Here is a 144,179-nt window from a genome sequence, read left to right as displayed (position 1 = left end):
TTTTATTTCTTGTGCTATGGGAGTCCTGTTAAGGAAGTCTGATCCTAAGCCAACAAGTTGAAGGTTTGGACCTACTTTTTCTTCTATAAGATGCAGGGTCTCTGGTCTGATTTCAAGGTCCTTGATCCATTGTGAGTTGATTTTTGTGCAGGGTGAGAGATAGGGGTTTAGTTTTGGCTATTTTTAAATTTTTATTTTATTTATTCTTTTTAGATATACATGACAGTAGGTATATTTTGACATTTTTATACAAACATGAGTATGTCTTATTCTAATTAGGATCCCAGTCTTGTGGATGTACATGATGGGGAGATTCACTGTGGTGTATTTATATATGTACTTAGGAAAGTCATGTCAGATTCATTCCACTATTTTTCCTATGCCTGTCCTCCTCCCTTCCCTTCATTCCCCTTTGTCTAATCGCCCTTGTTGTGTGTTAACATAGGCTATTTTAAAAGAATGTTGGATACAGTTCTGTCATGTCTCCTAACCTGGCTAGAAGGCATGTTTTATTATTATTTATTATTATTCTAACCTCTGTACTCCCCAACTTGGTTCTTGAACTACAAATGTTTGTAATTAGTTATTCAATTACTGTAATTGTTTTAGTTTTGTTTAGCCTATATCACACACAGCAATATTTGAACTACTTTATGTTCTTTTAGAATCCAGTAAAGGTCATAGAAATAAACATATCTAGGAGGAATGTTAGAAATTAAGTTCAATCTGCTTCATTTTTACAAAAAGAGAAAACAAGCATTAAGTGACTTGCTGAAGGGCAGAGCAGGTTAATGATAGAAAAATTGTGCATAGCAGTGGTTTTTGTTAGAAGCAACCTTAATGTGAAAGATCATCTTTTTATTACCTGTTATATGCCAGGCATTGTTGTAGGAACTTCGCTTGAATTCACTTGTTTAATCTTTTAATAACCCTCTTATGTGCCTATATAACAAATCAGGAAACTGAGATACAGAGAGAGGAGATATTTTTCCAAAGTTGCAGGACTAGGAAAAACAGAGTTAAGATTTGGAACCAGACAGGGAGACCCCAGAATTTTTAGTGCTAGTTACCTCCCCATAGCTGTAGGCATAAAACAATACTTATCATACTTTAAACTTTATGGTGTTGCCCTTGACATTTAGAGTGAAAATTATTTTGTGTCTTTATTAGTTTTATTTTAAGTTTTATGAACACATTATATTGGATTTCTGACTCAACTCCCAAATACTATTTTTCAGAAATATTGCATTTACAGTTGTTATAAAATATGACTGTATGTATGTATGTATGTACATATTTAAAGCAATTTCATTATTTAGGTTAGGCTACTATTTTCTTATACATAACTCTCAAACATCCACTTACTCAATAACACAAATGCAAAAATCTATGAATATAAGATCTCTATAAAAGACTGGCCAAGAAGTAAATTAGATTAATAATCATAGGTGTATACTTTTACTCTGAACCCTTTCTTACTGAAATCAGAACTACGCGTTGAAGTTAATTTCTTTTTAAAAGCACGTAAGCCAGCACATATGGATCCAATTACTTAATTTTCTGCAGTGTTGTAATGAAAGTTACTCCTACCAATTTCAGCCACTCTGCCAGATCTCTGCAGGCAAAGTAAAGGATGCCTCCTCTGGATGACCCTGTGTCCTTTTTGGAAGAAGTCAATCAGCAGATGCAGTGAGTGTGACGTGGTGTGTGTAAAATGTCTGTGGTGATCTAGTCATTTGAAAAGAAAAAGAATAAAGTGGGAAGTAAAAGGGAAAAGTGGGAAGACAGAATGAGAAGCGAAGGAAGCACGACAAAGGGAAGCTAAAAAGAGAGAGCTTTGTTGAGAAGGAATTTCAAGGGGTTCTTTATTTGTTTACTTTAAGGAAGATCTATTTTGCAAGTGTAAATGCCACACAACCTGAGTGTTCCTGGTAAAAGCTAACACTGAAACAATAGCAAGCTAAAAGCATTTGAAGAAGTTGTAGAGCTAGAATGACTATCTCATGGAAACAACTTAATTTTTTAAGAAATTCTTTGCTAGTCATTCAATCACATCTGAGCTTGAGAGGCAGAGAAGGTGATTAACATTATCAGTGTTTCCTCCTGTGCATAACAAAGGACAGTGGAGTGTTATTTTCCTTAAAATCACCTTAAACATAAAATTGACAAAGGATTAAGCTCTTTAAGTTTTCTACTGAATCTCTGCTGTGTTCCTCTGATTTTTTTTTTTTTTTTTGCGGTGCTGGGGATCAAACTCATGGACTTGTGCTTGCAATGCAAGCACTCTACCGACTGAGCTATTTCCCCAGCCCTCTCTGTTTCTTTTTTAGTTTCCCTCATTTTTCTTTTTCATCTGATGCAGGAGAATTAATATCACCAAAATAGGGTGGAAAGAATTTCAAGAAAGAATTACTATGGAGATGGCTATCTCCTCTATCTTTTGAAGACCATGTTTCTTTACTTTTGATGATTTTCGAAAGTTATATACTCAGAGAAACACGTTAGCATTGTAACTCTAATCAGAAAGAAAGTGCCTGAAGTGAGAAAGAGTAACTGTATTCTGCTTTAAGAATGAAATTGGACTGGGTAGGGTGGTGCCTGCCTGTAATCCCAGTGATTTGGGAGGCTGGCTGGAGAATGGCAAGTTTGAGGCCAGCCTCAGCAATTTAGTGAGGCTCTAAGCAACTTAGACCTGTCTCAAAAGAAAAAAAAAAAAAAGAAAGAAAGAAAGAAAAAGGGCTGGGGGTGTAGCTCAGTGGTAAAGCATCCCTGGGTTCAATCCCCAGTTCCAAGGGAAAAAAAAAAAAGGCTGGAGACGTAGGACATTGGTAAAGAGTACTTGCCTAGCATCTAGCAAGCATGAAGCCCTGGGTTCAATCCCCACGGGAAGGTGGGGGAGGGAGAACAAAATGGTAATATGGAGGGAAAGGAAATCCTGGCACAGTGGCACACACCTGTAGTCTTGGCTACTCAGGAGGCTAAGGAAAGAAATTAAGGGCCTTTCTGGATGACATAGCAAGACCCCATCTCTTAAGGAAGAAAGAAAAAAAGTGGGGGGCCAGGTGGACTTCACATTCCCTGAGGTACATTTTTTACACTGAGTTAAATGAGGATTGAGGTTCTGTCGTTGAAACCTGCACCTTCATAACATGGTCCAAGAGACTGTATATGGCCTAAAACCGTTCAGCTTGTGTACATTTTTACAGGGAGTTATATGTCATAGTGGCTGCATTTGGTTACAAAAATAGGATAAACAAGGCATGTCTAGTAAATAGAGTCCATATTATATAAGTAGTTTTATTACCCATATTTAAAAGTCAAATACAAAAAAAGTTCTTTCCATTTCACAATCTCCTTTTCGGCAGTTGCGTCCTGGGAAGACCACTTTCCTCTCACGATATTTCTGGTAGATAGACCTCAGGCCTCTGCATCCTGAGCCCTGCTGAAACTACTTCATTTAACGAATGTTGTATTGTCTATCCAAAGTTTTTCTTTTTCTTTTTTTATTATTTTGTGGGGAGGGTACTGGAGATTGAACCCAGAGGTACTTTACCACTGAGCTCCATCGCCAGTACTTTTTATTTTTTATTTTAAGACAGGGTCTTGCTAAATTGCTGAGGCTGGCTTCAATCTTGCAATCCTCCTGCCTCTTATTAGCTGGGATTACAGGCCGGTATGACCAAACCTAGGTTCCTTGTATATGCTTCTGTATTCTGACCACCCATGCAGCACACCATTTTTATGGCTCAACATTAAGTTCAGGGGAAAATGTTCCTATTGTAATGTAGTTGGGATGTTATTTTTCTTCTTTTGTGAAAGTATCTAAATTGTGCAGCTTTCAGACAAAGGTATGGGTTAATTCCCACAAAGCACTTTGTTAGTGTCCACACAGAACAGACAATACAGCCCTGGGCTGAATTAAGACCTGCCTGGTCGATCACAAAATGACAGTCAGAGGGAGCCATTCAAATTTACTGTCCATTCTCTTTGTGTCCAGAGATCAGGAAACAGCTGCCAAGTGACAAAATTTACCTCTGGATTAATGACCAATAGATTTATTTTATGCAAATGTATAAATTTTGCTCTGTGTGTTTTACAAATTAGATTGGTAATATTCACTTCAGGGATTTCTGTAAACCTTGAGAAACTCAAATACCTTGGTCTAAAGTAATTAATTGCTACCTTGATTTCAAAACTGTGTCCCAGTTTTTTAAGATAACAAACTCACAGAAGGGTATTGAAAAGGTCAGTTCTTTCATGTTATTTTTATTTTCTTTGGAATTTTAAAGTTTAAGCATCAGGAATTATTTTAATCCGATTACTATTTTATCATGGTGACAAAACTGCCTGTGTTGTCTTCCATGAAAGTTGCCTAGCTAACGAAAGAGTCAAATCTGCGATGTGTTGTAGTGACCTTACAGGTGGCACCACCAATCCCAACCCAAACTGTCTGAACCTTTTTCTTTTACATTTGGGAATTTCAATGCTACATCTTTCTGCATCCACTTCAAACTTAATCAGGCCTATAGAATGTATAAGTGTGAGGAAGGAAAATGATTTATAATCCCATTACTTACAGGCAGTCACTATTAATGTTTTGGAGTATTCTTTCCTTTCTTTAAAAATATTTTCTCGATTCCTAAGAAAACTTGGAATGGAACCAGTTATCCCACTCCTTGGTTTATGACCAAAGGACTTAAAATCAGCATACTACAGTGATGCAGCCACATCAATGTTTATAGCAGCTCAATTCACAGTAGTAAAACTATGGAACCAATCAGATGCTCTTCAACAGATGAATGGATAAAGAAAATGGTACATATACACCATGGAATATTACTAAACCTTAAAGAAGAATGAAATTATGGCATTTGCTGGTAAATGGGTGGAACTGGAGAATATCATGCTAAACCCAAAAAACCAAAGGCTGAATGTTTTCTCTGATAAGCAAATGCTGATCCATGGTGGGGGGTGGGTAGGGAAAAATGGAGGAACCTTGGATTATGCAGAGGGGAATGACGAGGGGAGGGGCAGGTGGGGATGGGAAAGATGGTAAATTTAGACAGACATTATTACTTTATATACATGTATGAAAAATTTAAAAAAACTATCACTGTCAAAAAAAAGATAATGAAAAAAATAAATAAAAGAAATACAAAAAGTATTTTCTCACAAGGCACAGTGGCTCACGCCTTTAAACCCAGTAGGGTTTAAAGGAGGCTGAGGCGGGAGGATCACAAATTCAAAGCCAGCCTCAGCAATTCAGAGAGGCCCTAAGCAACTTAGTGAGACCCTGTCTCTAAATAAAATATCAAAAAGGGTTGGGGATGAGGCTCAGTGGTGGAGTGTCACTCCAGGGCAGTCTGGCTAAATCTTGATCTGTAATAGCTTTAAAAATGTGTCTAGTTTTTGGAAATTTCCCTTTTTCTCCTTCTTTTTAAATCATGCATAGGAATTTATAAAATAAATATTCTTATTTGAAATTGCAATACTCTGAATTAGGAATGAAGCCATATTCACAAGACATACTCATTTCCAGAGAGAGAAACAAAAATTTAGGAAAGGTAAAAACAACAATAAAATGAACCAACAAAAAATCCTCCCCTAATTAATGGGGTTGCTTTGGGAAGAATCCAGGTTTTAAGTACAACATATGGGAAAGAATTTGGAACAAGAATCTACCAGACTCCACATGTACTGTTCAATTACAGGGCAGTTTCTATTTTTCTTTGTCCTTATTTTAAGACAAATGTGCCTTTTTGTGTAGTAGATGTTAATTTGATCTCTAGTAAAAGGAAAACTTACTTAGATTTTATCAGAATGTTTTGACTATATAGCCATGATGGGTAAGTTGTGTGTGTGGATCATGAATGGGTATGGAGGAGGCAAATTTATATATAACTGACTTATAAACCTCCTTGTTTGACCAACACCTTTCCCAGTCATTTCTTTGTATGAATTCATAAATGAAATACCAAGTTAATTTCTAATTTAGAGAATTTTAAAATTATAAGGTGGTTGTACCTTTTTAGGATTAATATTAAAGTCTATTGAATGCTAGAGATGTCAAAGGAAAAAAGAGCCAATATCATTTCTTCTAAAGGGACAAGGAAGTGACAAGAAATGAAATATTTCCAGCACAATTTCTTGAATTACTATGGCTTCAGGAGAGGACAGTCAAGACCTTTAGGCAAAAGTATTTGTTCTCTTCTCTTCTCCCCATATAACTTCTCACCCTGGAAAATTTTAAATTTTCATATCAGCAAAGACCTATCTTTCAAAGTGTTTTCATATTGATGTCCTTAGCATATTTTTCAGTGTTTTCACGGGTTATATTTAAGGAATTGAACCATGGTATTTAAGTGTTTTATCACTGAACTATGTTCGGTCTCTTTTTATTTTTTATTTTGAGGCAGTGTCTCACTAAATTTTTGAGACTGGCCTTTAACTTTTGATCCTCCTTCCTGAGTCTCCTGAGTAGCTGGGATTACAGGCATGTGCCACCATACTTGGTTATAATTTTTCTTTTAAAAGCCTGTTTCAATAAATGGAACTTAGTAAAGCATTTTAAAATAGACCTAGCTATTATCACAAATTAGCTAACAAACATATAGACAACACAACAAATAACTTTATACTTTTCTTTACCAAAATGATTATTAAATCTACCAATAGTATTTTGGCATCAGGTACTTTCAAGATAGCATTAGCATTTCATGACTTCAAACAATCCAAATTTATGTATTCATTTATGGTTCTATTTATAAAACTTTTTGCATTTGATCAAATGGGCCTTAACTGTGGATCTAGAAGTAATTAATTCCCCCATGGTAGTAAAGAATGGACATGAAAAAACACCTTTGCTTTGCCATTAAATCAAATTATTCTTGCCAAGGAAGTACTTTCTTTTTTTAAATTTCGTTTTTAAAAATGTTTATTTTTTCAAATACATGATGGTAGAATCTATTTTGATATATTTTTACAAACATGGCCCAAGGAAGACTTTCATGCCATGAATTTTTTTTTTTTTTTTTAAGCAGCACTTTTCAGCTTGGGAATATAGATAATAATAATGATAATACATGTTATGATCCCCCAAAGAGGCTGATGCTTCTATCTCTTTATTTCTTTATGCATATTACATATTTTTGATTCTTGCTTTTAAATCAAGAACTGAAACATTAGTTTTCTGTGAGAAGGCAGATATTTATTTTCCAGTGGAAATCAGGTCAGGGAAGAACACTAGAGCATTTCCATCTTCCAAACCAACCGTAGCAGCTGGTCCCAGGCACACACTACATTCACCCAACTGCTGGTGCATGCATGCAGTATGCAAAATGCTTCATCGATATCATTTACAGAGACATTTTATGTATGCAGTAGGAAACATCATCTGCATATTTCACATGGGAATGGAATTTGCCTTTTTGAAAAGATTTTGGATATCTCCTCGTGCATTTTCTTCCTCTCTCATTTATTTAAATTTTTTAGCTATTCCATTTTATTCAACGAAGGACAGTTTATGTAGTAGTGAAGACCCCTATAATCTGGGATCAGAAAGTTTTGGGTGTAAATTTTAACTCTACTATGTTAAAGTTCCTGTTTGTAAATGGACATGAAGCCTGATAGGAAAGCGCGAGGGATAAATGAGAATGTATGTAAAGCCTGTGAGCTAAGTGCTTGCTTTGGTTTTCAGTGGCAGTCCCGCCACACTTTAAATTCCATTCAGATTGAGACGGTGGCTGTGGATGACATATTCAGTGTGAGTGTGATCTGGCAGCAGATGCAGTTGCTTTTTTCTTGATGACAGGACCCATTAATCTCATTTCCTGCTGCCTGATTCACCTGTCCTCTGTTCTTGCATAAGTTGTGTGGGGAAACAGAAGTTTTTTGACCATAGGAGGGAAAAAAAAAAAAAAAAAAAAAAAAAACCAGGGAAATCTTTATTCTGTGAGAGAAACTAGGAGGACATGACATTGCACACTAAATTGGGTAACTTTAAAGGTTTCATGATTCCTGGGGTTAAGAGATTTACTATTTTGATTATAAGTAACTAATGTTTACCTTTGAGTGTACTGACTTCAGTCTTCTAACAGAAATGCAGTGTGTTGGAGCTCAGTGATACTGCTTTGAAACTCATCAGTGTTACTTCTATTTCCTCAATCTCCTACTCCCAGAAACACCCAGGTTTTCTCATTCCTTCTCATAGTGATGGATGATGATTTATTCCTTCTCCATGGAGTTGGGGTTTGACATAGCAACAGCAAATAGAATTTCAGTTCCTACCTTTCCATCAGCTCCTCTTTCAATTGTCCTCCGTAGAGGTGGGTGCTGCCCAGAATAGAAATACCTTGAATCTTGCTGCTTATGAAAATTAAGAATTAAAGTGCTTCACAATCTAAGAAGTCATGGTGGCAAAATCCATATTACCAGTCAGAAAATCCCAGTAGTAATCCCAATTCTGCCTTATAGTTACTGAGACAGACCTAGCATCATTTTCCTGTATGACCTTGAGAAAGTCATAGTCTCTTTAGCTCAAGTTTTCTCCCTTCCTTCCTTCCTTTCTTTTTTTTTTCTTTCTTTGCTTCTTTTCTTTCTTTCCTGGGGTTTGAACCCAGGGGGACTTCACCACTGATCTATATCCACAGCCCTTTTTATTTTTGGTTTTAAGACAGGGTCTTGCTAAATCACCAAGGCAGACCTTGGACTTGGGAGCCTCTTGCCTCAGCCTCCTAAGTCACTGGGATTATAGTAGTGCACTACTGTGCCTGACTGGTGCCAATTTTCTTAATTGTCAGATGGGTTTACTACTTATCTATACTCTCTTGAAAAAATCACTGTGAAATACTGAAAAACAAGAGGATTGATTTAACAGACTTCTGTTGCATGTCTGTTACATGTTATGTAAGCTGGTGTACACAAAAGGATCCCATAAACTGAAAATAACCATAAGTATTAGTTAGTACTTTTATTAAATTGCATGCATTTTTCATGATGAGTCAGTAAGATGTGGAAAAGTAACATCTGTATGTTAGAATAGAATTCAAATCTTAAATGCAAAGGAGTGTAACTGAATATAAGAGGAAACACCCACTTACATCTGTTCTGTTTTCCCATGCTGGGTTGGCTGGATTGTGCTCTCGTGAATGCCTACTTGCATGTAAGACAATTGTGGACTTTTCTCTGCTGATATAGCCAAAACTCTTGTTTCCAATGAGTTGCTGATGATATAAATTCCAGGGTACAGAAAAACCACACTTTTCATTATAATGGGTTTCAGGCCCATTACTGGTAATAATTTAAAATTGTTTGAATTCATGACTTAAGGGAGGTGCTTCTGCTTTTCATTAAATATTCCTGAACAGGTGCTGAGCTCTGCAGTCTTTAATGTTTTCCAGTCTTTGCTAAATCATATTTAAAAGAAAAATTCTCTAAATTTTAACAGTTACACTAGTGAGAGAGTTCAAATGAGCACATATTTAAAAACCTCTGTTTTGCATCATTTGGTTTGGATTTGAAGGACAAATTCTTCTCTTCTGGTGGAATATTGAGTGGACATAAATGATTGGAAAAAATTACAAATTTGATTTTACTACATAGGGGGTTGCACAAAAGTTCTGGAAACACCATTTCTTCTTTTTTTTTTAACCACAGAAAGGAAGGCTGCTCTGCTGAGGAATGTTTGAAGTAGATAAATTTGTGCCTAGGAAACCAAAGGTAATTACAAGACAAATGACTCGTACATCCGGTAGATTCATAGAGGGTTAAACTAAATATTTCAAGCTGTTATTTGGTCTGTTTACTCATGTTTATATGAGGTTAACAACTTCCACAACAGCCTTTCAGGCAGTTGTTCCCAGGTGTCTTCTGTTTAGCTTTGGGCTCAATGAATTGTTTTATGAGGAATATTTAGAATAGAGAGAGATGGGGGATGAGTTGGGCTTCTCCCAACCAAAGGAGAATTCCTGATTCTTCTGTTCTTCACTGTGGTGTGAAATGGAACAAATAAGATTACCACAAGGAAAAGAAATATCTTGTGATTTTGTGTGTGTGTGTGTGTGTGTGTGTGTGTGTGTGTATGTGTGTAATTTCTACATATTCTTATAAGTGTGCTAGAAAATTTTAGGAAAGAACTGGACCACTGAAATATATCTCTTTTGATTCTGAAGACTAACAGGCATTGTTTAATTATTAAAGATGGATTCTGAGGAACCCGGTGGGGTATTACACACCTTCTCTCTTAAGGCTATGAACATGGTAAGGTCTCTTTCTCCCTTAAAAACTTGAAGCAGTCTAACAAGAGTAACAACAATAACAAGAATCAGCAAAAATTTTCTCTGGGATCCGTATACTCCTTTGATATGTCTTTTACCTTCTTTGCATAAAGTCATCCCTTGCCGTTTTCAGGTCCTCCTTTTCCATTTGCTCTTTAATGTACTGCAATACACAGTAGTACCCCTATCCTCAGGAGATACATGCCAGGACCCCTAGTGGAGGTCCTTCAATGAAAAGCAGAAGCACCTCCCTTAAGTCATGAATTAAAACAATTTTAGTATCACAACCTATGTGTACTAAGTTTTTCCTGTATGTACACACCAATGATATAGTTTAATTTATAAATTAGATACAGTAAGAGCCTAACAGTAGTTGGGGTATGGTGGGCATGCCTGTAATCGTAGTTACTGGGGAGGCTGAGGCATATGGATGGCAAGTTCAAAACCAGCCTCAGGAACTTAGCAAGGTCCTCAGCAACTTAGTGAGACCCTATCTCTAAAGAAAATATGAGAAAGTTCTGGGGCTGTGGCTCAGTGCTTACATGCTCCTGGATTTAATCCCTAGTACACACACACATACTAAATAAATAAATAAACAAGCAAACAAACAAATAATAATAACTAATAAAATAGAACAATTATAACAGTACATTGTAATAAAAGTTATATGAATATGGTCTTTTTCTTTCAAAGTATCTTGTACTTATACTTTTTACTTGAAAGTAGCGCTTTATGGCATCTCTATTTCTCATATCTGAATTGCCTGCATCATTACTCTTATTTCTTATGTTTTGGTGTCATTATTAAGTAAATGAGGGCTACTTGAACACAAGCACTATGATATCTGACAGTGGATCTGATAATTTATATGGCTCATAAGTGACTAATGGGTGAGTAGTGCATATAGTGTGGATATACTGGACAAAGGAATGATTCATGTCCCAAGCAGGATAGAGCAGGATAACAGTGAGATAGTATCACACTATTCAGAGTGCCATGCAATTGAAAAACTTATAAATTGTTTATTTCTGGAATTTTCCATTTAATATTTTGGACAGCAGTTGGCTGGGGGGTAACTTAAATAGAAGAAAGTGATACTGTGGATAAGTGGGGTCTACTGTTGTTTCTATTTAAAATCAACCTGGCAAAGCTCTTTCACCAAATCTAATTGTTTTTTTTCTCAGTACCTTTCCACTTATCTCTTTCTCTTTTAAAAATATTTTTAGTTGTAGATGGACACAATACCTTTATTTTGTTTGTTTATTTTTATGTGGTGCTGAGAATCAAACCCAGTGCCTCACCCATGCTAGGCAAGCGCCCTACCACTGAGCCTCAATCCCAGTCCTTATATCTCTTTTTAACTCAGTTAACTGACACAGTTGACTGAGACAATCTTGAGCTTCCTTTTTCCTTCACATTTGCCATTTTTTCAGTGGTTCTCTTATTTTATTATTATTTATTTTAGTTTGTTGCTATGATGAACGAGTTGGGTAATGAATAAACCTCAAATATGTGTACAAACTGATTTTTGGAACTTGTGAATATTACCTTATATGGCAAGAGTCTGTAGATGTGATTAAGGCTCCTCTGATGAAATTATACTGGACTAATCAATATGCTGGATGTAGTCACAGTGAACCTTGTAAGATGACTGCAGCAGGAATCAGAGCATCAGAAAAGGCAATGTTATGACAGAAGCTGAATCTGGAGTGATGTGCTTTGGAGGTGGAGGAAGAGGGTTTAAGCTAAGGAATATAGGCAGCCACTAAAATCTGAAAAAGGTGAAGAAATGGACTGTTCTTTCAGAATTTTAGAAGAAACTAGCTCTGCCAATGCTTTGACTTTAGCCTGGTAAGCTTATTTTGAATTTCTCACCTGAAGAACTAAAAGAGAATATATATTATTTAAAGACATTTTGTGTAATTTGTTAAAGCAGCAATAGGAACCTATACACTCTCTTTATCAGAGTTTCCTAAACCCTGTGTTACTCAGAGATCCACACATGATCCTCTTTTCCTCTTTCTCTATATTTTCTCACTTGGAGATTTTCCCATCTTAAGGTTTCAACCATGATCAGCAACTCACAAGACCATCTTTCACAGTCTATAGAATGACAGTTTCAGCTCTTTACATACATTATCACTTGATATCCACAGCCTAATAAAACACATTGTCCTATGGGTCGTACGTAGGAGGATTTACTAGGAAGCTAATGAAACTTAAACTTTCTTCATGTGCATAGGTCTCTTCCCAGCCTCTGGGAAGATTCTAGACATTTGCATTTGTAAATTTGTATTGTATATCTTAAAGTTACCTATGATCAGACAGGCACAGTGGTACATACCTGTAATCCCAGTGACTCAGGAGGCTGAGGCAGGAGGCTCACAAGTTTTTGGCCAGCCTCAGTAATTTAGTGGGACCCTAAGCAACTTAGCAAAACCCTGTCTCAAAATAAAAACTAAAAAAAAAAAAAAGGGGGGGGTGTAGCTTACTGGTAAAGTACCCCTGGTTTAAATCCCCAGTACCCTGCCCCCCACCAAATTGCCTATAGTCACAAATGCAGTAAAGTATGTCTGCTCCATTATCCCAGGGATGAATCTAGTATTTGTATATTCTGAATTTTGTATAGTAACCTGATGTGCATTAGGTGGTCAACACATCATAACAATGTTATCCTCAGATGGTTTGTCTTGGTTAACATCATCATAGTCTTGCCTTACAAAAACTACAGACCTCAGGAGTATCCTTGATACTTTCCATATCCTTTTTCCATAGCCAGTTTCCACAGCCAACCAAAAAGTATTACTGGTTTTGCTTTCCACCAGTTTCCACTTTTTCCTTAATTTTTGTTTTGCAGTGTCTTGTCATCACAATCTCTGCTTCTATTCAAGACATCATCATTTATTTCTTGGTTTATTGTAAGTTACCTCATTTCTTTCCATGTTAAACTACTCCAACCAGTGCAAGTTCTTTGCTGATGACAAGTCCAACTTTTTGTTTGTTTGTTTGTTTTTGGTATTGTAGATTTAACCCAGGTGCACTTTACTATTGAGCTACCTCTCCAGCCTATTTATTTATTTATTTATTTATTTATGTGCCGGGAATTGAACCCAGGATGCTTAACCACTGAACCACATCCTGGACTCTTTTTTTATTTTGAGATATGGTCTCACTTAGTTGCTTAGGGCCCCGATAATTTGCTGACACTGGCCCAGATCTTGTGACCTCCTGTCTGAGCCTCCTGAGGTGTTGGGATTATAGGTGTGTACCTCCATGTCCAGAACAAATATACCTTTCTAAAGTCAAATGTAGTCACACATCTGCAGTTTAGTGCTTTGGAATGTGGGATCTATGGTCCAATATAAACAACTTAAAAAATAAAAACCCTTTAGGTGTTAAGGAGCCAACAGACATAGCAGTAATTGAGTATTAGTGCTCCTGTGTCAGGCATTGTGTCTTGCCCAGAATGTCCTTAATTTTATTCCCTCAGGAAGGGTTTCCCTGATGTCACCAACCAAAACAGACAGCTCCAATTATTGTCAAGTTACCTATATACTTCCTAATTCATATCTCAGTCTATACTTATCTAGGTTACTGGTTGGTTCATTGCTTTTTATCTGCTCTCCCACTAGAATGTAGCTCTGGGAAGTGAAGGACCCTTGTTGACTCTTCTTCACCATTGTGTCTCTAGTGTTCAGCACGTATCTGGCAAAAAAGCAGAAGCTCACCGAATGTTTGCTGAGTGAAAGAGCTAAGCTAGGATGTAAAAACTAACAAACAGATGCATAACACCACACTGTCCCATTCATTAATGATATTACAATGCCACAGAATTAGAAAGATCATGATTGAGAAGTAAGGGACATTTAAGTCAAAGAAGCTTTATAAAAAAATGCCTACATTTTTCTTTTAGAATCTTACTTTGATGCATTGCCTCATTTAAAATTGTGGTGCCAGGGAAATACTTGAATGTACTGAGATACATTTCCATTGAGTTTTTTATTTGGTTTATTGTTTCCTTCATTTCAAGAATTTGTTTGTTTGTTTTTTTTTTTTTTTTGAGAATCTCTATTTCTTTGTTGAAATGATCTTTTGCTTCCTGCATTTGCTCTTTCAGTTGCTTATTGGAGTGATCATTCATTGCCTGCATTTGCTCTCTTATCTCATCCTTTGCTTCGTGAATCACTTAATCATGTATAATGGGAAGTCATTTTCTGACATTTCTTCTACCATGCTGTCACTGGATTCTATTAATATAGAATCTAGGTTTGTTTGGATCAGTTTCTTCCCTTGTTTTTTCATGTTGTTCATGTATCTTCCCCTCCAAAAGTGCAGATCTGGAGTATTGCAGTTTCCCACCTATAGGCTTATAGTGACCCTACAGGTTTTCGAAACCTTTTATTTAAGGGGAAGATCAATATTAGCAGTGCCCAGAACAGACAATATGCAGCCATAAACCAAATAGCCTCTATGAGGATGTTAACAATATTGTCATAATAAACAGAATGAGTTCAATTATTATCTACAGTATAACAAATAGATTTGCAATAAGGTCTGCAGTTTCTAATAGAGGACAAAGAGGATGGGGAGGGGCATAGGATGGAACTGTTAGTGGGGTAGAAAAAGAGTATATAGAAGTTCTATATTGTAGAAAGAGTGAAAGTGTAATCAAAAGAAGTTGGTTGTTAGTATGAGAAAAGGTAGAAAGAGACTCTGAGGATAGAGGTAAACAAATGGAAAATAGAGCAAGAAAGGTAAAGAAATAAAAACTTAAAGTTTTTCAAAAAGGAGAAAAAAAATTTACATTATAACAGTCATGGAGTATTCAAACTTCCCAGTCTTCAGTAACCTGATGCATGAGAGGTACCTGTCAATGAGCTTCCAATCTCCAGCAGGCATCTCAGGATGGGATTTGCCCCACCTAAAGATGGGAGCTAGGGCTTTCAGGATAATCCAAGATGACTGCTCTGGCTTCCAAATGTGTTGGCAAATGGGGAGTTGCAGCTAGGAGTGTGGGTGTGGTCTACCAGGGGTCCTAGAGGTGGGGTGTGGTCAGTCTGGTTGAGGGGTCCTGTAGGCAGGGCATGGTCAGTCAGTACAGGCATCCTGGAGGCAGGGTGTGGTCGGTCAGGTTGAAGGGTCCTGGAGATGGGGCTTGGTCAGTCTGGCTGGGTGTCCTACAGGTCCTGGGTGTTTCTGAAAATGATGGCAGCCATGTGTAACCAAACCTGCAGGTTCTGTGACAGTGGACTTCCAGGCAACAGCAGGCAACTGGCTGTCCACTGGCAGTCTACAGTCGGTCTGTTGGCTACCAGTGGACGATTGGCAGGTGGACCTTGGGCAGTGGGTGGTGGGTAGGTGAAAGGCAGGTGGCAGGCAAGAGGCAGGCAAATGGTGGATACTAGGCACTGGTCAGTGAGCAATCAAATGGCCAAAGTTGTCTCGATTTTCCTGAGTTCAGTTTCCTTTTTCTCAAAGTGGATAATGATGGAGCAACCTGTACTATTCAGGGAGAGGAGGTCGAGATTCATTTCCGATAAGTTCTTATATTTTATTCGTAATGATTTAATAAAAAGTATATATATGCTGTTTTTATTAACTATGTACTGATAATAGTAACCAAGATCAATAAGCTCAGTACAGAATGCTTTTTGTTTAAGTACTGAGGATTGAACCCAGGGGTGCTTTACCACTGAACCACATCCCAGCCCTTTTTATTTTTTGTTTTGCTCAGTTGCTTAGGGCCTCACTAAATTGCTGAGGCTGGCCTCAAACCTGTGATCCTCCTGCCTCAGATTTTGGAGTTGCTGGGATTATGGGCATATGCCCCCATGCCCAGCTAGAATGCTCTTTTTAACATTTATGAACTTTATGACCAGAAAATAATTTTAGTTAAATACTAGTAACTTTTATAGAAAATAATGTATATAATAATGAAAAATTTTAAATGTCAGCTTAAAAATCAATAAGGGTGTAGTTTTAAAAAATTATCTTAGAGGTTATATGAAAAAAAAATTGGTTATGTCATTACTTCTTTTGCCTTACACTTTCAACCCCTTCCTCTCAATCATTCTGTTTTTTCTTTGCTTATATACTCTTTCACTGATTAAAATGGGAACTGTCTTAAGAGAAAATCCACTGCATATTGTCACTTAACATCAGCAGTTCTTGTACACTCTGTTTTCCTCACCAGCCCAACACTGTTGCTGTGCTGGGGTCAGTTAGTGGTTGATCATATGATGGTAGACTTCACAATCTAGAGACAACACCTTCCATATTTGTCTACTATGCCTTTTTATTTATTTATTTATTTTAAAAAAATTTTTTCATTTGTTCTTTCTAATTGTACATGACCGTAGAATGTATTTTGACATAGCATACATACATGCAGTGTAACTTCCCATTCTTGTGGTTGTACATGATGTGGAGTTACACTGGTCATGTGTTCATATATGAACATAGGAAAGTTATCTCCCATTCATTCTACTGTCTTTCCCATTCCCATCCCCCCTCCCTTCCCCCCACTCTACCCTATCCAATCTGGGGAACCTCCTCTACTACCTCCCCCTACTATGCCTTTTTTTCATCTTTGGAACCCTCATTTATGTAACAATCCTCATTCATTGGTAAAAAAATAAAATAAAATAAACATTTTTCAGAGATGACAAAGTATAAAAGGTCCTGAATTAGAAGGATCAGGAATGTGTGTTTGTATTTGTGTGTATATATGAAAAAGAAATTGTGTAGAGAATGAGCAGGTGACAGAAAGGAATATTTATTCATTCCTAAAGACATGGATCAGAGAAATAGAAAAATCTTTTGTTTTGGCTTTCAGTCTTTCTACTAAATATTTGTATTGAAATATAAAAGGAAGTTTGCATAATTAAATAGGTTTTTGTTTTGTTTTGTTTTGTTTGCCGTGCTAGGGACTGAACATAGTTCCTTGTATTATGAGATGTGTGAGACAAGTGCTCTACCACTGAGCTACCGAGCTAGCTTCCCAATCCCTTTTCTAAGTTCTGTTTTGAGAGTCTCACTAAGTTGCCTAGCCTCAAACTTGCTATTCTGCCTCTGCCTATCAAGTACCTGGAATTATGGGTATGTACCACTGTGCCCCACTAGTAAGTGAGTTTTATCTCTGGCCTTTGCGTTCCAGCCCTTTCTGCCTTTAGATCTACCAGGCTGTGAAATTCCCTGACAGGTATGTAATACCCTTGGAATCTTACCCAGTTCATGCCTGGCACATAGTTGTTGTTCAGAACATATTTGCTAAATGAATATCTTATTTTATTTTTGTATATGTTGGTTTATAAAGTAAGGGTAATTGTATTTTTTAAAATTTATTCAATGCATTTATTAAGTTCCTACTACGTTTTAGGTAGTTGGCTTGTTCGGGGGTGAGATTCAATGGTGAATAAAGACAAACACGTTTTAGGATTCTTCTACATGTTCAGGGCCCCTAAATTCTAAGAACACAGGCTAGATGAATTATTTGATGCAGGAGTCATTAGAGCTGATGGAGACTCAGAACTAAAAGGGAGTTTAGGTATAATCTAATCTAATGGGCTTATTTTACAGATGAGGTAACTGAAGTCTAGAAAGTCTAAGTGATTTGTCCTTGTTATCATATCGTATTATTGCAGCTCCTGTCAGCTATGAACTCCCTTTTTGGGGCTTTATTCATTAACATTCATTTTGTTTCCAAGCATTTAAATATGTAGACAAGATTTTTTATTTTTTAAAATAAATGTATTAATTTGTTCTTTGCAATTTGTCATTTATTTGGTATTAAAATATCTTCATTTGGAATAAGATGAACTGTTTACCTTCAGAGACCTTCAGAAATGCTGATTCATTTAAAAAGTAAGCAATCTACTATAGCAGGAGTGAGTAAACTACTGATCACAGGCCTGATTGCCTATGTAAGCTCATTTTTGTACAGTTCATGAGCTAAGAATGTTTTTTGCTTAAATAGTTTTAAATAGTTAAAAGCAAAATTAAAAGCATAGTGTTTTGTGACATGTAAAAATTCAATTTTTAGTGTCATTTAATATAGTTTTATCACAATGTAGCCATGAACATTTGGTTAAGTATTGTTTCTGCTTCTTTGGTACAACAGCGATGTTGAATAATTGAAAAAAATATACATCTTAAAATATTTACTATCTGGTCCTTTTCTGTAAAACAGAAAAAGTTTACTCTTGCATTATAGCAGAAAATATCATACTATACTTCCATCCCACTCCCAAAGCTTATGAGACATTTTATAGCTTATTTAACAGGAACCAGTGGTTTCAATCTTTGAGGACTGAACCAAAGCTAAATTACAAATGACCCAAAATTGGCTCATATTTTTTCTTATTTTCTCTTTTTCTTCAATACGGTGTTTAATGTCTGTGTATTTCTTTCCACAAAAAAATTAAAACTTGCAAGGGATGTTTACATCTGGTAGACATAAAAGCTTTCTACAGCATACCAACAGAAGGTATGTATTGAAATAATTTGTTAATGAGACAGCAAGGAACAGTCTCTCCGTGGGATGTGACTACTTGTCTGCAGTGGGGAATTCTTGTGTGTGTGTGTATGGTTACTATGTCTACAGTTTCTTATGTTCTATGCCCAGATAATGAAAACTAAATATTTTATGTGGATTTAAAAGCTTAGGGTTTTTTGAGAGGGAAGGTCTGGGCTGATAATGGAAATAGCCAAGAAAATTTTCTTCTTTTACTTAAAGAGACTTCTCGAGTTATTGAAACACATCATGTAACAACTGTACCTTCAGCCCCAATAAAATTTACTAACAATGAAGTGAGAAAGAAATAAAAATAAATGAATAAACATATGAAAATATTTGCTCTCATTTAGAATTTAAATACAATTTACAGCAGTTATGGGATGTCATTTTTCCCATGTAAAATTGCAAAGAATAAAAGATTACATTTTCTAATGTTGGCCATTGTATAGTGACATAATAAGTGTTGATGTTGTGTTCTGAGACAAAATTTATTATTTGACTCAAAGGAGTTTAAAAAGATATAAAATGCCATTCAAAAGAATTTACTTCAACAAGGCAGATTTTGGTACACTATAAAAAAATACAATAATGAACATTAGGGAGCAATTAATATTCTAAATTAAATTCCACCTTAGATGTACTGTGTTATGTAACTAAGGTGCAAATCCAACAAACCATTCTTCTGCTTAAAATCCTTTGAGGTTTGGGATAACCTGCGGAGCAAATCCAGCGTCTCTACAAAGACTTGAAGTTCGTCATATTGACCTGGACCCTCTTTCTTTTTGCCACTCTACCTACTTCTGCTCCTTTGCCTACCTAAACTCTTCCCTCCAACTAATTGTCTCCCAATTTCTTCCTTATCATCCCTCCCCACTTCTTTACTGGATTATTTGCAAATATTATACTTTCTCTTATAATTTGTCCTAGATCTCAGATACTCTCTTACTGCTATCCCATTTCTCTCTTTTTCTTTAAAATACACTTTTGAAAGGGTTACCTATTCTCTTTCCATGATTTGCCTCTAGTTTCTCTTTTCCCATTTTTTTCTTGACTCTTTTTTTTTTTTTCCACTTTTTATTATGGAAAAATTTATATATATATATATAAAAAGAATTGTACAAATTTATCTACACCTGTCATCCACTTTTCACTGGATTATTTGGAAGCCGATCACAGATATGTGAACATATTTTAAATAACCCACCTTGTTAAAGTTAATAGTGACCTTCACAGCCCTGCGCTAGCAGTGGTGCACGCCTGTAATCCCAGAATCTGGAGAAGCTGAGACAGGAAGATCCTGTTTGAGGCCAGCTTTAGTACTTTAGCAAGATCTGTCTCAAAAAAGTAAAAAAGGCTGGGGATGTTGTTCAGTGGAAGAGTGCTCCTTGTTTAAACCCCAAGTACCTCAAACAAACAAAAAAAATCCCTCAATGACTATCATGCATTTATTTTGTGGAGTAGAATGCACACGTTTACGGTCTTCCACAAAGCAAGAGTTTAGATTGAAAAACATGTATTTATTAAAACTAAAAAACACAGAAATCGTGTCAGAGTTAATCATTGTTAACATTTTAGTGTCTTATCCCATGTTTCTTCTGCATATTAACCATACTTCAAAAACATAAGATGATACTTTTTATACATTTTTTTTCCTTTTTCTTTTTTGTACCAGGGATTGAACCCAGGGGTGCATTTACCACTGAGCCACATCCCCAGCCCTATTTTGTATTTTATTTAGAGACAGGGTCTCACTGAGTTGCTTAGTGCCTTGCTTTTGCTGAGCCTGGCTTGGAACTCACAATCCTCCTGCCTCAGTCCCCTGAGCCACTACGGATGTTTGTTGTACAATTCTTTTTGTTTATGTTTAAAATTTTCTGTAATAGAAAAATCAAAAGAACCGAAAAGAATGGGTTCAAGAGAAAATGGGAGGACATTAAATTTTTTTTTTTTTTTTTTTTTTTTGTATTTAGAACTGGGGATTGAACCCAGTTGGGCTTTACTGCTGAGCTATATCCCCAATACTTTTATTTTTTACTTTGAGACAGGGCCTCCCTAAATTGCTGAAATTGCCCTCATGACGATAGAATGAAACAGACATTATTACCTCATTTTCATATATGACTGCATGACTGATGTGATCCTGCAATATGTATAATCAGAAAAATGAGAGGTTACACTCCATTTATGTATGATCTATCAAAATGTATAAATGTATTCTTCTGTCATGTGCAAGAGATTAGAACAAATAAAAAATTTTAAAAAAAGTGGCCTCAAGTTTGACATTGTCTTGTCTCCGCCTCCTGAGTTGCTGGGATTATAGGCATGTACCACTATGCCCAGCTCAAAGAAATATTTTTATTTTTAATTTTTTTCATACCAGGTATTGAATCCATGGGTGCTTAACCATGGAGCCACATCCCCAGCCCATTTTTAAGTGTTTTATTCTGATACAAGGTATTGATTAGTTGCTTATGGCCTGGATAAATTGACAAGGCTGCCTTCAAATCCTTTATCCTCCTGCCTCAGCTTCCTGAGCCCCTGAGGTTACAGGTGTGCGCCACTTTGCTATCCAAAATAATGTTTTTAAAGCTATAAGTATTTAACCTATAGAATCCTAGCCAGTTAGTGAAAGAAGTAACATGTTGTGACATGTTTAATGGTAAGAGTGTGAAAATACAGTGCTTCTTAAAGTCTTCTACCATTTCCAAGAAAATTGTGGTAAACAGTGAATGGGTGATGAACTTGCACTAGAGGTTTTCCCAAAGTTCATACAAGCCTAATAGAGGAAGATAAGCCTTTATTATAAGTAGTCTCAGATTTCTCATTAATAACGGAGGTTTTGAAACCTGGTCATCCCTTTGCTATAGATGTGTACTTAATTTTGATGGGATTGGACCATCGGAAATAAAAGTTGAGATTGCTTATGGAATGAGCTAGTTTAGGAAGAAACTCTTCAGTTTCTTTTTTGATTTTTCAAAATCTCATTAGCCATAATGTATTTTACTTGTGGGTCTTAAATATATAGTGTAGCTCGAAAAGTGGCTATTATTATTTGAGAAAATATCAGCAATGCTTTCTAACAAAATAAACTCTTAATATGACAAAGATAAAATAGAAAGCCCAAAGGACTTATCAATAAACACCCCTCAGGATGGTAGAACACTTGCCTAGCAGCTGTGAGGGTGTGGATTCAATCCCTGGCACTGCAAAAACAAAAAGACCAAAAGGAATAAACAAGCAAATAAAAAACAAAACAAAATGAAATAACCCATGCTCTTCAAAGTGTCTGTAGAAGGTAACTAGTTCCCTGTCTCAGGAAGTTTTTCTTTGGGGAAGGGAAAACTAATTTTACTCATAGAGGAAGTTGGCTCTCAGGAAAAGATCCTAAGTGAGCATGTTTTATATGTAAAAAATACTCAGAGAAAATCACACATTAACCTTCCTGAGAAAGTAAACAGTCATCACGAAGCCTGTTCACTCTTCTAACTTGAATTCTCAAGTGACCTTTAATTCTGAAATTGTGAACAGGGTCTTGATATTGATTGCTTCTGTGTCTGATTTTAAATGTTTTCCAAATGTTCAGAGGAGCCTAATAACTGACATGTTGCCCGAGTTTACAGTCATTTCCATCAGCTTTCAGAGAAAGTTTTTGAAATGCAGAATGCCAAACTAGGTCTTAGAATTGATTAGCATAGTTTGAATAATAATAGAAACTTAAAAGAAAGTCAATAGTAAATCATACTTCCACTTTTATAACTGCAATTTCCAATGCTTCAATAACATTTTTTATTTTTTTTAAGAAATATTTTTAGTTGTAGATGGACATGCTATCTTTATTTATTTATTTATATGTGGTGCTGAGGATTGAACCCAGTTCCTCACACATGCTAGGCAAGAGCTCTACCTCTGAACTACAGTCCCAGCCCCTGTTTTGTTTTTAAAACAAGCTCTGTCAAGTTTTATTAAAGAAAAATTTTGCATGGTTTACTTTTCACCAGTCTGTTCTGGCGTGCTTCTAGTGATATCAGAATAATCTGGATCAATGATTGTGTCCACACTCTGAAGTACTTTCTGCATGCTGGACCTAATTCAATTTTATTGCCACAGTAGTGATGGACACCAGTTTTGGCCAACATGACATAGTACTCTATTTCAGATTTCTTCAAAAATAGGCGGCAGGGATGACCAATTTTGCTTTGCCCTGTCTGACTATCTTCAGAGTCTGCTTGTACCCCAGCACATACTTTCCACTTTTCCTAACAAGCTGGAGCCTAGAGTTGATCAGCTCCAGAGACTTCTTCATCTTTGCCGCCACCATTTTCCTGCCTTCAATGCAGGACAGCTTCCAACCAAGAGCAGCCGCCAAGTTGACCAGAGAGCTAGAAAGGAAAGCCTTTCCACAGTGCAAAGTTCTTTACAGCAGAGCCCTAAGTAACATTTGAAAAATGGGACAGTTGATTTATTATTTATTTTTTTTCTTGAGATACTGGGTATTGAACCCAGTGCTTCTCTGCCATTGAGCTACATTCCTAGCCCTTTTTTATTTTTTTATTTTGTAATGAGGTCTTGCTAAATTTTGGGGGCTAGCCTCAAACTTGGGATTCACCTGCCTGAATCCCTAGAGTAGCTGGAGTTACAGGTGTGTGCCATTGACTGTTTACTTTTGAATTTTTTATATGGGAGGTAAAACTTGGTGGTTCTGTATTTTGTGTCTGTTCCTTAAATTGGTTGAATTTTTGAGTTAAAACCTTTAAATCAGGATATAATGCAACTTTCAATTTCTTGGAATAGGTGGATTCTGAGTTGAGTTTGGGGTTTAGATAAAATGGTCAGTGAATCTTGAGTGTTCAGTTTAATTTGAGATGAAGAATTGGTCCCAAGTGCTCAAAATGCTTTTTTGGAGTCATGGAGTGGTATTTTCTAAGTTGGATATTATCAGGGCCCAATCAGCTTTCAGGTTTTCCTACTTCATATATAAATTTCATAGTTAAGTGGGAAGGTGAAGATCTGTGATGGTCAGTGTCAAGTCAAAGTTGACTGGTTGGCAGGATGTGGTTGGCTGATTGGCAGATTTGTTCCAGCACATCTGGAGGCTGAGGTGAGGAAGGAGGATCAACCTGGACAATTTGTCAGGACTGAACCTGGGAACTTACACTGAGCTCAATCCCAGCTATGTCCCCAGTTCTTTCTTTTTTTGATTTTAAGACAGGGTCTCCTAAGACACTGAGGGTCTTGCTAAATTGCTGAGGCTGGCCTAGAATTTATGATCTTCCTACCTTAGCCTTTTGAGTTGTTGGGATTATAGGTGTGTACTACCATACCTGGCTCAGCCTGTACAATTTAGGAAGACTACCCCTTCCCCCCCAAATTGACTTGTTATCTTACATAAAACTTTCTGATAACTCTAATGAGATCTAAGCTATGACTTTTCATAAAGTTACAGGATTAGAAGCTACTATAGAGGTATTGAGGGGAGACTTCACCCTGTGGAAGAATTTCTTCAGTTTATAGTTTGTTATTAAGTAAGAAATCATTTAGTCATAAAAGACCATTTGAATAGATTTTCTTTTAAAATGTATTTTTAATTTCAAAAATGAAAAATGTATAGTAAATTTTCTAAGGTGATAAATGAGTCAGACCTTTGTAAAATATTTGACCATTGTTTATAGTTCTGTATTTTGTGACATTCCATAATCAATCCAGTTTCTCTTTAAAAATAATATTTTAGATAAAACATCTTTCAGTGTTTAGAGAAAAACTTCATGATGCCTCTCCCAAAGGTTTCTATTCTGTTAGTGAGGCATCTTTAGTTTCCTCAAGAAATCATCCTAGGACATGATCTGTATATTTTATGCTTTGCCATTCTGAAGGATCTTCATTTTTTTAAATGCAATGTCAAAATCGAAAACAAGGATTTAAGTTAGATGTGAAGTCTGTCAGGACCAGTTTTTATTGCTGTAGTATATGTGGGTCAGTGTATGCTATAAGTGTATTCATTAGTTTTTGATCTTTGAATAGAGCCACAGACTGGTTTTTATCACACCAGTTTCACAAACAAGTAAATGTCTTTGTTCGCCCTGTCTGTTAAGAAGTAAAGATGTGTTGATTTTTAAAAGGTTCACTTTTTTTTTTCTGATTAAATAAACCACAAATGTGGTAAATGTTCACAAGAGAAATGTTGACTTAGAACATGAACTTTTCTGTAATCTCTCTCTTCCTCATAAACAATGTAAACAATTGGCAAACAAACTGGCAAACAAAAAAAAATTTATAGATTTTCTTCCATGTGTTTACATTTAGTGCATGAATCCGAAGAGGATTTTCTAAGGGCTTGGATTTTAAATTCTGATGCTTTTAAATTCTGACTGGCAATCATTAGTGTATGCTCTTTCCTCTTTTCTAAAGTGTTGATGGTGATAATATATGTCCATGATCAGGATGTTGTGAATATTCAATGAGATGACATATAAAGTGTTCCACATACACGCACAAAGTCTTCGCTTAAAGCGAGTCTTTTTTATGTTTTTCTGGTGATTGAACCCAGGGCCTCACACTTGCTAAGCACAAATCCACTGACCGCACCCCAGCCCAGGATTTCCTTTTTCTCCTCTGCTAGGGCACACCAATGCTGGCCTTTGTTTTGAGGAATTATGGTGACTTAGTATTAATGTTGTCATTATTTTCAATTAATGTAGGGGCCTATGTGCACAAAGGACTTGATTGAAAACTTTTGGCTTTAGAGATAACTATTAGGTCTTCACTGGGGAAAATTTTTATTTTTCCAGACATCTTTCTTCAGTTTTTCCCATCTTGAAGTGGATGGGTCCCAGAGAAGGAGAAAGAAGATGTAAATCTGAACCTTAACTAAATTCCATCCGCATTCCGGAATTCTATTGCTGTCACATCACAAACTTCTTTTTACTTATTCTCTGAACAAGAAGTGGGCTTGTAAAACGCAGATTAGTTCTCGAAGGTACATAGAGATGTACAATGGAGAAGATCTCTCAAGGGAACATCAGGAGGGCTAATAAACGATGCGCATAGAAGAAAGTAAGCTATCCCCTGTGTTCACTGCTGGTCCTCCTCCCACCCTCACCACCCCATCCGGGGAGGCATTGTAAAAGCAGCGTGGGCGGAATGAGAAGCACATGGCTTAGTTTGGTGCCGGAAGGTTTGTGCCATTCATACCAGTCCTACTTATTTTGAAATACTTAAATAATTTATTTGACAGTGTAGATAGGGTTGTCACTTAAGGGGTGAAAAGGAGGAAAGAAGAAGAAAAGCCAGAAACTAGGCTCCCCAGTAAGCCTTGGCTGAGTAGCCTGAAAGGCAAGGGGCCAGCAGAGAATAGAGGACACGTTACCCTCATTTGCATACCAGAGCTGCGTAGTGCAGTTGATTGAGTTGTAGGCTGAAACAGAGGGTAGCAATTTTAATAAGAGCATAGTTATATATTTAGTTTACAGAAAAAAATTGAAAGTTCTAAATTTTAGAGAAAAAAAAATGGCCGTGTATATACCGTGCCTCCTTTAAATTAAATATTAGAGCAGCCAGAGGAGGAATTCAGAGAGGGAAAAAGAAAAAGTAATTTCGCTTGGATGTTTCTCAACTTATTGGAATATTAAGTATTTATACACAGATACCCAGCTGTTTAAATGAGAGGTTAAGGCAGCCTTATTTTTCTCTTTTTATACTGAAATTAATGTTATCTCTTTTTCATAAACTAAAACCAGCAGATTTAAAAAAATTGATAATTTCTGCTTCTAAAAGTTGAAGCGTGTTTACTGTGGGTTTAGGTCACAGTGGGTAAAAGCGTGTTTAGGTCACTGTGGGTAAAAGGGAATTGCTGGGAAGTTTAAAGAAATCAGAAAAACTGTAAACATTAAATTATTTACTACCAATGCTGTGTGTTGATATTTTGGGAAAAAAAGGTGGACATGAAATGCTATTTATTAATAATTTGAACAAATCTTGAATGTGACCAAAACGCTTTTGTCTGCACCTGTAAACTTTTAGACTTTTTCTTGGTTCCAGTTCATGAAGGCTCATCCCCAATGACCCTTAGCAAGCCAAGTGACCTCCGACAACAAAACTGTCATGGTGACTTGTAAGCAGGAAAGGATACACAAAACACAGAGCTCAGACTGCGATTACATTTTTGTCAATATTAATGTTTTGTGTAATAGTGTGAAAGGGTGTTTCGGGTCATAGCTTGATTGGGTAAGGTACTCTAGTAAGTTTCCAGGTAGGTGGGGTGGTTATTACTTACCATAGCCCTCTCTGCCTGCCACTTGTAAAAAACAGAGTGATGTCAGAAATAATCATAGAACCAAATGACATCAGTTTGTGATTGTTCAATGTTACTAATTTTTCCATATCAGTTTGTGATAGGACAACTTCTGAATGATTTCACTGTTTCTGTGTACATAAATGGGTTACCTCCAGATAATTAGTGGGTAATTTTAAGTAGCAATTGTATCTGTTTTCTGGTTAAAGTAGATAGATTGCAGGTACTTTCATTTCTTCTAAACACCTTTGGTATAGTTTCTTTGACTTTCAGGTATTCTTATTTAAATGTGAATAACAGTATTTCTGATGACAAGAATACTATTGAGAAAGTAGGAAAACAAAAGTAAACAGAACTGTGGCCCATTTCCTGTGGCGTGATCAACACCTTCAATAAAGCCTAGTTCCCATAGTTAGGCTGGGAAGTTTGTAAACTGGTTAAAAAGGCACAATACTCCTTTCTCTCTTCTGTCATGAAATGTACAATATTGCTCTTCAAAAGGTACTGAGCACCTTAGTACCCTAGTGCATTAAATAATATTTGCCTGTTCCAAATATAGCACAGCCTCAAGTCAACTATTTTGCCTGTTTTTTTTTTTTTTTTTTTTTTTTTTGGCAATTAAAAAAAAGTGGTCAAGGTTAGTGTGGATACTCCAGATTGTTGCCTGCACGGTTTATTTCCACAGTGCTTTTCAGCTGCTTTCATATTTCCCACTCTTAGAAGTACTGCCACTTAATAAAAAAAAAAATAAAAATAAAAACTTTCCCCCACTGGCTTTCAATGTATGGGAAAGGGAAAAGGTGTTTAAATTCCTTGCATTTGAATGCCTTAGAGGTCCCTTTTGTATATCTGCTGTGTGTAAAAATGGCTAAGAGTTAATGGAAAACTTTTGTACAATAGTAGAATGGACAAACAGTTCCAAATAAAAAGCAACAAAAAATGGGAGTATTAAAATGCCAATAATAATTTTATTTTTCTGTTTCTTGTATAGAAATAATAAAAAATTTAAGTAACAAACAAAATTGCTGTGGAGACTAAATTTAAACCATGGGTATAGGGAAAACCATTAAGATATTTTGTAAGATGGATACTGATTAATGGCTACTGTTTACTGATCTTATGGGCAGTTGCTCTGCTTGATACACATCATAACATTTAAACTTCTCAACAGCAGTAGGAGGTAGCAGTGAATTAAGACCTTCATCTTTCCCAGGATAAAACAAAGGTAGGCTGAGAGAGGTTGAGTAAGTTGTCCATGAGCTTAAAGGCAGTAGCAGAACTGGGACTGACCCGTTCTTCACTGTGGACGGCCCTGTGGACTTCCTTTGATGCTTGCCCTTCTATAAACTGTGAGATGAAGGGAGACTATAAGCTTCCCATTTGTTCAAGTCAGATCTTACCAAGTTTGGCCAGATTTTCATGTCTTAGGAGTGAAGAGGAAACATTTGATTTTCTAATTTTTGGATTTTGGAATTATGATAAGGGATGAAAGCATAGCTTACTCTTTTTAAGTGCAACATTTATAAGATTTTAAATGCCTTGAAAGGGATGTGTTTTCCCAGAAGGAAACAATAGTCTCTGAAGCTTCCCATGTGACCTAATATTTAGGAAGCCACTTTTATTTTGATCAATTAATTTATTAATTTTTGTGGCACTAGGGATTGAATTCACTTGATCTCTACCATTGAGCTACACCCCCAGTCTTATTTATTTATTTATTTATTTATTTATTTATTTATTTATTTATTTATTTTTACTCTGGGCCAGGTTTTTACTAAGTTGCCCAGGCCAGCTTCAAACTTGGGATCCTTGTGCCTCAGCCTCCCGAGTTGCTGCGATTACAGGTGTGAGACACTGTGTGAGGCTAAAACCTGATCTTTTAGTTCAATATTTTATGGAGCTTTACAGTTCTATACCAATACTAGGAAGTTGCAGGTTTTTAAGTTGGAGAACTACTTGTTTTCTGAATGTGGTTTGAATTCATATAAGAATTGTTACTATGAAGGATTCAAAGCATGAACCATGTCTTCTATGAGCTTAGAGCACAATATAGAAAGATAATATATGCAGTGGCTCATTTGTTACTGAGGCAACTACCAGAGGACAGAAGATAGTAACTAGAAAATGATTATATCTGTTAGTACACATTGGAAGTCATGAATTAATGGCTTGTTTGTGTATTACCTGTAGATTTAATTTCCTGAATGATGTTAGTATATGCTCATTTTTAAAAATTTTTTTGATACTGAGGATTAAACCCAGAGACACTACCCACTGATCAGAGATACTACCTCTGAGCTGTATCCTCAGCCCTTTATTTTTATTTTGAGACAAGGTCTCCCTAAGTTGCTTAAGGCCTTGCTGAATTGCTGAGGCTGGCCTCAAACTTGCAATCCTTCTGCCTCAGCCTCCTTGGGCCACTGGGATTATAGGTATGCACCTGCAAGTTTGGCAGTATATACTCATCTAAAAGTTATTGAATAAGCTGGGGATGTATCTCAGTGATAAAGCATTTACCTAGCATGCTCAAGGTCCTGGGTTTGATTCCTAGTATCATGCCAAAAAAGAAAAATTATTAAATAAAGAAAATAAAATTTTCAAAATACATTGGAAGCCAGTGTTTTTTCAGATTAAGTGATATGTGGTGTACATATTATCTATTACTTATTAATGTATTTAAAAAATTCATATTTTTATTTAAAAAACTACTAAACAACCAAATAAAATATAGGGCATAATGTTTTGATTTTTCTTCTTTCCTATGCATCTTAGATAAGTAATCTGAAGTCTGTCCCTTCATTGAGCCATGACATAAATCCAGATCACATTTGAGATAGTCCTCCAAAGCTTCACATTAAGGCCTTGCAAGATTAAATATTAAGTGACAGTATTGTTAAACAGTTAGTAGCTTAAAATGGTAGGTAAAAAATCCTGGTATTACAGGAAATGATTAATTTGTTGATATTAGAATAGATTTTAGCTGCTCTGTGTCTTGAAAGTCATCACCCAGAAATATCTTTGGAATTACTTATTTATTACTATATATGATTTGAATATCTGTCATTTTAAAAGATTCTTTATAGTCAAAAAGTCATTTAATTTTCAGTTTCATGCTATAGTCTGTAGATGATTTTAAGAAATGACCAGTGAAATATAAGCTGAGCTGTAGCTCAGGCTAAGGCCTGAGTGCATGTGTAATTTCATTTGTTATAACTGGTAGCTATTATTTTTATTAACTATGTGATCTTTTATTCCAGGAATTATTGATTTTATTTATGGGTTATTTATCAAACTTGGTGTTGAAATGCTTTTTTTTTTTTTTTCCCTCCATGGACTAAGGATTAATCCAGAGATACTTTGCCACTGAGCTATGTCCTTAGTCCTTTTTATTTTTTATTTTGAGACAGGGTCTTCTTAAATTGCCCTGGCAGGCCTTAAACTTGCAATACTCCTATCTCAACCTCTCCAGTCCTCTGGGAATATAGGTGTGCACTGCTATGCCAACTTGAAAATCTCTAATTTTCTTTATGAGTGTGTACAAATCTACTTTTTTTTTTTTTCAAATCTACTTTAATTGAAACAACTTTCAGATTAAAAGGATCATGGTAGGTTTATTTGATAAATCATTGAAGCCTAAAATCAAAAAGAATTATAGAAATTGAATTAAAAGAAAGTTAAACTTCCCTTTGTAAGCTTTTTGATATAACTATATTCTAGAAACATTTATTGTGTATCTTCTGACTTCATAACCTCTTCATTTTACACTGAAGTTAAAGTAGAATATATTTCTAGGTCCAGATAAATGTATTTCCAAAATTTTATTCAGATTATACTTATACCATTATGCTTTCAAAGAGCAAATAAATCATCACAGTTTTCTATAAAAGTCAGATGTGTATGAATATTTCACAAGTTCATTATTTGATATATTTCTTTAAGATTTATGATCCCAGAGCTGGGTGCAGTGGTTCACACCTGTAATCCCAGCTACTCAGGAGGTTGAGGCAGGAGGATCGCAAATTTGTGTCTTGCCTTGGCAACTTAGTGAGACTCTGTATCAAAAAATGAAAAGAATTGGAGATGCAGCTCAGTGGTAAAGCGTCCCTGGGTTCAAGCCCCGTATAAAAAAAGAATTGACCCCCAAAAGCACTACTCAGAAGCACTCAGTAAATTTGCAGGGCCTGCAAATTTACTGAGTGATTACTGAGGATGTAGATTTTGTGGACCTACATTCCCAGACCTTTTGCCACTTGTTTAAGAGACACTAAAACAATGATAAAGGGTTTATCTAACTGCTCTCCCCTGCCACCACCATTACCAACAAAGCCTAGTAAACATTGATAAGACATCAGAGGGCCTTCTACAAATGTCTTAGCTTTTGGGAAATCTTCAGATCCTCATTCTTCAGATTCAGTAGAAGAGAAAGAAAAATTCTTCCTCCTCCTCCTCCACTATATCACCTTGATATCCCTAAGCACACCTGATTTCAAGGTTCAGGTGATTGGTGGACTTTGTTATTTTAGATTCACTTCTTTTTTAATTTTTTCAAATATATTTTTTTAGTTGTAGATGGACACAATACCTTTATTTTATTTATTTATTTTTATGTAGTGCTGATGATTGAACTTAGTGCCTCACATGTGCAAGGCAAGTGCTCCACCCCTGAACTATAGCCCCAGCCCTTAGATGCACTTCTAATTGAAGAGATCAGATAGCATGAGGACCCATTTATCTGTGGTGCAAGGTAGCAACGGACGAGACAGATTAATTTCACAAGACTAGGCTTCACACACTTGCTGGTCACCCATAGCTCTTCATTCCAACATAAGAATGGCAGATTTTTGCCTCCTTTGCATCTTACTTTGTTTGCATTCAGGCTTCTGCATCTTCAGAGGATAGAGAGGATTTTAGTATTACAGTTACAAACGTACTGTATGTCAGCATTAGCTTTACGTTTATTCAAAGTGAGTCTCATTTCCTGCCTTCAAAAGCAGAACCAAAAAAGTATTTTGAATGCAATCACGTGTTATACTGACTTTTTAGAAAGTACCATTTAGTTAGTGAGGCCGAAGCAAGCAGTTCATTAAGACAAACCTATTAGCTGGAAATTTACATAGGTTCTCCTAGGGAGTTATTAAAACACAGGACATTAGCATTGTGGAAAAGGGCTTCAAAAGATGAATCAGCCAGACCAGGTAGGAAAGAGCATTTCAGGCCTAAGGAAGTATAGGCTGAAAGTCAGCGCAGTCTGCAAGATCAGTGGGGCTTGAGGCTGGGAGTGAGGGCGAGCGCCATCCTGAGATGCAAGCAGAGACCCCAGTAGGCACCAGGTTTTGCAGGACCTTGTTGGTGGAGTTAGGAGTTTTAATTATCATCAGTAGAGTGGAAAGAAATGGAAGGATTTTAAGGATCCTGTTGTGGGTTGTGGGTGTTGAGGGGTAGATGGGATTCTCTGGTTCCATAGTGAAGAATGCATGGAAGAGTCAGTGCAGATGGGAGGCTCCCTCAGCTGTCCTGATGAGAAATGGCTAACTGGGACTCAGGTGGTGATGGGAAAAGGGAAGGAAAGTGTATGGACGATGTCTTTAAGGTTCTTTGTAGTTTCAAAAGTCTGTGAAAAGACAAAGTAATCTTAATGAGTAATGGAGGAAGTGGGAATAATTATGATATTTTTTGGTGTGTGGCATGAAGCCTGATTTTTTTTTTTTTCCCCCAATACTGGGGTTTGAACCCAGGGGCATCTACTACTGAGCTACATCTCTAGCCTTTTTTAATGTTTTATTTTGAAACAGAATATCCCTAAATTTCTTGTGATCCTCCTGTTTCAGCCTCTGTCGTGGGATTATAGACCTGTGCCCCCATTCCTACCTATGAAGCCTCATTTTAAATATGGCATTTCTAATCTCTAATGTTGAAGGGGCAAAACAGAATTCATTTTAGGAAAACTGGAAAAAAGAAGCATCAATTTAAACTATTTTATAAAATATGACACCGAAAAATTAAGATTAATGTAGGCTTTCTTTTTTAGACAGTTAATTTTAAATTCTTTATGTGATTAGTCCACAGAAAACTTACTTTGGTACTTAACAGCAATAGATTTAATTGGCTACTTAATCAAAATTACAGGTTTCTCTCTTGAATTCTTTTCTTTTACAATGAAACTGTGATGTCATTGTTGAAATTATTTCTATTTGACCCATAGTATTAATGAAAACTCAAGGTTGAGAAGCTTGTATAATTTGATCTACAGGGTACTGAAATGTGTTCTCCATATGGCCTAAATTAGTTAAACCACAGCAAGAACTGCAGCAACAACAAAGCATTTGTACTTTTGTGTTTTTTCCCAAGCACTAAGGAATTTTTTTGTTGTTGTTTTTGTAAGAAAACATTAGATGTGGCTGGCAAATCTTAGCCAGTTTTAGTCATCACTCATTTAGATATTGTGTCTCAAAGAATATCTTTGAGGCGCTGTGGTGGTGTATGCCTGTAATCCCAATTACTTGGGAGACTGAGGCAGGAGGATCACAAATTAGAGGCCAGCCTCAGCAATTTACAGAGACCCTGTCTCAAAAAAATGAAAAGGACTAGTGAATGATCTCAGTGATAAAGTACCCCTGGGTTCAGTCCCTAGTACCAACAACAAATCACACCTGTGCATCCACTTGAAGACCTGTAAGACAAATGACAGGGACAGTCTTGAATCCTTTATTCGAAAGAAATTGGTTGGTCCTTCAAAGCTGCCTACCTCCAGAGCCCCCAGCTTTGCCTGTGACCCCAAGGAATAATTTGAATGCCCTGTGCCATATTAGGAGAAAGTTATTAATTCTTCCAAAGATCCTGGGTAATATTATGATACATTCATTCAAACATCCAGTCTTCCCCTGTCCCCTTGCCCCCACAAACAAACAAACACTTTGCAACTGCAAAAGACCCTAAAATTATTCATTGAATATTTCCAGTGACCTGGAGAGGGGAGTAGAATTACCAGGATTAAACTTCTGAGATTAACATTTTTCATTACTCTCATGTAAATGCAAATTTGTGATATATGTGGACTGAAATCCATGCCTATAAATGTATCTTCTTTGTGATCTTCCTAGCTCATTCTTACCTCTCCTTTTGGAAAATGCCTTTCTCCTCACTGAAAGGTAATTTAAAATCTTAAGGGCTGGGGTAGCTCAGTGTTAGAATGCTTGCCTCACATGTGCAAGGCCCTGGGTATCTTAGATATAAATGGAAAAGTTCTTATTTCAACCCAGTTTGATTACTTTAGTTAATTTTTTTTTCAAGCACTCAGGATTGAATCCAGGGGCATTCTACCATTGAGTGACATCTCCAGTTCTTTTTATTTTTTATTTTGAGACCCTCTGAGTCTTGTTAAATTGCAGAGTCTGGTCTTAAACTTTTGTGATCTTCCCGCTTCAGCCTTCTGAATCGCTGGGATTACAGGCCTGTGACACCATGTCTGGCAAAAATTTGTTTGAAAATTCCTTAATTTCTGAATTTAATTTTTAAAGTCTGTGTGATCTTTTTTTTTTTTTTTTTTTTTTTGAGATGGAAGTGGGTACCAGGGATTGAACTCAGGGGCACTTGACCACTGAGCCATATCCTCAGCCCTATTTTGTATTTTATTTAGAGACAGGGTCCCATTGAATTGCTTAGTGCCTCACTTTTGCTGAAGCAGGCTTTGAACTCGCCATCCTCCTGCCTCAGCCTCCTGAGACTCTGTGGTTACAGACCTGTGCCCCAGGTGCACCCCGGTAAATCTGTGTAATCTGACCCCTAATCTGCTTCTGCTTTTTGAAGTCTTGTAAGTGCAGGGACACGCTCTTACAAATGATTTCTTGAATTGATGTTCCGTGGAGGGAAAAATAATATAAATATTGTTTCCTAAATTGTGTAGCATGGCATTCTCTTGAACTTTTCAAAAATACCATGATTGAGAAAGGCTATGGAATCTAGGAAAGCATCTTGTATTGGATGTCACTTGGTCCCTTTGGAACCTGAAAGCTGTGCCTCTGGAAATGGCAGGTAGTGGTACTTGTAGAACCATCCATCCTCCTGCATCCCTACTTACCATTTTCTGTCTGTGGCTCCTGTAATTTCACCTTGCTCCCACCCCAGGAGCCTAGTTGGAAGCACCCACGAGCTGCCCCCGTGTTCTCTTTCTAATTCCCTAGTGCACACTACGTTTGTGTTCCCATAGCTTAATTGATGTCGACAGCATTTTAAGCACACCTAGACTCACTAATGGTTCTCGTGGACTTTGTCTAGTGACAAATGGACGGAGCACTGAAGGTATTCTTGTTAGGGTGGGGGTAGGCATATGTGATTTCTGGGAGAAAAACCACTGGCCCCAAGATTAATGACTCAAACACAGTAGCATAGCAGTGTCATCCGGACTGGGCACACAGGTTGGGCACTTCCAGTTGCTTTTGGATTATGTAGGACAAAATCTGTCTCTTCCAGGATTAGGAAAAATACAACTAGCCCATCTTTCCACATTTTTCTTTCCATGTTTTTATTTCCTTTAAGGCTTCTGGTCTTTTCCTTGTACTTTTATATCTTTTTCCAGAGGGACTTAGGGATGAAAGACAGACGGTTAAAACTTCAACTGGTTGGTCTAGTTTCTGGTTAGTTCTTCAGATAATAGATTAAGTTTGAGATTAATCTTGAGACCACTGAATAAAGATAACTCCTTATGTTATTCATGAATTTTAGTTTTTTTCTCTGTTTACAGGAAGCATAAATAATAGATCATTGTTTTACCCTTAGAAGAATCTACTTCTTTAAATTCATTACACAATGATCGTTATATTTGGGTGGATAAATGCAGAGGTGGCATTTTGAATACTTTTGCGTATTTCATCAGCTACGAGGCCCTGGAATGTGAAGATTTTCTTAGGAAAAGAGTAACCCAGAAGTCTTGTCCTGGCCTTTCTTCCCAAATGAGACCAAAGATAAATAATGCACTTTAGTCTTCATTCAGTTAAAATACTGATAGTTGGAAAAATAACAAACATTAGAGCGTTTTTCTGCCTATTGTAAAGTAAAATAAAATGTTTACTTATTGGGAACACTATACCTTCTTCAAGTCCCTTTCTCTCCTATCTTCTTATTTTTCTTGATGGACTCTTTCTCTTATCTGAGCAAACATTTTTCTTTGTTTGGCTCTTCTGTGAGCAAACCTGAGAGCAATCCCTTCATTCTAGCATGGCCTCTAACGGTTCCAGTGTGGAAGTCCAAAACACAATTTTTATTCATCTTCTTTATTGCCTTCTAAACGCCTCATAAGACACACCTCAGGGAGGGACCTGAAGACCAGGAAAGGAATTGCTTCTGGCGACAGCAACCAGCTCAAAGTGAATCAAGCCTACACTAACTCAAGGGGAAAATCTCCATCTACTCTAGGTCAAGGGGGGCAAGTCTCCGTCTAAAATGGTTCAAGGTGTGGGCAGGGGAGACTCCTGGTGGATTCAGATGTGCTCCTGACTGGAATCTGTGTGGAGAAGCCTGAGCCGGTTTGCACACCTCACTCCTACAGCTGTTGGAGTTCATGTCTGACTAATACGCACACCGTGATGTCAGGATCCACAGAGCTCGGGGTCTTTGGGCTGTTCATTGGTTTTGTCTGTCTCAACTCTTCATTTTCTTTTCTTTTTTTGTTTTTTTAAAATTTGTTCTTTCTAGATATATATGACAGTAGGGTATATTTTGATGTATTATACATACATAAAATAAGTATAACTTACTGTGATTAGGATCTCATTATTGTGGTTGTACATGATGCGGAGTTACATTGGTCATGTATAGGAAAGTTAGGTCCGATTCATCCTACCGTCTTTTCCATTCCATCCCTCCTCCCTTCCCTTCATTTCCCTTTGTTTAGTCCAATGAAATCTAATCTTCCCCTCCCTTTTTGTGGGTTAGCATCCAAATATCAGAGAGAACATTCTGCCTTTAATTTTTTGAGACCAGCTTATTTCACTTAGCATGATATTCTCTAGTTCCAACCATTTACTGACAAATGCCATAATTTCATTCTTCTTTGTGGCTGAGTAATAGTCCATTATGTATATATACCACATTTTTTTTTTTTTTTTAATCCAGTCATCTATTGAAGGGCACAGATAAATGGATAAAGAAATGGTTGGTTCCATAGCTTGGCTCTTGCAAATTAAACTGCTATAAATAATGAAGTGGTTGAGTCACTATAGTATGCTGATTTTAAGTCCTTTGGGTATAAACTGAGGAGTGGGATAACTGGGTCAAATGGTGGTTCCATTCCAAGTTTTCTAAGAAACTCTTTCAGAGTGGTTGCACCAATTTTCAGTGCCACCAGCAATGTATAAGTGAACCTTTTTTCCCCACATCCTTGCCAGCATTTTTGGTTATTTGTATTCTTGATAATTGCCATTCTGACTGGGTGAGATGGAATCTCAGTGAGGTTTTGATTTGTATTTCTCTAATTGCTAGAGATGTTAAACATTTTCTCATCTATTTGTTGACCATTTGTACTTCTTCTTCTGCGAAGTGTCTGCTCATCAACTCTCCATTTTTATTGGAGCCACTCTGTTTCTGAACCTAGCATGTTTTCTGCCCTCCTTTCTTCAGAGCCATTCCCCCACCCCACCCCCAAATGCAGTTGTTGAATGCAGGTGGCGATCCTCCTAGTCGCCCTTTCCAGCCCCTGCTGTTGTCATGGGGTTGCCCTGTGGAGTGGGGGTTTTCCTCTGACCTCCTGACCTGTGCCTTGGGAAGACTTGCTGTTGTCTGCTGTGTCCCACCTACTGATGACCTCCAGGAGCTGGGCATGTGGGACACAGAGTCATGCTGGGAGGCTGTGCTGGGAGCGGTGGGCCTTGTATGCAGGAAGTGGCAATAAATGACAAGCATGCTGGCTCCTCCACTGCCCTCTGCCCTGACCGCATGCCTCCGCAGGCATCCCCAGGTGTTCTCTGCCTTCTGGTCTTGATGGGCAATGCCCTTCTCACCGCAGTAGTGGAGGACACTGGCTATCTGCCTAAACAGTCTCTGAGTCTCCTCTTTCATGCCACTGGCCTCCTGGACGTGGTACCTCAGTTGTCCCCCACCTGTGTGTGCCATGATGTAGATGTTTTCAATGGTCTCAAGGATCTGAAAGAGCTGGATCATATTTTGGTGTTCCATAGCCATTAGGATATTAGGTTTGGATAGGATGGGGATGTTCCACACTACTTTGGCGGGACTTTCATCCCCACCTCTGTCCCAGTCAGGAGGTGGTGGGCTAGTTTCACCTGGGCAAAGCCACCCTGCCCAATGTCCCTCATGACCTGATAATGGTCCGTGAGGGTGGTCTTACAGCAGGAGCTGGGCCCCTGCAGAACTATACTACTCTATTCTTACTACATGTCCTAAGCAGGAACACAAATAAAGATGTTAGTTAAAATCAAACAAACAAAAACCAAAAAAAAAACAAACAAACAAACAAAAAAAAACCCCAAACCAAAACAAAACAAATAAAAAATCAATTTCAAAAGATCACAACCACCAAACATGCTAACTATCTGGGAGTCGAACTGTCACCTCCAAGAGCTTTCTGTAATTGGACAAAACCTCAAGAGCAGCCAGTCTCTTACGTACTGGGTATTTGAAAAATCCTCCCTATGGCTCCTAGTAAGGTCCCGACAAGAAATGACCTAATTACACCTGGGCATAAACCGCAGTGGTCATTGCACTTTTTGACCTCCAGAGTCTTTTTGACTTTCCTATTAAGAATAAGAAAGGCCATGTACAAACAGAGAAACAACATGTATCACATTTGTTTACAAAAAAAAAAAAAAACAATAAGAAAAGACTCTGGAACTTTTTTGCTTTAGTGGGTTATGGAGACTGATATTTACTTGTTTAAAAATTAAATTTTATTGGATACTTCAGCGGTCAAAAAATATTTGAATATGCATATGAACAGCTAATTCTCTGATAGGTGCACAAGGAAAAACTATTAAGGGATATAAAGTTTCATTGTCTAATAATTGGCTTCTTGAAAGTTGCTATTAAATCAAGAGGACTTTTCATTAATTTTGATTAAAGTTTAAAAAGGTATTTTTAAAATCCTCATATGAGAAAAAACGATAAAATTCAGAGAACAAATACATATTTAGAACCATAATAACCGCACACATCAAAACAGAAGGCATTCGTGATAGGTAAATTTCAAAAGAGCTGAGAGTTGCAACAAACCCTCCAAATTTCATATACTTATCTAAAAATCTTCAACAAGGAACCAGGATGGAAAGCTGTGAGAACAGGGTTTCTTGAGAGAATTCCAATACCTTTCTGGGTCTGGGAGAGTCAGTTTCTCACACAAGTTACTATTACTCTGGCTGTAAACTAGAAATGTTAGAGGACTGAGTTGAAATAAAAGATGAGGGATTTTTAAAAATATTGAAAAAAATAATTTTGTGCTTCATGAGGATAAAGCCAAAGAACATTTATTGATCTGAGATAGTTTGTCTACCACAGACATGGATATGTGGACATGAAAAGCATACTTCTTTTTTTTAGCACAATGTCTCTCATACTGTAAATGAAGAGTACAGTTGCTTTTGAAGCATATTGACTTGATTTGATTGGTTATGCTTTGGGTAACAAAATAATAGCCTGGGGTTTTAGCAGTTATTCCACTAACATGTTAGAGAGATTTTATTTCACATCTCCTCTTTACCATCTGTGCTGGCAGTATGCTTTATTGTAAAGCATTTCCAGTTAATGCAGTATTAGGTAAGATGGGCTAAAGGGACTGAACTGGTCAGCATTCAAATATTTTGAAAGATGTTGTAGATTTCCTGAAAAACTGTATCTAGTAAACTTCAAATATCAAGGGAGTATAAATGCTTGAAATAATAGCAGCTAGCCTTGTGCAACTTCCCAGGTATTGAATTCTATGTTTTATAATGGAATATCTTACCCATTCATCTATGCAGCAAAGAAAGGATTTTTTTTTTAAAATCCTCATTTTTCAGGAAGAACATCAAAGCTCAGAGATATAAATAATTTTCAAAGGTCACATAGTAAGGACAGGTTGGAGCAAAGGTTCAAAACCAGATCTGTTTTTCTGTAAAATCCTGCTCTGTCCTCAAAAGTAGCGAGATCCTTTAAATGTTTGGTGTTCTCCCCTGGGTGACTGCTTGGCTAACTTTAGATAGATAGGCATTCTATGGATGGAAGCATCTTTATTAAATCTTGTGATGTGAGTGAAAATATAGAGCAGGAACAAGTATAGGTGAGTTGGGTCTTTCGTATTTCTGGAATTTGGTAGCCAGCAGCGATGGAGACTTATAGCAGTGATTATTACTAGAATCTGGTTGGTATCTTAGGCAGCATCATGGATTCCTTTCTGTCACTGTAACATCAGCATTGATTGCAATGGTTTAATATCTCTAAGACAATAGTAGAAAATCTTTTAGGAAAAAGATGGACACAGAATTGCACTTTTTCCTGTATGCTTACACATTATACATAGTACTAGAACCAAAGGTTAAAAAAAGTCACATATTTGTAAATTATATCGCTTTAGTTTATAATATCCATGGAAGCAATGATAATATTGCCATTTAATATAAACATTTCAAAATTTCTGCTTTAAGCCTGTAAAAATATAGTTTTTCTCTTTCAAGTTTATTTTAGATACAGAAGTGATAATATAGTTAATACAACTAATTGTAGTTTTTCATCAGGAGAATTAAGGCTTATAAAAAATTACTATGTGTGTCTCCAGAAAAAAAAAAATGTTAAAATTATTTTCTCTCTTACCAGATGATAACACCTGTAGTTTAGGCCCTTCTTGCCTGTTGTTCTACCTTATTATTATTGCCACTTTGGCTATATTCCCTTTTGTAATCCATCAGACCTAGCATGGTGCTATGCTATTAATAGACCTAATAAATGTTGTTTAACGAGGTTGAGTAACAAAAATATTATGAAGCCCTTTTTCCAATATTGAGCTCATAAGTGACCATTGCCAGCATGAGTGACCAGTCCGTGATCTTTTTCTTGCTCTTCCCCTTCTCTTGTTCCCTGTATTAAGTAGCTCCTGGGCATCTCTTCCTCCATCTCCTTATGTGAAAATCTGTGGCTTTGAGTTCATAGGTGGCTGTGAAATCATAGTTAAATTATTTCAATTCTGTGTTCTTCCTCTGAGCACTTTTTCTTCTTCCTAAATTCTTTTCTTTTCTTTTTCTCTTCTTTTATTTGATATTCTTCCTCTAAAAAACAAACAAATAAAAATTAGAAGAAAAGAGTAGGAGTTAACCATTTGGAAAAAAAGTAGAAATTAACTTTGGTTATTGAAGGATTTGGGTCCTTAATAATGTAACCTTTTCTGTTGGCCAGGAAAGAGATTACACAAAGGGAAAGAGGATAGAGCAAAGAGAAAGAAGAGATTTGACCACTCAAAAGAGTAACTGAACATTCACTTCTTCCTAGGTAATGTTTTCGTTCAATACCGCAAAGTCTAAAGACATCCTTTGCAAGATGTCAACTGTCTCTGAATACACAAGCATTTGTTTATCAGGGAAGAGTTAGGAAATGCTGGGTGCAGTGGTGTGTACCGGTAATCCCAGTAATTTGGGAGACTGAGATAGGAGGATTTAAATTAGAGGCTAACCTTGGCAATTTAGTGAGACCCTGTCTCAAAATAAAAAAAAAAATAAAAAGGGCTGGGAGTATAGCTAAATGGCAGAATGTCCTTGTGTTTAATTCTCAGTACCAAACACACACATACACACACACACAGGAAAAATGATAACATAAAAGAATCAGATTTTCTTTCTTTCTTATCATCAGTATGAGCTCTTATAAATTTTTTAATTTCTAAGGTTTTTTTCCCCCTAAGTTTAAAAATGGGGTTGTATTGGGTGAGCTTTAAAGCACTTTAAGTCTTTGAAATTCCATTTTTATGAACTTTGATGCTCATATAATCTATTTATATTATTTAGTGATAATATAATTCATTTTTATTATTTAGTGATGTCAGTTAGCATTGTGTATCTTTAACCATTCATTCTTTCATTCACTTATTGAGCCCATACCTTGTATTAGACTTTGTTCTAGAAGCTTGGAGTATATCAGTGAATAAAACTGATCAAGAGTCCAACCTCCTTCTGGTGGATAATTTTATGTGTCAATTTAAGTGAGCCACGAGTGTTCAGATTAAACATTGTTTCTGAGCGCATCTGTGAGGGTTTTCGCAGATGAGATTAACATTTGAAGTGGGGTACTCTGAAAGTAGATGGCCTTTTCCAATGTGAACAGGCATTGTCCATCCTGTTGATGGCCTGAACAGAAGAGAAGGCAGAGGAGGGCTGGGCATGGTGGTTCACACTTGTAATCCCAGCTATTTGGGAGTCTAAGGCAGGAGGATTGAAAGATAGAGGCCCACCTGGGCAATTTATGAGACCCTGTTTCAAACTAAAATAAAAAGGTCTAGGGATGTAACTCAATGGTAGGAACTCTCCTGGTTTTAGTCCCTAGTAGCAGGAAAAAACAAAACAAGCGAACAAAAAAATTCCCAACAACAACAACAAAACACAGCTAAACAAAGGCAGAGAAGGGAAGAATTCCCCTGCCCCCATTTTTCAAGACTCATTGCTTAAACTGGGGGTCTCATCTAGTATTCTTCTTTAGACTAGGGTTTACATCATTGGCTCTCCTGGTTTGCAGAATTTGGGACTCAAACTGAGTTAAACCATCAGTTTTCCTGGGTCTCTAACTTGAACATGGTAGGTCATGAGACTACTCACTTCCATAATCATGGGAGCCAATTTCTCATAAAACCTCCTTTAATAGCTGCATCTCTGTCTGTATCTGCCTATCCGTCCTTTTGGTTCCATTTCTTTGAGGAACCTTGACTAATAAACTCCCTTTTCCCATATTCCTCATTTTCACATTCTTCCAGATATAGAAAGACAATAAATATTAAGATATAATAAGTGAATTTTATGGTAGTTAGTGTGCACTGTCAATGGAGTAGAACTTGGCAAGGAAGGTCAGTACTGAGGTGAAGAGGCTGAAGTTAGTTTAAATGGTATGGTTCGGGCAAACCTTCTTAGGGTAAGGACTTACATTTGGTAAAGACTTGAAGGAATTGAGGAAGTGATAATATTAGTTGGAAGAGTGGTTCAAGCAGAGAAAGGTCAGTAGAAAAACCCTGGGGCAGGAACATGTCTATATTTTCCAGAAACAAAAAGGAGGACAGTATGGTCAGGGGTTCTGTGGGAGATAGGAACGGTGATCAGAAGGCTAGAGGAAAGACATCTGACTCTGAGCCATTGTAGGAATTTTGGCCTTTTGTCTGGATGAAATGGAGACTGCATAAAGGTCTTGAGCCAAGGAATGGCATGATCAGTTATTTCAGTACTCTGTGTGAGAGGTGAGGGTGGCTTGGAGGACGGTGGTGGCAGTGAAAGTTTAATGAGATGATAAAATTCTGGGTGTGTTTTGAAGCTAGAGCTAACAATTTGCTGACAATTTGGATAATGGGATAGAAAAGAAAAAGATATTTATCTTGAGTTACTGAAAAAATGGACTTGCCATCAACTTTAAGGGGGAAGGTAACAGGTAGAAGAGGTTTGAGAGCAAGATAAGGAATTAAATTTGGGTGTTAGAATTTGAAGTAGAGATGCTAGCAACAAAGAGGTCTAGGCTAGAGATATAAATCTGTGATTCCTCAAGTTGCAGAAAGTGCTTTGAGACAGAGACTGGATTAATTAGATCACAAAGGTAATGTGTACAGATAGAGAGGTCTAAGGGACAAATCCTGGGCAACCTCAACATTAGAAGGAAGATGGAAAGGAGACATGAAGAATAATAAGAGGTAAGGGGAAACTAAGGACATCTATTTATGTACTTCTCATTTTATTTTTTTCACATAAGCAAACTTTATTTACAACCTTAACGAGCATTGGTGAAGGTAGTTTTATAATTTTGAGATAGGCAATGAGTATAAACTTTTTTTAAAATTTATTTTTATTGTAAAAAAATGGGATACATGTTGTTTCTGTTTGTACATGGAGTAACAGCATACCATTTGCATAATCATGCATTTACATAGGGTAATGATGTTTGATTCATTCTGTTATTTTTTCCCTCCCCCCCACCCCTCCCACCTCTCTTTACCCTCTACACAGTCCCTCCTTCCTCCATTCTTGCCCCCCTCCCACCCCCCATTATGTGTCATCATCTGCTTATCAGTGAGATCATTCGTCTTTTGGATTTTTGAGATTGGCTTATCTCATTTAACATGATATTCTCCAATTTCATCCATTTGCCTGCAAATGCCATAATTTTATCATTCTTTATAGCTGAGTAATATTCCATTGTATATATATACCACAGTTTCTTTATCCATTTATCAATTGAAGGGCATCTAGGTTGGTTCCACAGTCTGGCTATTGTGAATTGAGCCACCATGAACATTGATGTGGCTGTATCTCTGTAGTATGCTGATTTTAAGTCCTTTGGGTATAGGCCAAGGAGTGGGATAGCTGGGTCAAATGGTAGGTCCATTCCAAGTTTTCTAAGGAATCTCCACACTGCTTTCCAGAGTAGCTGCACTAATTTGCAGCCCCACCAGCAATGTATGAGTGTGCCTTTTTCCCCACATCCTCGCCAACACCTATTGTTGCTTGTATTCTTGATAATCGCCATTCTAATTGGGGTGAGATGGAATCTTAGTGTAGTTTTGATTTGCATTTCTCTTATGACTAAAGATGGTGAACATTTTTTCACATATCTGTTGACTGCTTGTAGATCATCTTCTGTGAAGTGTCTGCTCATTTCCTTAGCCCATTTGTTGACTGGGTTATTTGTATTCTTGGTGTAGAGTTTTTTGAGTTCTTTATAGATTCTGGAAATTAGTGCTCTATCTGAAGTATGAGTGGCAAAGATATTCTCCCACTCTGTAGGCTCTGTCTTCGCATTGCTGATAGTTTCCTTTGCTGAGAGAAAGCTATTTAGTTTGAATCTATCCCAGTTATTGATTCTTGCTTTTATTTCTTGTGCTATGGGAGTCCTGTTAAGGAAGTCTGATCCTAGACCAACAAGGTGAAGATTTGGATCTACTTTTTCTTCTATAAAATGCAGGGTCTCTGGTCTGATTTCAAGGTCCTTGATCCATTGTGAGTTGAGTTTTGTGCAGGGTGAGAGATAGGGGTTTAGTGTCATTCTGTTGCATATGGATTTCCAGTTTTCCCAGCACCATTTGTTGAAGAGGCTATCTTTTCTCCATTGCATATTTTTGGCCCCTTTGTCTAGTATGAGAAAATTGTATTTATTTGGGTTTGTGTCCGTGTCCTCTATTCTGTACCATTGATCTACCTGTCTATTTTGGTGCCAATACCATGCCATTTTTGTTACTATTGCTTTGTAGTATAGTTGAAGGTCTGGTATTGCGATACCCCCTGCTTCGCTCTTTCTACTGAGGATTGCTTTAGCTATTCTGGGTTTCTTATTCTTCCAGATGAACTTCATGATTGCTTGCTCTATTTCTGTAAGGTACGTCATTGGGATTTTAATTGGAATTGCATTGAATCTATATAGCACTTTTGGTAGTATGGTCATTTTGATAATATTAATTCTGCCTATCCAAGAACATGGGAGATCTTTCCATCTTCTAAGGTCTTCCTCAATTTCTTTTTTCAGTGTTTTGTAGTTTTCATTGTAGAGATCTTTTACCTCTTTGGTTAGATTGATTCCCAAGTATTTTATTTTTTTTGAGGCTATTGCAAATGGGGTTGTTTTTCTCATTTCCCTTTCAGCTGTTTCGTCACTTGTGTATAAAAATGCTTTAGATTTATGCATGTTGATTTTATAGCCTGCTATTTTGCTGAATTCATTGATGAGGTCTAGAAGTTTTCTGGAGGAGGTTTTTGGATCCTCTAAATATAGAATCATGTCATTCGCAAACAGTGACAGCTTAAGTTCCTCTTTTCCTATTCCTATCCCTTGTACTTCTCATTATTAAAGGAATTCATATGTATGTCATCACTGTATCACTTTTGGCAGCAGCGAATGAATCAGGAATTTTACAATTGAATCAATTGAATAGAATGAGAAGTGATGTTATGGGTTTTCTTCTTTCTCCCTCTGTGGACTGAAGACAAACAAAACAACAGAATGGATCATTTGAGGATTATTCAGAGGAAGTGATTCCAGCTCATTTATATATTTGAGTAGGCAAGTTCAGGCATGGGTGTAGTTAGTTCTGAGTTTGTTGAGAATTAGCCCATAAACTGGATATTTCTATAAATTTTTGAAGACATCATCACCCTCTTGGAGCCCTGTGAGGATGTCACTGATCCACCAAGAAGTTAAGGTGGGGATTTCCTTGCAATGTGTCTAAGGTCATGTGACTTGAAGCCGAACAGAATTGAAATGTTATCCCTCACTAGCCTATGTGTTCTTTGAAGGCAAAGACTGTTTTAGTTTTTTTTTAAATAAATATATGATGGAGATTGAAACTAGGGGTGCTTTATCACTGAGCTACATCCCCAGTCCTTTTTATTTTTTATTTTGAGACAACATCTTGCTAAGTTGTTGAGGCTGGCTTTGAACTTGTGATCCTCTTGCCTCGGCCTCCACAGTGTGCGGCCATGCCCAACTTTAGTTAACTTTATGTGATGCTGCACTAGCATATTGTAAATGATCAATAACATAATAATTAAATGCACTATTAACTGGTTGTAATGAATACTTGTGATTGCTTACAACATGCCAAGGTCTGGGAACATAAAGATGACTAAAATACAATATTAATTAGTTTATTAAGCATTTACTCTTTCCAACAACCCCGTGAAGTAGTTTTATTGGCTCCTTGCTACTGGTGGGGGAAAAAAAATCCTGAAAACTGAGGCTCATTGAGATTAAGCATTTTATCCATGAAGTCAGAAAGCAAATTTGTGATTTGAATCTAGAACTCTCTGATTCAAAACATTGCCTACATTAAAAATTAAATTTAGAGCCAGGTGCCGTGGTGCACACCTGTAATTCCAGTGATTGGGAGGCTGAGGCAAGATTGCAATTTCAGACTAGCCTCAGCAATTTAGCGAGGCCCTAAACAACTTAGCAAGACCCTGTCTCAAAACAAAATATAAACAACTCTGAATGTAGCTCAGTGGTAAAGAGCTCCTGGGTTCAATGCCAAAAATCAAAACATAACAAAACAAAACAACATTAAAGTTTTAACAGTTAGATAGCTGAATTTAAACTCTGTAGGGTAAAAATAAAGATCTATTACTATCATGTCATAGTAATTTTCTCTTTTCATTGCAAAGTATATAAAGTAAGAAGTAAAAAGTCCTCTAATTCTACTCCATAGAGTTTATTATATTAAGAGGTAATAGTTCCTTGTGTATTTTTTTTAGACTTTTAAAAAGTATTTGTGCATACTGTTTCTCTTCCTATGTGTGTGTATATATATATATATACACATATATATGTATATACATTCATTTATTTTAGTTCTTAATGTTTGTTTTTAAACAAATATGTGATGGTACTAAACACTTTTTTTTTAACACTAAAGGTTATGGACATTTCCCCACATATTCATCTACTTTATATTTCTTTTAGTGGCCGTCTAGTGTTATATTGTGCAATCATGTTATTTGTTTGACCATTTTTCTATACCTAGATATTTATTTTTTTCTCTCCCCACCCTATTTCTCTCCTTTCCTTCCTCTTTTACCTCATGTCTCCTCTTTTACCTCGTGTCTATTATGTTTCTTCTAGTAGAGGTGAAACTAAGCCTTTGCAGTAGATTCCTTGATGATTTATAACATGACCAGGAGTATAAACTATGCTGCTGAGTGCAGTGATCTGGGCCACATAAATTCACCTTCCTTTAGTTTTCCTCTTTTCAACACTTTTTACCTTTCATTGTAAAGATGTATGGAATGAGATATACTGAAGTGCTTCGTGATCTTTGAGGGGATTTAAAAAAAATCCTGACAAACTGTAGATAACAATAATGTACTGTATATTTCACAAAGCTAGAAAAAAGAATTTTGAATGTTTTCACCATAAAGAAATTGTAAATATTTGAGACCAAAGATATATTTACCTCAATTTAAACATTACACAATGTGCACATGTATTGAAATATCACATTGTACCCTATAAATATGTACAATTTTATGTTTTTATGTTTCAGTTAAAAATAAATTTAAATAAAATTTGAAAATTCCATATAATATGGAATGTGCCTTCTTAACTTTTTTTTGGTGGTACTGGAGACTAAACCCAGGGCCTTGCCCATGTGAGGCAAGTGCTTTGTCACTAAACTACACTCCTGCCTACCCTCTTAACCATTTTTAAGTGTATAATTAAGTATATTTATGGTATTGTGGAACAGATATTCAGAACTTTTTCATCTTGCAAATCTGAACCTCTGTTCATGTTAAACAATAACCAAAATGTCTAAGAATCACTGTTAAAGGCAGTTAGTATAGACTAAATAGCTTTTAAGAATGACTAAACTTATTAAAATGTATTATAACTTTTAAAACTTAGGGATTACAATGTCATATCTTTTTTCATAGTAGGCAAATACATTTGTATATTTAACAGGATTAAATATTTTAATGACAAAGGTGAAAATAGATCAACACAGGTAAATATACATAAAAAGCAGACTCTTTGAAAATGAAAAACATTTTTTATTTGACTGAAATATATTAATCCTAAATATTTTAAGGGTTTAGTAAGATCCACTCCCATATAATCTGTAAAGTAAAAATAGGAAACTTTATTTTTCATGTTAAAAGTGATTCTAGTCACTTTGAGATTTTCTTTTAATTTTGAGAAACCATGGTTATGGCATAATGAGAATCAAAACTGTTGCTAATTTACATTTATATGTAACCAGAAGAATTTATAGATGTGATGTAAAGTTACTTAAAGTGAATTACTTACATATTGAAATTTATTAGATTAATTTAATAGGGATTTAACAACCTGTAAAATAAGCAAATAATTCAATTTTCAGAGTTTGGTTAATACTTGAATGCTAATTCATTTAAAACGATCTTTTAAATTCAATATAATTCAAGTGAGTGATACCAAGTGAAGTATTTGTGTAGCTCATAAATTTTTCAAATTTCCTGCTTAGGTGTTTTAGTCATCATGCATTTCATGTATATATTTTAAAGTAAGGATTTAGCTTGGTAAAAGGAGCTTAGAGGAATTCTGGTACTGGGTACAGCCTCCTAAAGACCATGGAATCATGAATTCATTGCTTCTCTGATCCCTTTTAATTTATTATGGGAGAGAAGTGGGCAGAACCTAAAGAAAGGGAAGCTGAGCGTGATCACCAAGTGGATAAATGCATATTTCAGGATCTTAAGTCCTCTTCTCAGTACATTGAGATTTCAGTCCTTTACTGCATATGAAGGGGCATTCTGCATTAAAGTTTCAGTTTTGTTTGACATATTGTGGAATAACTAAGAGTTCTCGGAGGATAGGAAATCTGAGAGAGAAACATTATTATTTTTTTTTTTTGGAGGGGTATAAAGGATGAAAAAAATTATTTTCAAGAATGAATACCATCTTGTGACATTGCTTTTCTCTGAGTTACAGTAGGCTCTGGGGTAACTCATACATGCATATTTATGAAAAAGTATCAGATTAACAAAATCAAGATGATTTTGCTAAACCCTTACATTTCTTCTATTGACTATGGGATAAAACCAATCTATATTTCATTCTTTTCCATTTATAAATTTTATATAGAGATAAGAGAAATATTCCAAAGGGTAAATTACCAATAATTGTATATAGAGAATGTATGTCTGTACTCATGAGGTGTCTTAGAGTTGACAGATATTTTGATAGACATGAAAAAATGCAATCATTTAAAATATTTGTGTTAAACGACAAGATGACTTATTTATATAAGTATTACATTCTTAAATTTTTCCTTAACCTAAGTCACACCAATTTTTTTTTTTCCAGTACCAGGTACTGAAGCCAGGACTTAGATGTGTGCTAGGCAGGTGCTTTACTGCTGAGCTATGTCCTCACCTTTGACCACCATTTTTGTTTTGTTTTTTTCCACTGCTGGGGATTAAACCCAGAGCCATGTTTTTGTAAGTCAAGCACTCTACCAATTGAGCTATATCCCTAGCCCACTGACCACCTTTTCTGATATTATGTATGGGATGTTATTATAGAGATGGGAGGGACTCTAGGTCTTTGCCTGGTTGAATTCATTTATACTTCTGCTGCTTTTGATTCTCTCACCTTTCATACCAATTCTGTCAACAGACCTATTTCTGCATTTCGGAACTGTCAATTAAGTATTTGCAGGTTCTTAGAATCTGCAAATATTCTAAGACTGACACTACACTGATGGAAAAATTCCTAAGATAATAAAATTGTTGTGTAATTCTTCTTGTGTATATAGGGTAAAAAACAATAGTCACTTTTAATTTTTTTTCTGCTGTGCTGGGGAGCAAAACTAGGACCTTATATGTGATAGGCAAGCACTCAGACCATGAATAGTCACTTTTTTATTTAAAAGGTAGAATTTAATCTTTATTTACAGGACACTGTAAGATATGAAATTCCACATAGAAATTAGAAACCTATTTAGAGGACAAGTTTCATACAGTGTGTACAGTTTGGAACTATTTAAGTATAGTTTTGTTGTAAAAAGTGCTACAATACCAACTACATTCAAAAAGAGCTCCTGGTAGAGAAACCGTAAAACAAACTTATGCTGAACATACTACAAAACAAACTTTATGCCTTGGCTCTACAGCCTAGAAGTTAAAGGTCCCATCCTGCACTTGGAAGGTATAACCTTTCGAGATAGTTTCTGGTACATTTTGACCTTCCTCTTCCTCTACTAAAAAATACTTCTCAATCAAGTTTAATGAGGCCTTGTATACAGACTCATTTTCATGGCTTTGTAGAGTTTCAAAAATTTTGTCCAAGTCTCCACATTCTTTAATCATTATACTGAGTTTCTCAGTTTCATCTAGTTTCTCAGCAGCCTGAAAGATATTTGAAAGGGCATCCAGAGAAACTAGAATAATTGTGGTATCTTTCGCAGTTAAGAGGTTCATCAATGGTTCTATTATGCCACAATGAATGAGGTAAATGATCTGTTCAACTGTCCCACCACTCATATAATTGGTCACAGCCCATACAGCTTCCTCTTAAAGTCTGCCTTAGAGAGAACACCAATGAGGAATGGGACTCATCCATGACTGACAACTTTCTGTATCTAGTCCTGTCGGCCAGCTGTGATGTTTGACATTGTCCGTGTAACTTCCTTCTGAATATTTGTTTTAGGGTTAGTTAGCAGATTGGGAAAGATGGCAAGTGCACCTGCATCTATTACAATCTGAGTCTGTTCATCTGTTCCAGACAATAATCCCTATGGCTCATAGAGTGGAGTCACAATCAGCAATTCAGAAGCTCCCAGAAGCTTCCCAAGTTGGGGTATGACTCCTGTTTTCACAACCATTTCAGAGAGTTCATATGGACCATCAGTAAGGTAGGAAATAGCTCAGCCCAGCAGGTATCTGCTGATACTTCTGGATCATCATGACGCAGGAGACAGACTAAAGTGGGAAGAATTCACTCAATAGCATCTAATGGGGGTGCGGGATTCTTCTTGCAACATAGGTGTGAAAGTGTCCAGGTAGAATTACGGAAGTAACCACATACTAAAGTTGACATATTAGAAACGGCAAGAAGAACCAGCATGGGTCCAGTGCACCACATTTGATAACCAAGTCTGGGAAAACTGAACCATCACCTGCAATGTTTCCTAAAGCCTATCCAGCTTGTTCACTGATGTGAGCATGGGGAGAGACCAAGAGAGAAATGAATGGCGGGATATCACCTTGATCTACCACAGCCTTGGTGTGTTCTGATGTGCCAGAAGAAATGCCAGTGAGTGCCCCGCAGACTCAAACTGAATGAATGGGACTACAATCAGTTCTGCCCAAGAAGGACACAAATTTCAGAAAAAACCAGCCCGGATTATGTTGTCTATGGGGGGCTGTTTTTCCTGAGAAAGCAATTTCCTAGCAGCTTGAGCAGCTTAGAGTTGCCTTTCTAAATTGTTGCTGTTTGTGCCTTTAACAATGTCATCTACAGACCAATTCACAATGCCCTGGTCATTGTGGTTTTCCTGTGGGGTGAAGTATTATCATCAGGAAAGGAGCAGACATTTCTCCTTTTCAGCATCTGGTCATCCTTCTTGGCTTTCCTCAGCTCCACAGTAACTTCTATGCAGCACTGCCTCATTTCTGTACTGTCTTTTCCCTTGTTCTTGAACCTGTTAAGCTGGGCAGCTAGTGAATTAACATTTTCATTGGTGGACCTGGTTATGAGACCAAGGGAGAAAGCTGCATGGCTGGCTGAGGCTTCCACAGGAGGCCATGCAGAGCTCCCAGGTAGTGGATCAGCTAGCTTCCCTCAGAAAATCCCCTGCACTCAGCCCAGAGACTGTGTAAGAAGATTCACTACACTTGAGACATTTTTTTTTCGGATCATACAGAACTTTCCAAGTAAGAACCGCAGCACTGCACCCAAATCAATGTTTTGTTGTCTTGTTTTGTTTTTGTTTTTGAGGCAGGGTCTCCCTAGGTTGCCCAGTTTTTGTTTGTTTTTTAACTTTCAGTTTTCATCAATATCTCAGAATTCTCGCTGGGTGCTGCCGTGCATGCCTATAATCCCAGCAGCTCTGGAGGCTGAGACTGGAGGATGGGGAGTTCAAGGCCAGCCTCAGTAAAAGTGAAGGTGCTAAGCAACTCAGTGAGACCCTGTCTCTAAATAAAATACAAAATAGGGCTGGGCATGTGGCTCAGTGGTTGAGTGCCCTTGAGTTCAATCCCCAACACCCCTCTCCCCCACCAAAAAAAAAAAAAAAAAAAAAAAAAAAATCAGAATTCTCATTTTCTTTTTTTTTTTTCTTTTCCTTTTTTTGTTAAAACACAAAATCAGACTCATTTTACTTACTGAATGATGATTTTTGTACTGAGTAGCATAGCAAACCAGAGAAAGCTATTTGGAAATGACTTAAAATTTCTCAAAAGGAGGTGTAAAATATAATCTAGCTCAGGACATGATCTTAAAATTTGGGAGAAAAATTTTTATAGATTAAGATTGGACACTAGTAGTTAGTTGATTTTAAATATTTCTTCATCGGTACTACATCTAGGAAATAGATTTTTGTGACCGTTTCTCCTTTTATAAAATGGAAATTCAAATATTTTCCATGGTTTTAATATAGGAAAACATAGAGTATATATAAGATGTTTGGGGAAAGATACCATTTATGCTTTTAAATATTATTACATATCAGGAAGATCAGCACTAGTGAGCAAAAATCAGAGCAATTATATTCAACATTAAAAATGTTCTTCTAAATCAAGACCATGGGGTTCAATGACTACTAGTGACATTTGTATTATTTCCCAATGAAAGTGAGGAAGTGACATCTGAAAAGCATTTCTGTAAATGCTTTTTCCTTTCTGTAAATGATTTTTCCTAAAAAATCAAGACATTGGGGAGAATCTTCAAAAAGCACTAACCCCCAGGGCTGAGTGGAACCTAGACTGAGTATGCTATTATAGTTCTAAAAAATTGACCATGACACGTGTCCCAGGATAGCATATTTGTTCATAAGTACTTTGCTAAATATGCTTTTAAAATGTCTAAATCAGAAAACAAGGTTTCATTTAAAAATTTTCTTTGTAAAGATTTGACTTCTTTAAATACTGAAGAGATTAGAACAGACCGGGATGAAAAACAGACCTATATCCTTGGGCAAATGATAGTATACATATATTTATATTAAACACATTTTCTAAAAAGATAGGGATTTGGAGGTCAGGGTAAAGAGATCTAGAATTTCCATTATCTATGTAAAGTGAGTTCTAGTTCATGACATTTGAGATTCAGCTGTCAAGGTAGAAAGAACACAGAGAACTTTGGAAATGCCCTGACTTTATCCACTTGTTAAGTTGGAAAAAAAAAAAAAAAAAAAAAAAAAGCCCAAGTGCATATTTTTAATTAAAGAGAAAAAGAAATAGAGAAAAGAAGGAAAATAAGAGAAAAAGGAAGACAAATGGAAGGAGGGAGGGGAGAAGAAAAGTAAATAGATAAATAAAGATACAAGAGAATAATGTATTTATCCTCTGGAAACTATGTATTTCTTTCTGTAAACACCTTTTAGTAGTTATAAAACTTTTGGTTGGAACACCATTTATATCACCCCTTGCATTGTCCAGGGAATAGTAAAATTAATTCCACAAATTAATTCCACAAATACCAATACCTTATTTTTAAAAATGTTTTTAGAATTATTTAATGAAAACTGAGATAAACAAACAACTTAAAATTATTAAAATATAATTATCTATTCCCATGGATAGGACTTAATGTTACTTCTCTCCTTAAATTTCTTTCTTCAAAAATTTCTGGGAAGTGTTCTTTAGTTTGTGTGAAGAATGATTGGTATCAGCTATAATCTCATGATTCCACTAGAGATTCTGAGAAGAAAGTTGAAGCTATGATTCCTGTTAGTTTATGTATGCTTACCTAAAGTTCAACATTTTTTTCTTAAATATTTTTGTGTTCTGTATTTGCTCATTTACATTTAAAAAGGTGTATCTGGGTGAAGTCAAGCAGATTCCAAGCCTCTTAATCCAACACAGAGTGCCCATGTGTTCCAACAAAGCAATGACAAACCCTTTGGGATACCCAAAACTCAATCTGCTTTGCTGGTTTTGATTCTCTATGGAGAAAACCTTGCCACTAGCATTTAAGCAGAAAAGAAGAGGAACTTCAGTAGCTGAAGTTTGAGTAAATTTTCTGGATAACTGATCTTTGGCCCAAGAATGCTGGTGTAAAATACCTATAAGCTAAAATATGTTTTCAAAAGTAAGCAAATATTAATCTTTTTGTCTTAGTATCCCTAAATTATAGTGTTTCTGGCAATAATTCCGACTATTGTTTGCAGAATTTTAACTTCCTATAAGGAAATGTGTTTGTTCGTGTTTCCAGAAAGATGTCTTTGATCACAGTAGCATGAACTATGTCCTGGGAGGAGCTTCCAAGTAGCTCTTGAATGGCATTTTCAGTATTGCTAGGAGAGTTTATCATCCAGTTCAGAAAACTAGAGCCACAGTAGCTATAGCTGCTGGCAGGTAGGGCGTTGGTTTACTGGGCAAATAGTTTAGCAAACATTGTTCAACAAGGATTAAGTTCCTGGGAAATTGTGTTGTAAAAATAAATTGTATTATTTTTCTAAAACCTATAAAGTTGATTTTTCCTCAAGGTTATAATTTTTAGATGTAAATTTAATATTGGTTTATTACATATACTTTTGCAAAAGTGTTTGGTTTCTTGACCATCTTAGATGGGAAACCATTACTTATGTGGTTTTTAGGGACTACCAGAATGCCTCATAAAACATAGTTTTTACTATCTACAAATTGAGGTTTGGAATGGTATTTTGGGAGCTCAATGAATTTCTGCTATCTGTGGTCATGACATTTAATAACCTATTCCAAATGATATCCTGCTTTTACCATTGTAAGAAAGTGTCTATCTGAATTCTTATAATTCTCAAAATATGGGTTACTTTTTTCTAATTATACACATGCAGCAAGCTTAAAGATTATGTAAATATGTGCATTGTGTAACTGAAAGTTGGATTTTTATCTCGAGACTATCTCAATAACAAAATATATTTAGTGCCTATATAAATAATTACTTGAATATGATTAGTATTGTATAGTTCCCAAGGTTCACTATTTGGTCCTCACCCTGGATAGGTAAGTAGTGTTGTCTACATTTTACAGAGCAGGAGATTGAGGCTTCCATATCTTTGACAATGGAGCTTCAAATTCAGAGTTAGTTATTGAAGTTTTGAGAAATAAAGTACAAACTAATAAAAATGTCAAAAGAGATCCATTTTGGAGTGATTTTAACAGCTTCTATCCTGGAAAAATTTTTCTTTTTATACTAAATGTTAGAATACTATTTGGTACTGGTATGAAAACCAACATGTACACCAATGAAACAAACTAGAGAACCCCCAAATTAATCCATGTACATACACTCAAATGATTTTTGACAAAGGTGCCAAGAGCATACAATGGAGAAAGAATAGTCACTTCCACAAATGATGCGGGGAAACTGGATATACATATAGAAGAATGAAACTAGATCCTTACCACTCCATGTGCAAACATCTATTGAAAATGGATCAGAGGTTTAAATGTTATACTTGAAACTATGTAATTTTGGAGGAAAACATAGGAGAAACATTTTTCAAGAGATTGATGCAGTCAAAAATTTTTTGGATAAGACTCAAAAAGCACAGACAACAAAAATAAAAGTAGACAGGGGTCTGCATCAAAATAAGAAGCTTATGCACTGCAAAGGGAACAATCTACCAAGTGAAGAGACATCCTACAGAATGAGAGAAAATATTTGCAAGATATTCATCCAATAACAGATTGATATACATAAAGACCTCAAGTAACTCACCAGGAAAACCCCAAATAATCCAAATTAAAAATGGACAAATAATCTGAATAGATAATTCTCAAAAAAAGATATACAAATAGTCAAAAGAAGATATTCAAATAGCTCAATATTAGTAATTATTGGGGAAATACAAATCAAAACCACAGTGAATATCATTATACCCCAGTTAGAATGGCAATTACAAAAAAGACAAAAAAAAAAAAATAACAAATGTTGGAAAAGATGTGGAGAAAGGGGTACTCTCATACATTATTGGTGGGAATGTAAATTAATGCAGCTATTATGCAAAAGAGTGAAGATTCCTTATAAACTAAAAATAGAACTACCACACAATATAGCAATCCCACTACTGGGTATATATCCAAAGGAAATGAAGTCATTGTATCAAAGAAATAGACACCTGCATGCCCACATTTATTGCAGCACTATTTGCAATAACTAAGATTTGAAACCAATCAAGGTTATCTGTTAACAAATAAATGGATGAAGAAAAGGTGATTCCTACATAATGGAATATTATTCAGCCATAATAAGATGAATTTCTATCATTTGCATAAGTGAATGGAAATGAATGTTGTCGTATTAAGCAAAATAAGACAGGCACAGAAAGACAGATACAGAATTTTCTCATTTACTTGTGGAAATTAAAAACTGTCTAGTAGAAGAGAGTAAAATAGTGGTTGCAAGAGTGAGATGGAGAGAAGCAAAGCGAACAGAAAGAGGATGTATAGGGATACCAAAATACAGTTAGGATTTGGATTCCTATGGAAGAATTATTTCTGGTGTTTTATTGCCTAGTAAGGTGATAGTCTACAATAGTCTATGATACATTTCAAAATAACTACAAAAGATTTTGAAGGTTTACAGCACATAGAAATGACAAATGTTTGAGGACATGGAAATGCTAATTACCCTGATTGAATCAGTACACATTGTGTACATGTATCCAATTCTCATAGATAACCTGTAAGTATGTATAAATATTACATGTCAATTAAAAAAAAAGTCTGTTTGTTCTACTCAGGGAATTCAAACCAAACCTAATGAAAACAGAACAAAGCCTGACAAAACGTTGAGAAGCAATTGATGATCATTAAGATTGTTTTTATTTTGCGCTTGGCTACAAATCTCCGCTACTCCAAACATACAGTATCCAAAGGTACCTAGACCACTTTATTTCTATAATTAATCCAAGTAGCCTAGCTGTGGAACATCCCTTTGAGATGTGCCTATATCGATTCTCGTTTTGATTCCCAGGTGCACAAATAGGATGCAAGAATTCCAAGAGAAGCTTTTCTCTTATTTGCATCTTAGCACTCAAGGAAGTAAACTGTTTGTGGATCTTTCTCCTCCCAGCATCTTTTATCCATTTATTTATTTATTTATTTATTTTTTTATTGATTCCATATTTTTTTTTCTTTTTTTATTTATTGTAAACAAATGGGATACATGTTGTTTGTCTGTTTGTACGTGGGTTAAAGGCATACCATTTGTATAATCATAAATTTACATATAATGTTGTTTGATTCATTCTATTATTTTTTCCCTTCCCCCCACCCCTCCCACCCTTCTTTTCCCTCTAAACAGTCCTTTCTTCCTCCATTCTTGTCCCCCTCCCTAACTCTAACCCTAACCCTAACCCTAACTCCCCCCACCCTCCCCCTTATGTGTCATCATCTACTTATCAGCGAGATCATTAGTCCTTTAATTTTTTGAGATTGGCTTATCTCACTTAGCATGATGGTCTCCAATTTCATCCATTTGCCTGTAAATGCCAAATTTTATCGTTCTTTATGGCAGAGTAATATTCCATTGTATATATATACCACAGTTTCTTTATCCACTCATCAATTGAAGGACATCTAGGTTGGTTCCACAATCTGGCTATTGTGAATTGAGCAGCTATGAACATTGATGTGGCTGTATCTCTGTAGTATGCTGATTTTAAGTCCTTTGGGTATAGACCAAGGAGTGGGATAGCTGGGTCAAATGGTGGTTCCATTCCAAGTTTTCTAAGGAATCTCCACACTGCTTTCCATAGTGGCTGCACTAATTTGCAGCTCCACCAGCAATGTATGAGTGTACCTTTCTCCCCACATCCTCGCCAACACCTGTTGCTTGTATTTTTGATAATCGCCATTCTAATTGGGGTGAGATGGAATCTTAGGGTGGTTTTGATTTGCATTTCTCTTATTACTAGAGATGTTGAACATTTTTCCATATGTTTGTTGATTGCTTGTACATCTTCTTCTGTGAAGTGTCTGTTCATTTCCTTAGCCCATTTGTCGATTGGATTATTTGTATTCTTGGTGTAGAGTTTTTTGAGTTCTTTATAGATTCTGGAAATTAGTGCTCTATCTGAAGTATGATTGGCAAAGATATTCTCCCACTCTGTAGGCTCTTTCTTCACATTACTGATAGTTTCCTTTGCTGAGAGAAAGCTTTTTAGTTTGAATCTATCCCAGTTATTGATTCTTGCTTTTATTTCTTGTGCTATGGGAGTCCTGTTGAGGAAGTCTGGTCCTAGGCCGACATGTTGAAGATCGGGACCTACTTTTTCTTCTATAATCTGCAGAGTCTCTGGTCTGATTCCAAGGTCCTTAATCCATTTTGAGTTGAGTTTTGTGCAGGGTGAGAGATATGGGTTTAGTTTCATTCTGTTGCATATGGATTTCCAATTCTCCCAGCACCATTTGTTGAAGAGGCTATCTTTTCTCCATTGCATATTTTTGGCGCCTTTGTCTAGTATTAGAAAGTTGTATTTATTTGGGTTTGTGTCCGTGTCCTCTATTCTGTACCATTGATCTATCTGTCTATTTTGGTACCAATACCATGCCGTCTTTGTTACTATTGCTTTGTAATAAAGTTGAAGTTCGGGTATTGCGATACCCCCTGCTTCGTTTTTCCTGCGAAGGATTGCTTTAGCTATTCTGGGTTTCTTATTCTTCCAGATGAATTTCATGATTGCTTGCTCTATTTCTGTAAGGTATCCTCTTTTAAACACGAGTCAACAAACCATGTTCCTCAATTTACTGTCTTAGTGCTGGACTTCTATTCATATGAAATTCATTATGGAATATCTAATTTCACCCATTTTACTATCTTTAAGACGTTTTCTAATGCAATTCAAATGGCTTCTTTTGCATTAGAAAATACTTAATCTGGATAAGTGGCACATTCTAATATCAAGAACCAATGGCATCTGGCAGTTACATATACCAATCACAAATTAAACTGCTGTTGTTTCGGAGTTTGAGCAGAGAGAGAAGGAGGCCAGGGTGCTTGGTCTATCACTTAAAGACTGGTGGTCTCACAGTCAGGCTTGGAATGTCTTTTGTCCTCTAGCCACATATTTTACCTCTCCCCAGGGAGTGGTGAGAAAGTTTTGATGTTGTTACAGTTTATACACTATTAGCCTCACTTCCCAGCTGGGCCCCGACCCCAGCTTTTTTCATAGTTAACTCTGCTTGTAATTTTTATATTTTAGGGCCACCATTCTTACTTTGTTTTTCAGCAAATGGTGTGTGAGCAGGAGAATTTATTATGCCCTCGTGAGGGAAAATAATGCCTGGAATCCTTGTTATTTCCAAATTACTGAAGTTGTACTTTGACAGTTAAGTTTTTGTGTGTGCATGCTGCAGACTGAAGTGAGGGACTTGCACATTTGCGCACACATTCAACCACTGAGCTGCATCACTAACCCAAGAGGTTGATTTAAAAATGTAAAAACATTTGTGTTACAAAGAAAATTGCTTCTCTATTTTACATTTTCTGAGATTTTTCTTTCTTTTTCTTTTGGTACTGGGGATTGAAGCTAGGGGTGCTTTACCACTGAATTACATCTCAAGCCTTTTTTATTTTTTATTTTGAGACAGGGTCTTACTGTTGATTAGGGCCTTGATAAGTTGCTGAGGCAGGACTTGAACTTGGGATCTGCCTGCCTCAACCTCCCAGGCTGCTGGGATTACAGGTGTGCTCCACTGTGCCAGCTGCACAGTGGTTCTTAGGTAGGAATAAACTTTGTTGCCACAGGGAACATTTGGTAATGCCTGGAGATGTTTTTGATTGTCACAGCCGGGAGGAGTTGGGGAGCGCTACATGAATGCAGTGGGGGAAGCATTCTGCAATGCACAGGACAGCTTCACACTAGAAGGTGTTAGCTGCCTAAAACACCACGGATGAGGTTGAGAAACACTGAAATAGCTTGATTCTTTTGAGATTCATTCATATGTTTGCATTCATCAATAGTTCATTCCTTTTTATTGCTTAGTAGTATTCCATTGCATGAAAATATCTTAGTCTATTCCTCTATTTATCTACTAGAGAATATTTGGATTGTTCCTAGTTTTTGGTACTTATGAACAGTGGTCTATACATTGTGTACATGTTTTTTGTGAAGGTAAGTACTAGGTGTAGAATGGCTTGGTCATTTGGTGTGTGTTTTACTTTTATAAGGAATTCCAAATGGCTTTTTAGAGTGGCTGTACCATTTTGCATTTCCATGTGCACATGAGAACTCCAATTGCTTTGCATACCAAGCAGCACTTAGCATTTTGTGGGTGTGTGTTTAATTTAGTATAAGTACATTAAGTTTTAGTTATTCTAATAGGTGTATTTCATTGTGGTTTAGGGTTTAGGTTTGTTAATTTTAGAATTTTAGCACATTTTCTGAGATTTCAAAATAGTATTACATAAATGAAAGGGTAATAAATGGCATAAAGTTCTTAATGCTTTTGTAGATCTTCATTTTGCTCTTTCTCACGGTGTAGCTACTGATCCTTTTGCAGCTTCTGTTTTAAGAGAACCCCGTTTACGAGTCTTGGGATTCACTGTTCTACCAAGTTCTCCACTACACGCCTGGCACAAGTCCCCGCCTACTCTCCAGACTTAGGGAAAAGAAGGAGAAGCTATCCACATTTGAAATATAAGAGAGGATTATCAATAAGAGTTGCATGCATTTCTTACAGTTTTTTGGGAAAAAGGGACAGAGCTTTAGTGCTCTCAGTGTCTAGAATGGAACCTGATTAGAAATTAGTTCCACAGAGGTAGCAACTGAGCACAATAGGGGAATATTATTTTTCTTGAATTCAGGTGTTTGTAAAACATTTCTCTTAGCTGGGTGTGGGGGTATACACCTACAATTTCAGTGACTTGGTAGACTGAGGCTGGAGGATAGCAAGTTTCTGGCTAAGCTCAGCAACTTAGTGAGACCCTCTCTTGAAATAAAATATAAAAAGGACTGGGGATGTAGCTCAGTGTAGAGCACCCCTGGGTTTAATCCTTAGTACCTCAAAACAGACAAACAAAAAAATAAAAAACAAGCAAGCGAACAACCCCATTGCTCTTTACTGCCTGGCTGCTGCAATTACTTCCCAGAAATTATATTGAGGAGTAAATGCATTGCCAGCTGTCAAAATTTGCCATTTCCTCATCTCTAACAACCTAGTATTTTGTGGGTTGATAATTCTTCTTTTTAAGAATGACTTTATTGATTCCCCTATCTCCCTAAATAGGAGTGTTGATGCAGAGAGGATGTTTTGATTTTACCTACAACTAACTTGAAATTTGCCCTCAGAAATAACCATGTGTAGCCCTGTCTCATTCCAGTTAAGTTCATGGCTTTCAGCTAAGTGAAATCGGCGAGATGACCCTCGTCTTGTTTATGGCCATACCCACTTGACTTTGGACAGTGTTAATGATGAAGGTAGAAGGCTCATTATGTCTAGTGAAAACAGAAAAACTGCAGATCAACAAAAACAATAACAACAACAACAAAAACTAGTCTTAAAAATACATACAATAATAGAGAACCTACACATTGGGCAGCAAAGGCAATCCAGTCTTTTACTAACAGGGATTTCCCTCACTTATGTGAAGTGAATGCAGAGGCTTCCAATTTGGGATCCAGACATTTTGGCATTTTACCCCCAACAATTTAACTGGAAGCCCTGGAGCCTGCGGCCTTTGGCACCCACAGAAGTATGCTGTGAAGTATTAGCTCAGCATGCCCAGTAGTTCACCCACACAGTACGGAAATAGCCTGGGGTGAACCCACTTCTAATTGCAAGCGAATTGGAAATGTACACAGTCCTCATCCACATTCTTTAAGATCACACTGTTTTAGTTATATTTATCCTGGTGCTGAATTTCGCTGAAATCCAAAGATTTAATTTATGTTCAATGAAACTTAGTTCATTACAAGCATGACTAAAGAAGAGAAGATCTTAGCTGCAGATGATGTAGTGAATACTTGGCTTTTCTTTTGTATTTTCTGTTTTCAATATTGCTTTAAATTTACCTGGGGTGGGAGGTCACTTTTATTCACAAAAAATTTGTGGGTAAACAGTGGTGAATTGTCAGCCTGTGTCTGTCTTTTTCAAGGATTCCTGATACATATATGATTTTATATGTATATCTTTATACATATATTTTATATGTATGTCTTTCCCCTGGCTTCAGATCATTAACTGTTGCCTCATTGCTCATGAGATAAAATCAGACATCTCCGTCAGGTCTCTAGCCTCCTTTACCTCCCTTATCTCAGCTACTCTGTTGATTAGCGATCAAACCATACCTGACATCTTTTTAGTTTCTTGTGCCCCTTCTATGGAATGGCCTTGCCATTTGGTCTTCTGACAGAAAGAATGCCAGCTCTTAAACGGACCCCCAACTCTGCCTTCCTCTAAGCTCCATCAATGGTTATCAGCTTATTTTCTTGGTCTATTACATGGGGTCAATTCTCTCTGTTGTAGATCTCTTGCCCTTTGTATTTCTTCTTAGCACTTATCATGGCTGTAATAAAATAACTATATGGTTAGGTATCCAAAGTCCCCATCACTATGTTTGTAAGCTTTATAAGGACAGTTTTACTCAGCAAACATAGTCAACATCTGCCAAAGCGAATGTGTGCTTAGTTTTCAGTAAATATTTGTTAAATGCATGATTGACACATATGACACACTCAGTGCTGTTGTTAGTGTCTAGAATATAGCAGATGCTCAATAAATATTTGTATATTGAATATACAAAAATCCATATTTTGTCTGTTCAGAAAGAAAAGCGGAGATACATCGCATGGAGCCATTCGTGGTAAATCACAGTGAGAGGACACTCTGAGCACCATGAAAACCCAGAGAGAAGGTGAAATGGACTGTTGGAGTGTTCATCGGCTCATCAGAGCTTTTTTTGTTTTTTAATTCTCTTTAGATGTACATGACAGTAGAGTGTTCACCAGTGCTTTCTGAGTGGAGAGTTCGTCAAGTTTTGCTTGCTCAGGGAGTGTAAAGGACCTTGCACTTGTGTTGGGATATGTAGTTCTGATGCTTGTTGACTGTGTAACTTCAGGGAGTCACTTAACTCCATTTTTCTGGATAAGTAATGACACAGGGATCTTCCTCCTTCCCCCCTAAAATGTCACAGGGTTGGTAAGAAAAATATGAAAGTACACTGTAAGCCATAAACGGTAACATAGGTTATTATTATTATTATTAGTAGTAGTAGTATTGGGGATTGAATATAGGGGCCCTTCACCACCAAGTTACATCTCTAATCCTTTTTATTTTTTATTTTGAGACATTAGGATTAGAGGTCTGTGCCACAGTGCCTGACTGGTAGTATTATTTAACTGTGGAAGGAATTTATAGCATGTTGTTAGTAAAATAGTTCATATGAGTTCAGAAAGACATAAAACCTCCCAATTCCTTTCTACAGAGTTACCTTCTGCTGGTTATTGTACATTTTGTCCACCTAGATATGATTAATATATTAACTGATTTATGATCCATACATATGCATATGAAAACATATATGCAAACATATTTGTAAGCCTAAAAGTACAAATGAAATCATAATACTGTTCAGCAGCACACTTATCTTTTTATCATATCTTGAATATTTTCCTTTCTTTGTTTATTTTTGGTGCCACGGATTGAACCTAAGGGTGCTTAACCACTGAGCTAAGTCACCAGTCTTTTAGTCCCTTTTTTTTTTTTTTTTTTTTTTTGCAGTGCTGGGGATTGAACCCAGGGTTCTGTGCTTATAAGGCAAGCACTTTACCAACTGAGCTATTGCCCCAGCCCAGTCACCAGTCTTAAAAAAAAAAAAAAAAAAAAAAATATATATATATATATATAAAAATTTTTTAGTTGTCAATGGATACTTATTTATTTATTTATTTGCTTATATGTGGTGCTAAGGACTGAACCCAGGACCTCAGACTTGCCAGACAAGTGCTCTACCACTGAGCCACAATTCAGCCCTAATTTTATATTTTGAGACAGGGTCTTTCTAAGTTGCTTAGGGCCTCACTAAGTTGCTGAGCTGGCTTTGAATTTGTGATCCTCCTGCCTCAGCCTCCCAAGCCACTGGGATTATAGGCATGTACCATCATGCCTGGTTTGAATATTTTTAATGATAAATCATATAAGTTCTTTCAACTACTATTTAATGTCTGTGTGTGCATCTGCTATGATTTATTTTATCTCTTCCACATTGATAGACATCTAGCTTGTTTCCATTTTTTAATGCTGCAATCATATTTCAACAAACATCCTTGCTTAATTTGATATCTTATCCTTTCTGCTTAAAATCATTTCCTATTTTTACACTCTTGATTTGCATTCTTTCCCATGTAACAGAAACGTGGTGCTTATAGGGTAGCAGTAGAACGAAAGTTGATTTTACAATATTGCTTCTAGATTCAGGGCAATTTCAGAATTGTCCATAGTATAGATAGCCTCCCTATTCTGGCAAAGTTGGTCTGTTCACTGCATGTGAATTTCCATCTTTTTGCCTTTACCATTTAAGTCCTCTGCTTAAGCATGTCCTCTTAACTCTATAAATTTCCACTTTTATTTTTTCTTCAAAACACAACTCAGAATCTCCCTCTTCCTTCATGTATGCATAAGCTAATTGAATTCCAATTTTTAAGAATTTTCAATTGTTTAAAATTAGTTATCCCTAATAGTAGAATGTACTTTGATACATCATATATAATGGAGTATAATGTCTCATTCTTCTGGTTATAGAGTAGAACCCCAGTGGTCACATAGTTATATATGTACATGGGGTAATAATGTCTGATTCATTCTACTATCCTTCCTATCCCTGTTCCTGCTTCCCCTCCCTTCACTCCCCTCTACCTAAAGTAACCCTATTCTTCCCTAGCCCCTCCCCTTTGTGAATAAGCATCCGCACATATTAGAGAAAACATTCAACTTTTGTTTTTTTGGGATTGACTTATTTCACTTAGCATGATTTTCTCCAGCCCCATCCATTTACTGGAAAATGCCATAATTTCATTGTTCTTTAAGGCTGAGTATATATATATACTATACTATACTATATATAGTATATATATATCCCACATTTTAAAAATTCCATTCATCTGTTGAAGGGCACAAGGATTCAAACTAAAAAAATTTCTAAGCAAAAGCAATAATCAATAACATGAAGAGAGAGCCTACAAGATGGGAGAAAATCTTTACCACATGCATCTCAGATAGAACACAAATCTACAGAATATATAAATAACTCAAAAAACTTAATACCAAAAAAAAAAACATAAAAACAAATAACCCAATCAATAAATGGGCTAAAGAACTGAACAGACACTTCACAGAAGAATAAATAAAATCAATCAACAAATATATGAAAAAATGTTCATCACCTTTAGCAATTAGAGAAATACAAATCAAAATTACTCCAAGATAATTATGCCAAGATTTCCTCTCATTCCAGTCAGAATGGCAATTATCAAGAATGCAAACAACAATAAATGTTGGTAAGGATGTGAGGAAAAAGGCACACTCATACATTGCTGGTGGGACAGCAAACTGGTGCAACCACTATGGAAAGCAGTACGGCGATTCCTCAGAAAACTTGGAATGGAACCACCATTTGACCCAGTTATCCCATTACTTGGTTTATACCCAAAGGACTTAAAATCAATATACTATAGTGATGCAGCCACATTAATGTTTATAGCAGTTCAATTCACAGTAGCTAAACTATGGAACCAATCACTGCCAATTTTTTTGATGGCATCAATTTTCTAGTTAGTTTTATTTAAACAGGTATTTATGGAATCATTATGGTGACTATCTCACTAACCAGAAATAAATGAGGATATGAGTACTTGGTAAGACTTCATTTAATTATTCATTGCTTACAAACAGTCACAGTCTAAATTAAGGATGAATAACAGGAGTGCTGTAATTCATCCTTCAGAGAACTACTACCAAATTTTGATCAGTATATAAAAATTTATATTTGCTACAACTGAGTGTCCATCTCAGCTCCTGGCACTGTGAGAAGACATGGTAAGTGGAGGAGTAATGTGATATAGCTTAAGTGGAATAAAATTTGTCCTTGTAAGAGGTTCAGGAATTCCCTAACATTAGATCAATTCTGAAAGATTATGTGCTCACTGGAATGTGCAGGAATGTTACCTCATGGATATTTAAAAGATTGTGATCAGGGCAGTGAGCCCATTAGTGATCAGTGACATGCACAGTGACCAGCTGTTGAGTGAAGCAATTGTGGGGGAGGCATTGATAAGCTTTGTAAGAGACAACCGCGTCAGAGTTGTGACTGTGGTGTACTAATTTCTGTTTGTTCAAAGCTGTTTTGTTGCTATAAGGACATGACCACCCAGTTCTAGAATTCATAAGTGTGCCTGAAACAAAAAAATATTTTTCTTTTTTGCTGACTAGATACCTTTCTAGAACAAAGGAAGTATGCTTTCTTCTTTTGATGTGCTGTAATATCTGTTACAGGCTGAGTAGCAGGTACTCAACAAATACTTCTCACTCTCAAGTGTCACTCAGTTATCACAGAGAACCATAAAAAAATCAATATCAAAAACGACACCAAACCAAACCAAAAAACAACACAACCCTGCCCAAAAGCTCAACTGAAAACAAGACCAGAAATAGTTTATAAACTCTAGAGAAGTGAGACTTATTTCAACAAACTTCATTTGTTTGGAGTTGAATAAGCAGTGTGTATAGGACAAATGCCAAGAGTATTTGGTTGACAACAACAGACAGATCAATGCAGGCGGCAGTAGACAGTCTAACTACAGACTGTCAGAGTGACAGAGCCATAGGCTGCAACAGCTTATAAGAAACAGGCAATAGATACAAACTGCACAGTCTGAGCAAAGCCAGCAAACTAACAACAAAATAAAGAAATGTTTACAACAGGTAGTGTTGTGTTTTCAATATATCGTTACATTTTATATTCCCACATTTTAATTCTCACAACAGTCCTGTAGGGGTGATTTATTATCTTCATTAATTCGTAAATAAAGTAAGTGAACCTGGGAGCATTTATATTATTTAGTTGATTCCCACTGTGAGTAATTAGCAGGGATAGAATTCTGACCCATTCCCACCCCATTCTTATATACATATTCTAAATATTATTTTCTACTGGTAGGGCTTTTTGGTCACATTGACACAATTAGACTATAATAGCTGAAATATGTAAGTGAATTCTTGACAGTCAAAGTTTTGAAATCTAATGAAAGTATTCTAATAATTTGAAATTTATCCTAATCTGAATTGTTGGTCCACCAGCTTTGGCCTTCGTTTCTCTCTCTAGACCTGTGAACATCCTGGATGAAGTCCTGAAGGCTGTCCACCTGCTAGTTCCCATAGCCGTCTTGGAAGGGAGTGTCTGGCACAGGGACGTTGGGTGGCTATTGTTTGTCAGGAGGCTGGACACACCTTTGATGAAGGATCATTACCTACCTAGAATATCCTTATAATTTCCTAAGGGCTCACTTACATTTTATCACTTCCTATTGGTCATTAGACCAGCTTTCAAAGACAAGGCCTGATGTGCAGGTGGACAATAACATAATTCCAGCAGGAAATAGCTGCTACCACTGCATCACTATGTGCTATTCTCTAAAGATACAAAGAAGCTATTTGTTAATCTTTTGTAAACTGATACTGCAGCTTCAAAGTGTTGAATTTAAAATCTCAAGTACAATGAAGTGGATAGAAACAATTCTTTATAATTCAAGGACATAAAAGGAAATAGTGGTCTGGATAATGTTAAAAATGGAAATCTATCTATTTGTCTATCTTTGTGTTTTCATGGTGCTAGGAATGAAACCTAGGGCTTCATGCATGCTGGGTAAGTGCTATATCACTGATCCATGCCTCCACCCCCAAACCCATCTCTATTTGACTTTGGTATACATTATATAATTTCTTCCACCCAGCAGTATATCCATTTTAGTTATGTTTTATTTGACTGAGATTAAAATACATTTTCAGTTCATGAATATATCAAACCTTAATATTATTGATGGATGATCAAACAAACATGAAATACCACCATGAAGAGTGCTGATTTGTGCTATTCTGAATTGATTTGTGGTTTTTTAGAAGGAGGTTTATAATAGCTCAGATAATATCTTTGTATACAAATCAGCCTGTGATGGTGGTTCTGCTCATTCGCAAGTACAAGAAATTTATAGACAGGATTCTAATGGGTATTATTTTGGGATTTTAGATAAAATATAGTGAAAATAACTGTCTCATATGTTTAGATTTAGGATTAAATAATATTCATAAAGTAATGTAAACAATTAGGGAGGACTTGGGAAGAACTACAGGATGAGTGAGAAAGACAATGTATTAAGTTAATGAATTTGGAGAAAAAGCATATCTATTAATTCATTTAGTACTGAGTTATTGAGAACTGTCTATGTCCGAGGCAGTGGCTTTTTTTTTTTTTTTTTTTTTTTTTTGTAGTGCTAGTGATTGAACCCGGGGCCTTGTACAAGCCAGGCAAACACTCTACCAACTGAGCTATATCCCCAGGCCCTGAGGCAGTTTTTTAAGTGCTGGGGGAAGCAGTGACTAAAATAGACCAGATCTCTGCATGACAGAACTTACATTCTAGGTAACATACAAAATGTTCTTATTCTCTTTGAAAACATCAATTTTGCTCATTTGTTGTTTTATCTTTGGCCTTTCAAGGAAAGGCTTAATATGGAGACAACAGCTTTTATTTTTCTATGGACATAGTTATCATTGTATGTTTTCTATCTGTTTATCTCTTCCATAAGATTCTAAACTTTAAGGGAAAGACAGGCGATTAGTTAATTTTTCATTCCCACTCCACGCCCAGTGCCTCCTTGCAAATAGCACAAAGCAAAAATACACTTGCTGAATGATCAGACAATTCCAGCAAACCATAGAATAATGGGCTTGTTATTTTGTAGTCACATTTCCATTCATACAAAGATAGCAAATAGTACAAAATGATCAAGATAAGCACCAAGTTAGTCATGTATAAATATGTACTATAAACATTCCATAGGATGAATACTCATTTGGGGTTAGAGTGATTAAAGAAGAGAGGAAATGAATTTAGCCTTGAATAATAAATAAGATTCAGGTATTAAAAAGAGGAGAGTATTACTGGTGGGTAATAGACATTTTCTACTTGGAAGAATGCCCCAGAACCTTTGGGGAATCTTCATTGTACTCAGTAGGTAAAAGTAAATTAGTGAAAGTTTCTGCCTAGAAGATGGACATATAGTTTGGAAATGCTCTTCCCAATTTTACCTGGTGCTAGTGTCTGAATTTAGAGTTTATACTTTGTACATATTTAATGAACCAGGTGGTCCACTTTGTAGACTTTCATCAGACTTACAAAGATCAAAAACAGAATATAAAGTATTGGAATATGTCACTGGAGGTGACGCTAAGTAATATTAGGAAACATATTTCTTTTGCACACATGTGGTGTGTTGTGATTAGAGGACAGGGGATCTGGAAGTGGGTTCCAAAAAATGTCAAACAAGTTCCAAAGTCACTGAGCGATAGTACCTAACAAGATTTTTACAGCTATGAACTTGCCTTTTTCTTTCATGACAGAAATAGTTGCAATCTTACTAAGCAACTATATTATCTTTGATCATACCCTCTTGACATTATAATATAGAGGGGCCAGACCATGTTTTATGAAAAACAAAACAGAAAACAAAAACAAACAAACGAGAATTGTATCCAGGCGATTGCATACAGAACAGCACCTCAAATCCAAAGACAAAGTGCCTTGGCAGGGTAGTATTGCTTTAGTCTTAAAGGAGTAGAAAAGTTACAGCTGGGTGATTTACACTTGAGATTGTTTTGCTATCAGCTGTACAGGAAATGTTTATCTCTGTATCCAGCTAGTTTCAGGGAGACAAATAGTTCTAATCTCAATACGATAAAGAACAGGGAATTAGAAGATCTGCATCTGTCCTTGTCAGGGGTTTTAGGCAAAAAAGGAAAAGTCTGTGTTTGGCCCTATCTCAGGTCAACAAAGGAGTCCTTCTGAGTCTTACAGAGGTCATGGAAAAAGGGGACAGTGAACCTTATCTACTTCATTTGAGGAAAGGTAGTTCTTGTGAGTAAAGTCACTTCCTGGAACATGACAGTGAAGGGTTTTGGAAGAAGGGCTAGGTGTACGTATCTCAGCCAGAAGGGCTAGGTGTACTTATCTCAGCCAGAAGGGCTAGGTGTACGTATCTCAGCCATAAGGGCTAGGTGTATGTATCTTAGCCATAAGGGCTAGGTGTATGTATCTTAGCCATAGCTGTGTTTTGGAAGCACAGAGCTCAGGTAACATTCAGTGTTGTCAGTTTTCTTCTCTGGGCTGGGTTTAAAGCAAAGAATCACATTTCCAGTCTACTTCCTACCAGTGAGTAGATTAATGAGTTTGCCTCCAGCTAATTTCTTAGATGGTAACTGATGGTTGAGCATGTAACTCTGTAACAGGAAACTTGTTTTTAATCTGAAAATAAATGGTACTGGGAAAGGTCATTTAAAGAGGATCTACTTGAGCTGGGTGCAGTGGTGCATGCCTGTTATCTCAGTGGCTTAGGAGGCTGAGGCAGGAGGATCACAAGTTCAGAGTCAGCCTTAGCATCTTAGGAAGGCCCCTAGCATCTCAGTAAGACCCTGTCTCTAAATAAAATATAAAAAAGGTCAGGATGTGGCTCAGTGATTAAGCATCCTGGGTTCAATCCCCAGTACCAAAACAAAGCAAAACAAACAAAAACAAAAAACAAAAAAACAAAAGTGAATTTACTCAAGTGATGGGAAAACTTAGTAGAAGAAGATAGCAAACAAACAAACAAAAAACAGCTTGAATGAATTCTATCTGGAAAATTGAAACTAAAAATGATGAAGATAAAATTCCTACTTATCTAAGAAACAGTTTATGCTATTATTTAATAAATATAGTATTTATCTAATCAATACAGTTTGTAATATCAAGTATAAACTAATTTTAGAACAAAGATGAGATGTTGATTTGGGTCATTTTTCTGACATATCACAGCTTTAGTCAATACTATTGTTACTTGTGATTTTCATTGCCCTTTTTATAGAGGATACTATTTTTGAAAAATGTTCAAACCTTTATCAATTTTCTGAGATATCTTTAAATCTTTCAATATTCATTTCATTTTTTTGAAGCATCTGGATATCTTTTTCTTCTTCATTTGATAGATGTCTGATTCTATTAGGTGCTTATTTTCAGTGGCTTTGCTTGAAGGATTCAAGTAGCCCTAACCCTTCTCTAACATTAGACTTTTGTAAGATATGTGATATCTGTAGTTGATTTAAATTGAATATATTGTATTGTTTGATATTTAAAACAAATACATTGACCTAGTATATTGGTAGGTGCAAATTATATTTGTTCTGTAGTAACTATTTCCTTTACTTTATGATGACCCTTATTTTTCTATCCTTATCATGAAGAATCCAGAGAAGAAAATGCCAATAATCTTTGTTATATGCTTTATTTAATTTAATTCTCACTTCAGCTCCATGGGGCAGGTATTATTCTTATTTTCAATACTCAGATGACAGAATGATGTCTTTCAGAATGTGTAATGTGCTCTAAGTTACAGAGTTACCAAATAGCAGGACATGAACCCAGGAGTGTTTAATAACAAAATTATATATTCCTTTTAACAAAGGGCGTTGTCTTAATTAATCTTGTCTATAAAGTTGTAGGGTAAAATAATTGAAAATGTCAATTAGAAAGGAGATAGTGAATTCCTAAACTCTTGTAGAGATCTTAAAATACTAAAACATTCTGATTTGTAAACGATGACTATGAGCTCTTCTAGACCAATGACATATTTTTAGAATCTGGACCTGCTCACTCTGAACATCTGTGGAACCTGAGGAAGAATAGTACAGGAGTGTCTTGGCCTTCTCATCCCACCTGTGTCTCAGTCTTACACCACACAGGGTTTGGCTTGTCGGCATGTGAACACCCTAGCCACACCCCCAGGCTCCTTCCTCACCTTTGCACTCTGATGACCTTGGCCACTCTAAGGCTTAGCGTTGTGTATATTGGTGGCTGGACTCATTCTGTGGAGGAGGGTGGTCACCTGAGAACTTGTTAGAAATAAAAACTCAGACCCCAGCAAGATCTACCCAGTTATGATCTACTTTTTTTTTTTAACTTACCATAGGAATTTCTTTATTTGTTCATTCAAACATAGTCTAGGACTTCAAGCCAAAGTTAATCAGAAGGGACAAAGAAGATTATTTCATTCTACTGAAGGGAATTATCCAGCAGCAAGACAAAACAATTGTTAATATTTATGCTTCAAACAATGGAGCATCTATGTACGTCAAACAAATACTTCTCAAGTTCAAGAATCAAATAGACCACAACACAATAGTACTGTGTGACTTTAACACACTTCTCTCACTACTGGACAGATCTTCTAAATAAAAACTAAATAAAGAAACCATAGAACTAAATAATACAATCAATATTTTAGAGTTAACAGACATATATAGAATATTTCATCCATCAACGAGGGAATACACTTTTTCTCAGCAGCACATGGATCCTTCTCTAAAATAGACCATATCTTATGCTACGAAGCAACTCTTAGTAAATTAAAAAAAAAAAATGGAGATAATACCCTGCATTCTATCAGATCATAATGGGCTGAAATTACAAATCAATGATAAAATAAAAAATAGAAGCTACTCTAACACATAAATAATACACTATTGAATGACAAATGGGTAGTAGAAGAAATTCAGGATGAAATGAAAATATATTTAGAGGTAAATGAAAATATGGATACAACATACCAAAATCTCTGGAACTCTATGAAGGCAGTACTAAGAGGAAAGTTCAATGTATTGAGCTCATTTATTAAAAGAATAAAAAGTCAACAGATAAATGACCTAACATTACAGCTCAAGACCCTAGAAAAAGAAGAACAAATCAACACCAAAAACAGTAGAAGACAGGAAATAATTAAAATTAGAGGTGAAATAAATGAAATTGAAAAAATTGACAAAACAAAAAGTTGGTTCTTTGAAAAAAATCAATAAAATTGATAAAACCTTAGCCACGCTATGAAGAGAAAAAGAGAGAAAACTCAAATTACTAAAATACTTGATGAAAAAGGAAATAGCACAACAGACACAATTGAAATACAGAAGATAATTAGAAACTATTATGAAAATTTGTACTCCAATAAACTAGAAAATATTGAAGACATTGACAAATTTCTAGAGACACAGAACCTACCTAAACTGAATCAGGAGGTCATACACGATTTAAACAGAACAATTTCAAGTAATGAAATAGAAAACACCATCAAAAGTCTACCAATTAAGAAAAGCCCAGGACCAGATGGATTCTCAGCCAAGTTCTACAAGAAATTCAAAGAACAATTAACACCAATACTCAAATTCTTCCATGAAATAGAAAAGGAGGGAACCCTTCCAAAGTCATTCTATGAGGCTAGTTTCACCCTGATGCCAAAACAAGAAAAAGACACATCAAGGAAAGAAAACTAGCCGCTCAATTCACAATAGCCAGATTGTGGAACCAACTTAGATGCCCTTCAATTGATGAATGGATAAAGAAACTGTGGTGTATATATATACAATGGAATATTACTCAGCTATAAAGAATAATAAAATTATGGCATTTGCAGGCAAATGGATGAAATTGGAGAATATCATGCTAAGTGAGATAAGCCAATCTCAAAAAACCAAAGAATGAATGATCTCGCTGATAAGCAGATGATGACACGTGATGGGGGGTGGGAGGGGGGCAAGAATGGAGGAAAGAGGGACTGTATAAAGGGAAAAGAGGGGTGGGAGGGGTGGGGGGGGAGGAAAAAATAACAGAATGAATCAAAAACTATTACCCTATGTAAATGTATGATTACACAAATGGTATGCCTCTACTTCATGTACAAACAGAGAAACAAGATGTATCCCATTTGTTTACAATAAAAATGAATTTAAAAAAAGGAAAGAAAACTTCAGATCAATATGCCTCATGAACACAGATGCAAGAATTCTCAATAAAATTCTGGCAACTCGCATACAAAAACATATTAAAAACATAGTGCACCACAATCAAGTGGGTTTCATCCCAGGGGATGCAGTAAATGTATCAATAAATGTAATTCATCATATCAAGAGACTTAAAACCAAGAATCATATGATCATCTCAATAGATGCAGAAAAAGCTTTCGACAAAACACAGCATCTCTTCATGATCAAGGCACTAAAAAAACTAGGGATTGTAGGAACATAACTCAACATCACAAAAGCCATAAATGCTAAGCCCAAGGCCAACAATTCTAAACAGAGAAAAATTGAAAGCATTCCCTCTAAAAACTGGAACAAGACGAGGATGCCCTCTTTTACTTTATTCAACATTGTCCTTGAAACTCTAGCCAGAGCAATTAGACAGAAGAAAGAAATTAAAGGTATACAAATAGGTAAAGAAGAACTCAAACCATCACTCTCTGCTGATGATATGATTCTTTATTTGGAAGATCCAAAAAATTCCACCAAAAGTTTTCTAGGAAAAAAAAAAAAAAAGTTTTCTAGAACTAATAAATAAATTCAGCAAAGTACAGGATATAAAATGAATAGCCATAACTCAAACACATTCCTATACATCACTAATAAATCCACTGAAAAGAGAAATAAAGAACATTACCCCATTCAAATTGCCCCCCCCCCAAAAAAAAAAAAAAAAAAAAAAAAAACTCAGGAATCAACCTAACAAAAGAATTGAAGGATCTCTACAATGAAAACTACAGAACAGTAAAAGAAAACTTTAGAAGATGAAAAGACTTCCCATGCTTCTGGATAGGCAGAATTAATATTGTCAAAATGACCATAGTACCAAAAACATTATACAAATTTAATGCAATTCCTATTAAAGTCCCAATGATATTCTTCATAGTACTAGAAAAAGCAATCATGAAATTCATTTGGAAAAATAAGAGACCCAGAATAACCAAGACAATCCTTAGCAGGAAGAGTGAAGCAGGAGGCCTCACATTACCAGAACTTAAACTATTCTACAGAGCAATAGTAACAAAAACAGCATGGTATCAGTACCAAAACAGACATGTAGACCAATGGTACAGAATAGAAGACACAGAGACAAACCCACATAAATACATATATCTCATACTTGACAAACATGCCAAAAACATTAATTAAAGAAAAGATAGCTGGGAAAACTGGAAAGTCATATGTAACAAAATGAAATTAAACCTTCTCTCTCACCCTGCATGAAACTCAACTCATGGTAGATCAAAGACTTAGGCACTAGAACAGAGACCCTGTGACTACTAGAAGAAAAAGTAGGCCCAAATCTTCACCATGTCGGCCTAGGACCTGACTTCCTGAACAGGACTCCTAAAGTGCAAGAATTTAAATCAAGAATCAATAAATGGGATAGATTCAAACTAAAAAGCTTCTTCTCAGCAAAAGAAATAATAATGTGAAGAGAGAGTGTACAGATTGGGAGAAAATCTTTACTACATGCAACTCAGATACAGCATTAATCTCTGGAATATATAAAGAACTCAAAAACCTGAACACCAAAAAAAAAAAAAAAAAAAAATAACAAATAACCCAATCAATAAATGGGCTAAGGAACTGAACACTTCACAGAAGATATGCAATCAATCAATAAATATATGAAAAAATGTTCATCATCTCTAGCAATTAGAGAAATGCAAATCAAAACTACTCTACAATTTCACTCCAGTCAGAATGGTAATTATCAAGATTATAAGCAACAATAAATGTTGGTGAGGATGTGGGGAAAAAGGTACACTCATACATTGCTCGTTGGGCTGAAAATTGGTGCAAACATTCTGGAAAGCAGTATGGAGAGTCCTCAGAAAACATGGAATGGAACCACCGTTTGACCCAGTAATCCCATTCCTCATTTTATACCCAAAGGACTTAAATCAGCATACTACAGTGACACAGACACATCATATTATAGCACCTCAGAAACTAGGGAACCAACCTAGATGCCCTTCAACAGATGAATGGATAAAGAAATGTGATATATATATATATATATATATATATATATATATATGATGGAATATTATTCAGCTTTAAAGAAGAATGAAATTCTGGCATTTGCTGGTAAATGGATGGAGTTAGAGAATATGCTAAGTGAAATAAGCCAAACCCAAAAACCCAAAGGCCAATGTTTTCTCTGATAAGAGGAAGCTAATTTACAATAAGGTGTATGTGGGGGAAGGGTAGGGAAGAATAGAGTTACTTTATATTAGATAGAGGGGAGTGAAGGGAGGGAGGGGTATGGGGGAAGGAATGATAATAGAGTGAAACAGACATTATTACCTCATCTACATATATAACTGCATGACCAATATGATCCTGCAATATGTATAATCAGAAAAATGAGAGATTATACTTTATTATGTATGATCTATCAAAATGTATAAATGCATTCTACTGTCATATACAACTAATTAGAACAAATAAAATTTTAAAAATAAAAAAACATAGTCTGCTTCTCTATAAAATCTCTAGATGATTTCTGTGCACATTAGAGTTTGAAAACTCCTGCCCTAAAGTGGGACATTGAGGGCCTCCATCACTTAGGTTTAAGAGTGGTACCATTAAAAGACTCAGGTTGCCTCTTCACCGCTGAAAGAATTGAGACGATTCTGGCCAATTATCAGTTCTTCCCAATTTTTTGTTGGACTTAGGCACATTTCCAATTATAGCTCATTTCACGTATTGAATCAAGATGACTTAATTTGAAGACTTCATTTTCTAACTTAGTGAATTAGAATTAGAATTTGATACTTGAAAGGCATCCCACCACATCTTACCCCAACCTACTCTGTCCAGATCTATTTAAACGTTCAGTTGCACCAAGATGACTGTCTCTTCTGTGAAGCCTGTCTCAATGTCCCTGAGGAAGATCTTCCTGTTCTAACCCTACCAGCCTTAGTAAGAACCACTGGTATTCCATTTACTCCATTCTTCTCTAGTTGCACGCTTGAGTTTTCTTCTAGACAACCAGTGTTCAGAGGGGAGGCATAATGGATCCTCCATTATTTAACTTATTATATTTTCAATAAATAATGTGTTAAATTAAATCAGGACCATTTAAGTTTATTGTTAGTGACTTCTGCAACTCTCTACTGGTGCTAAGAAAAAAAATTAAAATAATTCTGCTCTTTTGGAGACAGATTTATCTTATAGATCTTATCACATTTAAGAACGTGTGTATCTTTTGTATTTTCATGTGATATTGTGCTTATGTGTGCCCTGGTGGTTGTGAGGAGATGTAAATGCTAGGGTAAAGGTGTTCTTTTTTGGGAATTCTTTGGCAGGTAGTTGTGATTTTGTCAGTAATCTACCCTGCTGAGTGTAATAGTGTTCAAATGGAGGGACTTTAGCTTAGGAAATGAATATCAGATATAGAAGGAATAGAGCTGGAGAAAAAGTTATGAAAAATGGAATACGAAAATATAATGGCAAGTTAAATTTCTATGGCTGGTCCAATCATTTAACTCCTCATGCTCATGGATTCTAATTAGATAGAAAATGTAGTGTAGAATATAGGGTAGTAATCCTGGAGGTGGGAGTGGGTGCTTGTGTTCTAATTTTGGATAATTAATAGCTAATTGAATTCCTGAGGCACTCATGAAAACGTTTTGGATCTCTGTTGCTACATCTGCAATATGAATAATTAGATTCTGTGCTTCTCAGTCAGGTATGAAAGCTAGACTAATGTGGGGAGTTTGTTTAAAGACTCATGGCAAGGTGTCACACCTAGGAATGCATATTCACTAGGTCTGTGATGAGCCTCAAGCATGAGGTGTCTCTCTGAAAGTTCATGTCTGGTTAAGAATCAGGAGGTCAGATGGACTCTTAACATTCTTTCAAGCTCAGTTATTCCCTGATTTATGACTATCAGCTGTATAATGATGTCACGACTAGGGGTATGTGTGTCTGGTAGGCACTGAAGATTTTATCTTTCTTCCTTTAGGACCACACATTCAAAATTTTCACAGGGCATGACCCCCAGGTATAAAAATTACATTTTAAAACTTCTCTTAGCTGTGTACTAAAGGCTGGACAAGAGAAAATGGCACATGCAAATTCTGCAAGTGCTTTGAAAGGAGACAATGAGCCATTCTTATTTTTTCTTTCTTCTGACTAACTGATATGCATAACAGGTAGCACAAGAGGGTCCACCATATTGGCCATGACTTGGATGCTGTTGGTTGAAGATGGCAGATAACCCAGGTAGTAGTCTGGGTCCAAGACATCACAGAATGCCATGTCAGCCTTGAACTCACTTCCTCCAGGCTTCCTTTCCATGTGAGAGAAAATCCTTTATTATCCAGTTAAAGTAACTGCTATTTTGGTTTGATTCTTTCTTTCAGCCAAACCCATTTTAAATTAAAGCAATGTAAACAATTTGTGAAGGAGAAAAGTTTCCCAAACTGTCAGCATAAATTGGAAAGTCTATTTACTGTGGCTTTCATTTTCTAGGTATCATATATCTATAAGACAGAGAAAAGTCTTCTATTTCACAGACAGCACTTCTTTTACAGCCAAGAATTAATGTCTATGTGTGTGTGTGTGTGCACATGTGTGTGAGTGAGTGAAGTTGGCTAGAAAACACAAGCAAAATTTGATTTTTATGATTTTATCTTATTCTCTACAAATACATGTAATTTCCTTGGCATGTATTTACACTCAAATATATATATATATTTGTTTCAAAACTATAATGCTCCTTCGGTTATCATCAATTTTGTGTGAAACTTGGTGGGCTCTGAACCACCAAGCACAACTACTTAAATTATATACCTCTGTTGTTAACAATTATTATTGGCAATGAGCAAAACACGTGTGGTACTGGGTTTTAAAAATACTTCTACATATTTTTAAAATGTTTGGGCTTTTACAAGAGCTTAGTTAAAAAAAAAATTCAAATACTTTTCCTTTCCATATATTGTTGAGTGAAACACACATACACCTTGCAAAACAAAAGAAGCCCATCCTCACATACAGAATAGAAACGAAAACACATTCAACCATACGGAAGATGATGGTGAAGAGAAAGGGGACAGAGGACAACCACGAAGCGCTCTCTCTTTACCTTCATTTCTGTCATCTGGGCTAGTGTAGATGGAAGCCAGGGTAAATAAGGAAAAGATAACAAAAGCCAGTAAAATGAACGCCATTTCTAGGTTGGTGAATGGAAGCTCCATGAACCACCGCCAGCCTCTTCACCTACGGTAGGAAACAAACATTGGCTCAGCATACTGTAATCCAAACAGAGCTTGCTCAGCAATTATTATTTTAGAATCCAGTATATGTGAGTGAGACTTGCTAAAACTTGCTAAAATACTTGCATGTACCTGGAACAACGTATTTCATGTTGGCAAACAAATGGGGCCGAGCTCTTTTTTTTTTTTTTTTTTCCTGGTACCAGGGATTGATCCTGGGGGTACTTAACAACTGGGCAGCATCTCCAGCCCTGTTAAAATATTTTATTTAGAGAAGGGGTCTTGCTAATTTGCCTAGGGTCTCTCTAAATTGCTGAGGTTGGCTTTGAACTTGCGATCCTCCTGCCTCAGACTCCCAAGCCAATGGTATTACAGCTGTGCACCACTGTGCCTGGCCTCATTAAAAAAAAAAAAAAAAAAAAAAAAAAAATTGGCATAATTGAATTTATACCTCATTGTGCACATGGGAAAAGAACATGAAAGTCTGAAAGGCAGAATCAATTTATGTTTACATACCTTTGTAAGAGTAAAGGTAGGGTATATTTCATTTCTTGAAGGAAAGAGTAGTAAGGTTGATATCTATCGGGTTGTGACTATACACAGGTTGAGGGTAAAATCTCTTTGGTTTATGGCCTAAAATTTCCTGGAATCTGCTAGTCAGGCAGAGAACATACAATTGGAGCATCTTGTAATGTAAAAACCTGAAACCTTATGTCTTGTATCTTTTAGCAATCCCCACTGGCTTAAACTAGAAATCTAACCCAAATAAAGTTAATGTCTGAACTATTCAACCATGAAAATTTTGATTTCAGACCCCCCCAAAATAGAGCTCATATGTTTAGAAAGGAACCAATAGTTCTGGGAAAATCTGAGCACTATCTGGTTGCGAGTAATCTCTGTCTTTCTTCCAGTGAGTAGTAGACAAATGCTAAATATTTAAACCTCTGACGATGTAGGAGGGGCCGTTATAATTCTAAAGACACCTAGAGAAAGAGATTTCACATCTTTGCACTTAACTCATCTCAACTTCTTCATCCAGTGTTTATTTCAGGGAAATAATTTTTCAGAGTCTTTCCTCTAACGTTTCTTCAAATGTGTTTTCAAGACGACCTCGTCATAGATGAAATACCAGACTTGAGATGAAGATAGTTTTATTTATTTATTTTTCTTAATTGCAGGCTTCTAGTATTCGTAGCAGAACAGGGTTGGGCAAGGAATGAATGAGTTCTTTAAAATCTGCTGGTTTTGTACGGATTTCTGATATTTTTTATTTTTGACTTTTAAAAATTTTCATTTATTTTACATTTGACCATAGCTTGGGGGATATTACTCAGATGGTGTTAGCTTCTCTGTTTCTGTACAACAGAATCTTGGACACAAAATTTATGTGTCATAGGAATACACATTTTAAAATATGAAATATAAAGGATACCACCAAGGGTGTGTCTTTTCCATACCAGTGCATGTTGGGACTTTTCCATACCAGTGCATGTTGGTTATTCTGGTTATTCTGGTATGTCTCTGCCATCACTCAAGTGACTGACAGATTTTCAGTGGGTGTACATTTTGGTTCTTTCTCATTTTTCGCCATTATCAACAGTGCAGCAGAAAAGATTTTTATAAACATAACTTTGCCCACAGATATAGATATTTTTCTAGGAAAAATTTCTACAAGTAGAGTTATTGAATGATCTATAAAATTTCAAAATACTATTCTTTGATAAATTTCCCTAGGATTTGCATGTACACAATACTATATATCAAGGTCTGTTTCCTCTATTCTTTACTAAACACTACTTTAATTTCTTTTCCACAAGTTAAAAATACAATTTCATTTTTAAGTTGGCTTTTTCCTGATTTCTAGTGAGGTTGAACATTTTTAAAGTGTTGATTATTTATGTAGTCTGCTTTGTGAATTATTTGTTCATATTCTTTGCCCAGTTTCTATTTGAGCATTTGTATCTTCCTCATCTATTAGCAGACACTTATACATGGTCATATCCAAAATATGTAATGGGTATCTTCATTACATGGATCTCTGTACCCAACATGTCTAAATTTATTAGAAATAAAGAAAAGACTATTTAAATAGGATGTCACATATATTCTATTATCTTCAGTCTGTTTCTTATCTTTAACTATGCCTATGCTCTGCTTTATTATTCAGATTTTAAAAAATATTTTTATGCTTTTAAACCTATTATTCTTTTAATTTATGATTCCTATATTTTATGTATTGCTCAGAAAGGTCTTATTTATCAAATCATTAAAAAAATTGTTTTTTTTTTTTTTTTTTTTTTTTTTTTAAACTGGGTATGATGGCACATACCTGTAATCCCAGTGGCTAGGGAGGTGGAGGCAGGAGAATTGAAAGTTCAAAACCAACCTCAGCAACTTAGGGAGGCCCTAAAGGAACTTGGTGAGACCTGTTTTTAAATAAGAAAAGGCTGGGGATGTGGCTCAGTGATTAAATGTCCTGTGGTTCAATCCCTGGTACCAAAACAAAACGACAAAATAAAACAAAATGAAAAAACGCCCAAAAAACAAGTATTTTTTTCTCTACAAGAAATAATCATGTACTGTATACACAGAGAATTTTACCAGAGTTGCTTTAGATAGGGACAATTTTTTAAGCAAAACATGGAGTGATAAGTATGACTACATGTGTTACTACACACAGGACTAAATGCTGTTACATGAAAAAAGTTATGAACTAATCTCTACGATTTATCTCTATTTAAAATATAATTATGCATAAAATTATTTGGAATATTATATACAAATGTTTTCTGTAAGTGGTATGCCATGTGTTTTTCACTTACATCTTTTTGCTTATTTGTACTTATGAGTTTTCTGCAGTGATTATATATTTTAAAAGAAAAAGAATATCCCTTTTATTTTATTTTGTTTCAGCATCTTATATTTTTTAGCAATGCTAACTGGCTTAAGTCAGGAAGCTTACACTGTTGCGTGGTGATCACTTAGGAATTCCAGCATCAATATAAGCACTGGATGGAGAAAAATCCCCAGCTTTATTCTCCTAATCACACTGATGGCCCAGAGTTGTGATAATTGATGGAAGCATCAGTTATTTCTTTTTTTTTCTCTGAAGTCTATTTTATTTGTTCTAATTAGTTATACATGACAGTAGAATGCATTTTGACACATTGTACACAAATGGAGCACAACTTCTTCCTCTGGCTGAACATGGTGCAGACTCACACCTGTCATGTACTCTTACATGTATATAGGGTAATAATGTCCGTCTCATTCCACCGTCCTTCCCATACCCCTGACCCACCTTTCCCCTCACTCCCCTCTGCACAATTTAAAGTTCCTTCATTCTTCTTCACCCACCCCCAACTATGGATCAGCATCTGATCATCAGAGAAAATATTTGGCCTTTGGGTTTTTAGGTTTGGCTTATTTTACTTAACATGATATTCTCTAGTTCCGTCCATTTACCTGCAAATGCCATAATTTCATTCTCCTTTAAGGCTCAGTAATATTCCATGTGTATATATACCACATTTCTTTATCCATTCATCTGTTTAAGAGCATCTAGTTTGGTACCATAGTTTTGCTATTGTGAATTGAGCAGCTATAAACATTGATGTAGCTGCATCACTGTAGTATACTGATTTTAAGTCCTTTGGGTATAGGCCAAGGAGTGGGATAGCTGGGTCAAATGGTGGTTCCATTCCAAGTTTTCTTAGGAATCTCTATACTGCTTGCCAGAGTGGCTACATCCATCTGCAGTCCCAACAACAATGTATGAGTGTACCTTTTCCCCCACATCCTTGCCAACACTTATTATTGCTTGTATTCTTAATAATTGCCATTCTGACTGGAATGAGATGAAATCTTAGAGTAGCTTTGATTTGCATTTCTCTAATTGCTAGAGATGATGAACATTTTTTCCATGTGTTTGCTGATCGATTGTATTTCTTCCGTGAACTGTCTGCTCAGCTCCTTAGCCCATTTATTGATTGTTTTTTTTTTTTTGTTCAGCTTTTTAAGTTCTTTATTATAGAGATTAATGCTCTATCTGAGTTGCATATGGTAAAGATTTTCTCCCAATCTGTATGCTCTCTCTTCATGTTACCGATTGTTTTCTTTGCTGAGAAGAAGCTTTTTAGTTCAAATCCATCCCATTTATTGATTCTTGATTTTACTTCTTGCACTTTAGGAGTCTGATTAAGGAAGTCAGGTACTAGGCTGATGCGATGAAGATTTGGTCCTACCTTTTCTTCTATTAGGTGCAGGGTCTCTGTTTTAGTGCCTAAGTCTTTGATCCACCTTGAGTTGATTTTTGTGCAGGGTGAGAGATAGAGGTTTAATTTCATTTTTCTATATATGGATTTCCAGTTTTCTCAGTACCATTTGTTGAATAGGTATCTTTTCTCCAAAGTATGTTTTTGGCACCTTTGTCTAGCATGAGATAACTGTATTTATGTGGGTTTGTCTCTGTGTCTTCTATTCTGTACCATTGATCTACATGTCTGTTTTGGTGCCAATACCATGCTGTTTTTGTTACTATTGCTCTGTAGTGTAGCATAAGGTCTGGTACTGTGATGCCTTCTGCTTCACTCTTCTTACTGAGGCTTGTCTTGACTATTCTGGATTTCTTATTTTTCCCAATGAATTTCCTGATTGTTTTTTCTAGTTTTATGAAGAACATTATTGGAATTTTAATAGGAATGCATTAAATCTGTATAACACTTTTGGTAGTATGGCCATTTTGACAATATTAATTTTACCTATCCAAGAGCATGGGAGATCTTTCCATCTTCTAAGGTCTTCTTCAATTTCTTTTTTTAGTGTTCTGTAGTTTTTATTGTAGAGAGCTTTCACTTCTTTTGTTAGGTTGATTCCTGAGTATTTTATTTTATTTTATTTTTTGAGGCTATTGTGAATGGTGGTAAGTTTTCCTAATTTCTTTTGCAGTGGATTCATCAATGAGCACCAGTTATTTCTTAAGTCACGTGGTCCATTGCTGATTTTGAGGTCAATTCAAAGACCAAGGACAAAGTTAAAATTTAGAATTGTCTCTCCCATTATATTTCCTTCTTTTTTTCTTAAATACTAAATGAATTTCTAGCCTTCACCTGAAGGAGGTAAATCTTATTTGTGCTTGTTCAGTATATAGTTATTAAATAAGTGACTAAATGGATGAATCTGGCATATCTCCTGGTTATTAAGTGCTCTCATCTAAAGAGAATAAAGTCAAGGACAACATAAGCTACAATGTTTGTACACTGTACCATGCAGCAAGAGGTGACAGTAGATTGTCAGTAGGTTGAGGGGACAAACTTGAACTCAGTGAAGAATGTCATGCTCCAGATTAGACATTACACACAACCTCTTAGCACCACCACCTCAGAGTGATTCTCCTTTTCTTTCTGGGTTCTCAGTACCATTTACTAGTTGGCATTATAGCTAACATATATTTGATTTTTCCCTCATGTTTGCAGGAAAGCAGTTGCCCAACTCTGGTCCCCTTGCCATTTATGGGGTGAGAATTTGAGGTTAACTTTTTACTATGTCTGCTGCTGCATTGTTAGAGAGTTGGTGATGCAGCCATTGCTCCCTGTCATGTGACAAGCCAGGCTCACAGCTAAACTCACACATGGAGAGGGCAAAGGAAGGAGCTGCCAACATAATAATAAGAGAGCGAGCAGAAGTGGTTGGGTGTGGTGGTACACGCCTATAATTCCAGTGACTCGGGAGGCTGAGGCAGGAGGATTGTGAGTTTGAGGACAGCCTCAGCAACCTAGTGACCCTGTCTCAAAATAAAATAAAAAGACCTGGAAATGTGGCTCAATGGTAGAGCACCCCTGGGTACCTCAAAAATTAAATAAATAGGCCAAAATGGGTGTTCTAGATGGTGTGAGCAAATTAGAAAGTGGGAAAATGTGAATATGTTATTCTGTGATGTGTCAGTATCTATAATAATGGGCAGATTCTCGATATTTTTCCAAGATATTGTTTTTGTTGTTGTTATTTTTAACTACTTTTGTGTTTCTAAAATCCAGAATATATGTCTGTGAGTAGAGACAAAATCTGTTAAATCATATTGGCATTAATAGTCTGATCAGTGACATAGAAACTGGCTGATATCAAATCACTTTAGTGAGAATTCAGTGATTTATTAAATGAATGATCTGTGTGTTTTGACAATTGCATGTTAACCATTTATATCATAGAAAATAATTTTAACACCCCCAATTCTCTGTGCTCCACCTCTTCAACCCTCTTTTCCCTCCTCCCTAACCCCTGGCCATTACTGTCTCCATAGTTTGCTTTTACCAGTTATGATATAGTTGAAATCAGGCAGCATGTAACCTTCTCGGACTGGTTTCTTTCACTTAATATATGCACTTAAAGTTATTCCTTATTTTATTTCAATTATTTTTTGGTACGAGGGGTTTTTAACACTGAGCTGCATCCCAGACCTTTTTGTTTTTGAGACAAGATCTTGCTAAATTGCTTAGGTCTTTGTTGATTTTCTGGGGCTGGCCTCAATCTTGTCATCCTCCTGCTTCAGCCTCCTGAATTGCTGGGATAACAGACATTTGCCACTGTACTTGGCTCAGAGGTAATTTTTTAAAAAATATCTTTGACCTGCAGTTGGTTGAATCCCCAACTGTAGAATCTTCCTATATGGAGGGCATATGAACTGCAACAGCCATTCCTATGTCTTTTTTCCCTCTGTGGGTAAAGATCTTGAGGGCATGGTCTCCTTCTTTTGTCCTTTCTGTGGCATCTATCATGATTTTTGCACCGGGAAGGTTAAAGTCTAGAGTTGGAAAGAGGCGATTAAAAGATTGATAGTGAGCACACATTTAAAGAACTAAACACACACACACACACACACACACACACACACACACACTCACTCACACAGTTGTGTGCATAACAAATATAAGAGAAGAAGGTGATACTAGTTCAGGGAGTTGGAGAGGAAGCTGCAGAGGAAGTTGGGACTTTAAACTTGGTGTTACAGGGCTGGGGCTGGGGCTCAGCAGTAGAGTGCTCACCTGGTACGTGCGAAACACTGTTCGATCCTCAGTACTACATAAAAATAAATAAAATAAAGCTTTTGTCCATCTACAACTAAAATATATACACATATTGGCATCGCGAAACTTCAACTTTCAGTAGAGAGGAAAAGCAAAAGCAATTTAGAGAGTAAGGATTCATGTTTCAGTCCACATTTCTTGAGCTTGGCATTATGGTAAGTTGTTTGGTGTTGAAGTGGGGTGATGAGAAGGAAGCAGGGCAGGACACAGTTGGCAAGAAATGAGCATTTACTAGGCCAGACACTGCTTCAAGAGCTTCACAGCTATTAACTCCTTTCATCCTCATGATAACACGACAGCCAGGTACCATTATTGTCTCAGTTTCATGAATGAGGGGACTGAAGCACAGCCAGGTGAGATGTCTTACTTTAAATTATAAAACCAGTGCATGGCAGAGTTAGAGTATCAACACTAGCAGCCTGGTTCCAGAATTCACACCCTTTTTTTTTTTTTTTTTTTTTCTTCTTCCGAGTACTAGGGATTGAACTCAGGGCTCTGAAATGCTCATCAAGTGCTTTTCCACTGAGTTATATCCCCAGGTCTTGTATTTAAATTTTGAGACAGGATTTTTCTAACCTGCCAAGTCTGGCCTTAAACTTGCAGTCCTTCTGCCTCAGCCTCCTGAGTAGCTGAGCTCATAAGGCATGCGCCATTATGCCTTCCCAGAATCCTCAATTTTTAGTCAATATACTTTATTGACACTCAATTAACCAATCAGTCAATCAACAAATCAACCAACAAAACAATCTACAACCCATCCTAATAGTTAGAATCATATTTTGTGTGTGGATTGATTGGAAGAGGATTTTTTAAGTTATTATTTTATTTAGCTTTTAATTTTTTCAGACTGCATTTTGATTCATTGTACACAAATGGGGTACATTATTTTGTTTCTATGGTTGTGCATGATGTAGATTCATATCATTCGTGTAATCATACATGTGCATAGGGTAATGATGTCTGTCTCATTCCACCATTTTTCATACCTCTCTCCTTCTCATTTCCTTCTACATATTCTAAAGTTCCCCCATTCTTCTCTCAATCCCCACCTCCCCATCCCCATTATATATCATTTTCCACTTATCAGGGAAAACATTCGGTCTTTGGTTTTTTGGGCTTGGCTTACTTCACTTAGTATGATATTCTCCAATTCCATCCATTTATTTGCAAATGCCATAATATTACTATTCTTTTATATTAGGTAGTAGGAGAGGATACAGTTGGTTAGGCAGAAGATAATTGAAAGAACCCAATGCCAAGGTGAGTGGTTGATCTTGATCGAAATGATACTGGAAGGTGATATAAGGTTTTTGGTAGTATAGGACATGATGAAACAGTGTTTTGAAAATATTAATTGCATCTCCATGTTCAGGATAGACTGAAGGGAAAAAAAAGGATATTTGGAAATGATACCTGAGATTTTTAGCCCTGTATTAGGATTTTAGCAATAGGGATAGAGAAGAAAGGATGAAGCTAAGAGCCACTTAGAAGGACCTGGAGGATTTTGGCAGCTTGGGCTAAACAGAGTACAGAGGGTACCTTAATGCTAATTAAAATGAAGTGTAAGGAGGAAGACAGGAGATAAGGATCTCTGGAGAAAAGATCGTAGAATCATGGGTGAATTAAATATAGAGAATATTAATTCCCTCACTTCCCTGTGGTTAGTTGAGATCTAGATTTATTCTTATAAGTCCACCAGTGTTTGCAAATTAGATTGATCTTGCTTATGTTTCTTCAGGTAATGTAAAGTCTGTTAATTCTACTAAGGCATCAGAGAGAACAGAAATTATTTTCATTGCTAATATTCTGTGAAATTTCCTCATGAAAAAATAAAAGGAGAAAAAATTTAAAAAGAAAATAAAAAGACATGGTGCCACCTGGTGGTGTCTTAGTGTAGGTCGGGGAAAGAAAAGAGATGACTTCCCAAACTCTGGAGATTTCATTGTACATATGTGGTACCACATGCTCTTTGCAAAATGGCTTCCTATGCTCTCTGGTTTTGCCCTGGCCTGGAATATACACTGATTTTAACATAACTGTTTATGAAATGGGGCAGCCATTCATATTTTCTGGCCACACAGATCATATGCAGTGAGCTACTTCTAGTTCATCGTCTTGCATGCTGTCATTCTAGGCACAATAAACAAACCAAAGCAATGATCTGTGAATTTGCAGTAGAAATTGAAAGTTGGGTGAAAAGACATAGTGGGTAATATGTATTGTCAGACTCTTCGGGGAGTACTCAGGGTACAAAGTCCTTTATCAGTAGTTACTACCGTGCTTTTAATTCCAGAAAAGGTGATTCCATCACTATCTTCTAGATCTGAAAATCAGTTGAAATTTATTGTCTTGGGGCTGAGGCGTGTAGACCAGTGGTAGAGTGTATGCTTAGTGTGCCTGAGGCCCTGGTTTGATCCCCAGATAAGAATACTGTCCAATAGTAGAATGAATTGGATATAAGTTTCCTATGTTCATATGTAACTCCACACCATATTCGACCACAAGAATGGGATCCTCAATAGAATAAGTTATATTCCATGTTTTTATAGTATGTCAAAGTACACTCTACTGTCATGTATATCTAAAAAGATCAAATAAAAATATTTTCTAAGCACAGAGATGATGCTCCTGGCATTACCTACACTGTCCTCATTCTGGAGTATTCTTGTGGGTGCATCTGAAAAACAGTTGGTTGTGTAACCTGAATTTTTCCCTGAGTTGTGTACCTATAGTTAGTTCTCTGGATACTTTTCTCCATCTCTGCTTACTTGATGAATAATGCACCACCTGTTCCCTGCAGCGCCTCAAGGGGTTAGAACTACCTGCAATTACTATTTAGTATCAAATCATAGATAAAGTATATCCACTTTTACATGATAAACTATCTTACTCCTTTTTATCATATTGTATGTCATGTTAGATCACATTTAGATTTTTCTCAGCTTATTCAAGTTAGAGTTGCTTACTAGTAAATAAAGTATGGGTAACTTGATGTTTCATTATTTGTTAGATAATGCCAGGAAATCGATTAAACTCAGACAGTATCCTCTTGACTGGAGAGGGAATTGGGTCATTAGACCAACCTTCCCATCATTCTACATTCCTACTGTCCTTCAGCATGGAAACTGATCTTTATAAATGTAATTCCCATCATGCCTCTCTCTTGCTTAACTGCAAATGGCTTTCCCTGGACAAAACCCAGGCTTCCAATCCTTCCCTAGAGGTCCCACATCACCTGCTTCACATGATGTCCAGTGGTGGAGCCTGTGGTACCTTGCACACGTCAGCCCTGGCCTTGCTTGTGGACAGCTGAGCTCGTCCCTGCCCAGGCCCTTGCACAGCTCTTCCTCCCACCTGAGAATCCCATTCACGTTGTCGCAGGTCTAGATTCTGAACATCCTTTCCTCTTCAGTTCAAGTGTCACCTCCCCACAATGGCCTTTATTGACCTTCAACCTAAATCATGTTCTGAACACTTAAATTCATTGCAATTCTTGTTTTCCATGTGTTTTGCAATTTTTTGAAGACATTATTTATTTCTGAGTCTGTGGGGCTTAGAAAAATGGTGTTTAATAAAATTGTCTGTAAATAGCTGTTGAATGGACATAAATGAATATATGAGTGAATGAAAGCTGCACATAAATAAGCCAGTTGATGCAAAAGCCTGAATTTCATAGCTATAGACAGAAAAAACTGGGTGGAAGATACATTCAGAAATCCCAGTGGTGTCAAGCATTCTATTACTTGCAAAAATCCCACAAAGTGGACAAGAAGTATACCTTGAAAATAGCCTAAAGGTCTCAATAAAATAGGTAGCGTGGTTGGATTGATGGTTTTCTTACTACTGTTATTGCCCCACCTGGGGGAGACATGATTTTCTCCTTTGCTGCTTTCTCTTTCCCTCCTGTGGTTGCTTCCCATGCTCACTGTTCTTTTTGAACCTCATCCATTTATTCCACTATGGCACTCCTAAGTGCTGTTATGATTGGGGACTGTGTGGAACATGCCCTTCTTGTTGAATCTGCTTCCTAATGTAAATACTGTGTGTATGCACTGAGGGCCAAAGGGACTTGGTAAAATGATTGCCTTAATCCTAAGAAAAAACCTGCCAGAGTCAAAATAAAGGGCTCATTCACAGTAAGTAAATAAACTTTCTGACCACTGAGGAATTTTTTGGTATTTTGAATTCTTACAGCCTGCTACTTCAGAAAATGATAGGCTGAAAAAATTCTATGAGATATTGCAGTCTCCCCTCTCTGCCTTGTTTTCAAAAACCTTGGGGAAAAGTCTTAAAGTTGTACTATTTACAGATGTTCTCATTAAAAAATACATCAAAGTGCAGACTCTGTCCACTAACTCAACACACCTGCCACTTATCTATCTACCTTTTCTTTCTGAGACCATGTATCTCACTCTCCTTGAAAATTCTGGACAAGACACCTGCTGCATGGAATGCTTACCTCATCTATGTGATCTGAAGCCAGGGGCACCTCTTTCTCTGTGTCTGTAGGGATGTGGATGTTATGCATATGTTTCTGTCATGGCATGAACATCATTGCAAAACAAGGCCTTGAACTATCATCTTTTTCGTCTCTGAAACAATACCACTCATTCGTCTCTGTATATGTGTTCCTGAATGATTTTTTTCACCTTATAGACTCATAGAGGCAGCAAATGGTTTTCTTGATCACTTCCTGTCACCAAGTGCTGTGCAGATTGTGCTTGCTGAGTGAAAGAAATGATGTGTTGCCAGTTCCTGTGACTGTTGTGTGCACTTCACATTTTAACCTGCTAAATGTCTCCTTGGTTGATTTTCTTAATCTTGTATATCGCCATCATGTTGCCTTCTTCTGTTTATTGGGAAATTCCATATTTCAAACCTTTTTCTCTTTTAACTCTGACTAAAATGCTATCTCTTCCCTGAGAACTCTCTAAATTTCAGATTTGGAAAGAAAAATCAAATATCGTCTTGTGCAAATACCATGCAATTATTGAATCTTTCTAAACTGTTTTGCCCCAGTAGATGACCAACCTAGACTTGGATTCCTCTAGTGAACAGGGAATTACCTAATTAGAGGCAACCCATTTAATCTCTGGATAGCTCTGCTCATTAGAAAATGCTTCAGATGAGGGCTGGGGATGTAGTTCAATGGTAGAGGGCATGACTAACATGCATGAGGCCCTGGGTTCAATGCCTAGTAACACACACCCACCCACCCACACACACACACACACACACACACACACACACACACAAAAGCTTTATATGAGCTGAAATTCCACTTCTTGAAGCCATTACCATTTGGTTCTTGAGTATAGAACTAGCAAGTTCTTTTTCTTGAAGACAAGGAATTTATCATGTTGCCTGGGTTTCTTTTCCTTTGTCTAAACAATATTCCTCATATGACAATTCTCTATCCTTTCTCCTTTGTGCTTTCTCTCTTTTGCTTCCCAATCCTATAGAGGAGTAACCAATGAAAAAACATGAAAATTGTTTAAAATTAGGTTGACTGTGTTCCAGTAGGGCAGCAGCAACACCTACTGCATTTAACTGCTCTCTTTCTGTCAGAGGTCTAGTTGCCAGTAAAGCCTCATATTTATTTATTTATTTAAAAAATATTGTATTTAATGTCAGATTACACACACTGCATCCTTTTTTTTAACCTATACAATTGCCAGTTTGCCAAGTCATGTTTCTTGTATTCTATATTTTTATAGTTGCTTGTTTGGTCTTTAATATTGGTACTCACTTAATTTCAGATTATTAGATTCAACCCATCTATGCTACCCCTCAAAGATAATTTTGGATCCTTCTCTTATCATCCCACTTATTTGAAAAATTCTTTCAGCTTTATATCACCCACAGGATTTCCTCCCAGCTTTATTGCGGTATAATTGGCATATCAAATTGTATATATTTAAGGCGTACAGCTTGATGTTTTCCTATACGTATACACCCACAAGCTTAATGAGCAGGTGTTCTATGCCTTCATTTAAATCTTTGATGACTACATTACCTGGAACAAAATTACCTGTTATATAAGAACAAGTCAAGTATACTGTAGTTATTGGATTTGTTTATTCTAGGAGCTTAGGAAAACAATCTGGAGTTTTAGGGAAGATCATATGAAATAAAGAACTCTGAATAGTGCCTGACATTTGGTCATTATATATAGTCAGTAAATACAGTCATTAAGATTCATCTTTCTTCCTGTACCTGCTAGGAATTCTTAAGTTCATTTTCCCTTTGCAGATCTTTTCTTTAAAAAAAAAATTCCTTATAGTCTGAATCTCTATTTGATCCATCTTTAACAATTCTCAGATTTTAGCTACATGATTATTTTAAAAGAGAATATTCTCATCCCTTCCAAAGTACTTATTGCTCTTCTATTTATTCAGTATTACCTTCTGTGTCTCTGAAGGGTAATTTAAAGCTAACATTTAAATTTTTTTGTGAAATAAATGCTTGTTGGAGAATTTTGGAAAATAAAAAATAGGAAGAAGAAAAAATACCATGGAAAGCACTGGGTTTTACTTTGATATTCTCATTGAATTCTTTAGGCAGTGAAGAAATATTACCAACTTTGCAATTCTCTCAGGTGCAGATTTCCTAAAGTTTTTTTTTTTTTTTTTTTTTTTTTTAATTTTCTCTCTCTCCTAAGGGTATATACACTCCATTTAACTAAAGAGTGTGCTATGAATACTAAATTTCATTTTTTTCTTTTCTTCTTTTGTCTGTAGCTAGATATTCATCCCCTAACCAAAATAATCAGAATCCTTTTGTGATCAAAAATTAATAGATCTCCCAAGTCTTTTAAAGTCGGAGTCATCTGAGCTCTGTTTTTGCCTAAGAAGAGCATGAATGCAGATTTTTAGATTTTCCCTTTTACATTGCTTCAAAATGTTTCTTTTAGGCAAGGTAGAATCACAGAAACCTACCTACAACTGAATGAAGAGCTCCCAGGCTCTGCAGTTTGATAGGGTGTAGGTGAATTGTGTGTTACGTTTAAGTAAATGCCCCCCAACCTCCACCTTTCCTTACTCCCTTTCTTCCGTCCTTTTCTCTTTCTGGGGATCAAACCCAGAGTCTCACATATGCTAGGCAAGTGCTTTACCACTGAGCTCCATTCTCAGTTTTAAATAAATGTTCCGTATCTTGTTTTATGGTGTATTGTGGGCTCTGATTTGATGCTATGGGATATTTTCAGTCATTTTGATTAAATCAGACAGTTATTCAGTTTGAATTAGGCATTTGTTAAAACAGAAGCAGCTTTTGTTTATACTTATATTTCCGGTGTCTTGACTTCTAGGTTGGTGTTTGGCACATTTCCTATCTTTGGGCTCCCTAAAACTTTGCAAAGAGTATCCTGTTTTTGCCCACATCTGTTATTTATTTTAAGGTAGACATATTTGTACTCACCTTCCAATAATAAGTTTTTTTTCCATTACAATGTTTTTGCTTAGAGTTTCAAGAAGTTTCTCATTTTACAACCACAAGATCCTACAGAATGCTCTCTGTGTGAGTGCCAAGGGTGCTGATGTAGGGTGCAGCAGAGTGGCATGTTCTTTTCCCTCTTTCTGGCTAAGCTGACCAGATTCCTGGAAGTGGGAACAAGATAAAGCAGCAGAGACCTCATTGAGTTGAGTCTTAAGTCTAAGGTGGGGTTAGCCTGGACAGAACTCTTTGTAACCACAGACTATATAGGCATGGGGAACCGCCCTTCGCTTCTTTATTTGTGAACCAGTGCTGTGATTTCTAGATGACCAGATTCCAAAGGGCATAAATTTTGTCTACCTTTGTAACTCACTTTGTAAAATTATAACACAAGCTCTGCTAAAGTTCAAGAGTGGATTATATGTAATTGTTTTATGATAATAGAGTTAAGATAAGTATGTGAAGAATGGAAATCAAGATCAAGGAAATTCCCATTAAAAATGGGAACAAGACAGGGATGTCCTCTTTCACCACTTCTATTCAACATTGTCCTCGAAACTCTAGCCAGAGCAATTAGGCAGACCAAAGATATTAAAGGGATACGAATAGGAAAAGAGGAACTTAAGCTGTCACTATTTGCTGATGACATGATTCTATATTTAGAGGATTCAAAAACCTCCTCCAGAAAACTTCTGGACCTCATCAATGAATTCAGCAAAATAGCAGGCTATAAAATCAACATGCATAAAACTAAAGTATTTTTATACGCAAGCGATGAAACAGCTGAAAGGGAAATGAGGAAAACAACTCCATTTGCAATAGCCTCAAAAAAAAAAAAAAATACTTGGGAATCAATCTAACCAAAGAGGTAAAAGATCTCTACAATGAAAACTACAAAACATTGAAGAAAGAAATTGAGGAAGACCGTTGAAGATGGAAAGATCTCCCATGTTCTTGGGTAGGCAGAATTAATATTGTCAAAATGGCCATACTACCAAAAGTGCTGTACAGATTCAATGCAATTCCAATTAAAATCCCAATGACGTACCTTACAGAAATAGAGTAAGCAATCATGAAGTTCATCTGGAAGAATAAGAAACCCAGAATAGCTAAAGCAATCCTTAGCAGGAAGAATGAAACAGGGGTTTCATCGCAATACCAGAACTTTAACTATACTACAAAGCAATAGTAACAAAAACCGCATGGTATTGGCACCAAAATAGACAGGTAGATCAATGGTACAGAATAGAGGACACAGACACAAACCCAAATAAATACAATTTTCTCATACTAGACAAAGGTGCCAAAAATATGCAATGGAGAAAAGATAGCCTCTTCAACAAATGGTGCTGGGAAAACTGGAAATCCACATGCAACAGAATGAAACTAAACCCATATCTCTCACCCTGCACAAAAATCAACTCACAATGGATCAATGACCTCGAAATCAGACCAGAGACCCTGCATCTTATAGAAGAAAAAGTAGGTCCAAATCTCAACTTGTTGGCTTAGAATCAGACTTCCTTAACAGGACTCCCATAGCACAAGAAATAAAAGCAAGAATCAATAGCTGGGATAGATTCAAACTAAATAGCTTTCTCTCAGCAAAGGAAACTATCAGCAATGCGAAGAGAGAGCCTACAGAGTGGGAGAATATCTTTGCCACTCATACTTCAGATAGAGCACTAATTTCCAGAATCTATAAAGAACTCAAAAAACTCTACACCAAGAATACAAATAACCCAATCAACAAATGGGATAAGGATATGAACAGACGCTTCACAGAAGAAGATCTACAATCAATCAACAAACATATGAAAAAATATTCACCATCCTTAGTAATAAGATAAATGCAAATCAAAACTACACTAAGATTCCATCTCACCCCAATTAGAATGGCGATTATCAAGAATACAAGCAACAACAGGTGTTGGCGAGGATGTGGGGAAAAAGGTACATTCATACATTGTTGGTGGGGCTGCAAATTAGTGCAGCCACTCTGGAAAGCAGTGTGGAGATTCCTTAGAAAACTTGGAATGGAACCACCATTTGACCCAGCTATCCCACTCCTTGGCCTATACCCAAAGGACTTAAAATCATCATACTACAGAGATACAGCCACATCAATGTTCATAGCTGCTCAATTCACCATAGCCAGACTGTGGAACCAACCTTAATGTCCTTCAATTGATGAATGGGTAAAGAAACTGTGGTATATATATACAATGGAATATTACTCAGCTATAAAGAATAATAAAATTATGACATTTGCAGGCAAATGGACGAAATTGGAGAATATCATGCTAAGTGAGAAAAGCCAATGTCAAAAATCCAAAAGGCGAATGATCTCACTGATAAGCGGATGATGACACATAATGGAGGATGGGAAGGGGGCAAGAATGGAGGAAGGAGGGACTATAGAGGGAAAAGAGAGGTGGGAGGGGTGGGGAGGAGGAAAAAAAATAATAGAATGAATCAAACATCATTACTCTATGTAAATGTATGTTTATGCAAATGGTATGCTGTTACTCCATGTACAAACAGAAACAACATGTATCCCATTAGTTTACAATAAAAATAAATTAAAAAAAAAGATCAAGGAAATTGTTCTATTTGTTACCTAGGACTCCTAAAATGAAATTGTTTTTTTTTTAATTTATTTTTTCTGATATTGGGGATTGAACCCAGGGGCACTCTACCACTGAGCCACATCCCTGGACCTTTCCATATTTTATTTTGAGACAGGGTCTCACTAAGTTGCCTAGGTTGGCCTCAAACTTGTGATTTTCCTCCTTCAGTAGGAGTACTGGTATTACAGGTGTGTGCCACCATGCCCCACTACTTCTTTAGAGTTATGGTCACAAGAATATTTTTCTCATAAATTATATTGTGGCATGAAGCCCAATTACTAGTCAATCCTGTGACTGACTTTCTCTCTCTCTCTCTTATTCTGAGAATTGGAACTATAGACTCTTGTGTCTGCTAAGCAAGTGCTCTGCCACTGAGTGACCCCCCACCCCAGCCCTGTAGTTCATTATTATTATTAGTTTTTTTTATTAACACTCAAATACTATATTTGACAATATAGTGGGTCTTAAAACAGGCAGAAAAATAACTCTTTGGCTTAGAATGGCAATAAATTTTTTTTTTTATTTTAGATAGGTAATTGTGTTTTGAGAAAATATATCATAATATTTCTAAACTGCAAGGAACTTAAGAAATTTTACTGGACAATGATTCATGCATCCTTTAACTTTTATGTACTGTTTCTACGACCTAACATACTTAAACCGAATTCCTGTTTTATCTCTTTCTCATAGTCTGCCCGTCTCTTTTGATAGCAGTTCTATCCTTCCAGTTGTTGCTCAGGACAAAATCCTGAAGTCATCCTTGACTTCTTTGCACTCCACACTTTCTTCCATCAAGACATCCTGTGGGCTTTATCCACTTCCATTGCAGTCACCTGTTTGGAGCCACCGTTGTCTCTTACAAGGTCTGAGGAGATAGACTCCTAACTGATATCTCAGCTTCTCCCCTGGCTTCTCTAAAGTCTACTCTTAGGACAGCATTTTAAACATCAAGGTATACCATGTCACTTATCTGCTCAAAACCCTATGTGGCTCCCAAGCCACTCAAGGTGAGGCCCGATATCTTTCTAATGTGGTGTTAGAAGACCCCATGTTACCTGACTTCATTGTTTCTCTTTCTCTCTGCTTCTCCCTCTCATTTGCTCCATTCTGGTGCACTGGCCCCTTGGCTTTTGCTCCTTCACTCTAGTCACACATCTACCTGCACGCCTTTGAATTAGCTGTTCTCCTCGCCTGGAATGCTCTTCCTCCACGTGGCTGATGGCTTACTCCCTTGCCTGCCTCAAGTCCTTTCTCAGATGTATTTCATTCTCAATGTGTCTACTCTCATCATCCTACTTAAAACAGAAATGCCCCCCAATCTTCTCATTCTGATTTGTTGTATTTTTGCAAATCATTTACCACCTTATTACCATTTACTTATTTATTATGTTTATTCTTTAGTATAATATAATTTAAGATTCACAAAACCAAGAATTTTTGCTTGTTTGTTTGCTGAACCTAGAACAGTGCCTGCCATAGACCTGGTCCATACATAGTAGGTACTCAAATAATATTAATGTAGTATTGTCAAATGAATGAATGAAGGAAATCTAATGAACTAAATGTAGAGTTGGCTGCTGGAATGATTCTCAACTAGTGAATTTATAAGTGGATTTATCTTTGATTAAAAGACTATAAAGATAAATTCGATAGTAGTTCACTTGGATGGAAAGATCTCATTCATTAGAGTTACACCTGACTTCAAAGTCTATTATTTACTGATACAATTTTTTCTTTTTTTAATTAGGGCATTATAGTTATACATAGTAGTGTTCACTTTTGATATAGTTTCTCTCTCTCTCTCTTTTTTTTTTTTTTTTTTTTTAGGTGCAGGGGCCCAACCTAAGGCCTTGTGCATACTTTGTGAGCATTCTGCAATTGAGTTATAACCTTAGCCCTAATTTCTGTTATTTTTTTTTTTTTTTGTACTGGGGATTGAACTCAGGGGCATTCAACCACTGAGCCACATCCCCATCCCTATTTTCTATTTTATTTAGAGACAGGGTCTCACTGAGTTGCTTAGTGCCTCACCATTGCTGAGGCTGGCTTTGAACTAGAGATTCGAGAACTCAAGAATCTCCTGAGCTGCTGTGATTACAGGTGTGTGCCACCTTGCTTGGCTCCTAGTTTCTGTATTTTTGACATAAGGAAAATAATAGCTATCCTATAGGGTTGTCACAGAGATTAAATCAGTTAGCACATATCATATGCCTTTTATAGTAAAATGATACATTGGAAGACTTCATAAAATAGTAGCTATTATTATTAGCAATCTCATTTTCCTTGGGAAGATTATGATGGACTCACACAAAGTGAGTGCAGTCTATCAAACATTTAAGGAAAAAGTATTATCAATCTGTAAAATCTGTAAAACAGAAACAAACAAAAACAAACAAAAAAAGGCAGAAGAAATAATTTCCAATTATTTTATGAGGTATGCATTAATTCTATTAACCCTGTCTGACTTAACCCAAATATAGAAACTATACCAGTAAGTGGCAGGACTTAAAGTCAGGTATGACACACTACAAAAAAAAAAAAAAAAAAAAAAAAAAAAAAAAAAAAAATACAGAATAATATTCTTAATGAACCAAAGAATTTTTTTTTTTTTTTTTTTTTTTTTTTATACTGGGGAATTGAAGAACCCAGGGGTGCTTGACCACTGAGCCACAACCCCAGCCCTTTTTATTTTAAATTTTGAAACAAGGTCTCACTAAACTGCTTAGAGCCTTACTAAATTGCTGAAACTGGTCTTGAATTTGTCATCCTCCTGCCCCTGCCTTCCAGATTGCTGGAATTATAGGTGTGTACTACCATGCCCAGCAAAAGCACAAAAATCTTAATAAAAATAGCAAATAAAATCCAGTGACATATATAAAAAGAATAATTTGAACAACTAGGATTTATAGATTATTTCAAGGTCGTTTAACCCTTGCATTCAATGTTATTTCCTATAATAATGGAAAAAGGAGAAAAGCCATATTTTAATATATACAGAAAAAAATTTGACAAAATTCAACACCATAATTAAAAAATCTCCAGAAAATTAGGAATAGAAAAAGATTTTTTTCTAAATCTGATGAAGGACATCTATAAAAGACCACGAGCTGAAATAATACTGAAAAGAAACATATTGACTGCTTTGACCTTAACCAGTCTACTTCACCCACTTCTATTCAATTTATTTTGGGGGTTCTAGTGCAGTGGTCATTATAAAAGAAGTAAAAACTCTATTTTCAGGTGACATGAATATTTAGGTAGAAAAACCACAAAAATTCTACAAGTTCACTATGAAAACTCAACAAGGTCTTAGACTACAGCGTCAATATACATAATCAATTGTATTTCCATATATTTAGGTCAAGAATTATAAAATAAAATATATAAATTCCATTTTAAATACAGTTAAAAACAGGAGTACATTAACAAAAGATAATCAAGACCGCTGCTTTAAAACCACAAGACACTACTGAGAGAAGTAAAATAAGATTTAAACAAATTGAGAATTATACCATGTTTATAGATTGGAAGACTCAAGTTCAGGGCAATCATTGTCATAATCTTAGTGTGCTCTTTTGTAGAAATTAACAAGCCGATTCCAGACTTTGTATGGAAATGTAAAAAAGTTAGCACACAAAAATTCTTGAAAAAGAACAAAGTTGAGCCAGACAGGCACTCCTGTAATCACAGTAACTCGGGAAGCTAAGGCAGGAGGATCACAAGTTTGAGGCCAGCCTCAACAACTCAATGAGGCCTTAAGCAACTTAGTGAGACCCTGTGTTAAAATTACAAACAAAAAGAACTGGGGATGTAGCTCACTGGTAAAGTACCCCTGGGTTCACTTCCCACTAACAACAAAAGGAAGAAAGCAACCAACAAAATAAACGAACCAAACTAAACCAAAACAAGAACAAAGTTGGAGGACTCATACTACTTGACTCAAAACTTATTAGAAAGCTATAGTTATCAGAACAGTGTGATCTTTGCCTAAGGAGGACAGATTAATGGAACTAAATAAAGAGTTGAAAACTAGGATCCATCCTTTATGGTCATCCCATTTCTTATAAAGGTGCCAAAGCAATGAAATAGAGAAAGGAAAACGTTTTTAAAAAATGATGGTGGAAAAACATAAAACCAAACCAACCAAATAACAACAACAACAACACACACACACACACACACACACACACACACACACACACACACAATGGTGGAACAACTATATATCCATATAGATAGATGTCGATATATATTTGTCATACAATATGAAAAAAGAATTTCCACTTCTGCTTCACATAAAACGCAAAAATAAACCCAACATGTTCTCAGAACGAAACATAAAAGTAAACCCAACAAGGCTTATAGAAAAAAACAGGAGAGAATCTTTGCCATATGCAGGTACAAAAGAATGTTTTAGGTCTCAGAAATTAATAACTCTACAAAAATTGGCAATTAGATGCCATCAGATTTAAAGTAGTATCTGTCCAAATAAGTAATTAAGAAAATGAATATTTGCAAAATATGTGTTTTTTGGCAATGGACTTTTTATCTACAATATATACTTATAAAAACTCCCCCAAGTTAATTATAAAAGGACAATCAAGGTTTTACAAAATGGGTGACATATCTGAACAGATATTTAGAAAGGAAGATACACAAGTGACCAAAGACCCTGTGGGAAAATGCTGAATATTCATCATCAGGTAAATGCAAATAAAGTGAGTAGGTATTACCCAACCACCAGAATGTGTGTGTGTGTGTGTGTGTGTGTGTGTGTGTGTGTGTATGTATATATATGTAGTGGTGAAAAAAAAATGTATATATGTTTGTGTGTGTGTATATATATGTGTGTGTGCATATATACACACATACATATACATGTGTGTGTGGAAAAACATATATATAAATATGTATTATACATTGTGTGTGTATATATATTTATTTACTTTGCGGTCCTGGAGATGAATCCAGGGACTAGTATATTCTAGACAAGAGCACTCTACTGAGCTATGTCTCCAGCCCCAAGATTTAAAGTAAAACTTCCAAATTGTCAAGGATGGGGAATGTTTGAAATTCTCATATGATGTTGATGAGGTAGTTAAAATGTTATGAGGTTGTTAAAATGTTAAGATCACTTTGCAAAAGGCGTTAGCAATGTCTTAAAAGACTGAAATTATCACTACATTATGACCCAGCAATTCTATTCCTAGGTATTTATGCAAAAGTTTGGAAACATATGTCCAGAGAAAGACTTACATATGTTCATAATATTCTTATTCATATTAGCCACTAAGCAATAAGAGAATGTATACACAAAGGGTTACATAATCTTTGTGCGTATAATGGAATACTATCCAACAACAACAAAGGAATGACATAATACAATAAAAAATGTTAAAAAGGCATGACATTGATATACACAACATGAAGGAGTCTTAAAAATATTATGCATGCATGCATTTGCATAAAAAAAGAGTTTGTCCCTTGTTTGGGAGGGAGCAGTGACTGGGTAGGCAAATGAAGGAACTTTCTAAATTTGGAGTGATGGTGGTATTCTATATCCTGACAGGAGTTTGAATTGCATAGGTTTATGCATTTATCAAAGCCTATCAAATGGCACATTAAAGATTTGGCATTTCATTAGAAATGAATTTTATCTTAAGGAAAAAGTTAAACAATTTTTGAAATTTAGTGACGAATATTCTTTCCTAAATGTTTAGGGTTCAAGTTTTACTGAGGTCTACAACTTTAAAATGCACCACAGAAATAAAGGAGAAGAATTAATAAACAGATAGATGGTTGGATATTAGATGGTATGTGAAGGAGCCAACATAATATGTTAATTATAGAATTTGCATGGTAGGTACCTGGGTGTTCATGGTGAAATTATTCCAATTTTTCTCTGTGTTTGAACAATTTTCATAATAAGGTGAGGAACAAAAAGGTTTTGGTACTAAAGTCCTAGACAAAATTACTCTTGAATCTTCAGACACAAAAAAATAGCATTTTGTGTATGTGTGTGTGTGTGTAATTATTATAAATATTGCATTCCAAAGAGTTTTTTTTTTTTTCCCCCGTGGTGTTATTGATTGAACCCAGGACCTTGTGCATGCAAGGCAAGCACTCTACCAACTGAGCTATATCCTCAGTCCAAGAGTCTGTTTTTACTGTTGAGGATGCAATTGCTGTGCTCTGTCATAGAAGAGGGGACCCTGTGAGACCAGGAGCATTTTTTATACTTGACACAATAGGCAAGTCAACAACATCAATTTGATTCAGTTTGAATTTTTGAGGCATGTTACCTCAGATTTCTGGGTTAAATACCTAGAAAAAATAATGGTAATATATATATATATATATACACACACATATACATATATATAAAATCAATGTTTTTGTTATATAAAGGCAGTAGAAATATTCAGGAGGAAATGTTACATTTATCTGATTTGAATCCTAAATTAAAAATATTTATGTCCCTTAGAAATAGTTCACTTGAAGTTACTTCTTACTTTAACTAAAATATGGAACCATATTTCTATACTAGGAAAGTCTGAGAACTAAATGAGGTCTTGTGATAATTTAATTTGCTTAATTCTACCTGTGAATTAAATGAAAATACTTATCTTTTAACTTGTGGAAAAAAAAACTAGGACAAATAAACAGAACATAGCAAAGGAGAAGAAAAACATTCCCAGGAGTTCTACAGAGTAGAGTTTCTCTCCATCTTTTTTTTTTATTTAAACCATATTTCTTTTACAGTTAAAAAATATCTCCAGGAAGAACAGTAAGTAGAATTTCACATCTTTAGCAGTGATATATTATGTTACTAGTCAATATGAACTAATAAAAAAGGAAAGTTTCATTTTGAGGCAAAGAAAATATGGGGATTTTACAGAAACTTACCAGAAGCATTCCTGTCTCTGAGAGTGGCTAGGAAGAAACCTGTAAGCCTGATTGAAACAGAGTCTTCAGTGTCCTGGGTTAGGACTGGACAGTCCGTGTCTGTTAAAAAACATTTTCATCCAACTCCACCAGGTCACGAAAATGAAAGCACTTCCCGGTGCCAGTTCACTAACCAAAGCTTCCTAATCTCCTAGCTGGAGCTTTTATCTGACTTCTTTTTTTTCCAAGGGGGAATCTGTAAAGGATAAAAAATAAAAAAAATAATAAAAGAAAGAAAGAAAAAAGTCATTTCCTTGTGGAGAATCAAGAAGGAAACAGGAAACTGTATAAATGAAATTGTTTACTTTTTCTATCACACACCTATCTGTAAATACCACAGTATATCCAACCTGCAGCAAGCAAACACTGTTGCTTGGCTCACAGGCCCAGGAGATTCAACAGGTGGCTCATAGCAGTGACGTGTCTGAACACAGGTCGTTTTCTATAGCATTCTTTAACTTTAATGATAACAGCCAAACTGACTAGATGAAAGTTTGGTAAACAATTAACTTTCCTAACCCTGTTTACCTTGGAACTTTACAGGTAGTTGTCAACTTCTGTCGTGGTTTTTATTGTTGTATTTTATTTGTCCTTTTGCTGTCTACTCAGGAGATCTCATTTCTTTACTTTCCTCTTATTCATTATTTTTATCTTAAAAGTGTTAATTAATTAACTAAGGAGAGCAACATTCTGGAAAGACTTTAGCAATATCTGTTTCCAAACTGAGGCTTTGAGTGGAGGAGGTTGGTAGAAGGGTTGCTAAATTCATGTGTGCACCACATGTTCTTTGTAGGTTGAAAATTTTGCACATAATGTGAGCTCTCTCATCTTTTAAATATATGAAAATGCTGTGGTTAATTAGTCATAAAAAATAAGCATTTGGAGCAACGGATGTTGTGAAGTACATTCTTTGGTAAATTGTGCTTACCGTTTCTTCTCATCTTTTTTCATGGATGTATTGTTTCAAGCAGAGAATTGTCCAAATTTCCGTATCTAATGCTGAGCATTTCTTTGCACTTTGATTCATATATATATATATATATATACACATATGCATACATATATATGTATATTATATGTGTGTGTGTATATATATGTGTGTGTGTGTGTGTGTGTGTATATATATATATATATGTTGTAGATGAACACAATACCTTTATTTATTTTTATGTGGTGCTGAGGATTGAACCCAGTGCTTCACACATGCTAGGCAAGCACTCCACCACTGAGCCATAACACTAGCCCCTGCACTTTGATTCTTTAGCTCTAATAATTTGCTGTATAGTTTTATATAGATGTCTTGTTGGTTTCTTAAACTCTTTATTATTTTTTTTAAAGACTCTAACTAATATTATTTATTTATTTGTTTTTATGTTGTACTGAGGATGGAACCCAGTGTCTCACCCTTGCTAGGCAAGCGCTCTACCACTGAGCCACAAACCCAGTCCTAAACTCATTATTTTTAAAGCATGGTATTTTTTGTCAAATTCAGTCTTTCTGTCCTGTCCAATATGATAGTTGTAGTCACATGTTGAAAAATAGCTAGTCAAAATTGAGTGTGACGCACACATGGATTTGTACATTGAAATGATGATATTTTTGGCATATTGGATTAAATTAAATATATTAAAATTAATTTTAATGTTTTTGCTTTTTAAAATGTGACTATTAGAAAATTTATGATTATAAATGTGCCTTATATTTTTATTGAGTAACACTGCTTTAGACTTTCCTAAATCTGTCACCTAAGATCAAAACCTAATGCCATCTTGGAGTTCTCTGTTTTTATCCAAAGTCAATTCTTTTCTCATGATTTCTCTTATATTCAACTTATCCATTCATGTACATGGCTAGCATATGGCACTATAATCATTATACCTAGACCTTTCATCACCTAATTGTCACTTTTTCCCTCAATATTTTAGTTATTTTGCTCTGGAATCTTAATATATTTGAGGGGTGTTCATATAGACTTTTTCTGGAACCATAGGTAGATGTGTATAATTTATGACATATGAAGTCACATTTTATATAGTCTTTTTTGTTTTTTTCCATACTGGGGGGTTGAACCCAGAGGAGCTTTACCACTGAGCTACATCCCCAATCCTTTTTATTTTTTATTTTAACACAGGGTCTTACTAAGTTGCTGAGGCTGGCCTCAGACTTAAGATGCTTAAGATGCTGCTACCTACAGTCTCCTAAGTAGCGGGGATGATAGGTATATGCCACTGTGCCTGGCTATAATTTTATTTAATGGATTCTTCATTTAAAAATTTCCTCTCCCAACTGACGTATGTATACTTCAGGCATTTATATTCTTTTGTTCATTTTTCTTTTCTAGCACCTATCCTGCTCCTATTGGGTTCATAGTATCCCACTTGGCTTCTTCCTTTCCTGCCCATACTGGTATTCATATTTGGTAAAAAGCTTAGCAACTGCTGCTGTCCTCCTCCTTGTGATTTAATCCCACACTGAAGGAAGGTGGTACCTCATTTCAGTTGTGATGTTGCTTGATCTGGAGAGTTGCATTTGAGTTGGTATGTATTGCTTATGGGTTTTAAGAGAATGGCACTGGTGGCCTAGCCAGCATATGAAGTAGGAAATCATGGACAAAGTTGAAATGGTAGGTGTCCGAAAAATTGAGTAATGATCATGTTGTCCAACAGCACCAAGTTTGTGTGCAAAAACTGCAGCTTGGATATTAAAGGCGTGGTAGGGATGGTGGAGCCTAGGAGATGGGAGACTCATATGGGATATCACCACATCGGAAGCTTATTTTCTCCATGTGTGATCTCAGCCAGTGCAAAACTGTTATTGGATAGAGTCAGATGTGTCCATATGAAGCTTGAATCCTGGTACTCATACCTTATCGTCTCATGTGGCATTAACCTTCTCCCTCTGGGCCCACTTTTCCGGAGGACCCTATCTCTCCACAGTTCAGAGAAACTTGAAGTTTTTCTCTTTCTTTTTTTCTTTTTTCTTTTTTGTTGCTGGGGATTGAACCCAGGGCCTCCCACATGCTAAGCATATATACCTTCAGCCCCCGAGAATTTGATTTTTAACTAAGAACTTAATCAGGAGAAAATACACTTCAAAAAGGATGCAATGCTACGTTCTAGACAGTTCTGTTTCTATTTTAAGTCCAGCAGGGAAAAGAAACAAGGGGGAGGTGAATTAATAAGGATGAAAAGGATGAGGGATGAAGGCTGGGGATGAATTTGATTTGGAAAACCTGAACATTTGTTGGAGCACTGATATCTAACTTTTGTCATTCTTGAAACTATATTCTCCAGATTTTACAAACTAAACCTTAAACCTTTGGTCTTAAGTTAAAAAAGAAAAGGTTTACAAAAAGTTTAAAAAATGTATACGTAACACCTTGAGATATAATTATGTGGATTTTGAAAAGCTCTCCAGTTGGTAAAATCTGGAGTGTAAACAAGTCTGCCATTTCCCCCACAGTACCTGAAGTACCACAAGGATGTCTGAAAAAGCAAGAGAAGTTGAGATAAGGAAACTTAATGCTCTTTCACAGTCCATGTTGGTCACAGACCGTACTGTTTTGTAGGGTTCTTATGTCAGGTTCCTCAACTATACTTCAATGATAAAAATCCCCAACGAACTAGAAATAGAGTGGGTCTTCTTCAGCGAGAAGGGTTAGAAACCTAGAGTTAACACCATTCATTTTTTCTTTTGTGGTGCTGGGGGTTGAACCCAGGGTCTTGTGCTTGCAAGGCAAGTACTCTACTAACTGAACTATATCCCTAGTCAACACCATTCTTAAAGATGAAATATTGAATGTTGTCTCTGTAAAGCAACAGTATCCACTTCAACCACTTTTAACATCATACTGGAAGTTCTAGCCAGTGCCATAAGATGTGCCTGCATATTCCCACCTAGAAGTTTCCTTGTTTTGATTGAGTTTGCAAGTATAGGGGACTATACTCGTTTTTGAGGTAATCTATTCCATGGGGAGTTCTAACTATTAGAAAAGCCCAATTTACATTAAAGTAAATTTTGTTTCTCTGAAATTTCTACTTGCAAGTTATTTTCAACTTTGGAGTTTCAGAGAACACTACTCTCTCCTCCACCCCAGAGCGATTAGAATGTCCAGAGGAATGTGCAATGTCCGCAGGGATTCCCCTCGTCACACATCAGGGCAGGAATATTGCCTCTTCATTCTGGACAGTGTTCTTTCCTTAAACAGGAAATACATTGCAAAACAGAATTTTAATGTTATATGTTATGTAATTGAGTTATAAAATAAATTTATACAATGAATTAGTATTTCCAAGTCTCTTTTGTACCTGGGGCAGATAAACGAGACCTTTTCTGTTCTGTACTGTTGAAAATAGTTTGTTTGAAAATAAATGTAAGGCCTTTCATTTCTTTCCCCTAAATTGCATTTTATTCATTTTTGCACAATGTCAGGTCCATCTGTCCCCGTCATTAATGTGTATGCTACCTCTCCCAGCTTCATGTCTTTCGCAAACTTGGTAAGCACAGTGTTTTCTCTATTAAATTTCTGGTAGGGCTGTTGAAAAGCATGGGCTAAAGATAACCCCAGAAATCTACAGTCTGATTTAAATTTATTAACCAACACTCTGGTTATGTTACTCAAACAATTATTTATCCTCATATGGACATTATCATTCACTTAATCTTCTCTATTTAATTACACATTATTAAGAGGACACAGTCAAGGACTTGCTGGCCACCAGTTATGCTATTTTGTTGATTACTCCAAGTTGAATCTAGGAAATAAAGTTGGTCTGATACCAGTTGTTCTTGATAATGTATTGTGTCTGCTCTAGGGGTTTGTACAGGTTTCTTTCAACAGCGAGCTCTCTTTTGGGGTGATATGCCTTTGGACTTCAATTTGGGAACCCAGAATGCCTGGGCCTGTTAAACTAGAGAGAGGATGAAGGTGAGAGCAATTTTTTTTTTTTTTTTTTTTTTGAGTAGAGAATTTTCTCTTGTTTTTCTCAGGGTATTTGAGACAATTTCTGGGCATGGAACCTCAAGAGATAATTTTGGTTCTTTGTCCTTCTGAGTTTTATTTCAAGGAAAATTCTACTTTCATATATGGTATAAATAATACATGTAAAAAATAGGAAAGTGTTTATAACATCAGGATCTGAAAGCAGCATGGAGAAAATTTTACTTACATATAAACTTTATTTTAATTTGAATTTTATATTAATAAAATTAACAATTTGAAGAGGTACACGGAATAAATTCTGGTTCTCATTTCTATTTTTCAGCCATATAGTTAAAGACAACTGATGTCACTAGTTTGTGGGTGTATCCTTATAGAGATACTTTATGCATATATAATCAAATATATATATATAAATGCTATGCATATTTTAACACAAATGGTAGATTATTACACAAATTTTTCTGTATTTTAATTTTTCCATTTAATATGCCATGGAGAATATTCTAAGGCATGAACTTTCTTAAATAGTTATGAGGATTTGTTCTTCTAAATGCCACATTAAAATATTCTCATTCTGTGCAGTGGTGCTTTTTTTAGTATTAAAATATTAAATATCACATTGTTTCAAAATAAAAATATCTTAAAAGATAAGTTAACACAAACCACTAGATGGTGCCGTCATTACAAAAAAATGAAGTATATGCTATATATCTTTTCAAAACAATTTGTACATCTCAAGAAAAATACCGATTACTATAGAACTGTACTGAATAAAAAGTAAAAGCTAAACTTCTAGGTACTATTCCCCAAAGGCAATCACTATAATCACACAGATGGGTTTCCTGTTATTTTATCTATATGGTTTACATATGTGTGTGTAAAAAATTTTTTTTAAACCTAATATATATTGGAGTTCTTTTCATATCAGTACACATAGATTAATTCCATTTGTCAAAATTTGTTGAATGAATTGTTTTAAATAGGCAGAAGGTTATAAAGTGAACCACAATTTATTTCATTTCTAAGAGTAGGTATTTAGGTTGTGTCTGGGGTCTTGCTTGTACCAAAAAATGGTGCAGAAACCATACTTGTATATTAATCCTGATGCATTGGGTGTAGAAGTCTAGGTTGGATATAATTTTTTCCTCAGAACTTTGAGGGTATGATCTTATATGAGTTAAATCTTCTAGCACTGCAGATGAACAGTTTGAATTGTCATTCTGATTCCTGCTTCTACTCAAACCCTTTAAATATGATCGCTTCTCTTCATATCTATGCCTCTTGCTTTCTTTGCTTTAAGGATCATTTCTTTACTCCTAGTGTTCTGAATGCACCTGATAATGCCCCTGGGTACCTTTTTTATTCCCCAAACATTGTTTTGAGCCCTTGGTGAGACCATTCATCTAGAAACTTACAACCCATCATTATAGAAAATGTTCTTGTATTAAATCTTTGATACTATCCTTCCCTCAATATTATCTATCTTTTAAAAACTCCTATTACTATAGGTGATCCATTCCTATCTGAATCAATATTTTATTTCTCTTTTACCATCAAATTTAAAGTTAATTGTTGCCTTTTGAGCTATGATACATAGATTTTTATAAAGGGTCCCAACATATGTTTATAAGTTTAGAATCTTATAGATGTGTACATTTGGAAACACTGGTAATGAATCAAAATAGCAAAGGATCAGAAATGGAGGCTTATGGAGGGACTGACTTCATGATGTGTAAGCCTAATCTCAGAACTCTGGTGGCTGATTTAGGGGACATAAAAACAGAAGTATTTCTTTCATCCATTTTGCAGGCTTCTCAAATGGTGCCATCTGAGGATGCTGAGGGATGATGTTTATCCAATAATCAGATATGTAACTTCTCTTTGAGGTCCTGCTTGGAAATACGTAATGAACAGCTCGGTCTCCTTCTTTATTAGACCAAAGCCCCAGTGACAACAGATCTCAGGCAAATCTCTTTCAGTCTCTCCAGGGTATTTTAAACTTCATTTAAATTCAGAGGAATTAGAAAGAGTAAAGAATGGATATTTGCCTAACATGGGAATTAGACACTTCAGTAGTGGTTTATCTAGAAAAAGAAACCCTAAACAATTTGCAGTCGGTGTAGAGTTATAATCCCAAAAGATATTGACCATTCTCTGCCTGTCACTTTCTCCTTAACTAAATACAGAAGGTATACTGTGGTAGCAAAAATTCTAGGGTGCTCCTCGAGATTTTCCACCCCACTGTTGTGTCCATATCCTGATTAATTGCTGGAACTGCGAACATGGTGGATTTTACTCCATGATAATGTTATCTTACTGCTCCCTGTTGACCTTGAAGTAGGGAAGTAGGGGTAATATGGGTGACCTGACCTAATCACATGAGCACTTTACAAGCAGTTTTCTCCAGCTAGTCAAAGAAAGGAAGTCAGAAATTAGAAGTGCAAGAAGCATTTGACACACAATTGTGGGTTCAAAGATGGAAGGGATCCTCTGGCACAGAATTGAGAATGGCCTGGAAGAGCTGAGAGTGGCCCTTGATGGAAAGCCAGAGAGGAAACTGGTACCTCAGACCTACTGTTGTAAGAACCTGGATTCTTCCAAGAGCAAGAATGAATTGGACACCTGTAATTCCAGTGACTTAGGAGGCTGAGGCAGGAGGATTGCAAGTTCAAACCCAGAATCAGCAACTTAGCAAGGCCCTGTCCCAAAATAAAAAATAAAAATGGCTGCGGATGAAGCTCAATGGTACATGCCCCTGGGTTCAATCCCTGGTACCAAAAAAAAAAAAAAAAAAAAAAAACCAATTTGGAAATAGATTTTTCCTTAGAGCCTTCAGTGAAAATTCAATCCAATTGATACCTTAATTTAGATCTTGGGATATCCTGAATATAGAACTGAGTCATGTACAACCTCTGACCTATTAAAAAGTGGCCTTTTAAATTGGTGTTTCTTTAAACAGTTATGTTTCTTGTAATTTTTACCGAGCAATAGAAAACTAATAAGTATTTGTGACTATCAAAAATAAAAAATGTTCCAGCAATTTAACTTGGAGGTCACCTAACAAGTTTCACTTCAGGAAGCAGGACTGAGCTGAGGAGAGATACCATCTCCAACTGTAAACAACCAGGTGATCACGACAGGACCTCACACCAAGAGCAAGACTGCACACACAGCATCAAATGTTGAAAAGCACTTTTTTGACAACTTGCAGGCAGCCCTGGCCTCATTAGTGACTTAAATATTTACACATTTAGCACATGTATGTATTCAGATTTGGTGATGTAGGCATAATTCAACATATGGGATGAATTGGCAGTTGGGTCTCTATCTTGGAAGTGTAAATACATTTTGGGGGAACAAATTTGTAGTGGGTCTGAATTTTCCATTTATATGTTATCAAGTATGTATGTAAGATTTAAGGAATGCTTAGAATTTGTGATTAGGTAACACACCCTGAAAGATCTTTGAAAAAGAAAATAAAAAAGAAAAAAAATTTTTTTTAAACCAAAGCAGCTATTTCAAACTAAACTGTTGAATTTTTAAAATTTCTTAGGTTATCACCAATGGTTTAATTTCATATTAACAAAATTACTCAGATGGATACTCATATTGGATAATGAAGGGGCCCTTGTTTACTAATACCTGTTTAAGATTATTTTTAGCCAAATATACTCTAGGTACTAAATGTTGCTCTAATTGTTTGAAAGAGAAACAAATAGGAGCATTTCCTAAGTTTTCTTTGTTGTATTTTCATTTGATCATTGAGAAGTATTTCTGTTCCTTTAAATTCACTGATTATCTCTTATTACTTGCTCAATTTACTTTTATTTTTTTTACCCAGGGCAATCTTAGTTTGTGGAGGAGCCCCTAGTTCATTCACTTACTTTCCCCTTCCTCCTTGGCCCCAGAATCCTGCTTTTTTAATTGTATGCATTGCATTACAGAACAAAAAACATTGCCAGTCACTCCTGCACCCAGGCATGGCTATGTGTCTGTTTTGGTCAGTAAGATGAGACTGGATGTATTGCTCTGCACTTACGAAAAGACATCCAAGAGGGTGCAGACCTAGTTCGGAGCTATACTTTTGGTACCTCTTTCTCTTTCCTCCTAATGTTGGTTATCTTACAACTACAGGGGGATATGATGGTTGGAGTTTCAGGGTTTCCAGGAACCATCCTTGACTTGAAGTCGTGAACTTGGATAGTGGGAACAGGAAGATAGGAATCTTGTTTCCAGTGACACTACAGATCTGCCCTAATAGTCCTGGATTATCCTTCACAGAAAAACAAACTATTTTCTATTTTGTAACAGAAAAACAAACTTCTATTAAAAAGATTCACATTTTGGTTTATTAGAATTACCTGTACTTAATTTTAATTCCTAATCCTAATTCAGATAAATTCATAGAATGAACCTGGATTGAGTATGAAAATGGAACTTCCTACCTTCTTCCTACTTCACTTGGTGAACTTCTGTTCATCTTCACATCTGAGCTCAGGTGTCATCTTACTTTGGGTTGAGAGCTTCTAAACTACCTTTCTACACATCAATCAACATAATGCTCTGGAATTTTTGGTTTTCTGTTACTCCTTAGATGATGAAATTTTTTGAGGACAAAGATTGTATATACATATGTGTTTATACATTTACTTTTTAAATATTTATATATTAATAAGACTAAGATTTTAAAAATTTTAACCTGATTACTCAGTAGTTGCTTGAATTTGAGATATAATATTTCTGAACCTCAGTTTCAAGTAAAATGTAAAGTTAATATCTGGACAATATAATGATTAGATTATATTTAAAAACATTAGATTCATTGTCTTGTACTCTATGAACATATAATAGATTAGTTCCTATCATCTCAAAAAATAGAAAAAATGGTGATTTATACATATGTATTAAACAAATTAATCTCAAATCTAAAAATAATTTAAAAAACTTGTGTTTTCTAACACATTTCTGATGTGGTCAGAATACAAAGAAAACTGCAGAAATATTTTAAAAGTCAACTTCTGGTTGCACTGTTGGTTAAGAGAACTGTAGTCAGTGACCATCATATTTGGGAGCTATTAACACTTATAAAGAGCACAAGGATTCATTCGCCTCAGGTTAGTGCTGAGAATAATCTCCTCTAAACATGTCATGTGTGTTCACCTGTGAGGACATGGACAGAACACCCTCACAAGAGGGCACCATTGCAATTCCTGTTACTTGGGTGACAGCAATTTGCAATGTTAATTTTTGTTTTGTTTTTCTCCTCCCTCCTTCCTCCCCCCCCCCCCCCTCTCTCTCTCTCTCTCTCTTTCTTTCTCTGTATTTTGTGGTACCAGGGATTGAACCCAGGTGTGCTCTACCACTGAACTACATTTCTAGCCCTTTTTATTCTGAGGCAGGGTCTTGAACTTGTGTTCCTCCTGCCTCAGCCTCCCAAGTGGCTGGGATGACAGGTGTGCACCACCACGCACAGGTTGTTTTTAATCTTTTAGTCAGTTGTACAAACTCCCAGCCTCTGAGGGCCAGGCTTTTTAGAAAAACATATTAAAATATTAAATATAAGTCAGCATTAAGGGATACCACAGGGAACCCAAAAGTGACCCTCTAAAAAGGACATGTCAATGTAAAAACACATTGCTCTGCAATATTTTCTTAACCAACACCTTTACAAGCTTCTTCATTGCTGAGTTCAATTTCGGTGTAGTATTAGTAAACAAGGAGGAGGCTAATGAAAGGTTGGCTTGAACATAAGGCAGATTCAACATATGCTATTTGTTATCTACAGAAAATGTAACTGAAATTCAAATTTGTAAAACATTTTATGGTTTTAAAAAGTACATTACATATTAACTCCCACAGTCCTAACAGGGAGATTATTCAGTTATTATTTAGTGCCCATTTTACAGAAAGGTTAATTAACTTATCCAAAGACTGAGAGCAGTTTCATAGCAGGATTAAAACCAGAACACAAGCAGAGAAAGTTCTTATTTGCTCGTTTTTTTTTTTAAATTAAATAAAACTATTTTACGCTTCATCCTGACATAAGATATGCTTCATTCTTCAATCTAAGGAGGTTTCAGAATTCTGTAAACAGATTTCTGCTACATAGAGAGGTAACATTTATAAAAGGTTTACAAGCCCTATAATTGCTAAAACAAGCATGGCCTAATATTTGTCTACTACTAGTGCTTTCTTACTTACCCTGTCAAGAAATAGTGCAATCTTCATTCATCATTGGTATTATCAGAAAAGAATATCAATACATATAATTTTATTATATATAAATTACTTACCACTAATTTAACAAGGACTGAAAATAGTTTTCTGTGGATCTCAAAGAAAATAAAGAAAGAGCAGAGCTTGACCCCAAAGTACTGTAGTCTTATGAGACAGAATCATCTGCTGCTGAGCTTCTGGGCAAAGAATCTCAAAGCTGAGTATCACGAGAGTAACTCAAATTATCTTTTGAAACAACGCCGGAGGTCACGATGTCAAATGCCTTTAGGGACTAGACAGATAACACAATGATGATGTGAGAGAAGTTTAAGAAATATTTTACCCTCAAACTACTCAGTCCTTTTAGTAGCTTTCATTTTCCCACTTCCGATAGAGATAGTAGCATAAGAATGATTTCATTTTTCTGTTAGCTCTGCTCTAGGAAGAACAATCCCACACCCATGGTGATAATGGCACCTGGAACCATTGGCATGGGGGGAGATCAGGGGATGTGGGCTGTGTGGTCATCTGCAGAGAATGTTCCCATCTAAGGGGATGTCACCTCTCAGATTTGCTCTTGACTAGTTTGAGGGAATATGAGTTTCATCTCAATAGATCTTCAATTTTTTTTTTTTTGTGGTATTAGAGATTGAACCCAGGAGAACTTTACTGCTGAATTACATCCCAATCCTTTCTATTTTTTTATTTTGAGATTTTCTTAGTTGCTGAGGGGCTCGCTAAGTTGCTGAGGCTGGCCTCAAACTTGTGATCCTCCTGCCACAGCCTCCTGAGTTTCCTGGGATAGATCTTCCACTTTTTAAAGAGAAGTTGAAAATCCTAATTTTTATGTGGAAACTTCTCATTTAAAAAAGTTTCTAGCTAATATAAAAATTTAAAAAATGCTTCTCTGTGTAAACAAGCCAGTGGGCAGGATTTGGCCCATGGGCTATCAGGTTGCAACCATTGAACTATGCCTTAATTTGTAGGTGAGACCTCTCCTAAGCACCTGACCTGAGTAATCACTGATCTACTAGAGATCTCTGTTGAGAGCAATTTTTCTTAAGCTCATATTTATAGCCTTCCCTATAAAACCCACTCTTTTTTTGTTCTTACTGCATTTAATCAATGGCTCCACCATCTACTCTGTTACTCTAGCTCCACTTTGTCAGTTGCTTTAACGCTTCTCTGCCTTCCCAATCAACAACCACATTTTACTGATTTTTCCTCTTAAAATTCAGTCAACTCAGCCTTCATTGCTTTAACCCTACTGCCCCTGCCTGGTCTGTGGTGTTGCTGTCTCTTACCTAGAAATGAGCAATATCCTCCTAACATTCTTCCAGTATTCTTTTTGTCTTTCCTTGTTCTACCACCAGATGGTCTTTTAAAATGAAATGTGATCATGTATCCTTCTAGCTTAAAACCACTTACTGTCTTCTGACTAATATTAGGATGGAACCCAAAGTTTAACCTGATTTTTAGGGCCTCCAAGATCTGGCTCTATTTAATCATTCAAACTTGGCAAATATGTATTGACCACCTGGCACTCACCTTCTGAGCTCTAGTATATGGCAACGAACAAAACAGGCCAACATCCCTGCTTCACTGTTACTTTCTGAATATGATTCTAAGCATGGCTTACTGTGCTCAGCATCTATCAACTGATTTTTAAAATCATTTATTCTACTTACAATTAAGACCTGTCATATCCCAGGCAGTGTTCTAGATGCTGAGAAAGTGAAGGTTCATAAGACACAGCTTCTATGATCTTTGTCATTTACAACTGAGAAAGAAGCAAAAAAAATCGCCATGACAACATTCCCACCATTATTAGAGGTCTACTCTTTTGTTGACTTTTTTTTCTATTTCTTTATTAATATCGGAAAATACAAGTGTGAGGGTCAGGCATGGTGATGCACACCTCTTCTCCTAGAGACTCGGGCAGGAGGATCACAAGTTTAAGATGGGCTAATTAGTGAGACCCGGTCTCAAAATAAAAAGGACGGAAGATGTAGCTCAGTGGTAAATTGCCTCTGAGTGGTTCAATCCTCAACACTAGGGGGAGAGAGAAAGAGAGAGGGGGGAGAGAAAGAAACAACTGTGAGTCTTTTGGATTTTATTTTGGTTTTAGAACTATAGTTTTCTAATGTTAAAGATTTGGAGAACATATTGCCCAGATTTTGTAAAATGGACTCAACTTGCCAAAGGGAATTGATTGGCTAATTTTTTTCTTTTTTTGATACTGGGAATTGAACTCAGGGGCACTCAACCACTGAGCCACATCCCAGCCCTATTTTGTATTTTATTTAGAGACAGGGTCTCACTGAGTTGCTTAGAGCCTCCCGTTTGCCGAGTCTGGCTTTGAACTCGGATTCTCCTGTCTCAGCCTCCTGAGCTGCTAGGATTACAGGTATGTGCCACTGTGCCTGGCTTGACTGACTAATTGAATAAATGAAATAATAAATCCATGGGTGCCATCTGGTGGGGCAGCCTGAGGGTAGTATTGTCACAGAGTTGTTGTTTTGTTTGTCTTAGAAAGTGCACCAATCTTCATTTCCATTCTTTTTACACATCCATAATCATACAAACTCTCTTTCTCATCTTGTAACTCATCATCTCTTTTTATTTTATTTTATTTTATTTTTAATGTGAGCTTCTTTAGCAATTTATTTTGCATGCCTCATATTAGAAAGAAAGGGATAGGTACTGGAAGGATGAGGATGGTCACAAGCATTTGATACAGAGGAAGTTAGACAGGGAAAAAGCGCAAAGTTCTAGAAGAGCATGGAGAAAGGAGGAAAGGTCATTAGCTCCATTTGAGGAGATAGGAACACATATATTCTACTGGTCCCTGAAAGAGGGTTAGGCTTTCAGCAGGCAGAAAAGAAGATCAAGAGAATTCAGTTTGATGGAAAGGTGAAAGGTGTGAAGTTGTGGTCTGCGTTCAGGAGACGCAAAGGCTCCTGCGAGGGGTACCGAGGGCTGGGGGAGCTGGAGCGAGTGGGGAATCTAGGCCAGGCTGCGTTCAGATCATGTTACACATAGATGGAGAAGGAATGAGAACAGAAGGCACATTTATGGGGTTCCCAGGTAAGAAATTTCAAAAAATTCGAAGCAGCTACTGTGTATCAGTGAGACCAGAGCCTCCAACAACTTTGCTTGGCCTATTGTGGTTAGATGCGCCCCTTTTCTATTTGATTTGAGCTTCAGCATTACGCCAAGTATGAATCCAGGTAGTTGAAACTGAAATGCCACTTGGCTATCTTCAATCGTAGGACAATTCCCCTGCGTGTTGCAAGGGGGGAGCCCTGTTAGATTGGTTGGAGGACTGAGCCAGGAATTAAGGAGCAAAAAGTCAATTTCCTCTTAAAGGTTTCTAGGAGCACAGGCTTTGGCAGGTTTTAAAAAACAAAATTTACAGCTTTAATAAAACTGATAAAGTCTTTCTAAGTTTTATGTGGTGAAATGAGATTTGATATTCACTGGAGATAAAGTAGATATAGTGAGAGTTTCCCCAGGGCTTCTGCTGGAAACTAAACTGCATCATCTGAAAGGAATCATCTTTGGATTAGGATCTGGGTGAGTCTGAGGAGATGAGGAACAAATGAAGGGTTTGAGCATAAAGGGGACACAGTTAAGTGGGCTTGGGCTTTTTGGGGTGCCATTATGTATCTGAAAATCCAGAGGAAAGCAAGAGGAGCCTCAGGGCGTAGAGGGCTCTGAGCTGGCTCACTTTAGTAACTCACAGGCTACACTGAGTCCCAAGATATGTTACCCCAATTCTAACAGGGTTACATGCCCATTTACTTAAAATAGGATATAAAACAATGTGCAATTTCATCTTCTTTATTTGTCTCTCCCAGATTCAGTGAGAAGCAAATTTGTACGTAATGACAGATCGCAGGCATCTAGCCCCGAATGGAGTGTCTGGTTGTGATCCATCATTATGACATTTCCGCTTTAGCAAACATGGCTTCTCACAGGAGGACACAACACATAAGTGAAATTGGAATGAGCAAAATTTTAGGAGCCATACATCAATAAGAGAAGGGATGAGGAAGGATACTGATGGGATATACTCCCCCATCTGTTAGCAGCACCATGTTCACCTCAAACTCCATCAAAACTCTTTTACATTGTATTTTTTTCTTTTAGAATGAATATCCAAAGTTCATATATCTTTGTCACTTGGGAAATACATGGAGCTCTTAAATCAGATGAAATCTAAGTTAGTGGCTGTTTTACCAGATCACTAAATCTTCCTTGGAAGATAAATCAGAGGAAGGAAACACAGGTTTAATTTTGATTTGGTTGGCTATAAAATGAAGTAAATTTTCACTTTTTTTTGTGAGTGTGATGCTTAGGATTTTTTTAAAAAATATTTTTTAGTTGTCGATGAACCTTTATTTTATTTCTTTATTTATATGTGGCGCCAAGAATCTAACTCAGTGCCTTACACATGCCAGGCAAGGGCTCTACAACTGAGCCCCAGCCCCAGCCTGCTTTGGAGTTATATAAAGGGTTTACTTGTCATTAAATACAATTTGAAGAGAGCCCAAGCAAACAGGATTACTTGTCATATACCCATTTTACTTTCAATTAAATGGAAACAATCGAAAGAACTTACTATTTAAAAGAAAGTGAAGAGTTTTAAGAACAAGGACATTTATAAAATGTTTGGAGATTTAAAATATAAACACAGAATTAAGGCTGATGGCTAAACTAAAATAAAATACATCAGTACAGATGATAGTTTCAATCATATTAATGTAAACCCAAGAGTAAAACAGTGGTTGGGTTGGAGATTCCCACTGTAAAATCCAGGAAGGTGAGAGAGGATTCTGGAGGTCATTGGGAAAGAGCAAACATGACAGAAGTGGTTGATGGAAATTCCTAATAGGAACTAAAACAATAACTACAGAAGTTAAAGATGGCTAAGAAAAATTGATTTGGACCAAATCTAGGCAGATAATCATCTTTCCTTAGCCATCTTTAACAGACCCCAAAGCACTGAAATAACGTGTTTTTATTGTTCAATGCTTTGAGGTTTGGCTACGTCCCCTGGAAAAAAGTTTGAAAGGGACATTGGCTCTTCAGGGAAAAATAGGGTTTCTTCTTTGATGAAGAAGCAGAGTGATTGATCTTTAGAGCAGTGTTGTTCATGATTCTGTGATGGAAGGCTTAGAAGAGTCAGGGTGGAGTTTGCATAAGAATGCAAATAAACAGAGACATCCATGTCTGACCTTTTATTTCCATCAATCTCTTTCTTCTGTTTGCCTGATTTTTTTTTTTATTAGAAGCAAAAATGAGCAGATGAGGATTTTGTTTCTAAAATTGGTAATTAAAAATGATAGACATGCCCAAGTAGTTTGGACATTTTCAACTTTAACAGGATTTCCTATGTTGAACACAAACACCTTCATACACCTTTATTGGCCACATTCATTATTACTTAATTCCAACTGATACTTTCATCCAGAAGACATCACTGAATGGTCCATGTAGTACTCTGTGATACTCTCTGCTAGGCAGCACAGAGCCAGGCATGCTAGCAGTATCCAGCATTGTTCTCCTGGTGTTTCAACCATATTAATCCATTTCATCCATATGTGCACCCAGTGACACAGACACTGTTATTATCCCATATTTCTGGAGAGGAAACCGAGACATGGAGAGATTAAATAACTAGCAGTGGTTCATACAATTAGGGAGTGGAATATGAACCTCAGTATTCAGACCTCTCTGCCTTCTCCTTAACTCAGCAGTCTTCTCAGAAGGCTACACATGTAAGTGTCTACATCCAGCAGCAGTTCATAGTACATACTGAGGGAGTGGTTTTCCACAAGCTAAAAAAATGTCACGGTTGATTTCCAGTTATTTGATCTGGCCAACAAAAGATGTTGGCCAACAAAAGATAGACATCTATGAATGTTGAACTTAACTGTTAGATAACAGAGCCATACTAGAGGATTAGAGATTTTGACAAAGGATAATTATTACTGTGATCCTTTACATAGGAAACTTATGAATAGAAGGTTTAGTGGGGAGATTGAGGTTTAGTGGAGAAGCAGGGGTGTTAGGACCAAGGTGGGAGACCAGTCAGGACCACCATTACAACTGTTCTCATTTAGGCTTGAAACGTTATTTCAGGAGACAGGGATTAAATATAAGAGATATACTTTGGTACCGTCCTCTCTTGTGAGCTTTTCTTCCTTCTAACCAAGACACTGATACTTTGCTGTTTGCTTTCCCTGTGACAGCCTCCCAGAGCAGCAAAATAGTCATGTTTTTGCCTTTGATATTTGAGTGCTAATCAGGTTATGTTCTGCCTTTTAGGACTTGAAAAGTAGCTCTTTGGGACAAATGAAAGCATGGTCCCCTGTCTCTACTCCCATTTCCAGTAGATCTTGTACAGGTTTCTGTGATGTTTGACGTACTCTGGATATTTAAACATAAAGTCTTTTGAAAGCCTTGAATGATGTTGATGAGTCTCTAGAAAATGACAGAGTGTGACACAAGCTGCCCAGGAAAAATAGCAGAGGGAAATACATCTTAAGCTCTTTGTGCTTCTGTTCTTTTTATTAGAGTATTAACCTCTTGAGCAAAGTTGTAATGCCTTTATATACTTCAGCGCTGTGCACTTAGATTTGTTTTGCTTGATTTTTTTGTTAGTAATTCTAACTAGGATGTGTGGTTCTTTATTTTTCTCATGGACACATGAGTCATACTGAAAGCATTATACTACGTGAAATAAACCAGATAGAAAAGTGTAAATATTATGTGATTCACTTATACAAGATGCCTAGAAGAGTCTAATTCACAGGGACAGAAAGTAGGATGGTGGTTACCAGGGCTGGGAGTGAGGGTGAATTGGGAGTTATTGTTTGATGGGTAGAGAATTTTGAAGTGGAATGATGGAAAAGTTCTGGAGATGGGAGCGGAGAGAGTTCTACCACAATAAAAATCATTTCAGTGTGCCTGAAAGGTATACTTAAAAATGGTTAAAACAGTAAATATTATGTTACATATATTTTTTCACAATGAAAACACAGTGAATCATCCTAATCTATCATACCCTCTACTCTTTTCCTGCTTGTAGTGCTGATTCATTGATGGCTTGATTTTGGGAATATTACTAGTGATTCCTTGAAATTCCTTTTTACTTTTCAACATGGTCAATCTATAATGTATAATGTATTAAGCGTGAATCAGTCACATTGCTTCCTTCCATCCTGGTAAATGATCAATCTGCTTTTCCTAGAGCAGCTTTTCACAAGCCATATTCTCCAGAGCATTAGATTCTCAAAGTGTTAAAGATGTTATGGGAAAAACAAATAATGGAAAGAATTATAGAGCTACAGAAACTTGTGACTGAAAAATACTAAAGATGTTACTTTTCAGCTCTTAGCAAATTTCCAAATGAGAATCCCTATAGATGCTATTCATTAAAAGTATGTAAACTGGAAAAAAGATGTTACTTTTCTTGTGGGCTTCTCAGAGACTTAAATGTTCTTACGAGTTTAAACATTTTCAAGTTTCCTCAAAATTTCTGACCACACAACTTTTTAATAACAAATAATATTTTAAGACTAGACTTTCTTGAAAAACAGTTTGGGAAATACACTACAGAATTAAGTCTAAGTGTGACTTCCAATATTTCCATGATGACTTCAACCACAGTTTTTAACTTTTTAATCACATTTTTCTCCACTCATTTATTATATAGCCATGTTATGTTTCCCCAAATTTTCTGAGGATCATTTGCACTTCTCACTTTCCATGTGCTTGTTAAGGCTCAGTCTGATATGCCCTCCTCTCATTTCCTCTCTGTATTTCCTCCTCTCATTTTTGTCTTTCTGAAATATTTCACCTTATTTACTTTGAAGCTTTACCTGGTAAGAGTGTAAAGTAATTATTCTTCTGTAAGCACCATAGCAAATATCTTTTTTTCCCACCAGTATCAGTGCATAGATTAGCTAATTACATGAGCAGTATGGCATTCTATCTTGTATTCTTGTTAATTGTTCACAAGTCTCGCTTATCGTGCTAAATGTTAAGTTTCATGAGTGCATGGTAAGGTACTATGTCTTTTTCATCTTTGCCTTTTCCAAGCCTGTTGTTATTCACATTGAGTAGCTGCTCAATATGTATATATTTATAAACTTGAATTTAATTACTAAGCAGAACCCATGATATATAGAGCTAGGAGGCCAGGTTTAATTGTGGCATTAAAAATATTAGTCACAGATTCTGTTTGCTAAGAGATAGGAAGTCAACATATGCAGACCTGAAATAATTTTAGAAAAATTATAAAACGAAATAGCTGGTGCAAATGGTGAAATAAAACTAGAATACATGAATGCTGAATCAATGAACAACGAAAGAGTAATCTGCGTTGGCTAGGTTTAGGGACATCTGTTGAACTGAATTTTAAAGGAAGTGGTGGATGTGGTTAGTGAGGAGAGCACAAATACCGTGTTTTCCTTTGCTATCGTTCTGCTTTATATTATCATCAGTCACCCTCCTGTCATCAAAGATCTGTCCATGAACTGTGCTGCTACATTTTATTCATCCAGGGTGGGGTGGTGGGGATGGTAAGGACGGCAGAATTAGACAGATATTATTATCCTGTATGCATGTATGATTACACTGTTGGTGTGACTCAGCCCACGTACAGCCAGAGGAATGACAAGTGATGCTCCATTTGTGTACAATGTGTGAAAATGCATTCTACTGTCATGTACAACCAATTAGAACAAATAAAAAAAATTAATAAAAATTTATTCATCCACCTATTGTTATGGGGACTTTCAGGACTCAGTAAGATGGTATCACAGAAGTACAAGTGTTTCAGCATCTCACTGGTTATTTCCTTTGATCCTGGGACTGGTATAGCAATGACACAGGGACTGAATAATGATAGTATTTTTATACTCTTGTAAATCATAGTATATCAGGCACATGATAGTTGTGATGTAAACTTTTGTTCCATGAATCATTTAGCTTGACCTAAAGTTCAATGCCAGGTTGATATCATATTATGGTGGCAAAGATTCACGAGTTTTTGTTCTACGTCATATTATTTACATATATATATATATATATATATATATATATATATATATATATATGTATTTGTATCCGGGATTAAACCTTGGGGTGTGAGATTACTTAGGGCCTTGTTAAGTTGCTGAGGCTTATCTCAAACTTGTGATCCTTCTCCATCAGTCTCCCAATTCACTGGGATTACAAGATTGCACCACCATGCCCAGCTTATCATTCTGATTTTTAAGATTCTGAGAAAGTTTTCACAAGTCTTGTGTTATGGAAGGCTACTAAAGGGCATGTGACCTAAATGACTGCTAGCCTTTCCAAATTATTTGTCAATTATTTGGCCTTGGCAGGTGCTATGAACATCACTGTCATTGCTGGCAAATGGAAAGGGTCAGGTAGCGATGTTCAATGTGCCACAGGCACATTGTTGCCAAAGACAGACTGATTTTTGGCAGCTCCACTGGTGAAACTTTAAAAGGAGAAATTGTCAAAAGAAAATTGAGGTGCCTAGTTGGCTGAATTGCATCACAGAAACAAGAGCAACATTTAAGCCAGATAAAAGAGGTGCCCAGAGACATGACTGCACGTAAAGCACTGGCACCTCCTTCTACTAACCTTCCACATCCTTCTTCCCCAAGCTGGGCATGTGGCTCACTTACTAGGTGAAAGGCCAGGTGTGCTTGCTCTTGTGAACATTCAATGTAAGAAAGAAGACCAACTTTCCTTAAAATACAACCACTAACATCTCCACTAACATCATTGGGATACTTCTTTTGAATGAGATATTAAGCTATTACATTTAACTAAATTTTGCATGGAAAAGTACTTGGTAAGCAATAGAGTAATTCTCAACAACAAAGAATAGTGTTTTATGCATTGTGACATACATCCAGCTTTCTGTTATGTATGTGAATGTTCTTATTTTCATTATTTGATGCAATTTATTGCATTGAGATTTTTATCGTTTACATTTGGGTTGTAAAGCAGATTTCTATTACTGTTGATACAGGGTGAGAGATGGAAGAAACTTGGGTAGTGGTGCTGGTGAGTATAATGTAAATTATATATTTTATGTATATATATTTATTTTCTCTTCTTAAGCCTCATGCTGAGTAGTTGAAACTAGTTTCATATTGTAATATTTAACAATTTGGATGAAGCCCATCAGTAGTCTGTGGTTAGTTTATTTTTTTTAGTGATTCCTAAAACAAGCTGTGCTGTTTCATGTTAGAACAGTGGCTAAAAACTCTTTTCCCTGCCCCAGCACATATCAGACTCCTGTCTGTACCACTGATTGATGTTGAAGCGATTCATTTGGAGTTTGAGGAGGACTGCCCCCCATGGGCAATATCAGACTTGCTGGGAATTGTGATTCACCTTCTTTGAGGAATATGCTTTCTTCTCTCCCCATCTCATGGCAATCACTAATGTAGAATACAGAAAAAATATCTGAGGAACAAATAGATAAACCAGTTCGTTGACTTTAGATTTTTTTTTCTAATAGTGTGAGTTTAGCTGTTGCTGGCAATGGAGAACTTTCCATGAAAATGCAACTTATTTAGGACATTTGTCAGAAGTATTAAGTTGTAATATCCCCTCTCAGAAGAAGGGAGTAGTTAAATATGAAATGCATCATGTAGGGAAAAGGAGCTATTAAGATAAGTGATACCCTTTGTACAACTATCCTGCAGTCTATTGGTTTGCTTATATCTATCTCTTTGCCAGTTCTGCTTTTTTGGAGAAATTCCAAACAAGTCTTTAATCCTTTATGTGACAGCCCTCTGAATATTTGAAGTTGCTTGTTGTATCTTCAAGTGAAAACATCCCTTAATTCACTCATTCTGCATTTGTTCAATAAATAGTTAATTAAATTTTCAATGGTTTCATCTAAAAAAAGAAAAAGAAAAAATATTTATTTATATTTGGAATGATTGCCTTTGTAGCTATTGGTGACAATGAGCTCGTGCCTTATTCATACCTGACTTAAAAAATTATCACTTGACTTTCTATCTTTTGTGCTTCTTTGAGATTTGGGTTTTTACCTGTAAAATTGGAGGGAAACACCTACCCTACAGGTTTACAAGGACTGAATTAGATTACGTGTTAAATGTCAAAGCACTTAGCATAGTGCCTGACATACAAAGACCTAGAAATGTTTACTTGTCTCCCCAGGAAAAATAAAAGAAAAAAAAAAAAAAAAAAAAAGAGCTGGACACAGTGGTGCATGCCAGTAATCCCAGTGACTCAGGAGACTTGAGGCAGGAGGATTGCACATTGGAGGCCAGCCTCAGCAAATTAGTGAGACCCTGTCTCAAAAAATAAAAGATAAGAAGGACAGTGGTAAAGTGTCCTGAGTTCATTCCCTGGTATACCCCCCACAAAAAAGGAAATGTTTCTAGGACTTTCGAAAGGTATATTAACCACATAAAAAGATCAGATACTAGAAAAAATATTTATCATTTCTACTTAATGGTCATACCTCTTTATTTACTGTGGAGATCTACCCTAAAGCATTTGTTTTAACATTCTGATTCTGTTGAGATCCTGAGAGGGGGTTTCAGTTGTTTCACAAATCGAATGAAATAGTAGGCAGGGATCATGGACTTCATTCTAGATGCTTGCCATCCAGATCTCTGGGCCCAGGGGCTCTGATCCAAACACTGCCCGCCGTGGATCAGTATACAGCCCAATGCCTCTCTGTGAGGAAATAGCATTTTGAGTTAAGCCCCACTTCCAAGCCCACAGATTTGATCCTTTAAAATTGATGTGCCTTTATATAATTTTTTTTTTTTCTAACGAGTCTACTTCTTATCATTAGGGAATTTTATTTTCATTTATGTTTCTTTGGTTGCAGAATTGAGGAGACTAATAGGGGAAATACTATTACTCGATGTTATAGAGGAGGTTTAGCAGATTATTCGCTCTGAAGGTAGCATAAGAAGTAAATAGGAAAAGTCAATGCTATACATCAGGGCATCTTAGGTCAGAGGGAGAGGATCATTGTGTGTGCTTCTCTTCTTTCTACCTTGTTCATCATCTGTTGCCTGATTCAGTGTTTCTAAAATTTAAGACTGGTATTAATCTCATTGAACATGGGCTATGTTCATTAGGAAACATTTCTTATTGAGTCTCGATGAGTTCTTTGCAACTGTCGTATTGTGGATGATGTAGTAAGGATAATTTTGTTTCAAATCCTGGACTTACAGTGCCGTCATTTTCGTTGTTATTGGTGATGGAAATGAACTTAAGTTCTGGTACTCTAAAAGGTCAGGAAAAATGAGCATCTATCAGCTACTTTGAGCTGTTTTCCCCCAGGGTATCAATTTGAGTGCAAAATTTTTGTAATCTAAATTTAGCTTTGTGTCTTAGTCTGTTTTGTGCTGCTATCACAGAATTCCTGTGACTGAATAATTTATTTAAAAAATTTATTTCTCACAGATCTGCAGGCTGAGGGACCAGTCAGAATCAGTAAGGGCCTCCTTTTCTTCCGTCCTTTCTTTTTTCTTTTTTTGGGGGGTTGGGTGTTGGATACTGGGTATTGAACCAGGGACACTACATCCCCATCCTTTTTTGTTTTGAGACAGGCTCGCTAAGTTGCTTGAGGACCTTGCTAAGTTGTTGAGACTGGCATTGAATTTGGGTCCTCCTACCTCACCCTCCAGAGGCCCTAGGATTACAGGCCTGGGCCACTGAGCCCAACTAGTTGAGGGTCTTCTTGAGGTAGCATTATTTGGTGGAAGGCATCACATGGGGCAGGGTGGGGGTGGAGAGAGGAAGAAAGTGCATGATGCATGGACACAGCAGCCAGAGAGCTCTTTGTAAGGACTCACTCCCATGATAATGGCATTAATCCCTGCTTCAAGATCTAATCACCACTTAGAAGTCCCATCCTATCTCTTAACATTGCATTTTGGGGACTAAATTTCCTGAACTTTGAAGTTTGGCATACATATTCAAACTATAGCCCATGGTTTTGTTTTTTTGAGGCAGAAGTATTTAAATTCTAATACAACTGTTTCTTCCCCACTTTTATGTGAAGAAATTCCACAGAGTTTATATTCGCCCATCTCCCATCTTCTCTGCTTCAACCAGTTATGGATGCTGGTGAGAAAAACTGAAATGTTCTTCATCCCCACCTTCCCCCTCTGCAGTAGTGGGGATCAAACCCAGGGCCTCAAACATGTGAGGCAAGCAAGTACTCTACCACTAAGCTGCACCCTCAGCCCTGGAGTCTTTTATGGGAAGGGGAAGAGACAGACTTCTGTGGGAAAAGAAAAGCCTGGTGTTGTACTGATGGCATTTTCCTAGCCTTTTACCGTCCAGAAATATACAACTCAATCTTTAGGGATCTTTCAAAGCCTGAAGTCAATCCAAGGTCGGGAAGGGTGTATCTGGTCTCTCCTGCCAAGCTAATCACAAACTTGCTTATCGTGAACGTACTAATGTAGGAAATGAGAACTTGATTTATACACATCTTATAAAGTATATATGAATTAATTCATTTCTTTGAGTAAAAATGCAGACTCTCTTTGATAAGATTGTGTGTATGTACAAATGTGAAACAGAGCTTTTTGTTTTTTTAATAAAAGCAGAACCGTTTTAAAGACTTTGGGTATATCACTGATGTGTCTCTGGACTTTTCCATTAGTTTTTTGCCAAAATTAATTGCTTATATATTACTATACTGTTGTTCCCCCAGTTAACCTGCCAGCAGATTAAAAACACTTATTTTGACAATAACAAGCAATTATTTCAGTATTCTTTGTTTGATCAGTGATTAGGACAACTGTTAGCAAATATACCAGTTATAATATTTTGTCTTTGAATTTTTAGGAAGCTATAAATTATATTTTCATTTATTCCAGAGTATATTCAAAATAAAAGTTTATCTCCCTAAAATCTTTCTTCTTATTTCTTGTGAAGGAATGTTTATAATGTGGAGGAATTCATAATGCCTTGGACAAAATGTGCAGCTATTGAGGAGTCTGCAAGTATTTATCCCCCACTTTGTTTCGGGTTTTTTTTTTTTCTTTTTGGTATGGGGGAAAGGAGAATGGATTAGGACTCTGAACAAGAATAAATAGGAAATTCTGATTATTTTCTTTTCAAGCATGGAATGTTAACTTCAGATTTTTATTGACCCAAACAGTCCAAGTGTGTTTTTTTTTTTTTTTTTTTGGCGGTACTGGGGATCGAACTCAGTACCTTGTTCTTGTGAGGCAAGCACTCTACCAGCTGAGCTATCTCCCCAGCCCTCAGTCCAAGTGTTTCTATGTCATTTGCATATCTTTTGCACACATATAAAGTAAGCAGAGGCTCTCCTCATGCAAATGAAGGACCTAGGGAGTGGAAATGCTAACCAGCCCCAGGTCAGAAACTGAGAGGTGGGAATTCTCTCAGGTCTCCATATTTCCTCACATTGAATTTCACTAGGTGGGCAGTGCTGACCTTTGCTGCTATTAATTCATTGATCCCATATTATCCCATAAAAGATTACTTAAGGAAATTTTTATTTGACACTTTGAGGACATTATATGACTCTCAATAGCAAACTATACCATTTTTTCCCTCGAAAATTTATGCCTCCTGGCAGCTTTTAACTTTTGTCAGTCAGCAAACTGTTCACTAAGTTCCTTCTGTTGGGCAGGAAGCTTCTAGGATTCAAAGGAAAATAAAGATGCATAAAACATGGTTCTTGTTTAGAAAAGATTGAGGGGAGGGGTAGGTAAGACAACCACTCTTGAATATTAAACAGTCATTTAGTCACCATTTGGTTACATGCTATGTAAGTGACATAGAGACTTCTTCAGGGTATTAATGAACTTTTGGAAGAAGGGATGGATCTTTTTGGGATGTGGGAACTGTGCTGGGCCTTAGAAGAACCCACAGTGTGGAATAAAGGATATGAAACAGCATAGAAGATTCCAATTCTCAATGTACACTTGGCCTTGGAGGAATTAAGGAATTATCTTGAATCTGTTTCCTCTTCAGTAAACTGAAAAGCTTTATTGTAGTTTTAGAGTTTATCCAGATCTCAATGGAATTATCTGGAAAGAAGGACTCCTTGCCAGTAGGCAACCTCTATGATTCCTGTCAGTGATTCCTGCCTCCTGCTATTTGTGGCAACAGTGAACGGAAGTCAACTCCATAATTAGATCATGAAATGTTGGTACTTTTTTCTTCCTTGTAGATGCCCTGTATTGCTTTTTTTGATTTGTACTCTTTGATAATGCAAGATGCTATGTTAGAGGGGCTCCAAAGAAAGGCACTGAGAGCAGTCTCCAGACAAAAACCGGTTAGGGACTGAGGTCTTCAGTCCAGTAGCCTGTGAAGAACTTGATGCTGTCAATAATGGCCCAGGAATCATGAGACACACATGCCACCCTAGCCACGGCTGAAGATAAGAACAGAGACCCTGGGCAAATTCTTTGATCACAGCCTTGTGAGAGATCATGAAGCAGAGGATCCAGATAACCCATGTTCAAACAGTTGCCCACAGAAAACATGAGATAATAAATAAGTTATTTCATTTGTTTATTTAGTGGCGCTGGGGATAGAACCCAGGGTCTTGCTCATACTGGGAATGCTACTACTTAGCTGCATCTCTAGCCCTTTTTATTTTGAAAGAGGGTCTGACTAAATTGCTCAGGCTAAACTTGAATTTGTGATCTTTGTGTCTCAGGCTCCCCAGGAGCTGGGATTATAGGTGTGTGCAACCATGTGTGATTACAAGCGTTGCTTAAATATATTATGTTTTGGGCATAATTTGATATTCAGCAATAGATAATAAGTATATTCCTTTAATTAAAAATTGTTCAATATTACAAAATATGACTTATTTATCATGCAACTGAAATAATGTAGATAAGCAAAAGGGAGGCATCTGATACAACTTCTACCTAGAGATAATCCCTCTTAATCTTTGATAAGTCTGTTAACTCTTGTTGAATGTGTTAGACAGCCTTCAATGTGCATATGGGGTATGGTGTTGTTTTTGTATGCTTTGGATGTTATCTGATCTCTCTCAGGAATTTCTTAAAATTACTGTTTCACTGATGATACTTTTATAATACTGTTATTTTATGCCATTGCTTGGGATTTGGGGGCACTTGGAAGGCAAATACTTGTGTTTACCTCTTTCTTCTTATCTGTGTTTTCTTTTCCTAAATTTATTCTCCCCTGGGGCTCAGTGGCAATTGCATCAAGCTTTTTTTTCCCTGCTTCTTTAGATTCTTTTCAGTTCCAACCAGGTGTGGCATTTTAGTCTCCATTATTAGTTTTTTTTTTTTTTCTTTAAATTTCATCTCTTAAATATGAGGGTTCTATTTTATGGACCCTTCCTGGTCCAAGTCTGTGTGTTCTCAAGCTTTACCTAGCCTACAGATACTGAGTTTCCTGCATCATGGAGTGAGAGCTGCTGCTGAGATGGAAGGTGGCTGTAGGGGTCCACACTCACACAGCTCACGAATACCAAATCACACAATGAGAAAGAGCATCATGTCCCATTTCAGTGCTTTTCCTACCCAGGTGACATCTTTAAGTGTGAAACCTGAACCCCTTTGTCGCATAGGTTAATGACTCTTAGTAACAGAGTAGTCCTGCGGGGCAGAACTTGTGATACACAAAGGTAGAATTTAATAGCATTGTTTTTATTTTATAGTTAGATTTTATTTATGGTAAGTGATACTGATTTTCTGGTGATGGTAGTACTATAAGTTTTTATTTAAAAAATAATTTTTTAGATTAAAAAGGGCAAGTTTGAAGGAAACCTTCAGGTAAGTCATAGCATATAGGAGTTACAAGTTATATAGATAAAGCAGAATTACGAAGGTAGTAACTGTAGAATAAGAATGATCAGAATTTTATAAATAGTATATTAGAGATCCAGAAAACCAGCCAATATCTTTAATCCTCATTGGATTTATTTAATGGTTTTAAATTAACTGAGTATGAGTTTTGAAATGTGTAGTATAAATCTTGATAATAGAAAAAGTGGCCAGAAAGGATCACATCTGGGTTCTAAGTGTTCTAAGTGCCTCAGTGTTGGATCCTTATGTTGGTTGAAATCATTGATTCTCAGACTGTGGGAGGATATCAGAGTCACATAGAAAGATTTTTCTTTTTCTTTTCTTTTTTTTTGTGGCACAGGGGATTGAACCCAGGGGCACTAACTCAACCACTGAGCTACATCCCCAGCTTTTTTTGAACATTTTGAAACAGGTCTTGCTACATTGCTGAGGCTGGCCTTCGGCTTGCAATCCTACCACTGGTATTACAGACATGTGCCACCTGTGTCTGGTTGCATGGAATGCTTTCTAATACACAGATTGTTGCCCCTACATCCAGAGTTTCTGATTTCTTGGGGCCTAGGAATTTGCATTTCTAACAAGATACTGGTGATGTTAATGCTGCTGGATCTGGAGACCACATTTGGTGGGGCCTTGAGCAAATCACTATACCATCTTTGTAGCTCATTTCAAAACAAGGTTTTGACTAAATATCAGACTCATAGAACTTTAGAATTGGAAGTAACTGGTTCTGTGTTTCCTAGAGCATGGTATGTTATTCACTGGTGGTATTTGAGAAGACAAAAAGGACGCCACTTAAATTGTAGTTTTAATGTGTTTATATTAAGAAGTACTGGAAGAATGTGGTTCTCGAAGCTGAAGAGATGACTCCTCTTGGAGAGCGCTCGCCGAGCATCCACAAGAATGTGGTTCTCAGACCTGCGATTTTACACAGGTGAAATTTAAGATGAAGCTTAGTGTGAGTCAATAAAAATTATCGAGTAGATGATAATGTAGGATTTTCTTAGCTTGTGATGGAGAGCAAGAATAATGGAATTGAGGACCTCTGGTTTAAGGTAATCGCTGCTGATTTTTTTTTTTTTTAATCTACCTAAAACTTTTAGTAATATGGTTATTTGTTATTTGATGCTGAAGTTTAGGAGGCATAGCTATTCAGGAGACATGGCTTTAAAAACAACAATAATTAAATTCTTATTCTTATTTTTGGTACTTGTGATTGTAACCAGGGGATCTTTACTACTGAACTACATCTCCAGTTCCTTTTATATTTTAATTTTGACACAGGGTCTTTCTGAAATTGCTAACAATTTTAATGTGTTTATATTAAGGTATAGGAGAAAAAATAGTCAAGAATACCTTACATTGTTACAAATGACAGTCATCACATTTACAATAGAGCTCACGAATTTATTCCTAAAAGGAACTTCTAACTGGAATTTTGTACCCTTTGGCCAATATCTCTTGCTCCTTTGCCACAGAGGTGGTAGCCTGTGATAACTGCCCTTCCACTCTCTACTTCTATGGGTTACCTTTTTCCTCAATCATGGTAACAGTCTCATCATTGCCTTTTCTTCTTGCATGCTATCCAACCTCTGGTTTCCAGTGGCATCTTCCTAAAACACAAATTAGAACGTTCCTCCTGAGGCCAAAATCCATCAGTGGACTCCGAGTGCCTCAGAATAAAGTTCAAATTCCTCAACATCTTAAGCAAGCTGCATGTCTTCTGCTGTTCCCTGCCATTCATCCTCCATATCTACCCTAAGCCTTGCACATGTGAAACCTTACCTCCCCCCAGGTCCTGCGCCTCCTCACAGGCTGAAGCCCAAACCATTCATCTGCTGTTTCCTCTGATTAACTCCCACTCAGTCTTCACGACTCAACTGACTCCACCTCCATCCTTTCCCTGTGGTAAGAAATTTGTGAGTTCATCTATCCTAGTATCTATAATGTATGTTATAATAAACTTTTGAATTTAATAAAGGGGTGATTACAACATTTTCAAATAATATAAAAGTATAAAGAAAGTTCTTCTTTTCAACTTTCCCCCTAGAGGTAACCATTATTAATAAAGTGTGGTTTCTAGACCTTTTTGTCTGCATTTACATACATACATAAAAATAATGGAATCTACCTAAGAATTTGGTTTGGCAGCTTGCTTTTTCCCCATTTCATATCTCAAGGACATATGTGTACGTCAGGGTTTAAAAATCTACCACATTCTTTTCAGCAGTTGCCTTAAAGGAGAGATCAAGGGAAGAACTGACTTTCATGTCTCCAGGGTTCTTTAGAAATAAGTTGGAGAATCTTCATTTAATGCAGCAACTTGTCTTATTTTTAACTTTATTTTCTGCCCTTAAATGTAATATCTACACTGTTTTTCAGCAAAACTTTGGTAACTGACATTTCTTACATTATTTTTGTATTCATTTATGTATATTAACATTTCTATTCCATCTTAATGTGTTTTCCCTGTCTTTGTGACTCTTTGACCCCCACCGCTAGGAACCATTCCCAAATTTGTTATATTTGAATGAAATTTTAGTATGTTTCCACAATATTATTGCATTTAATTTTCACAGAGACTCTGTGAGCTAAGCAGGATATAATTATTGTTATTTTAGTAAGACAGACATTGAGGCTTAGAGATAGTTGCCTAATTACCTACTGAGTATGATATTGATGGTGTCCGTGCCCTTTGCTGTCCCTTGTTTGGTAAGGACTCATTATTATGATGTTCATCAAACATATTCTGAATTCCTGTATCTTCACCCTTTGGCTTAAACAAAACAAAACGAAGCTAATCCGTTTAGTTTTCTTTGGATGATTTAATTAACATTAATATATTCACATGAAGAGTGACTTATTGTTACCTGTCCCAGAGTTATTAGGGGAGTTGGTGAATTAGCCTAAACAGATGAGAATCATGGGAGATGTTGGAGGAGATCATTTTAATTGGACTAGACTTCGATGTATTAAAGATAGTTTTATATAGAGAATCTTTTAATTTATATTTCCAAATCATATCATATCTATTGCTTATGTGTTGGCAAGACATGATCAGCTATACCTTATATATGTTTTCTTTATTTTTTGTATGTTTTCTACTTTATTTTTCTATATATTTCTCTAACCCTGAAAAGAAATTTCAAGTTGCCGAAGTTCTTTGAAAATTTTTCTTCAGAACAGCTTGAAAAGTTTTCAAACTGTGGTATTTGTCTTTCAAAATAGCCCTTCAAATAACCCTTCATGAAAATGACCAAGATATTTTCAAAAAAAGTAGACCTTTGGGACTTCTTACTATGCATCTGCCACCTGACTCTAGAGATCACATTTTAATTCAGTGAATCTGAGACCTTTTATTGCTAAAACAGTAATTGAAAAAATTAATAGCAGTTTCCTCAGGGGTTGTCTAGTTCTTTAGGGGCTATTTATTGTTCCAATGAGATATTCTCCTTCTGGTATGTGCTCATTATTGTTTAAGAAACAATGGGGACCCAAAGTAGAATAGGATTTGCCCCTTGCAAAGAATTTGCCTTCTCTTTCTTAGATCTGCATGAAAACATGATGTTTAACCCCCAGAAGGATACTGGCACTGAAATCACTAAGCTTTTTTTCAGAAATAGGACCTTTTTTGAACAAAGAACTAGATGGCATTTTTATCAGCCTGACTTCTTCATTCCTGTGGTGTTTTTGAATGCACGTAGAAAGGCGGCCATTGGCTCTGTGAGGAAGGCTATGCAGCTTCCCATGGTGGTGGAGGAAGGTTGACAACATCTGTCCTGAGCACAGGGGAGAGGAGCTATGGGGATGAATGAAAGCCCTGGGCAACCTAATTAATACATCAGGGGGTGTGGGAAAGAGCTCCTCTAGTTTGCTGTAAATGAGATTTAACGAACCTTAGAAAACAAACGAAAAAGAGTATCTTAGAATTCATTAGAGATTGACCTCTAGTTTTTCCTGTAATGTCAGTTTGTGAACCAATCCCTCTTTAAATTATTTGTATTATAATGATAGCATTACTAACAACAGCAGGGATGATCCTTTAAAGAATATCCACAATGAGCCAGGCTCTTTGTTACATGCTGCATACTGATCTTACTCAGTCCTTCACAGAGCGTTTGAGGTAGGCCTCATGATTCTCACCTTACAAGTGTGAACACACTCTCAAAATTTAACAACCCAAAATCGAAGAGTTGGTAAGTGCAAGAGTGGGAGTCACATCAGGCGGATCTGGCTCTGCGGCCTCTTAACTATGACTTTTCCAAACCTGTGGACAGAGCTGCAAAGCTCTGAATGTAAATGACAGTAATGGAAAACTGGAGAGACAAACGAGGATCCTTCTTGGCCAGCTGGACTGGATACTCTTTGCTAGTACTAAACAGCTTGCTATTTTAATGTGATCTTTGTAAGGGTTGGAATATGTCACTGAGTGGTAGAGAGATGGCCTAGTCAGGCTCAAGACCCTGAGTTCAATTCCCAATACCTCCTGGAAAAAAAAAGGTAAGAATCAAGTTCAATGTGTTCTTTGTTCTAGTGATCATTTAGTCAACCAAATTTAATAGAAATCACTTTGTGAGTCCTGGTGGGCTATTGTGTCCTTGCAAAGGAAATGAGGAATTCCCGCCTGGCCTCTGGAAAGGTGTATTGAGATGGTGACGCTGGGGAGATGGGAGGAGGGTGAAAAGATGTAGGCAGGTGAGATGAGTGTTTTTCTTCACATTTATGTAGCTGATGATCTGAGTACTCTAAAATTGATTAGCAGTGTATAAACAAAGTAAACACGTGGCAGTTTTTCAGTTGCTTTCACCACTATAAGCACGTTCACTGAAAAATTCAGATCACAGAAGCTGTTTTGTGATCCACGTTATTCTGTGTGACTCCCTAACTATCTCCCCGTGCACCCCCTCTCCAGCTCCCACCTCTGTTGGCTTCCCTCTTCTCTGTTTGCTTGCTCCGGTATGAAGAGCACCAGGTCAAAGTGAGGAGCCTCGAGTTGTGGTCTTGGTGCCACACTCTTACGATGCCACCCTAGGAAAGGTGCTAGGGCTACAGTGGAGTGCAGAGAGGGTCACAGATTCATCCTTTAGTAGTTCCTGCTGCACAGGTCCTGGGATGGACCACGCAACTCACTGTGACCAATGTGCTTTAACCAATGTGACGTTAGCAGGCACTTGAAAACAGCTTGCACTTTTGGTTTGCCCTTTGGCTGCTCTTGAAACTCTGCTAGTGCCCCATGAAGAAGCCTAGGTGAGCCTGCAGGAGGGACCCTGTTATGCTGGCCAGGCATGTGAGGCCATTTAAGGTCAGCCAGCAGCTGGCTTCTTCACCAGGGCCCAGACTGGAGGGCACTGCCTGGCTGGTTCATAGAATTGGAGGAAAACAAATGATTGTTTCTTCACGTCACTAGGGTTGGAGGTTGAGCGACTCAGAGCAAAAGATAACTGATACCAGTCTAATCAAAAACAACAGCAACAAAAGTGTGCTTGTGCTGGGCAAGTCTCCCAGAAGAGCTCTCCCAGCGCAATGTCTCCTGTCAGATCAGAAACTTGGGGCTGTGCCCTGAACGAGTGAACAGGTAATGAACTCTGTGTGAGGTGGCACTAAGATAGCCAGATGTTTAAAACTTCCTAAGTCAGGTGTTTCCTTTTTCTTTAATTAAAAATTTTAATATATCAGGGATGTCAGAATTGAAGAGAACAAGATGAAGCAAGGAGGGCAGTTTGAGTCGCCTGGGCTTAAAACAGCTGGATGGGAAGACCAGAGGTTTCCCTGGCACGCTCCTCCCAGCCAGGCGGCAGCTGTTCTTGTCTGTGTTTTCTCACTTCCATCAGATATTGCCAATTACAGTTTTTCCCTTTGACACTAAACTTTCCTCAGTTACTTGATTTTCATTAAAAAAAATATTTAGGATATCTGGATTATATCTGAATATCATTTTCCATGGAAATGGTTATAGAGTCCATAATGAAAAGATTTTGAGAGCCAACTTTGGAGCTATGAGAAAAGATTTTGAGTCTGTGCCAAGGCAATGGTTGCAGTCATTAAACGAGAGCTGTTCCTGGGGCAGGGAACTGGGGGCAACTATTTCCTAAGCCCAAAGCACATTTCATCCAATGAGGTCTATTAAAAATAGGTTTATATATTTGGGTTCACATATGTCTAGTAGATAAATGTTTTTTTAAAACACTTTAGAGTAAAGCACATAGAGAGAAAAGTGCACAAATCACAAAGCCACTGTTTGTTGAAAAATTATAAGGCACAGCCTTGTCACCACTGGTCAGGTCAGAGACAGAGTGGCCTGCATAGCTGACGGTCCTTCCTGTTCACAGCCTTCCCTCTCACACTGAAGGTGAAATGGAGTTCACAGACCTGAACTGTGAAGTTCAAGTCCTCACTTATCTTTATAGTTTCACCACCTCTATATAGTGTAACCAGCTGTGTGTGCATCCCTAAACTTCACAGTTTAACTTTGCCTGATTGTGAATTTTATATGAGGCCATTCTCTATGTATTCTCTTGTGTCTTCTTTTGCTTAGTGCTACTACTTGCTTTGTGTGGCTGCAGTTGAGTTATTTAGCCATAGTTGATTCATTTTCATTGATAGGTAACTTTCCATTGTGTGAAAAGAGTATTTATGTAATTTATTAGTGATAGTGGACATATAATTAGAAATGTTTCTCTTCAATTTTGAAAGATTTCTGACTGGATATAGAATTTTTTTTCAGTACTGGGGATAGAACCCAAAGCTTGGATCATGCTAACCACACCCTCTACCACTGAGCTACACCCCCGGCCCTAGACAGAGAATTTTGTATAGACAGTGTGTATATGTGTGTTTTCTTTTTGTACTTTAAAGATGTTCTATTTCTTTTTTTGAATCTACACATGAAATTGAATAGAACTACACAACAACACAAATGAGCGCATGTGAAACTGATGCCATCTGAATAAGGTCTGTGGAGTTCTGTCTTGGTTTTAATATTATCTAAGTTTATGTAAGATGTTACCATTGGGAGAATGGAACCTTTCTGTTCTATTTTTTGAACCCTCTGTTAATCCATAATCTTCAAAATAAAAATTAAAGAAATTGAATATAAAAGATAATTTCAAATAAAAAAAGAGAAATGTTTCTCTAGGGAGTGCCCTTTTTGGGTCATAAAGTAAGCATATCTTCAAATTAAGCAGAAGAGACTAAACTAAGGCCAGGACCATTCACCCTGCCCCAGTCAGGGTTGAGTCTTCCCCATTCTTCACATCCTTGCCACCACTAGTTGTTATCATTTTTGAATTTTGCCAATATGGCGGGTGTGTAGTCAGAATCTCCTTAGGACTTCAAGTTGCATTTTCTGATTATTAGTGAGGTTGAATAACTTTTCATATATATTTTAGTCACTGGATTTCAGTTTTATGAAATGCCTATTCAAGTCTTCTGTCCTCCTTTTTAAACTCTGCATCTTTTCTTATTGCCTTTTAGGAGTTTGTTTTATGTGTTTGAACATGAATGTTTGGGGGCAATTTTGTGTGTTACAATAAAGTTTTTCACTCTTGAATTTGTCTTTTTTTCCCCTCTGTTAATATGTGTCTTTTGGTGAATTTTAAATTATTAATTTTTAAAAAAGATTTTTAGTTGTAAATGGACACAATACTTTATTTTATTTATTTATTTTTATGTGGGGCTGAGAATCAAACCCAGTGCCTCACATGTGCCAGGCAAGTGCTCTATCACTGAGCTAGAACTCCAGCATAAGTTATTAATTTGAATGTAATAAAAATATGCCTCATCTCTCCTTTTCTGGTTACTTTCTGTGACTCTTGAGAAATTGTTTCTTATATCAAAGCCATGAAAATATTCTCCTACATCACCTCCTAAAAGCTTTACAGATTTATTTTTTACATTAATTACACCAGATATTTAGTGTTTAGTGTATATGAAGTTAAGGTACTATTTTATTATTTTCCAATTTTATTATTTTCCATATGGATATGTACTTATTCCAGAACCATTAATTGAGAAGAATACCATTCATTTCTTCACTACCCTAAAAGGCCATTTCAGTTATAAATCAAGGGTTTGGATTGTCAAAAGAAAAAAGAAATATAAAAGACAAAAGATAGAAGGGAAGAGTGTTCAGAAGTGCATGAGTCTATTTCTGGCTTCTGTATTTTGCTCCATTGGTTTACTTCTCTATCCTTGTACCAATGACACATTCTCTTACTTATCATGGCTTTATAATAAGTCTTGATATTTGGTAAAGCAAGTTCTCCCATCCAGTTCTTCCTAAAGAGAGAGTCTTAGCTGTTTTCATTCCCATGCAAATCTTAGAATGAACCTTTGGATTTCTTTTTACACATATGAATTGTTTGTTTCTAGCAAATAGAAAATTAATAGTTCATTTTTATTTTATTTTTTTATTTTTTATTTTTTTGGTATAGCAAATGAATATATTAAAACAAAGAAAACGTCATCCAAGTATTTACATTTAAAAAAGACATTTAAAAATAGGCTACTTATTAAGTGTGCTTGAACAAACCATGTGTGGAATTGAATTCCATTCATTATGGAGTTAGTTTCTGCTAAATACTTACTGATGCTATAGTAGACCCCTGGCATCTGAGATTTAAGAGTTTTCAACTGTTACCAATCTAAAATAAAAAATAAAACATGACAAATAATACATTGTGGATTTCTGGGGTGCTAATTTGTACCTCAGAAATAGAAGGGTTGGTATATAAGGCAAATTACTCAGGAGTGAGAAGGGCTGGCAGCTGTACTCAGTGTGGTTCTGTACTGACTACATATTCAATAATACTCTCTAGAGGGCATTTAAATTTTGTAATGAAACCTTACTGTATTATGTCCTAGTTGTTTCACAAACGTAGATATTCACAAAAATATTCTGGAAAATGATCCTTAAGAGGAAGAATAGTCTCCTATGTTACAAGTTACTTAGATCTCACATAACTTATCAAAATAAACTACTGAACATACATCCCAATTAAAAACTCAAACACTTGAAAGGTTTAGAAAGTTTATAGGCCAGCAATGCCAAAATAGGTAATGCGACATCTCAGTCCCTACTTGCAAAACGACCAACAATTATACAATAACTTCTAATGTCACTCGTTTTGGCTCAGATGTTTAAATACTTAAAACAGCTTGGAAAAGATTTGTGTTTTCTTTTGTTTCTTTTTTTTATATGTGTGGATGTGAGTGTGTGTGTGCAGGGGAATTATACTGAAGGGAGATGAGAGTGAACAGAGGTCGGGAATTAAAGAGCCACTAAAATTTCATTTTACCATTTTGTTACAAAACGTATGTGGGAAAATGTGGCTTAAAGACAGAGAGGGAAAAGTCTTACTTGTTCATACTTTTTTTTGGGGGGAGGGTACTGGGGATTGAACTCAAGGGCACTTCAACCACTGAGCCACATCCCCAGCCCTATTTTTTTTTGTATTTTGTTTAGAGATAGGGTCTCCCTGAGTTGCTCAGCGCCTCACTCTTGCTGAGGCTGGCTTTGAACTCGTGATCCTCCTGCCTCAGCCTCCTGAGCCGCTCGGATTACAGGTCTGTGCCACTGTGCCTGGCTCCTTCATACTAACTTTTATCCTTTATACAGTCTGACAATAATGCTAACTTAATCTATCTCATAGGGCAAGAGTAACCCTCTATAAGGATTTTATTTTTTTTGGTATTTTTTCATAAGAGGATTTTATGAAGTCCAATTTAATTTTGGTTCTGAGGTCTTAAGTGTTTAAACTTTTGGAATTTCCCTGATTAACCAAAAAAAGGTATGTCAACGACCAAAATCCCCAAAATATTATATAAGAAACAACTGTGTGACTTCTTTAAAAATTTCCACTTCATGTTTTTGTAGATTAAGATTAGTTGGAATATATCGTTCCTACACTTTGATCTGTGTGGTCTGTAGAACAAGGCTTTTTCTTAAGGATACTCTTATTAAGAAGAGCAAAATTTTCTTTCTAAAAACAAAACAAGGGGCTGGGGATATAGCTCAGTGTAGAGCACTTGCTTAGCAAGCACAAGGCCCTGGGTTTGATTCCCAGCACTACAAAAGCAAAAAACAAAAAACCCAAGTAGGTCTAAGATCATTGCAGACCTCTTCCTAGGTTACAACAGAATGATGGCCCGCACAACTCCTCAGTTTGTAGAAATGTACTAATTTCTTTTTGTTAAAAAAAGGAGTAGGATTAGGATCTATATATCAATGTCAGAATTTTCATGTTTCACAATTTTGTTGCTCAAGAGATACCAAAATTCCTTGAATCCATATGGGAAGTTTCCTGAAGGTACGCATTACAGTAAACATCAAAATACCAAAAACAATTCTACTGCTAAAAAAGCAGCTGTCTCCTGCTTGTGCCTTTAGAATACTAATTATGAGAGAGCAACAATAACAAAAATGCTGACTTGTACCATCAGTTGGGATGTGAACAATTCCAAGGAAGAAACAAATTATTTCTTCCCTTAAAATTGTTCAAGGCAGGATATCTACAATCATATTGGAGGCAAATATTCATTGCATTTGGGCACAAAAATCAAAAAACAGCTAAAAGGAAGAGATATGGCATTATATTTAGTATTCTAAAGGCAAGTTTCAGGCAGTTCAACAATGATTCTGGTAAGACCAACCGCTCACATACATTCACACGCACACACATAGATTTTAATGGTTTAAAAAAAAAAAATTGTTACTTTAGAAAAACGAATGCAGTGCATTTTCAGCAATATTATCGCCACAGACTCTGATTGCTCAGTCCCACATAAGTAGTAATTGCCTTCCATGGTGACATGGCTTCTCTGCACTAATTCCCATCAGGCCGAAAAACATTAGGGCAGGGTAAGTACAGACTGAACTGTTGCACAAAGGAACATTTACTCATCAGATCCCACTGATCTCTTCTGTGCCCGCTTCCTGGGCAGCCTTCTTGGTGAAGCTTTATTGATTTGATTCAAAGTTTCTTGAGGAATCCAACTCATGTCAACATCATTCTGACTTGATGTACCCATTTCGACTTTCTGTATGGGTCTCTTGCGCTTTCTAGATTCTAGGAGTTGATGAAGGCCAACAACAACCAGAAGTCCAAGACCAGCAAGGAACATATACATGAAGATTGTTTGTCCATCTAACCCACCCTCCCTTTCAATAACTGTAACAGTTTGATTGAAGACAGCCTCTTGGAATACATTGCCATTCAAATCTTTGTAGTTCAGATTGATGACCAGACCAAAGGGTCGTCCACCCATGGGTTCTGCTGGAATGAGGAGTACTCAAAAGTGGCCTGTCTCTGGGGTGGCACTACAGTGTTCAGAGGAAGAGCCGGGAAATTCTGGATATAAAACTGGTAGTCCTGAGGATAACGAAATGAGGCATCTAGGGATTCGACAATAAAATCTTCTGTACCCTTGTTTGTAAAGCCTACCAAGAACTTCACGATGTTATTTGCTGGAAAATCTTCTCCTTTCACAAATAGGATAGTTGTATCTGCACTTGGTGATGCTTCAGGTTCACCAGATACATCTTCTTCCTCTTTATCTTCTGCCAAATCTGTGGGTTCATCTTCTTCTACCTCAGCTTCAACATCTTCATCTTCAATTATTGAATCTTCTACTGTTTCTTCATCTTCTGTAAGATCCTGAGCCACTGCTAATGAGTCTCCCGGGCCGCCTCGGAGCAAAACGGTGGCGGGGAATACCAGCAAGAGAAGCAAAAGCAGGCGGGGGAGGAGTCTCATGGCGCGGCCGGTCCAGTGTCCAGTCCCCGTCCGCCAATCGTTCATTTTTATATATCAGTTTTATGTATTTTAACATGACTGACATGA

General features: G+C 36.4%; 2 protein-coding genes and 2 pseudogenes across 4 annotated transcripts; all 4 read right to left on the bottom strand.

Moving 5' to 3' along the window:
* Nucleotides 1–22,773: 22,773 nt before the first annotated feature.
* Nucleotides 22,774–23,107, bottom strand: LOC306663033 (large ribosomal subunit protein eL30-like; annotated as a pseudogene). Its single transcript has one exon. The product of its transcript is annotated as a large ribosomal subunit protein eL30-like (transcript).
* A 16,132-nt stretch (nucleotides 23,108–39,239) lies between these two features.
* Nucleotides 39,240–104,760, bottom strand: SMIM31 (small integral membrane protein 31). Its single transcript, XM_079143386.1, has 4 exons — nucleotides 104,644–104,760; nucleotides 104,284–104,518; nucleotides 80,102–80,235; nucleotides 39,240–41,322 (listed from the first exon to the last, which is right to left on the bottom strand). Exons 3-4 carry the CDS (start codon nucleotides 80,211–80,213, stop codon nucleotides 41,225–41,227), a joined length of 210 nt encoding a protein of 69 aa, XP_078999512.1. The 5' UTR covers nucleotides 80,214–80,235; nucleotides 104,284–104,518; nucleotides 104,644–104,760; the 3' UTR covers nucleotides 39,240–41,224.
* On the bottom strand, nucleotides 50,875–79,275 carry LOC306662159 (importin subunit alpha-1-like; annotated as a pseudogene). The gene is made up of 3 exons: nucleotides 79,155–79,275; nucleotides 61,389–61,512; nucleotides 50,875–52,448 (listed from the first exon to the last, which is right to left on the bottom strand). The product of its transcript is annotated as an importin subunit alpha-1-like (transcript).
* Nucleotides 104,761–141,350: 36,590 nt separating the features above from the next.
* Nucleotides 141,351–144,120, bottom strand: LOC306662451 (translocon-associated protein subunit alpha-like). Its single transcript, XM_079142129.1, is given in 2 exon segments — nucleotides 141,351–143,621; nucleotides 143,624–144,120. Coding segments are annotated over 2 exon segments (858 nt in total). The 5' UTR covers nucleotides 144,093–144,120; the 3' UTR covers nucleotides 141,351–143,232.
* Between the last annotated feature and the right edge of the window lie 59 nt (nucleotides 144,121–144,179).

Source organism: Sciurus vulgaris (assembly GCF_902686455.1).
Source record: "Sciurus vulgaris genome assembly, chromosome: 5".
Taxonomy (NCBI): Eukaryota; Metazoa; Chordata; class Mammalia; order Rodentia; family Sciuridae; genus Sciurus; species Sciurus vulgaris.
Note: the sequence above shows the minus strand (reverse complement) of the source record. Positions and strands in the feature narration are given on the sequence as shown.

Excerpts from the sequence above, each read along its gene's own strand:
- SMIM31 (XM_079143386.1), bottom strand. The coding sequence starts at position 80,213 with ATGGAGCTTCCATTCACCAACCTAGAAATGGCGTTCATTTTACTGGCT. Across the intron at positions 41,323-80,101 it reads CCCAGATGACAGAAATGAAG|AGGAAGAATATCAAATAAAA; the intron begins GTAAAGAGAGAG and ends TTTGTTTTTTAG.